The sequence below is a fragment of the Polyodon spathula genome, chromosome 11, assembly GCF_017654505.1.
Source record: "Polyodon spathula isolate WHYD16114869_AA chromosome 11, ASM1765450v1, whole genome shotgun sequence".
Taxonomy (NCBI): domain Eukaryota; kingdom Metazoa; phylum Chordata; class Actinopteri; order Acipenseriformes; family Polyodontidae; genus Polyodon; species Polyodon spathula.
The window spans coordinates 35,506,373-35,628,268 of NC_054544.1; the positions used below are offsets into that span (position 1 = coordinate 35,506,373).

The following is a 121,896-nucleotide window of genomic DNA, read 5'->3' on the forward strand; positions in this document are numbered from 1 at the left end:
TTATGCTGCTGAATGGTTTGGATCCTTATTTACCAACCCCAAATATAACTCAAGTCTTAATTGGTTTCTTATGATTTAACTGGTTTATTCAGTAATCCAGTGGTGTTTTCTAAGGTTTTTTTTTTTTTCTTGACAGATGAACCATGCATCAAGAGCTTTGACATACATGATGGAAGCACTTCCCAGGTCATCGGCTGTGGTGGTTGATGCTATTCCTGTCTTTCTGGAAAAGGTAAATAAACAAATCCAAATGTGATTGAGTCAAAATTGCAGTTTTGGATGATATTGACCCCTGTGGGTATTTGTACATTGTCAGCTTATAAAGTTAGTTGCCTACTAATGATGTGTTCATGTTTAATGGGGATATGTGTGCTTCCTGCACATTCTGCATTTCCTGTGTTTGTCATCATTTTTCATAGTTGAACATGCCTGTAGCCCCAGATTGTTGACACGCAAGCTGTTGCATCATCTATCAGACTGGTCACACTGAAATACTTGCATACTGGGTAATTGGGTAAAAACCATCCTGTGGTCTATATTTAAATGCCAGTTTCACCTCTTGACCAACACCTTAGTGATACATTTAGCATGCTGGGGTGGGGAGACATTAAAGCAAAAGCACGTTTCAAGTGTATCAGTAAATATTTACTGACACCCTTAGCCATTATCTTCCTTCTCTACATTGCCCAAGCTGTACTTTTAATTAAACACATTTTTTTTTTTAAAATGCAGTCTGTTTTTCAATATTTCTCTAATCATATACACCAATGTCTGTTCCCCAGTTGCAAGTTATCCAGTTTATTGATGTGGCAGAACAGGCTCTGACAGCTCTGGAAATGCTGTCACGTAGACACAGCAAGGCAATTCTACAGGCTGTAAGTATGAGACTGGCACATTCTTTGCAGCATTCGTCCAGCAGACTATTTTGAAATTCATAGACATTATTGAAGAATGTTAGTGAAGTTTATTATCTTTTAAGATATCCCATGTAATTTCTTTTTATCCCGTTGGCTGCTGCTCTTATAGTCATCACACATTTAATTTTGATGTTGAAGCTAAGCAGTCAAATATAGGTTCATTAATGTATTTTATATTTTAATTATAGGGCGGTTTGGCAGACTGTTTGCTGTATCTGGAGTTTTTCAGCATCAACGCTCAGAGAAATGCCCTGGCAATTGCTGCCAACTGCTGCCAAAGCATCACCCCAGATGAGTTCCACTTTGTTTCAGATTCACTGCCCTTACTCACCCAGAGGCTAACCCACCAGGTAAACTTTTGATGTGGAGCTCACATACATCTTATTTAATTAAATGTGATAAATATTGTGCTATTTGATATAATTCTGCATGGTTGGTGTGTAAGTGAAAAAGTATACTAAATAAGGTAAAAAGGAAACTCGAGTCTAACCAGACTGTGTTATATTATAAATGTTTCTCTCCTTTTTCAGGTTATTTTGCAAAAGGAACAAATATGTACATAAAAAAAATACTTACTCCATTCACAAAAAACAAATACAAACCTGAGTAATGTCCTATTGCAATGGAAACCAAATTAGTTGCAGCAAACTGCATACAAAATGGAATTTTGCACATAACTTGTATCTTCAGCATAGGTTTTTAATGTCTGGATGTTAAGTGGGTGGGGGGAACATTTAAGAAGTGACACAAGGTATTTTGGTTAAACCAAAGCTGCAGTGACCAATGGGGATCATACATTGGATATATCTGTTGAAGGTGTTATCCCATTTGCTGCTTCTGATTGTGTTGTCTTTCTGAAACTGAACAGCAACCGTCAAGCCCCTGACCCATCTGCTAGCAAGGAAGCAACTGGTGGTTGACCCTGTCCATAGCAGCATGTGTAATTGTAACATGTTCAATTGGTGCTATAGTAACTTAATATGTTGATGTAAAACCTTTAATCATTTAACTAAATAGGATTGCCCTGATTTGATTTAACATTTTGTTTAAATCTTTTGTAGGATAAAAAATCGGTTGAAAGCACTTGCCTCTGTTTTGCCCGGCTTGTGGACAATTTTCAGCATGAGGAGGTAACTTTCAGAATAATGCCTTGTCCTGTGATAACAGGATCAACATTTTTCTGTATCCCCAGTTTTGTAAAAGTTGAGAGAGGCATTGTTGCATTGTCAAGAAAAAAAAATATTGCTGGGAAACAAATGGTTTTTTTAATGTATTTTTTTATCTGTTTTCCGAGTAATGTTTTTGTTTATTTTTTTTGCCTTTCAGAACTTGCTGCAGCAGGTTGCATCGAAAGATTTGTTAACAAATATCCAGCAGCTCTTAGTTGTGACTCCTCCCATCTTGAGCTCAGGCATGTTTATTATGGTGGTGCGCATGTTCTCTCTATTGTGTTCCAACTGCCCCAGTCTGGCCGTGCAACTCATGCAACAGAGTAAGTACCTTATTTTTGTAAGACATCCCAAACAATTGGAAACTTCCCAGTTTTTAGTTTGTAATGCATTGAAACTCTTCTAGCTCATTTTTGGAAGAAAATATTTGTATTTAAATACCATATTTTGAAGTAGTCTACCGTTTAAAATGTTCTATTTCTTTACAGATATAGCAGAAACTCTCCGTTTCCTTCTGTGTGGAGCTTCAAATGGCAGTTGCCAAGAACAGATTGATCTTGTACCACGCAGCCCCCAGGAACTCTATGAGCTTACTTCTCTTATCTGGTAATTTCTTCCCTTTACCCTAATAGAATTCTCCAAATCCACTTTCTTAGCACTTTATAATTTAAAATATGTTTTAAACTTTTCACCTGTATGACCACTTATCATTCAAACATTAAAAAAAGAATAGCTCATTAGCACATTGCAAGCTGAGAATATTTCACCTTTTAAAGCTTTGCAGTCCATTTATTAATCGCTTGCCAGGTGCATCGGGTACAATTTATTTTCATACGCGCTGTTTATTTTACATGTGCTGTTTTAATTATTTTTTTTTTTCCCCAGAGTAAAACGGGTTTAAAAGGACACTCAGTACTGTATCTCCAGCCAAACCCCACCCCCTGTTCGCTGTATTTTTCACATACCTCTTTATAGACAGGCATACTGATAAATCCTCTCCTGATCACTCATCTTATCACCAAACTACTCAATAATGAGATCCAAGTCATTATTTTATTACTATAACATCTCAAAAAGCTCTGCAAATGTCTGTGATATTCTTTCAGCGCTGGATGCAGAAACAGCTATCTCCTTTGTTTTATGTCTGTTATCTCTGTAGTGCATGGGGCTATGAGATGCCCCCCTTTTATTTTGGCTCCTGTCGGTCTCACTCTGCCATTTGAAAGGTTTTCTCGACTTTTTCCGGAGAAAAAACTATTAAAGACCTGTGCTTTATGTCTTTCTGATGGTTTCACAGGGTCCGACATTGGACTGGAAAGGGAAAATTGTAATGTCGGACCTGGGTTAACATGATTTGGTTGAAATATATTCAACAGAAATATTTGTATGAATAATGTAGCTGGTCATTTTAAATAAATGCATGTTATTCTTGTCTTTTGGCTTGAAATTATTATTTTTTTTTTTTTTCCAATTTGATTTTTTGTCAGTGAGCTTATGCCATGCCTGCCCAGAGAGGGAATCTTTGCAGTCGATACAATGCTTAAAAAGGGAAACACTCAGAACACGGATGGTGCAGTCTGGCAGTGGCGAGATGACAGAGGCCTGTGGCATCCATATAACAGAATTGACAGTCGGATAATTGAGGTACTGTTGGGCGCTTTTCATACTTTAGAAGTGAAATACAGCATGCTGTGTGTGCTCCCCCTCCCAATTTCAGGTCAACATTGTCACTTAAAAGTAGAACTTGTATTTCAGTTAAGTACACTGCATAAAAATAAACCCCATAATACTTACTGGTATGTAAATTGGCCCTTAATGCAATTTAATAGTTTCAGAACCTTGTTTAATTTTATGCAGAGCTTTTTTGCAGCCTAAATAAAATCAATCTCGGATAAAAAAATAAAATAAAAAAAAAAAAAAAAAAAAAAACGCTTTATTTGTAGAATAAAGCGTAATATTTTGTTAGTTCTCCCAACTACATTTTAGTTGGGGTATTTCCTAGAAGTATTGATCTTTTCCTCTTATCTTTCTGCTCACAGACAGCTCATCAGAATGGTGAAGATGAGATTAGCTTGTCCACCCTCGGACGTGTTTATACTATTGATTTTAATTCTATGCAGCAGATCAATGAGGATACAGGGACGGCTCGAGCAATTCAGAGAAAACCCAACCCTTTAGCCAATTCCAACGCTAGTAAGTAATGTTTATTAACCACAAAGTAGCTGTTTGTATATTTTTGTCTGTATATTTTAACTGGATTATAAAAAACATATATGTAATTCCATGTTTATTTGTTTTAGGGCAGCCGTGAAATATTTTTTGGATTCTAGACCACAGTTTTTTGCTGAATTTCCAATGCAACTGGGAAGGCAAACATTTACTAATGCACATATTGTGTGTAAATATTAACACTCATTTTTATTTCATATTTTTTGGGGGGGGGGGGGGGGGGGGGGTTACGTCATTTTGTTTTTCTGCTAGGGCCTTGCTCATGTGGTTTAGAGATTTCAAAACTGGTAGTTTTTATTTATTTATTTTTTTATTAAGGTGGTCATTTAGAAGTGAAGAAGGAAGATGCCAGGGCACAGCTGATGAAGGAAGACCCTGAACTGGCAAAATGCTTTATAAAAACTTTGTTTGGTGTGCTGTATGAAGTGTACAGTTCTTCAGCTGGACCTGCAGTCAGACACAAGTGCCTTAGAGCAATTCTTAGGATTATTTATTTTGCTGATGCTGAACTTCTAAAAGATGTGCTAAAAAATCATGCTGTATCTAGGTAGGTACCGTACCTGTAGCAGTACATGTAAACTTCATGGATACAAAGTAACAGTCCTTTGCATTTTAAGCACCTTTTGTCAGGACCAAGAACATTGATTTGTACATTCTTGTAAAACTTGTCGAGTTAGGTACTGTTGTCGTATTTTGTCATGTATGTAACTGTAAATAGGATGTTCAGGTAGATTTAAATTGCACATTCCCTGCTGAATCACACTTTACTTGACATGACAGATATCTGCATATAACTGACAAATAATTTTGATGTAAATCTTTGTATCATTCTGTTTCAGTCACATTGCTTCCATGCTGTCCAGTCAGGATCTGAAGATTGTAGTTGGAGCTCTACAAATGGCAGAGATTTTAATGCAGAAGTTACCCAACGTATTTGGTGTTTCTTTCAGAAGAGAAGGTAATAATGAGTCTGCACATTTTGGCAATGATGTAACACATAACTCGTGCCACAGGGCTGCCCAAAATCTAGCCTAAAACACTGCCAGAAATTAATTTTGCCCATTTTTGCAGTAGCATTTACTGTACGTGGTTTGTGCCCAAGAATAAGCTAGAAATTTAAAACCAAACACTAAAGTAAAGTGGACTGAATTTTTTGAGGAGCAGCAGTATACTCGCACCACAAAAAAATAAGAGACCTGAATTTAATATTTCTTGCATTACTGATCTTCCTGACCTGATATTTTAAGGTGTGATGCACCAGGTGAAAAATCTGGCTGAATCAGAGACTCTCCTTACTAGCCCTCCCAAGGCTTGCACTAGTGGGATTGGAAGTATGTGTACAACTACAATTAGTACAGCAACTACCACTGCTGCAGCCAATGCAATCCCAGACCTAGGCTCTCCCAGCTTCCAGCACAGCATGGATGATTCTCTGGATCTGAGTCCCCAGGGGTAAGAGAAAGTTTAGTTATTTTACACACAAATAGCTCAGTCAGAATGATTGCCAACGCTACAACACAGTAAAAGTGTTTTAGATTGGATTTAAACACTTGGGGATATGATTTGTTACAATGATATTTACCTAAAAAAATGTGTACTTGCAATAACATGGCCATCAATGTTGTGCAGTTTCACTGCAAATCTGAATTGTAACGAAATGGTTCTATAAAATGTATCTGGCTATTCAGGAGCATGCCAAATATCTGCATTAGTGAATTTTGTTGAAGCCTTTAAGATAACATGATGGATTTAAAATATATCTTCTTTAGTCGATTAAGTGATGTCCTAAAGAGAAAACGGCTGCCAAAGCGTGGTCCAAGAAGGCCAAAGTATTCTCCTCCAAGAGACGATGACAAAGTTGACCATCAAGGTACACAAATTCAGTATTTTGGGCCGTCTTTTTAGATGCCAAGTTGATATAAGATGAGTGGGTAAAGCCCTTCTCTACATATGTATGATGTTGCTACTTGGGTATGACATTGCTGTTACAAATGAGTGAGTATTAGTCTTCCCCTTAAACATGAAGTACTGAGCAAAACCATTTAGAATGTGGTGATTTTAAAATAATTGTTTTCCTTTATTCTTTATATAGCTAAGAGTCCTACAACCACACAGTCTCCCAAATCTTCCTTCTTGGCAAGTTTGAACCCTAAAACATGGGGAAAATTAAGCACTCAAACCAACAGCACCAATTCCGAACTGCCACGCACAGCTGGAGTCAGCGGTCTGGCACGGGTTCCTCCAAAAGACTCTGTATCCAATAACAGGTAAGATTTGAATCGTTTTAAAGTTGCATTTGAGGTTTGAACTGCTTCCCTGCCACTCTGCTTGAGTTCTTTCTGTAGTTGTACAGTTGCAAAGCTTAAATGTGATTGCTTATTTTATTTATGTGTGTGTGTGTGTATATATATATATATATATATATATATATATATATATATATATATATATATATATATATATATATATAGATAGATAGATAGATAGATAGATAGATTGCCAATTACTTTAATTTTCTTCAAATTTGAAATGCCCAATCATTATTTAGGCTCAGCTCACGTCTACCAGCTCTGCGCTGACTCGGGAGCGGCGAAGACGAACACACGCTGTTCCCCGAAGTGTGTGCTGTCAGCCATCCGCTTCTTTACACATTGCGGATTCACCATGCAGCCACCCAGGAGTTACAGCGTCGGAGGACAACGCAGCTCCTGGGCAGCTAACGGGCAAGCCCGCAGGCGCCTGGCCAGACTACAGGGGTCGCTGGTGCGTGGTGAGCCGAGGACACCCTGGCCGACCTAAACCCCCCACCCCCCCACCCCCCCCCCCCCCCGCTCAGCCAATTGAGCGCCGCCTCCTGGGAACCCCCATCCACGGTCGGCTGTGGAATAGCCCAGACTCGAACCTGTGACGTCAAGGTTATAGGGCGCATCCTGCACTCATGCAGAGTGCCTTTAATGGATGCGCCACTTGTGAGCCCTTGCTTATTAGAAATTTTAATAGGAATTTTTATAACCAATAATGGCTGTTTGGCACAACACATCACAAGCTGTAACTGTTTAGTGTCGGTTTGTATTATACAGTTGCATCTGGTCACACTCCTGAAATTTTAAACCAGCTGGAATAAGGACCAGTGCTATGTCCTTTTTGATACATAAATGTTTTAAGTTTGTGTTAAAGTGTGAAACGTTTCTTTGTCACACAGGGATAAGATTAGGGCTTGGATAAAAGAGCAGGCCAGTAAGTTTGTGGAATGCTACTTCAGCTCCGAGAACGTGGATACAAGCAATCCTGCACTGAATGTATTACAGAGACTTTGCACTGCTACTGAACAACTCAGTCTACAGGTCTGGAGCGAAATCTTATTTTGAATGTATTTGTATTCTGTGCTGATAATGTCGATTTTAAACATGTTGTTGTAAAACTGTCTTGTATTAGTAATTTATTTAATGGTTAGAACTTCAAGTTAGTGTGGTTCTATTCCTTTAGGTGGATGGTGGAATTGAGTGCCTTGTAGAAATCTGCAATATAGTCTCCGAGTCAGATGTGTCCTCGTTTGAAATCCAGCACAGTGGATTTGTAAAACAACTGCTGCTTTATTTGACCTCCAGAAGTGACAAAGACACTGTGAACCGTGATGTCAGATTAAAGAGATTCCTGCATGTTTTCTTTGGCTGTCCGGTAAGATCACTTTTGAATTACTTTCTAAATATTGATAAATGTGTTCAACAATATTTACAATAATATTGTCTAAAGGGTAATTCTCATTGGACATATCAACATTTCTAAACTTTGTGTGGATATTTTTTATGAGAACTTGTGGTTTTTAATTTCTCCATATTCTAAAATGGTTAGCATGTTGATTTGGCTGTTTTTATTGTACTTCAGTTCTCTAGAAGCAGTTTTCAGCCCCCTACACTTTGCTGCTTGCTTTTACGTAACTTGAACTTGTTTGTTTTGAACAGAGGATCCCGTGTCTTGGAACATGTAGATCATGGCCACCTACCTAACAGGTTGAGCTGTAGAAATCTACAGCAATATCTTAAACTACTCCCTGAATTTTGTTATTCATCTTTCAAAAGAGCTTTGATGTGCTATGCTATTTTGCTGTTGATGTAGGTCGTGGTGACCTACTTTTGAGGGTGCAATCAACTGATGTGTCTCTTCTATGGGATCTGTGTTACTATACTGTATTTGTTTTTTGTTTTTTTTGGCTCAGCCCCCAGGACTAGAAGGTCATGGACGATTAGAGCCTTTAGAAAATGGACCTCTAATGGCTCTTGTGCACAAAATGAACAACTGTCTTAGCCAGATGGAACAGTTCCCTGTTAAAGTGCATGACTTCCCCAGTGGGAATGGAACAGGAAGCAGGTATGAATTGTAATTAGGAATTAAGTTGTGGTTGTTAATTCCTCCACATTTTAAAACTGTGAGACTGTTGACTTGGCTGTTTTTTTATAGTATTTTTGTTCTCTAGAAGCAGTTTTCAGCCCCTTGCACTTTCTTCCTTGCTTTTAGTAACTTGAACTTGTTTGTTTTGAACAGAGGATCCCAGGCCTTGAAATTCTTCAACACCCATCAGCTAAAATGCCAGCTTCAGAGACATCCAGACTGTAGTACCGTAAAACAGTGGAAGGGTGGCCCAGTGAAAATAGATCCTTTGGCTCTGGTACAGGCTATTGAAAGATACCTTGTTGTCAGAGGTTTGGAATTTATTTATTAATTTATTTAAAATGTCTCCATGTGTAATTGACATTGACTTGAATTATTTTAAGGTTTTGCAAATGGTGGTAAACTGTATGTATCTGTTAGGGTATGGAAGAATTCGAGAGGAAGATGAAGACAGTGATGACGATGGGTCAGATGACGAAATTGACGAATCTCTGGCACGTACAATTGATTACTTTTATTTTCTTTTAAGGGGCGAGGGTGAGTTGTCTTGTCTTCTAACACATTATGGATTTTAATTTTTTTCTTAGGCTGCACAGTTTTTGAATTCAGGAAACATGAGGCACAGGCTACAATTTTACATTGGAGACCACTTACTACCGTACAACATGACAGTGTACCAGGCAGTTAGACAGTTTAGTATACAGGCTGAAGAGGAGCGCGAGTCCACAGACGATGAAAGCAACCCCTTAGGAAGGGCTGGAATCTGGACAAAGACCCATACAATATGGTATTTGTATGTTCTGTACAACTCTGCCTCTGTTTTTATAAAATCATTTCAGGGTATTCAAACATTTAATTCTAATATTTGTGCACATTAATTGCCGTTATTGTCTCAGAACCTCTTCTACTTAAAAAAAAGAAAAACACAGCTCTGTTAGAATGCTTCTTCACAACACCTTAGTTCTGTTAGTTGGCATATTGTTGTATAAGTGTGATCATGTGGGTAGACTAAATGGAAATGTTTAGCTTTTCCACTTAAGAGTATTAAAATGATCCCTTTTCATAGGTACAAGCCAGTGAGAGAAGATGAAGATAGCAATAAGGATGTGGTTGGTGGAAAGAGAGGACGTGCACAAACCGCACCAACTAAAACCTCCCCTCGAAATGCAAAAAAGCATGATGAACTGTGGCATGGTAGGAACAGTTTTGTGGATTTTTTATGTATTAAAGCAATGGTGCATTTAAATGCAGACTTAACCAGTTTTATTTTTTTTGCAGATGGGGTGTGTCCTACAGTGGCGAACCCATTAGAAATTTACCTCCTTTCAGTCCCACCTGAAAACATAACATTTGAAGATCCTTCTCTTGATGTGATCCTACTACTAAGAGTTCTTCAATCAATAAGCAGATACTGGTTTTATCTTTATGATGTAAGTGTAACAAATAATTAGAATACATGCTTTTTTTGTTTGTTTGTTTTTCCCACCTCCATATTTCCATTTGGGTAAAGGGGCACATCAACCGTGTGTGTTTTGTTTTTGGCATGCAATTCATAAATGAGTTGGAATACATGATGCTTTTTTCCTGTCATTAGAGGATAATAAATGAAAAGCTTTCAACTTTAAACCATTTTTGTATCCTTGAATTTTTCTTATATAGAAATAATCCAGCAGTTCATTTATCAATGTTACGATGAACTAATTCATACATGGCTTGTTTGTAGAATGCCACCTGCAAAGAGATTATTCCTACCAGTGAGTTTATAAACAGCAAACTTACTGCAAAAGCTAACCGGCAACTTCAAGATCCCTTGGTTATCATGACTGGTAACATCCCACCGTGGCTAACAGAGCTTGGGAAGACCTGGTAAGTTTTATACAAGAAATGTGAAATATCAGTTGTGCAGAGTTGAGGTTAAAGATTTCATGTTAACATATTGCAAGAAAAAAAGTGAATGAAATGTGGGTTAGACTGGTCTCCTACTGGGAGTGCCTATTTTATGTTTGCTGTCACACCCAAGTAAATTGTCATTTTAATGTCTAAAGACAGTATTGTTAGATAGTAAGCATTTACTATTGTGTATCTGGCAAATGTTTGCTAGATAGGTATGTAATTTATTATAAAACAGCCTTGTAAAATTAGCTGTTTGTATCTTTTTTTTTTTTTTTTTTTTTTTTTAAAGTAAGATTGCTTTTTCTTTTTTCTTTTTTAGCCCATTTTTCTTCCCCTTTGATACCCGACAAATGCTGTTTTATGTGACAGCCTTTGATCGAGATCGGGCCATGCAACGGTTACTGGACACAAATCCAGAAATTAATCAGTCTGATTCCCAAGACAGCAGAGTTGCACCACGATTAGACAGGAAAAAGGTGAGATTGTAACCATGTCAGTTGCACTTTTTAATCACCATTTTCCAGAGAAATGGGTGTACATTATACTGTATTATACTTACATTTTCTTCATCACATTTTTTATTTATTTAAATTATTCTGAAATTGTTTTCCTTTCTTTTACAGCGCACTATAAACCGTGAAGAGTTATTGAAACAAGCTGAATCAGTAATGCAAGATCTTGGCAGCTCAAGAGCAATGTTGGAAATACAGTATGAAAATGAAGTATGTATTCTCAAATCAGTCAGCTTTAAATGAATGTTTATTGGGCTATGAGGTATTGCATATTGTAGTTCAGAATTGCATTAGCAAAATGTTTTTTTTTTATTATTGTTGTTTAAGGGCTCTTTCATTTGGCTTGATGCTTTTTGTGCAGTCTTGTTTGTTTTGGAGGTTAATGTAAAATGTCCAAATTAACATATGGTACTGAGTTCACTTTTCTTTTTGTGAACCGTACTGTGTAATCAATAGTTGGTTCTAATGAAACCATACTGACATTCCAAAATTATGATTTATTTTTTTTGTTAAATTACTAGCCTGGTATTATCATGTTCAACAGCATCGATATTCAACAAAATTACATATCAGTTGTGCGCTTCTCTTATCCCCCACCCCTCGTATTGAACATAGTGCAACATTGCCATCTCTGACATCACTTGACACTGCATCACATGTGAATCTCTTGTACAGATATAGAAAAATGAACTTACAAAATTGGGTTTGAAACTAACACGCTCTCGGATTACAAAAATAAGAATGTGAACCAGTCAAATTAACTGAGTTTGGTTGCTTGCAGTGTGAAAACAAATGAACATGATTCTCTTTCATTTGAACAAAACTCGATTTGAAGTGAACCCAGTGTGAAAGGACCCTTAAAAGAACTGAAGCACCATAAAAAAAAATCAAATGTCAGCACAGATGCAATACCATATTTAATATTTTTAGGTTGGAACTGGCCTGGGACCCACATTGGAGTTTTATGCACTTGTATCTCAGGAACTGCAGAGATCTGACCTTGGCTTATGGAGAGGAGAGGAAGTTGCCTTGTCAAACCCAAAAGGTAAAGGAGTGCAGTGCTTCTCTATCAGGTGTCTGTACAGACCTTCTGTTCCTGTTGTATCATCAAATGTTTTATTTAAAGGGGACAATGTGTACATTTTTTTTACATGCATGACATGTCACAAGATGTATTGTACCCAGACCTAGCTATAAGCTAATTTTACATTGGGATTCTCTGGGCTCATAAGAAATCATGGGATTGTGTCTTGCACAGAAAATAAAACTGAGCAAGCCTTTTTTTTTTTTTTTTTTTTTTTTTTTTTAAGTGGACAGGCTCATTTTTTTTGTGTTTGTTTTTATTCAAACAATTTTTGTCCAACAGGAAGCCAGGAAGGGACCAAATACGTCTTCAGTTCACAAGGTCTGTTTGCTGTTCCTTTTGGAAGGACGACTAAACCGGCTCATATTGCCAAGATTAAGATGAAGTTCCGTTTTCTGGGAAAATTAATGGCCAAGGCCATCATGGATTTCAGATTGGTAGGGTCACAAGCAAATAATTTTCTGTCCTTCCTAGAGAATGCATACTTGCATTTTATGTAAAATCAAATCCATAATTTGTCATCATACAGTTGACATTTTGTTACTGGCAAGTTGCCAAATACATGGCATATATATATCTTCTATATATATGCATATATATATATATATATATATATATATATATATATATATATATATATATCTATAGGCATTGTAATTTTGCATGTAATTTTGCATGTATTTGAATTGTATCTAGGACCCCCTTGAAAATGAGATGTACATCTCAATGGGTTGTCATCCTGATTAAACAATAATTTAATATTTTGATACCTTTCTATATTAAAGCAAGATAAAATTAAGGCTGTAACGTAATCCTGCCGGTCATAATTTTATTCTTAGTTGGACCTTCCTCTTGGGCTGCCATTTTACAAGTGGATGCTGCGTCATGAGTCCTCAGTCAGCTCCCATGACCTCGTTAACATTGATCCTGGCGTAGCCAAATCAATTCATCACCTTGAGGACATCATCAGGCAGAAAAAGAAACTGGAACAGGATAGGACACAGGTAAAGGCAGCAGTCTTTCAGTGGGAGAGAAACCCTTTTCTTCAGCGCTTAGATTGGTTTGAACACTTTCACATTTCAGCACCAGGTGGCACTCATTCTCTTAAGCTGTCAAAAGAAAATGCATGATACTATTTAATTAGGGTCCAGGCCATTTTTTCATGTTTTTTACTGTTAGATTTGTGCAGTAGTCTGAAACTCACCCTGTTCAATATAGATAACAAAAACCACAGATTCTTTTTTGAAAAAAAAAAAAAAACATTATTTACTGTTTTTGCAAAAACATGTTTTTAAAAATATATATATATATATATATATATAGGATATATATATATATATATATATATGATATATATATATATATCATATATATATTATATATATATATATATATATATATATATAATATATAGCTTAGATATATATATATATATATATATATATATATTTTATATATATATATATATATATATATATATTATATAATATATATATATATATATATATATATATATATATATATATATAATATATTATCGATATGCTATATTATATATATATATAAGGCCGGATGTATATATATCTTTATGATATATATATATATATATATATATATATATATATATATATATATATATATATATATATAGATATGTGTTGGCATGGCCATGTGTTGGCATGGCCAGCTCAAATCTGGCAGTGTACAAAACTTCAAGTAGGGAATGTGGACAAAAAATTGGATAATAAATAAGGAAATGATGGTCATATATACAAAAGTACTGTGCCCCGGAGACGACATAGGTGAAAAAAAAAAAAACACCACCACCTTGGATTAACTTTTTACTACAAATGAACTATCACTAACTCGTTCACAGAATTTACTCATTGGTGCACCCATGTTGTCTGGTGTCAGATACAATAGTTCCCAGTGTACAAAACTTCCCAATGATCTCTGTTTCACAGCTGCACTTGCGCATTAACATGAAAAAGAAAGACTTAATTTCCTGGTTCAGCTCAGTTAAGTTCTGTAATTGCCGATGTCCTGTTGAACACACAATAAAATATGGACAAATAAAACGGTGCAACTGCAATCTTACTTACCATTCTTTTTATAAGTAAATAAATGCATATATAAATATAGTAGCTTCATGTTTTACACGTTTCTCAATAAATATTAGCCAATGCCATTATTTTTATAAATACATAAATCTGTAGTAGCTACGAGTTTTACAGGTCTCCCAATAAATATGGGTGCACCAAAGACTAAATCCCAGGAATGAGGTGGATAATCTGTGGGAAGGAGTTAATCCAAGGTTTTTTTTTTTTTTTTTTTTTTACACGTCATCTCTGGGACCAAAAGCAACCAAAAAAAAACTGATTCAGACTTGTCACAGGCACCCTGATCCTGTGGCACAAGATGGGACTGTTCACTGTGGCTTAAATGGTCAGCAAGGTGGATACCTGAGCTACATACCCCTAACAGCACTTGTCTCGTGCACCTGATCTACAAACGCGAAAAACAAATGTATATTTATCGGAAAATTGGTCCTTGTGCCTTCAATGTCGCCATTAATCTTATTTTATAAAGATTTTGTGAAAGTATTTGTTTACTGCACCAAGGTAGGCCAGTTATCAGCGTTGCAGCAACATTCCTAAACACTCGCATGCAACCCTATCTCCTAATATGGTGATCTACTGGAAATACATAAGTAGGACCTTGTTTGAATGGCAAGTAGGGCTGTATCTCACAATGCTTGAGTAAAAAGAGTTAGAGCCAGGTTGCCAGTGAGATTTGACATTGGACAGACCCTATAGAGTTAAATACTTAGCTTAAGCTAACAAACTTTAAAATCGATAATAGAATGTCACAAATGTTACATTTGGTCAACAGACGTTATAAACGGACTCAATATTGACTTAATAGAACAGCTGAATGATTCAACTGAGCTGTCTTTGTTTTACAGTCAAGGGAATCTCTGCAGCAGTCTTTGGAAGGTCTGAACATGAACGGCTGCTCTGTGGAAGACTTGGGTCTTGACTTCACTTTGCCAGGGTTTCCTAACATTGAGTTGAAGAAAGGAGGCAAGGATGTCTCAGTAAACATCCACAATCTAGAAGAGTATCTAAGGGTATGTATAATAAAATTCATGGGCATGTTGAAGAGTTGCTATTGTGTTGTCTTGAGAGGTAATAGTTTGGTGATATGATCTGTAACTATTCTGTGAAAAGCCAGCAGGATCAGTATGCATTGTTCTCACATTTTGAATGTCTGCCATGTTTTTGCAGTTGGTTGTGTTCTGGACCTTAAATGAAGGTGTTTCTAGGCAGTTTGAGTCATTCAGGGAAGGATTCGAGTCAGTCTTCCCTCTGCAGCACCTGCAGTATTTTTATCCTGAAGAGGTAAACTGTGTGTGTGTGTGTATTTCTCTAGTGGTTTGTAGAAATCTGTTTCTTCTAGTTCTGCAATCCCTCAACTTTTAGGTCTACTCCAGCTTTGAGCATGTAAGAGATTTTACAGAAATGTGTTTTTGCCTAGTTCGGTTATATCGTGGTTCTCATTTTACTGAGTGTTTTGGGGTAGACAGTTGCATATCATAGTGCTCACATTTAATTAAAAGGAAACATTACAATTAAACAATTTCATTTTATAGGTTTGTGATTTGATCTGGCCTTGGAAACATTGGTGCCTCTTAATATTTACTTTTTTTACTTACAGCTGGATCAATTGCTTTGTGGTAGCAAGTCAGAGACCTGGGATGTTAAAACATTAATGGAGTGCTGTAGACCAGACCATGGGTATAACCATGACAGGTAACTGTTACATAGATGTTTGAAATGTAGAACTTCTGTGTGCATTTTTTCTAAATATACAGCTATGGCCAAAAGTTTTGTATCACCTGTAATTTTAGTATTGAGGCTAATATAAAAAAAAAAAAAATTTAAACTGTAGATAATTGTAGGTCTTATTTAACATCATGTAATCAAAGAAACTACAACATGGTATTGCAGAATTCTACCAGCATAATAGTTGTACAGTATTTAAAGTTATATTGTCAATCACATTTTTTTCAATTTGTCAGTTTAAGTATATGGAAAACTAAAAAGCAGTATATAATTCAATATGTTAACGTAACATTATTCAGCAGGTTTTTATGACTTCGTGAAGTAAAATCAGTTTATTCTATAGTGTGATGCAAAACCTTTGGCCCTAACTGTACCACTACTGCTGAGCATGAAGTGTAAAAAAATTAAAGGTAGATGAGGCTAAATAATCCTGTGGTTTGCTTATCTGATGTAATACAGAAGCAGCCCATCTGTATTATAAAGAAATATAATTAAAGTCTGGATATTCAGTTGTGTGGAAAATGATTTGAATTACTGGGGACAATCTTTATTTATTTACTTACTTACTCTGGCTAAATGTTGTTTACTTCTTGTTCACAATCATCTGGTTAATTGAAATGGGACTTTTGGGGGTGGTGGCAAACCATAAACCCCAAATCCTACTTTTTAAACATGTGGAATCTACAGCTGTTTCATTAAAGAGAACTTGATTAATTTTGTAACTCTCCTCCAACCAACTGTTTCTGTCAACAGTCGTGCGGTCAAGTTCCTGTTTGAAATTCTCAGCAGTTTTGATGCTGAGCACCAAAGGCTGTTTCTACAGTTTGTTACTGGTAGTCCCAGGCTACCGGTAGGAGGTATGTTATGTTATTTTCATTTTTATATAGTTCCTACCAAGCATTAGAATGTATTTAAATTTTAATCAAGCAAAACATTTCTATATAGATTCAAAGATGCTGCCTTTTGTATAAACTGTATATAAATCTATTTTTAAAATCTTAACCCTTTGCAGTCCTATGTCGGGCGAGGTTTGACATTACAATTTTCCCTTTCCAGTCCAATGTCGGACCCTGTCGTAAAGACGTAAGGCACAGGTCTCTAGTAGTTTTTTCTCCGGAAAAAGCAGAGAAAACTTTTCAATGGCTGAGTGAGACCAATAGGAGCCGAATGAAACCGAAAAAAGGGCGTATCTCATAGCCCCATGCATTACAGATGTAACATCTTCTGCATCCAGCGCTCAAAGAATATCACGGACATTTACAGAGCTTTTTGAGATGATGTTTATAGTAATAAAATAATGACTTGGATCGCATTATTGAGGAGTTTGGTGATAAAAAGAGTGATCAGGAGAGGATTTATCAGTATGCATAAAGAGGTATGTGAAAAATACAGTGAACAAGGGGTGGGGCTTGGCTGTAGATACAGTACTGAGTGTTTTTTTGCGATTCAATGCCTTTTGAACCTGTTTTACTCTGAATAAAATTTAAACAGCATGTGTAAAGTAAACAGTGCGTGTGAAAATAAATTGGACCTGACGCTCCTGATGAGTGCTGAATAAATGGACTGCAAAGGGTTAATGGACTGTTCACTGAACTGATGTGTTTTCTTCCATCAGTTGTATTGTAATGTAGTTATTTATTTTTATGCAGGCTTCAGAAGTTTGAACCCCCCGCTGACAATTGTCCGCAAGACATTTGAGTCTACGGAGAATCCTGATGATTTTCTGCCCTCCGTAATGACCTGTGTCAACTATCTCAAGTTACCAGACTACTCTAGTATTGATATAATGCGTCAAAAACTGTTGATAGCTGCTAGAGAGGGGCAGCAGTCATTCCATCTCTCCTGATTGCAACATTTAAATGCCTTTTACAGTAAAAGAGAGAAAGAAATCATGTTTGTTTTTTTTTATCACCTACATGAGGCAATGTGTGTACAACCGCTTTCTGTAGAAAGCAGCCTGCAGAAATTAAAGACTTGATATACATATTTGCTGCCCCTTCTCCTCCCACAAACTGAAAGACATAACATGCCCCACAGATTTCACAGGAGGCTAATGATATGTCATTAGTTGAAGAGAATTTTTTTTTTTTGTTGGGTGACATTTTAAACTTGCATTGCTGTGTGATATTTAAAGGGATTTCTTTTTTTCAGGATGGTAGAACAATAAATATCACTGTGCAGTTTCATTTTGGGGTGTGTGTTTCCATCTAGCAAACTATAGTTTTATTCCAAAGAAATTTTTTTGTACAGCCGTAAATTTTGCAGACTTGTTCATACATCAGATACCTTTTGAGTTAGCTTCATGTATGTTCACTCATTGTTTTCCCCGGTTTTTAGTTTGTCTATTTACATTGTTTGTATAATATTCCACTGGTTTGTGTGTGTGTGATGTATTTGGGTTCTTCTTTATGTATTTCTTAATCTTGCAAACAAAGTTGTTACAGGTCATTGAATGCGGGTAAAAATCAAAACCCTAGTTTTTTCCCCTAAATTTAAAAATTGTGAAATTAATATCCATTTTAAAGCGTTTCATAACATTTACAAATATAATCAAAACGCTTTAATTACATAGTATGTTGCTTATGGTTTCTTAGTGTAGGTAATTTTTGCTGAATCCCTGAAAGACATGCTAGTTGCTCTGTACCAGATTGTCTGGCAAGAAAAATTGTATTAATAAAAGCTCAAGAGTGCTCCATTTATATTTTGTAGTTTAGCAAAATTTAGCTGGTCAATCATTTTATTGTTTCATGGCCAGATAGCTTTTCAAGTTAATGTGAGGAAAACAAGTTAATATGCAGTTCCTTGCTCTGTTGGCAGTGAGATGGCACAATATATATATATATATATATATATATATATATATATATATATTAATATATATATATATATATTATATATATAATATATATATATATATTTTCTTGCTGCAGTGTTATATCCTTTTTTTTTTTTTTTTTTTTCAATTTTTTTTTTTTTTTTTTGCACTGCTAGCTTGGAACAAACAGTTGAGCGCGCCTGACTTGTATGGACACGGATAAGGCATCTGTAAGCAAGCTCTGTCCAATGTTCATGTGCTGGTTTCTGAGATAGACGCAAATAATTTACTCATCGGGTTCATGTTGTTTTTTTACTGAACAGAAATAAAATATTGACAAACTCGCTGCTTTTTTTTTTTTTTTTTTTTTTTTAAATTGTATTGCAGTGGCATTTGTTGAAGATGTTTTTTTGATCACATGTAAAGTTTAAGTAAGTGATTAAATCAATTGAGTCAGTGCTTTTTTATTACTATTTTTTTTTTTGGAAGGAGCTTCAATAGTTCTCAGTTTTCTCTCGTGCAACAACAGCAATTCAGCACTCAAGATATTGTTCTAGCTCTTGGGACAGACATCTAGTTTAAGTGGGCCAACAATTATTTGGGGTTTAGAAGTAGCTGTTCTTTAGTAGCTGTCCGACAGCATCACAAACCCTGAACCTTCATATTTGTAATCTAGGTAAAGGTTTTGGGTGAGACTGACCTTGTCACTTTTGTTAAACATAGGTGCCAACACCCCAGTACTACAAATGTAAATGGTTAAGCCTGGAAGGGTGTTTTTTTTTTTTTTTTTTTTTTTTTTATATAATTGAGATGTTCTTTGGGAGTAGATGCATGAAGCACCTGAAATTTAAATTTTTATCTCTTCCAAGTGTTCTTGACATCCACATTGTTTTAATTTTCCCTGTAACATTTAACATATACTCTGTTCCATTCATTCTCTCTTTGTTAATTTAATAATCTTTATATTAAAAATGATAATGGCACAGTAGATTCAGTGTTTTTTGATCTCGACACATACAACAGACATCTGCAGGAATCTGACCACTGCGTACCGTCTTGCAAGAATGCAAACACATTTTTATTCAGGCTGTGGTTCTGTTGGTTTGTGAACCACATATTAAGCAAATGAAAACTTCTGAAATAGAAAACCAGTTCTTCTGAAATAGACATACACCTAGCACTCAGAAACCATTGTGCATTATTGACAGAGTATACATGTGTCTTGTATATAATAAAAAACGGACAGGGCTCTAAGAATGATGCTATCAAAGGGAGTTTCGACAGGTGCGGCAAAGGATACATTTCTGTTTAGGTACAGGAAGTCAGGTGGACTGGAGCCCTATGGTTGAAGTGGTGTAATGCCTAAAATAGCAACTGGTCCTTGATTTTAATGCTCCATGCTACTAATGACCAAGGCAAAGCAAAAGGCTAGTGGTTGGTCATTTACAAATCCGGTACAAGGTAAATGATAACGCAGAAAGGTTTTGTAAGTTGTGATTTAAAAAAAATAAAATAGTAATGCGTACAGCAAATGTAAGAAAGATGTTTCACTTTTAAATGGAAAATGTTTTAATGTTAGATATAAAATGGGGTTCTGAATGGATAGGGTAGCTGAAGCCACTCCCTGTGGTATATCGCTACTGAAATATAAACTGATACAAACCGGACCCAGTGGAGAATATGAATCTTGTATCTCTGTGAGCTTATTTAGGTGTATAAATAAAGCAATTTGAGAACAGAAAATTAGTATCTTAAATGTAATGTTCACCATTCTAGACAGTGTCTATAGTAACATTTGTCAAAATGTTTGTAAAACAGCTGTGTGTTTTTTAGTGGGAATTTAAAGGAAGGCAACTCCCAACTTTAACCAAATGATTTGTTTGGAGTCTAATAGGTTAAACATGCATTCAACTGTATATTAACTCAAATTTAATAAACTTAACAAATTTCAAAATACTAATTAAGACATTATCCATGTTCAAACACATTTCTCATTTAGTCACAGAAAACTGCATATATGGCATAATAGAAACAATACAGCCCCAGTCTGAAAATAAAATAAAAATGCATGTTAGGATATTGTTTTAAAGGGTGCTATAATGAATTTGCATTATTATATATATATATATATATATATATATATTATATATATATATTACACACATACATACAAAAATATAAATGCAACACGTGAAATGTTGGTCCCATGTTTCATGAGCTGAAATAAAAGATCCTAGAAATGTTCTATAAGCACAAAAAACTTATTCTCTCAAATTTTGTGCACAAATTTGTTTACGTCCCTGTTAGTGAGCATTTCTCCTTTGCCAAGATAATCCATCCACCTGACAGGTGTGGCCTAACAAGAAGCTGATTAAACAGTGTGATCATTACACAGGTGCACCTTGTGCTGGGGACAATAAAAGGCAACTCTAAAATGTGCAGTTTTGTCACACAACACAATGCCACAGATGTCTCAAGTTTTGAGGGAGCATACAATTGGCATGCTGACTGCAGGAATGTCCACCAGAGCTGTTGCCAGTGAATTGAATGTTTATTTCTCTACCATAAGCTGCCTCCAACGTCGTTTTAGAGAATTTGGCAGTACGTCCAACCGGCCTCATAACCGCAGACCACGTGTAACCACGCCAGCCCAGGACCTCCACGTCCGGCTTCTTCACCTGCGGGATCATCTGAGACCAGCCACTCGGACAGCTGGTGAAACTGTGGGTTTGCACAACCGAAGAATTTCTACACAAACTGTCAGAAACCGTCTCAATTTGAATGCACAGAGATACTGTGATGAGATCCTGAGGCCCATTGTTGTGCCATTCATCTGCCGCTATCACCTCATGTTTCAGCATGATAATGCACGGCCCCATGTCGCAAGGATCTGTAAACATGGCCTGCATACTCACCAGACATGTCACCCATTGAGCATGTTTGGGATGCTCTGGATCGACGTGTACGACAACGTGTTCCAGTTCCCGCCAATATCCAGCAACTTTGCACAGCCTTTGAAGAGGAGTGGGACAACATTCCACGGGCCGCAATCAAGAGCCTGATCAACTCTATGCGAAGGAGATGCATAAGGCAAATGGTGGTCACACCAGACACTGACTGGTTTTCTGATCCACGCCCCTACTGTTTTTTTTTTTTTTTTTTAAGGTATCTGTGACTAACAGATGCATATCTGTATTCTCAGTCTTGTGAAATCCATAGATTAGGGCCTAATGAATTTATTTTAATTGACTTATTTCCTTATATGAACTGTAACTCAGCAAAATCTTTGAAATTGTTGCATTTTGCGTTTATATTTTTGTTCAGTGTGTGTGTGTGTGTGTATGTATGTGTGTGTATATATATATATATATATATATATATATATATGGTTATATAAGAATGGCATACCTCTGTAATGCAGATGGTGTAATGGAAGGTATTGTAAGATATTATTAAAGGAATATTGGCCATATATTTTTTATTCAAGTGCTTTCACCTTCCTTTCTTTTATGGATGAATTTTGAAACATTTAAGGGATACCTGCCTGTCAGGCTACCTTCACTGCTCTCCAATGTAACATATTTGACACACTTTTCCTGTTTTTTTGTAGTGTGGCTGTGAACGAACAATGTTCTTGTATTCCTGCTGCAGTTAATGTGGGACAGGTGCTGAGTTTCACAAATATGCATATATATGCATTTCAGCCACACTATACATACAGTGATGGCATCAAGCAGTCTGGGTATATTCAGGCATACTGTCTTAGTAAATGGAGTTTTGGAAATAGCACATAACAAGCCACGGAGAATTGGTGGTGGGGGGGGGGGGATCTCAAATCAAAGGTCTAACAACATCCATACTGTACCTTAGCTACAAAACTTCTGTTCTGTGCAGTGCTGTATGTCAAGTCTCCTGGAGCTGCTCATTGAAATGGAAGGTGACCACACTGAGTTTGCCTTTTTGTGTGTACATTTTGTATTTTATTATTAATCAACTGGAATATGCACCTTTCCTTTTGGATTTTTTTTTTTTTTTTTAGTGCTTCACTGAGTTTCCCCAGTGTCTGTCCTGTGCCAGTACCAAAACCAGCACTGTAGATAAAGTTGCTGGATAAAGTAGCTAGATAAACCACACAATGAGTGGTTACTGTATATACCTGAAGTGATTTTTTATCCACCCTGTATATTGGTCATTACTTCAGGGTACAAGAGGCACCATGGAGCAATTTAATTCCAAACCATGTCAGAATGATAAATGGGTGTTTAATTGAGAGTGAATGCGTGCAATGGTGTTAATGAAGGTGCTGAGCACAGTGAATGAGCGTAATGGTGTTAATGAAGGTGCTGAGCACAGTGAATGAGGGTTATGGTGTTAATGAAGGTGCTGAGCACAGTGAATGAGCGTAATGGTGTTAATGAAGGTGCTGAGCACAGTGAATGAGCGTAATGGTGTTAATGAAGGTGCTGAGCACAGTGAATGAGCGTAATGGTGTTAATGAAGGTGCTGAGCACAGTGAATGAGCGTAATGGTGTTAATGAAGGTGCTGAGCACAGTGAATGAGCGTAATGGTGTTAATGAAGGTGCTGAGCACAGTGAATGAGCGTAATGGTGTTAATGAAGGTGCTGAGCACAGTGAATGTGTGTTATGGTGTTAATGAAGGTGCTGAGCACAGTGAATGAGCGTAATGGTGTTAATGAAGGTGCTGAGCACAGTGAATGAGTGTTATGGTGTTAATGAAGGTGCTGAGCACAGTGAATGAGTGTAATGGTGTTAATGAAAGTGCTGAGTACAGTGAATGAGTGTAATGGTGTTAATGAAAGTGCTGAGCACAGTGAATGAGTGTAATGGTGTTAATGAAGATGCTGAGCACAGTGAATTAATGTAATGGTGTTACTAAAGCTAATAGCAAGTATTTAAAAGCTTTGGTTAGCACTCCTTTTAGATCCCCTAGATATCATTATTTAACACAGATTTTCCTGCTAGTCACACTTTGTAGATGTCTCAGATTTGACATGCTGTATCTTTATTTTCATAAAGTGCTCTGATCAGTCCCTTCTTTGTTTCCTACCCACGGTGTAGTGTCTGCAGGTTCACCCAATGTGTCAGTGAGATCTAACACGCTCAACTCAGCTCAGCTCTGAATTACCTAAGAAAATGCCACTGGCTTTGAAGGCAAAGTGATTCTATCTGACACCCAAGTGAAGGAAGCTACCCATTGATCTATCACTGGCCTAGAGACTTAAGTTGATGGATGATGCCACTGATTCCTCCTTACAATGGCCACAGATAAAGTCAGTTGGTCAATTTCTATGGAGGAAAAAATGATGTTGAGGGGTTGTGTGTCCATGTTAAAATACTGCATTGAGCTGTTTTATTGTTGTATTGGCAACGAATGATGTTTGTTTTTTTTTTAAATCCATAGCAGCATTGCAAAGCAGACAACTTCACTGTCCACAAAAACACTTGCTTCCTGGCATGTATTCAGAGAGCTATTTCTATAAAGTTTGCACTCAGACACTTTTTATGGAAACAAGGCCAATGGATGAAATCTATATCCCTTTGTTTGTTTTTGGTATGTATAAACCAGACATGTGTTACAGATATGTCATAAACAAAGAGCAAAGATGCTACTATTTTAAAATGGAGAAAAAGAACTGCCTGACCACAGATGGTTCATTTGGAGGTTTTTGAATGGCCTTATTATTTTGCAAATAGTAAATGACTGGTATAATTAATAATAGCAAGCTAATGACACATGGATAATTCCAGTAGCATTAATTAGTGGTTTCATTCAGATCACACAGAGATAAATGTTCCATAATATCTTGAGATCTGATAATGGTGCCTGTGGGCACGTGTTGTGCCACATCTCCTGGTCATTTCCCAGGGGGCATCTGCAGTTTGACATGATGACAAGATCATAGGATAAGGTGTAATTGACACATGTCAAGGATAGTTGGCATTGTGATAAAATACATGTGGACATAGGAACAAGAGATCTGTACTGTACTTGGTGGTTCAGAACATAGGTGTATATAAAGGCCAAAATCAAGGTAGTGTGTATGAGTCTAACACATGTTGTTGAGCATCTGTGGCTATGAAGGTTTAACCAGAAGTGAACACCCTGCTTCCTCTTTTGATGTCCCCCTGTTCAGACCAAATCACTCAATCTGACCTCTTAACTGAATACATTTTACAAGCACCTGAAGCAATGTCATAGTTTTTTAAAACAATGACATTTAACATTTCAATTGATCCCTTTCAAATAGCTACATTGCTTATAGGATAGTGTATTAAACATACAACTTCAGCCACAATACATAAGCAATTCATATTTTATACTACATTTTGACAACAAGTAAAATTACATAGTTGCTTTTTTAAGTTTTTTCCAGCAATATTACCTGGACATTCATTTTAGTGTTCGGTATTGTTTTTTATTGTACAGCAAAAGCAACAAAACATGCTGTGTATAGTTTCTATTCTTGTGACCTCATGTGTGGGGAATATTAGGGTGACCTAGAACTGAAAGCCCCTGGAGATATTTGTTATTTTTTCTTAAAATCCTGATTCATAATGAACATGTACCTGTCTTTCCCAGATTTCTCTTGCCTGCCGAAATGTTTGGTGCAAGACGAAACAAATAACGCATAACCCACCCATCTCCACTTACCATTTCACTGATTGGCTCTGATTAGGACAAACAGATTTCTTAATGGCACTTACCTATGGTGTTGTAAAAAAGAAATAAAACAAGAAAGGAAAGAGAAGTTGTGGTCTTCTTCTTTTTGAGTCTAGATAAGTACAGTTTACTGAAGATTGCAGAGTTACCACCAGGCATCTTAAAGGTTACATGGTGACAACAGTTTGCAAGTATCCTCTGTCCAAGCACAGATCAGAGCAATACAAGAACATTTCAGTATTCTCAGTTTAAATGCAGTCTCTCAATGGCATCATGATTTTTCCTTAAACCAATCAGAAAAAGACACAAATCTCTTATCACTTGATTAACTGTCCATTTGTCTTAACCCTGGCTTCAAAGCATCTGGTTCAATCCAGTTTATCTTTGAAGTAGCTAGTTTTTATAACCCTAATAACATTGACTGTAATCTCCTAAGAAAACCTGTTTTATTTCTAGGTTGTACTGTCTAAGTAGGAATTTAACCAGAATCTGGTTTAATCTTTAACCCATTCTGTGAGTTGTATTCTAAGACCAAAAATTCATTTATATCTAAATAAAATGTTCCAACATACGGTATCTGTGGCTTGTTTAAAGAGTAGGTAACTTCCATTGTTCACTATGCCTTTTTATAATGTTTGCAAACATTCTAAATGTTTTTACTGATATTAAATTGTGTGTTTATTTATCTTCTGTTCAAGTTACCTGCCACTGACATATGTAAAGAAGCCTAGATCAGACAAAGTGTCTGTACTGTATATTGATACCAGTGCCATCTAGTGCACAACTCAGGGAAACTTGTTTCCAAACTTGCAGATCACTAGATGGCGCTGGATCTTACTTCTACACTTTAGCACCAGCACTGAAAAGCAACTGCTGAACTCAGGTGAAATTTGTAGCTACTTACTCTTTGACAACAGACAAGTTTAATTTAATCACACTTTAATTCACCATGTAATTCAAAATGTAGAAATGACTGTATGAAAGAGCTAGCAAAGAAAATAGCACATATTCCTGGAGGAAGTTACGCTCAAGACTTACAACCAAATTTAAAGGATAGAGTTAAGGTCTGGCTGGCTGTGGTGAAGCCCCTGCTCTCAGATTAGAGACCCAGCAGCGAGGAAAGCTCTTATCACAACACAGAGTCAACTGCTTTTAGGATTTGAAGTTTGAAGGGAAGCACCAAGTGTCAACGCCTTTAAAATAAGATTAAAAACACACTTTTATAATGTAGCGTTTTTATACTAAAATGACGTTCCTTTTATTCTCTGCCTTGTAAAGATTATTGTTATTACTATTACATACTTTCCTTCACTGGGGCTAACCTCTGGACAGGAAGTTGTTACAACCTTTACAAAAAAGTGGTGCAAGTATAGATAGTAGTACTACTGCATAAAAGCAACTGCAGTTTAAAGTGGGTAAATCTGTTGCTATGGTTACTATAGACCTCTCTGTTACAGAAACAGCTAACTTTGTCAGTATCAGGCAACATCTTCACATGACGATTCTTGCTTCTGATTCTTGCTTCACATGGAGATTCTTGTTGGCTATAAGTTTATTAGGTTGTTTTTCAATATTTTTGAAAGCTTCCTGTTACAAAGTTATATTTTAAAAAATGTCATTATTTGCACATCACAGGATTTTGAACAGTATATATTTTATATACAGCACTCCTCAGCCACAGGGTAAAATGATCTTAAATAGACGTAAAAAAGAGGACTATCTTCAGATTGTCACCCACGTGTTTCATTTCATACTGTATAACATGTCTCTGCTTGTGACCCACACCAATATTTCAAGGTCAAATTTAAATGAAAATAGGTGTGTGTTATTTGCAGTCTATTATTGAATGTTCAGGATAGGAACATATTCAGTCTCATGGTAGAGCAAACCTCACCCAATAGACAAACTCTATAAAAACTGCCTCTATAGCCAGTGCCACAAGGGAATTCTACAGCCTATTCTGTAGGTTCCACAAATAGACTAAAGTATTCGGATTGCTCAGAGACCCAGTCGTTAGCAGAGTCTTCATTATTCACTCAGCTTAGTGTTTTTAGCTTAGTAAATACATTATTGAGGGCCTGAGGGAAACAGGTTTTCATGTCCCTGATCTTGTCTAGGTTCAGATTGTCTAGGTGTCTCTTCCATATCTTTTTCTTGTTTCAAAGCTATACCACACAGGAATGCTCTTAGCCTGATATGTCTGCTATGTAGGCATTATTATTATTATTATTATTATTATTATTATTATTATTATTATTATTATTATTATTATTATTATTATTATCATCTAATAGTTAATAAAGCAGTGTGTATATTTTATAAAATGTTGCAACTTTATTAAGAAAGGGTGAACATAATAAAATCGACACATGTCACAATCCTCTGCAACCATGGTCTTCCCCTAACAATAAATACCTGCTTTTGACTGTACATGACATTGCTGATTGCTAATTGCTCTGGGCCTTATATATGATGCCCATGGGCTAATAGTACATCATGGGTTATCATATAGTTAACCCATTGTTTACATCTGCTCTTCAGTAACTCATTTATTTGTATTCTTACCCAACTACTACTCAATGGTCTTGGTTGTTTGTGTTTCGGAATGGTAGCTTTTATGTTTGGTATGTAATGTAATATAGTCAAATTAATTGCATGTGCAGGCTCACTTATTTATGGCTTTATAGATCTGTATTTTGCAGTATAGGCTTTCTTATATTTTAAACCTCAAACAGGGAACTTGATGTCTCAGAATTAAAAGCTGCCATAAATTTAAATCCCTGTGTGTCATTAAAAGGGGATCTAATTATAAGAATAATTTCAAGTGGTCCCCAATTTAAGGCTTATCTGCCCCCTTAGAATCCCAGACAATGTGCTGTGCATGTTAAAAAATAAACTAAATAAAAGGGTGGTCTGGTTATACAGCATGATGGAACATCAAGTTAGTTCTTACTCTTGGTTTATCAGAAAGTGGGTTGTATCCCAAAAGGGCCTAGACTGTCGTCACCTGGCGTCACTATGAATCAGTTTATGAATGTGAGCTGGAGCCTGCCTCCCTCTAGCAGTCAGTTAGTCTGACAGCTTGCCTACACAGCACAGCACAGCCACTCAGCATACAGAACACTGAAAACAAGGAGCAGCAGAGAGAGCGAGCGAGCGAGCGAGCGAGACAGAGAGAGAGAGAGAGAGAGAGAGAGAGAGAGAGAGAGAGAGAGTGCAGAGAAAGAAATTGAGAGGGAGAAAGAGAGAGAACACAATGACCAGCAGAAACAACAGCAGAACTGACACACAGAGAAGCAGCTTCTCTCAGGAAAAGGCTTTCAAGATGCACCCTCTACTGCATCTACTGGTTCTCCTCAATGTGGGCTTCTCATTGTCCAACCCTGTTACTACTGTGGTTCCAACTGTTCCTCCAAACCCATGTGAAAATAAGCCCTGTTTGAATAATGGCACCTGCTTCTTCACAGCTGGAAGTTTGCAAGAAGACCTGACGTACCTTTGCACCTGTAGCCCAGGATTCACAGGCATGAACTGTGAGGTAAGGTGGTTGTTTATATTAATATCCTTCATGGCTTTCTTACAGGAAATATGTTTTGTGTGTGTGTTTTCTATATTGCTTGTTACGTTCATGCGCTGCCAATTAATTATTGGAAAATGAAAAAGATGTTACACTGGCAACAGATTTACACCCTCTAGGCTGCAAGCCAGTAGATACTGTATCTAATTAGAAGATGAATCTAGCAAGCTGAATGACCTTTTTTTGAAATTTGACATGAAACTGCTGACGAAACATTTAACAGGAATTTAGTAATAGAATGGTACATTGAATTGCTGTTTTTTATTTAACCTAATTGGGCTTTGAGAGAAGTTCTGAACTGTTTATGGAATCATTATAATTAACCACCATGGGCAGTAAAGACGTTCACATTTTATTATATTCTGTTTTTAAGCCTGGTAAATAGGCACAAGGGTAAAAGACAACACGCCTCTTGGAGGACAATCCTTAACGCAAGTAATTAAATTTTGGTTGACATTGATTTTTTTTTTGGTGGAAATACATTAATATTAAACAGCATCTTATAATTCCTCTCGCTGACATACTTCTTGTGTCAGATAAAAGAAATTACAACTTGCAACACAAGTGTTTAAAACCCAATAGCACAACGGTGTAAGAGGTAAAACTGACATTGGTTTTTGCTTTCAGTACTGTATTGTTAATCACAAAGACAAGAGGATAAAAAATAACCAATATGAATGCATGATATTTGATGTATCCTTCTGTAACATAACAGTATTTTAAATGCATGTATCATTGCTTAGTATTTTATACAGGTATTGGTTTATCATTTCTTTTAAAAGACATCAATTTATTTTGCTATGTAAAAAAGTTATTATAAGTTATAATAATAGTTAAACTAAACATCCCTAGGTATACATCTTTGAAATGTATATTTGTTCCTATAAATAACAGATGTTATAAGACCTAATGATACAATATATTACTTATAAACGTATCACATGATTAGGATGGTATCCTTCACAGTTTAAAACATAGTTTGTCTACACTGTGCATTATCTTTGCTTTCAGTGGTACAGAGATGTTTTAGGTTCTCTGTAAAAGTTGCACAATTTTTCACTGTAAACATAATACATTTGCTAGTAAAAGGAGAGAGACCTATAATTGCATGGGCTGTGCTCTTACATCTTACAAGATCACATCGATGTTTTTACATAAACCGAAAGATCAATTTAAGTGCTAATTCTACATTTGGTAGCTAGCTGTTCCTAGAACTAGTGATAAATAAAAACACAAGTTTAGTAAAATGTACATATACTTTAACATTGCCATCAGAGGCACGAGGGCTGAGCCCGAATTCAAGTTTGTAACGAATTATGCATCATCCAGATGTTTAGCTAGCAGGTTTTCAGATTTCGTTTGGATTCAGGAAAGCCTGTACAAACAATGTATCGTTTTGATTCCATCACATATTGAAACTAAAGCAATAACCTACATTTAAAGAAAGTGTCACTATATTGGCTAATATGAGCACACAGGGAAAGATTTAATCCAAACAATACAGCTCCTGTTTAATGGTGACATTCAAATCAAACATGTATGTGTTTTAAACAAAAGGCTACTTGCAGTGGTGTGTTTGGGATCACCTATAACTCGATTAGTGCCATAGAAGAGGGAAATAGTTTTGGTTATAAAATACAGTTTTACTAAAATGAAACCAACCCCTCAGCAGCAGATACAATAACAGAAAAACATAATTTTTGCAAATGGGAAATTACAAGTATTGATTGATATTCTTAGCAAAATCAGTCAATTCAGTGATTAAGAATGAGGTTTAGAAGACAACCATGGTCGAGCAAACCTCATTCAGCCATGCTGTGAATGCTTCCATTAAGACATTGTCTCTGAAAGAGTTTAGCCAGTGCTGAATTCTAGTGGGTCTGGGTCCGTCCAGGCAGACAAAATGGTGCAGCCACGAGGACATTATCATAAATAGCAGCTGCACAGGAAAGACATGAGGTATAAAATACTGCAGTCATGCAACGTATTATTCATTACAACATAGCAAGTCATTTAAAAAACATATACAAATAGACCATGAAGAGTTTGGAGCCCTGAAAAATAACAATGTGAAAATGTAACCAATCAATATTGCAATCTATTTTTTTAATTAGATCAAACAAGCAGATAATTATTTTCTGTTGTGATGGGGTGCCCGCCCCTTTATACACACACACACACACACACACACACACACACACATATATATATATATATATATATATATATATATATATATATATATATATATATATATATATATATATATAAGTCAGCTAATTTAAGTTAATAATAAACAAAACACATGAACAAAATAAAAAAGGCACAAAGGCCAAAACAAAAGGTTTAAACAAAATACAAAAACATAGGCTGGGCATTCGCCTTCGCTACTAACAAAAACACAAGATATGCTAATGCTAATGCTAATGCTAATGCTAATGCTAATGCTAATGCTAATGCTAACTCCCTCCACCCAGCCAAAGGATCTCTCCTGCCTTTTATAGTATGTGGCTGGAGCCCAATTAATCAATAATTAACAATGACCTAATCAAGGCTCCAGCCACATTCTCACATGTATTTCTGGCAGGAAGGAATTTAACCCCCTCCCTGCCGATCCAAAACAAACAATAGCAAAATCATAATAATTTTGGTTGTATATATTAGCATGTATATAATATTTGTATATATTCGTAGAATATTTATCATAACAACAACATATATATATATATATATATATATATATATATATATATATATATATATATATATATATATATATATATATATATATATATGTATATATATATATTGTTCCATCGTTAGAGTAGGGTGTCCATCCGCGTGAGGTGTCTCTCTCCGTTAGGTGTGGGGGCACAAAACCCCGTGTTTTGGTCCTGGAGAGTGTGACTTCAATATCGTGGTTATGACGAAGAGCCGTTTCTTTTGCAAGGAGAATACGTTCCTTTATGTCTTCCGTATGTGATAAGAAGCACCACCCTGCTGCTGTCTTTCCCATGCACGACTAAAGGGTACGTGCGATTTATATATATATATATATATATATATATATATATATATATATATATATATATATATATATATATATATATATATATATATATATATATATATATATATATATATATATATATATATATATATATATATATATATATATATATATATATATATATATATATATTTATATAAAATTCATTAGATGTGATCGAAAAATCACAAACTCTGTTTAAGAGCAGGTGCAGTGACTTTTTTATTGTGCCGATTAACAATTGACATCATGAAGATGCTGCAAAATGATCTGTCAATCTTGGACAGGTGCTGTGATTCTTGGTCTCCCAGTTCGTGGCCTGTCATTGACAGAGTGTGTCTGGTTATACCGTCTTGCCAGGTCTGAAATTGCTAGCTGTGAGCACCCTAGACAGCGAGCCAAAGTACACTGCCCTAGTCCAGCCTCCAACGTGCCGATTGCACGAAGGCACTGCTGTCTTGACAGACGTGGCATATTATTTTTTTTCTGTGATTTTTTTTTATTGCTTTTATTCAAGCTTGCAATTCAACAGCTGAAATCACTCCATATCCAGTGTCCAATCAACTGTCTCGCTAATTAGGATATTAAGTGCATATGCTTCAGTCATAGTCACTCAAGGGTGTCATGATCAAGGATGAATGATGAATGACCAAAAACATTTTGTCACTATCCATCATTTATATTATTTTTTTTCTAAAATAATTGTGTTACAATAGTGATGTTATCTTTGATGCTTGAAAACTATATATATATATATCTATATTATATATATATCTATATATATATATATATATATATATATATATATATATATAGATATATATATATATATATAGATAGATAGATAGATAGATAGATAGATAGATAGATAGATAGATAGATAGATAGATACTGTTAAATGTTGGTTGCAAGCCAAAATATTGTCCAACAATCTTTCTTATGAGTTTATTGTTAAGAAGAACTGGTACCATTTTTGTTCTTCATATTATTAAACAGCGTTGTTTAAGATTACGGAGGCCTATTTAGCAGCAGGTGCAATGGCACAGTTTCAATAAAACAACTTCAGAAGTATAAAAGTAGCAAGGAGTTATTTTGTGTAAAAAGTTTTTTGTTTTTTTTTGCAAGTGTAACAAGCATTGTTGTGGGATGCACTGCTGTTACAGATTCTGACCCCTGACGGTGAGATGAGAATAAAAGCTCTACCACCACTCTGGTTCTTTTTCACAGTGGTTAAGGGGCTTGCTAGTTCTAGTTTCAGTAAAGAAAAATGCAATGAAGCTTAGCAAAAACACTTTAAAGTCTTTTTAGTATTCAAATGCCTAAAATGTAATTAATTAAACCAGGCCTTGCTGCACAGAGAGGAGCGTTCACCTTCCAGCTAGTTAGTTCATGAACTGTCTACCATTTTGGAAGGATTCTTTTACTGAGGTTGTGACAGGGTTGGCAGAGTGATGAAGTCAGGCCAGATGCAGGAACAAAAACAATGGCGAAGGACTGCAGTGCAATGGCACTGCGTCACCATTTATTTTAATTAACAAAAATAAAATAAATACTTGAACAGAAAAACACTTGCTCACAGAGCAAAATAAAGACTTTAAAAACAAATCTTGAAAACCAAACACACACGTCAGGCTTGGCAGATCGCTTTCACTGATCCTGTGTTTATTTTTTCTTTTCCTTTTTCTCATCGCTCTCTCTCGTTCATGCCTCCGAACACCCGCCTCGCAGCCAAAGCTGCAGGTCTTTTATATCATGGCCGAGGGGTTAACTGGCTATTAATGATCTCATTACTCCTCAGCCATAGTCTGCACAGGTAGAATTATTATGCGTGACTGCCTGCTAATTCAACAATTACTAGCCGACAGTCATGCATTCACACAAGGTATTTTATAACAAAAACAATACATCATGAAGGACATTACCTCGCTGGTCCCTGCCAAGCAATAACTACAGCTTTTCATATTTAAACATAATCAATCATATTAATAATAATACAAAACCAATATACAAGCAGGGATTTGGCCTGCCTCCTTTTGATGTACAGGGCTCCAGGACCTGTTATAGAGGTTTTGAAGTTTTACTCATTCATAGTGAACAGTGTACAGTTAAGATATCAACCTTTAGATTATTTTTCTGTATTCACCATCCTTACTTCACCCAGAAAATACATAATTGGTGATCTTTTCATGATTTTTATATCATTCTAAGAACATTGTAACATTAAAAAAAAAAAAATTGTTTGTATCAATAGGCTTATAAAAGTACCATTAACTATAGGCTGAGAAAAAAAAAATCTTTATATAGCACCCTTCATAGGGGACAACCATCACAAAGCACTTTACAAGATACAAGACTAGAGTGGGTGAACAGTGCATCAGCTGCAGAGTCTCATTCTAAAGGCAGAACACAAGAAGGTTAATTGACCTGTTCAGGGTCACACATGAATCAGCGGCTGAGTTGGGATTTGAACCAGGGACTTTTTTGTTACACACCTGTTTCTTTAAACACTGGACCGCACAGTCTCCTGGTATTAGTGACTGATTTATTTACAAATGAGGCCTTTTGAATGTCAACAGAAAAAAATATGCTGCATTTGAAGAGACTGAAGATCGATTGTACTGTTTTTCAAAGTCAATATCTGAAACCCTATAAATTAGACATAGACTCATTCTGTGGTTGGACAACACTTAATTTGCTACAGACTGTGGGAAAAATGACTAACGAGAATAAAGGAATAAGCATGTATGGAAGTGTCTACCTTTATTATACACCATTCAGTTACAACACTGAGCCGGAATCTTAAAGGAATAATCGATTTTGCTGCTGCAATTCAGTTGGTTTATGAAATGGATTAGCAGTGACAGCATAGAGACATTTTACAACTTCAATCAAGTTAGCAGTTTAAAGTGTTAAGGCCTGCCTAGTGCACAGATTTATATTAGTTGGCATTACCGGTAATCTCTGGTATTTTATAACTAGAGTTGCAAAAAGGTGGTCTCCAAAAATAGTATTGACATGTTCTTTTATGACTGTAGTTTGATTGCTGAATGCTATTCTGAACCGATATGGTAGGTCTATAAGCACTCTGAGCAAAGCATTCCATTACAGTTCATTTCATGATATATATGCTTTTCTTTGCAAGAATTTATCAGAAAATTCCACTATAATGCAGACATAATAGAATTGTATTGAATTCTGTAAGTTCTATTTGTTGAAAAATCACCATTCTTCAAATAATTTATCAGTAGTTTCTATTTAACAAGTGTGTTTTGTGCATTTAATTAACTATTTATAAATCAGTTAAGAATGAGCAGGCTGTTAATTTGCAAAATATACAAACCAATACTGGGATCAAAATTGAGGTTCGACAAATTAAAACCAAATGAATAATTCTTTGGAGATCAATGTTTGAAAGAGCAGCAACATTGTTTATTTTGGAATTGCGAAATGCTTAAATGGTTGTGTAACTTTTATTCACATTTTATGTTCCTTTACTCAACTCAGCTAGGACAAATTGAAAAGAGCTTCCAATCTGTATGTTTATAAAACCAAAATGCTATCGAACTACTTTGTTGTGTGGTGTTGCGTGAAAGGGAACTGTTCTAGTGACATTAATGATGTACCTCAGCCCCAAGCCCTCTCATGTATTTTCTTTCTCGCTTGCAGTACAAGTGATTGATCTCACTAGGTGTTTTGAAAGGGATATCAAGTGTTGCTCTTGACCGAAGAAACCCTGAAATAGTACTTCAGGTTACGTTGCAAATATTTTTCCTTCACTAGCTATACATTGTAGTTGAATCATATCAGGAACCTGAAATATTCAAGTCTGTCCATTGACATGAATTTGCATGTAATATGTGTCCACGAAATTCATGACTCAATAACCAAGCACAGCTTACAGGTTTAAGTAGGTCACACTGGTATAAGAAAAGGAGTTATACTGTACTATACTATATAGTTGTAGCATGTGGATTTCGTTAATAACAAAAAGGGAGAGTGAACTTGTTTCCGTTGCTTTAGAGAAAAATCAGTGTGACAATAGAAAACAATGAAAATAATCGCGTTCCTCTGTATAATGGCTCCCTTGCTATCTTCTTCTGCAGAGGCTGCCATAGTGATTAATTGAGACACACATTCTCACTATAGCAGAGCTTCAGAATTACAAGTTCTAGATAAGATATATATATATACACACACACTAACATTTCATTTCATTTTTGTACACTGTAGTTATACCTCCTTTCAAACCCATATATAGAATAACAAAAAGTCCCTAAAAGACTTGCCTCAGATGTGGATACTTCCTGGAGAACCGATGCAGGAAGTTAATGGAAAAGCTTTTATTCCATGTTACATGTACATCAAAGACTGTCTAATAATGTATCCAATTGGAAATGTGTTAACTCCTCATTGTCTTTCAACTGTAATACCTGCAATCACTGCTTAGCAACAATGGTGTTACTTAGTGCAACTACCTATTGAAAATATATTAGGGGTGGATTTGATTTCCATAAATGTGGTTTCACTTTGACAAAACTAGTTTCGTATAAGTTAAAGCACAAGTCAAATGCTACAACCTAAAACTGGTAAATTGCAGACAATATATACATGGCATGAGTGTGTTATTTGTGAATGACATTACACTAGAAGGCTATTTAATAGGACTTGTATCAAAGGTCATGGCTGAGCTGTGAATGCAAAAGAAAGTCTGCTAACAGAATGGCTATCTCCCTGTTTAGGTGGCACATTGTTGATTGTATTAATTCTAATCTTAAAGTTACAATGCGACTGCAGAGTTGATATTCAGGTCCCCAGCGTGGTGATGTATAAATAATATTCTCTATGCAACAGATGCTATTCACTGTGGATGCTCCCTGAGCATTTATTACGGGACCAATCAACCAATCAACCACCTGCATCTAGGTGCCTGCTGGAGATTGTTGGAAGGGTTTCAGGAAAACAATTTTGGTTTTTGAAAATTCAATTTCTCTTCAGTTGAGGTTATAAAAGATTAGATGTGAATGCAGTTATGCACAGAGATCCTCCTAGATTGGGAATGTAACCCTTTTTTATCAGCTCCTTTGTATTGCAACCCCCCCCCCCCTCCAGAACTATAAGCCTAGCAGTCACCACCAAACAGCTAGAACAATGTATGTGGATTGTATTCACTCAAAATGTGCATTTGCTCAGTCAGTTTTCAATGAAAGTATGCACCAAAGGCTCAGTCAATATTGCAAACCAAACACTATACTGATATTCTGCATTGTGTTGAATTGTATGTATCTTCATTACTTTAAAAAAAAAAAAAGGTATGCCTTTGCACAGTATATTTTACAAACCTGTCATATCAGGTTTGTTAAGGGTGTGTTCAAACCCCAAGAAAAGACACAAAATATACCTATTTTACAAGGTTGTAATGATAAAATAAAGGGTGCAGAAGGGTAAGATGATTTCTTTAGACTCCACAGAAATAGGCCAGACCTGGCCGGACCTTTGAGCAGGAATTCTAAAATGCTTCATAGAAACACGACCAATAAACAGCAGTCGCTCAATAAACCATTTCAGCAGAACCAGAGGATGGAAAAGTCAAGTGGAATGTACCGGAATGTATTTCAAGAGGAATTTGCATTTTGGATGGTCTCAGCTGAATTGTAACTTTAATCATCAGTTACAAAGGACATTTGCTGTGTCATTACACAAACACATCTGTCACCCTATTATTCTGCCCGTTTGATATCAGACACTCAGAGGATTTTGATGTGGAATGTCTAAACTGAAACTGCCAGATCATTTCACTTTAATGTTGAAGTTTTCAAACAGTACAATAAATATTAATAAACTTACAAAGAATGAGTGAACTTCTCTTTTATATAAATATTATTGTTCTGCTGGCCACAAGTGAATATTGTTTTTTTTTATTTTGTAGTAAACTGAAGGTCTATTACATTTTATTAATTCTAATATGTTGTTTTTATATTATGAAAAACAGCAGAAACTGGTGCAACTTGATCTTTCCCGTGTAGAGTTGTCAGAGAGAAGTACCGGTAATGAAATCAAAGAAGCCTCTTCTGCGTTGTAGAGACTTTGAAAGGCTGGATTTAAGACAAAAAAAACAAACATTGTTTATTTTCTTGAATATCTTCATATAGAATAGTACAGCTGGAACACAACAGCTCCTTTCAGGGTTTGGTAAATGAAAATCTTTAAAATTGAAATTAGAAAAATGAGTTCTTTGGAATTCAACAGAGTGACACATAACAGCTGGTAATAATGTCAGACAGGTGAGTAGGTACATGTACTGTATATACAAGTGGTTTAAGCATGTACAGTTAGAAATGTAAAGTGACGAGTCATGCATGGGTCTCTTGGCCTATTAAAATACACTATTGAACAGTTTGCACATCAGGACAAAAAGAAAAATCAGTACATAAATTGAGACATAAATACATTTTTAATTGATCACGCCACAACCACATGTGTTGTGTAAAAAAAATAAAACACCTGCAATGATACTTTCACTAAATGATCAAGCAGTTAAAAAGTTAACTATGACCTTGCACATATCCAGAAGCCCCAATGCACTGAAAAGTAATTGACTGTGACAAGTCTTTTCTCCTTTAAACAGTACCAATATGCTCTATAGAATTGTGGGGATTTTTTTTTTCTTTCTGTGGAGACAATACAACTGCGTTTTGCATTGTCATACAAAACATTTTAACTAGATTAAAATGTATTGAGAAGCATGTTTCGTTCCATCATCACATTGTCTACTTTCGTCCTTCGTTTTTCCTGGAGTGCTGCTTGTTGATTAGCAACCAACCATCAGTGCCCTGGAACCTCCTGCTACCTGGATGATAGAATAAAGGTCCACAAGGAATAAGGCAAGAAATGAGAGACAAATATTGGTTGGAAATGATGATACAGCAGATAATAACTTTTTTTTTTTTTTTTTACTGGATTTAATAGATTTTTTTTTTAATTTGCTGACAACAACTCTCATCCCCTTTAAACATGATATTGGTTTTCTCTTACATCTCCCCCTGTCACATCAGTTGTCTAAAACATTTCTGCTTCACATAATCTTGGGAAATTAAAAAAACTTGCCCTCAAAAAGCATCCTCTACTATCGAGAACTGTTTTAGAAAGGATTAGTAACAGTGAAGGAGTAAAAGAAAAAATAATAATAATGCAAAAAAAGCAAATGTTTCAACAAACAAAATCTGATATTTAAAATTTTAGACATGGCTTATTTAAAGCAATCATTTTGATTCAACTATGAATCTTCAATTTAAATAATTTATACTATAGCCTCTGTTTCATTAGCAAATCTGCCTTCTCTTTTCATACTGGTTACCACTTCATAGTTATTTTTATATAAACACAGACATCTAAGTTCCTTTCTTGGCACCCTGGGATGAATGTGTCTAAATGCTTAATAAGACATGCAGTGATAGTCATTCCATTTTATTTATGTGTTCGATTGCTCAGCACAATCTCTACGTTGTACATAACATTGATCTCCAATGTAGATCCAGCTGAGTTGTTTTAGACAGTGAATTGCTTTGAATTTGTATTTTGTCTGTATTGCTCTTTTGCATAAAAGATACAGCAGGACAACACATAAGAGCTGCGATTCGAGGGCTATTAGAAGCAGACCAAGAGCTGTAGTGCCCCCTTTGTTAGGCTGTCAGATGACACCTCCTTTTGTGTACCCTGACTCTCATTCATCAAACCCTCTGTCCCCGAACCTTTCTGGGCTGACACTGCTGAGATACAATCTACCCAGCCGCTGGTATTGTTAACAAACCCACCTTTGAATCTGCAAATAACCAGGAATTTCTGATAAAATGGTAGTCGTATCAGTCCAGAGATGATAGACAAAGAGAAGGAGATGTGATACCTTTTATCGAACTAACTAAACAATAAATCACAAGCTTTCAAGACCTCAAAGGTCTCTTCTTCAGGTGAAAGTAGAAAAGAGAGATTGATGTTATCTGTCATCAATCAGCATCAATCTCTCTTTCCTACTTTCACCTGAATAAGATACTTTTGAGTTCTTGAAAGCTTGTGATTAATTATTGTTTACATAGTCCAATATAAGGTATCACATCTCCTTCGCTTTGTCTATGAAAAAAAAAGCCCCAGGATGCTATTTAGGATGTGGCATTTTGAATGTTTATCTAGAATGGATTTAATCTGGTAATCTATCTTGCTGCATACAAATTTCTCTACAACATAACACCTTTTTTTTTAGATTTTATAAAAAAGATTTCTCCAGAACTCATACAGTAACATAAAAAAAAATGAAAATACTTCTATCAATACTTTTCCAAATGGGGTAAATATGGAGTTGACATTCTGAGCTCACATAACTGTTTATTACAAGCAAACTGCACGGCAGTTAATTGTATGATATCATGGAGTTGCTGGGAGTTATTTTCCAGCTTGTCTTTCTCTACACACAAGGCTACATTCATGAAATGGGTTAATGCATTTTAACTCACTGGTTGCTTTTTACCCCCTCAAAAATGTTGGTTCATCCAGCCCTTGATTTGGTTCACAGCAACACAGACTCTAAAATCAATTTTAAATTGTAATCTTTTGTACGGGTACATTTTGTTGAATTTTGATCTTGTTTAAGTTTCTGATTTGGGTCAAGAAAGTGTGCAGCTCCAACATGTACATTTCCACAGAAGGATGATTTATTTAGTATGGGATTATGGGGTGTATACTCCCCACAACATGTTTTTGTACCTCACTGAAGCCCATCTATTATTATATAGCTCAAAACATGTTAACTGGAACCTAGACCCGAACGTTTGCTTAAGGGAATACATTAATACGTTATATAAATATTAGTCATATTATGTGTGTATATATTCATCAGTGAAGAGCACACTTCCACAGCGTGCCAGTGGCCATCGAAGGTGAGATTTTGCCCACTGAAGTCGGTTATGATACTGTACTGCAGTCAGGTCAAGACCCTTTTGAGGACGACGAGCACACAGATGAGCTTCCTTGAGACGGTTTCTGACAGTTTGTGTGAAATTCTTCGGTTGTGCAAACCCACAGTTTCATCAGCTGTCCGTGTGGCTGGTCTCAGATGATCCCGCAAGTGAAGAAGCCCGATGTGGAGGTCCTTTGGCAGCAATTATAGTCATGAGTCTATTTGAATAAGTCTCTACCAGCTTTGCATATCTGGACACTACAATTTTTGCCCAATCTTCTTTGCAAAATTGCTCAAGCTCCTTCAAGTTGGATGGGGACCTTTGGTGAACAGCAATTTTCAACTCTTTCCTCATATTCTCAATTGGATTGAGGTCCAGGCTTTGACTGGGCCACTCCAGGACATTTACCTTTTTGTTTTTAAGCCACTCCAGTGTGGCTTTGGCTGTATGTTTGGGGTCATTGTCCTGCTGGAAGATAAATCTTCTCCCAAGTCCCAGGTCTCTTGCAGACTTCAGCACTATCCTTGCCTATCTTTCCAGGTCCTGATGCAGAGAAGCATCCCTATAGCATGAAGCTGGCACCACCATGCTTCACGGATGGTGTTCTCAGGATGATGTGCGGTGTTAGGCTTGCGCCAAACATAGCGCTTAGCATTGAGGCCAAAAATCTCTATTTTGGTCTCATCAGACCATAGAATCTTCTTCCACTTGGTCTCAGAGTCTCCCACATGCCTTCTGGCAAACTGTTTTTGCCACTCTCCCATAAAGGCCAGTTTTGTGAAGCACCCGGGCTATTGTTGCCGTATGCACAGTGTCTCCCAGCTCAGCTGTGGAAGACTGTAACTTCTTTAGAGTTGCCATAGGCCTCTTGGTGGCCTCCCTGACTAGTGCCCTTCTCACCTGGATACTTAGTTTTTGAGGACGGCCTGTTCTAGACAGATTCACGGTTGTGCCATATTCTTTCCATTTCTTAATAATGGACTTCACTGTGCTCCAGGGGATATTCAATGCCTTGGAAATGTTATTATATCCTACCCCTGATTGGTGCTTTTGAAGAACCTTATTCCAGATATGCTTTGAATGTTACTTCGTCTTCATGATGTAGTTTTTGTTAGGAAATGTACTAACCAACTGTGGGACCTCCCAGAGACAGGTATATTTAACCTGAAATCATGTGAAACACCTTAATTGCACTCCATTCAACTAATTATGTGACTTCTGAAGACAACTGGTTGCACCAGAGCTTAGTTAGGTGTGTCATAGCAAAAGGGATGAATACTTATGCAATAAATTATTTTCTGTTTTATATTTGTAATTAATTTAGAACAATTTGTAGATTTTATTTTTCACTTTGACATTATGGACTTTTTTTGTGTTGATCAGTGGCAAAAACTCCTAATTAAATCCATTCTGATTCCATGTTGTAACACAATAAAATGTGTAAAAGTCCAAGGGGGGAGAGCCCCTGTATTTAGTAAGGGATTATGGGGTGTATTTTACCTCACTGAAGTCCATCTATTATATATATATATATATATATATATATAGACACACACACACACACACACACACACAATATGACTGTCTGATATTTAATGTATTCCCTTAAGCAAACGTTCAGGTCTAGCTTCCAGTTAACATGTTTACAGACCTGTCCTTATATATTCACAGATACATAGGAAAGATAACTGTAGCTTACCTGGAGAATCCATTGTGTTGTCTCACGGTTTAACTGGCATAAGTCTCAAACTTGGTTGACTCCATTTGTACACCCACTTGATTTTTAATCTGCAGTCTTCTCCTGGCGTTCTGATAAAGCTATCTGTCTCACAGCCCAAAGATAACCGGGCAAGGCACCAGGGCAGTACTGGAAACAGAGAGATATTGACTAAATGAAGATGGCTCAGGATTCCAGTGTTGGCTCTTTCAGTTGACAGTTTGTGAATAGGATGTAGTCAGCCTCTGGAGACGTCTGGAGGGCCTCTTTTTAAATCAAGAGTTGGAAAAAATAATAGTGTCCCCAACCTGAGAGAAAAGTAAGTCGAAGCACGGCTTCCTGAACCTGGAACAGCACCAAGGAAGTATCTAGAATCCCTTCCTTGACTGGAGGAAATACACACTGTAATGACTTGATAAAGAGTGTTAGATGCACCAGGGCAAGAAGAATCACTAAGCATGCACAAGAGTAAATCCTGCCACGAGTACAGATTGACCTATAATGAAAGGGCCAGCAGATTGCAATGTATTTGTCCCATAGCAGTAACAGTGAAAAACCCACTTATAATGCTTGAGAAGACCGGCACATAGTTGATGAGACAGAAACCCTTGGGCAAACTGATGTCCATCACCCACCTTGCAGATGCTTTGGTGTTGCAGGAATAGATAGAGTGAAGGTCAGTGTAGCAGGGGTAATGGAGAGTTCCGTAAAGGCACTACGGAGAATAATAAGATGCCCATAGACTTTAAATTAATAAAGCTTGATGCTTAACAATCACAGTTTGACACCTTAACTACGAAGTTAATTTGATTCATGCAATCCTTGTTTTTTTTAATGAAAAGAACTTCAGCAATACCTTCACCACCACCTTCTTGTTCACCACAGGCACAATAAAACACAGATCAAACGGATCAGCTCTGTTCTTGTGTGTCTCATCATATATCTTTTTCTTCTTAATTTCTATGAAAGGTATTCATCACCATGTCTAGTCAAGAGAGGTATAGCACCACCATGAACAATAGTCATATAAATGTCAGCAAAAAGAAGGCTATGTTTTCCGGTCTGCCTTATTAACATGGGCACAGACTTCTTCTGTCGAGGGACAATTTATTTTAATTGTTGCCACCTGAACGGAAAGTAGGTTGTTGCAGTAATTATAATTTTGAATATCTCATACACATGGTAAATGAGAACTGTCTAAAAATAGATAGCCCCAGTTCACATTTATTTGATTTTCAAAATTCATCTTGCACATATGATGGTCTGTTTGGCCTAAATGTTTTCTATTATTAGGGGGATTGATTCTTGATATGGTATTATCAGTGGCGTAATTTTTGTTATAAAATTGGGGGAGGACAGTTTCTGTAGCTGGGGCATGCATGAAGATTATTCTATCTGAAATAATAAAATATGTTACAAACAAGTATAACAAAACATTACATCTCTTGTATGTCCAAAGGCATTCCTGTGGCAATCATTCAAAAAAATAAATTGTTGGCCCAATGTTATCATGAGTGATGAGTGTGTCAAACAGCTATATTATTCAGCCGCTTCTGAGTCATGGAATTACAAAGCCATGACTTTAGTCTTCGAAGAGCAGTGAAGCTCCGCTCAGATCGGAGCCTGGATCCAGGATCAGATCCCTTTAGTACAACTGGCACCATTGTTTATTTATTAATTTCATAATGTTTTGTAAAATGTGACCAAGAGTGAGTTTTTGGAACATTGAATAATAGAGATGCGAGAGTCTGTGCGATGCATTTAAACATGCAAAATAATTTAGAATCAGTAATGTATCATTATTCATTTAGTATGATAATTGTATAAAAAGTTATTGGTAATGTATTTAGTTTTTATTGATGTCTATATTTATTTACATTTTGCTGTTTTAAGTTTACTGTTTCAATTTAAAATGAAAAGTTGAACTGTAAGTAGACAGAAACATCAATTTGATAACATTAGCAAATAACAGGAGCTGGGGTAAATTTCAAATTTAAACCATTTTCCTGTGTAGTGCATCATCCTCTATCTTTGTCCATCCTTTGCCATTTTCCCCAACATTACTTTGCTCTCAGGGTATATACAAATTTGTCAGCCAGGGTATTTAAACTACGCACCACGTATGTTCACTTCTCATTGGTCAGTTTCCCTAGTTAAGGTGTGTGCAGCTCCAGGATCAGATCAACATTACGGATCAATGGAGCCTGACCCAGATCCTCATAGAAAAACACCATCTCATGATCCGGCTCTAGTGATCCTGGATCCGCTCCCATTTGTTTTCCCATTCATTAGTGATTATACCAATAAATTATTGTGGAATTTCCAAATCATTGAAAAAGTGAGGTGGACATGTGCCCCCATGTGCCCTGTGTAAATTATGCCTATGGGTATTTGTGACGAAGTGCCCGCCCCTGTGTGTATTTTCTGTTATATGTTGCGTGTTGTGTGTTAATGTTGGTATATAGTCATTGGTATATGGGATATAAACGGGTCTGTGTAACAAGAGTGTTTAAAATGTATATTTGTATTTTGTCACAAGGATTGCACAACATGCAAGTAAAAAGTAATAATATGTGAGCACGGAGAATTACACTTTATTAATTCACGTGCAATTGTACCGCGACTCCAACTGAATGATTCATTAGCAATCGAGTCACGGTACAGCTGCATAAAAGCAACATGTTTTCACCCACTCGAGGTTGTGTGTTTGGTGAGTGGAGAACGGGATAGGAGACGGAGGTAATAATTGTAAAAGTAATAAGTAGTTAAATCTGCTCACCGTGTTTTGTCTGTATAGTTCGTTTTGTTTGTCTTTTTATTTTGGTGACCAGTGCCGTGTGCTGTATTTTTGTATGTTACAACAGTTTATTTTCTGTCTGTTCTGTTCACTCATTAAATGCTGAGTGAAGCCATTAGCTCAGCTCCACCAAACTCCACCTCTCTCTTTGTTTTTTCCTGTTTCTGGTCGGATGTCCCCCACTCCAGCTGTCTTTGTGGCACGTGGTGTCATCGTGGGATTACCAGCGCCACCTAGACACCGACCAGAGCAGGGACCGCAGTTTTTTTGGGGGAAAAAAAAAAAGATGTTTGTTTTTTTTTGTGTGTGGGGAAAAAAAAAGGAAAAAAGTGTTTTTGGATTACAAAAAAATAAAATAAAAATAAATAAATAAAGAAATGGGGAGAAGCAGGAGAAGCAGGAGAGGAAAGTGGCAGCAACGACTGCAGGAGGAGGAGGAACTAGAGCCCAGGAGGGAGAAAACAGAGCCTTTCCTGTCATCTGAGGAGATGCTGGACTGGGTGTTGGACCCGGAGTGGAGCGGGGAGGACCTCCCACTGGTTGTTGACCTGCTGTGGGCCAGAGATGGGGAACGTTGGGAACGCTGGGAACAACATTTCTATCTAGTGCCCTTCGTGAACCCGGCAGCCGTGGTGATAAACTACTTGGCTGCCGATATGGGACTGCCCCAGCAGGTTGCATTCCAAGTGGGAGGAGCCACGCCTACCTGCATTCTCAATGGGCTGAAGGGAGATGACATGCAGCTCTCATCTCCACCAGCAGAGGAAGAATGTCTGCTGGTTTTGCCTCCAGTGCCACAGGGAGAGGAGCCGTTGCTGCCGTCTCCAGCGCCAGAGGGAGAGGTCCCACCGCTGTCTCCAGAGCAGGAGGGAGAGCCGCAATGGTCCCCTACAAGTGAGGGAGAGCCGCGCCAGTCCCCAGCAAGTGAAGAAGAGCCGCACCAGTCCCCTGTAACAAGGGTAGACAACACGCCACTTCCACCTCGAGAGACTTCCACCACTAGGAGACTACAGGCCGCTCCCACCTTCGTCGCCAGGAGACTACACACCTCCGCCACCTCCACCGGCAGGAGCAGAGCAGCAGGAGCTGCCTCTGCCTACACCGGCAGGAGCAGAGCAGCAGGAGTTGCCTTGAACTCTGCCACCTTCACTGGCAGGAGACTACACGCCTCTGCCACCTCCACCGGCAGGAGCAGAGCAGCAGGAGCTGCCTCTGCCTCCTCCACCAGCAGAGGGTGAATGCCTGCTGGGTCCCTGTCCACCAGCAAAGGGTGAATTCCTGCTGGTATCGCTTCCCCCACCAGCAGAGGATGAATGCCTGCTGGTATCGCTTAACCCACCATCAGGAGGAGAGGAGCTGGAGCTGCCTCTGCCTCCATCACCATCAGGGGGAGAGGAGCAGGAGCTGCCTCTCCCTACACCAGAAGGACCAGGACTTGATGCTGGCGGTCCTCAGCAGCCCTTGCATAGGCTGCTGAGGGAAGCACGGGGAAGAACCGCCCGGCCGCAGTGGCCGAGAAGAAGGCCAACACCCACACCCCAGCTTGTCCTGACTCCCTGCCTCGCTTCGCCCAAGGATGCCTGCCTCGCTTTGCCCGGGGATGCCTGCCACACTTCGCCTGGGGATGCCTGCCATGCTTCGCTCGGGGATGCCTGCCAGGCTTAGCCCAAGGATGCCGGCCTGGCATCGCCTGGGGCTCCCTGTCGCTCTGCATCGCCTGGGGCTGCCTGTCGCTCCGCGTCGCCTGGGGTTGCTGGTACTGCTTCACCAGGGTTTGCAGTCAGCTCTGCTTGGCCGCTGGGGTCAGTGTCACTGGAGCCCCATCAGAGGGAGCTGCCGGCTTTGAAAAAGGGGGCAGAGGTTGAGAGACTGCCCTTCCCCGCAGCAATTTCGCTGCAGGAGTTCTGGGGGCTGGAGTCCCCCCAGAGGGAGCTGCCGGCCATAGGGGGTGGAGAGGTCAGGAGCCCACCTTCCCCCACAGCAGTTTCGTTGCCGGAGATTGTGGGGGAGGTCTGGAGACCACCAACCCCAGCAGCTTTTCCGCTGCTGGACTTGCCCCGGCTGAAGGAGTCAGTCTGGGAGCTGTCCGCACGTCTGCTGACAGCTGCTCCATTGGCAGCATTTCTGTTGCCAGTGGTACAGCGGGAGGAGAGATTCGCCCCACTGTCAGCACTTCTGCTGGCAGCATGGCCAGTAACAGCCTGGCTACTGGCAACATTGCCAGCCATCAACCCCTTAAAGTCCCTGTTCTTAGTCCAGGACTTTGAGCGAGACTTTTGGGATTTTAAGGGGGGAGGTGGCCATTGAGGCCATGTGTGTTTTGCACAGGGCGGGGGGTATATGTGACAAAGTGCCCGCCCCTGTGTGTATTTTCTGTTATATGTTGTGTGTTGTGTGTTAATGTTGGTATATAGTCATTGGTACACGGGATATAAACGGGTCTGTGTAACACGAGTGTTTAAAATGTATATTTGTATTTTGTCACGAGGATTGCACAGCACTTCACGTGCAAGTAAAAAGTAATATGTCAGCACAGGGAATTGCACTTTATTAATTCATGTGCAGTTGTACAGCGACTCCAATTGAATGATTGATTAGCAATCAAGTCACGGTACAGCTGCATAAAAGCTGCATATTTTCACCCACTCGGGGTTGTGTGTTCGGTGAGTGGAGAACGGGATAGGAAACGGAGGTAATAATTGTAAAAGTAATAAGTAGTTAAATCTGCTCACCGTGTTTTGTCTGTATAGTTCATTTTGTTTGTCTTTTCATTTTGAAGACGAGTGCTGTGTCCTGTATTTTTGTATGTTACAACAGTTTATTTTCTATCTGTTCTGTTCACTCATTAAATGCTGAGTGAAGCCATTAGCTCAGCTCCACCAAACTCCACCTCTCTCTTTGTTTTTTTTCCTGTTTCTGGTCGGATGTCCCCCACTCCAGCTGTCTTTGTGACAGTATTATACAGTTTAAGTATAAACTATTTAAGTTTTAAGCTTTACTGTACAATGTATTGACTTAGCTATGTACACTACATATTGAAGGGAAAAGATAATATAACAAAGTATCTAGAATTATTTTATTCATTCCTTTGGAAAATATAATTCTGCGGCACACTCTCAGTTTATAGCTACTGATACTCAGGTAATACCAAAGAACAGAAATCTAGTTAAAGACTGAAGAAATATGATACTGTCTGGAGTACATGTATATGTCACATTGTGTAGCATCAGTCTAGTCATATTATTAGAACAATATGAACCAAGTTTATATAATTCAATCTCTACTGACACCCAGCACATTGGAATTTGGAATTCAGTTCCATTCAGCTCTCTGATTGGGTGGGATCATGAGCTTCAATGTGTGCCCACACAGCCAATCATAGCATTATTTACATTACAGTAAACCGCTAGATAGTTAATGCTGCATAATACATGGTACATAGTAGGTTTAAACTATAGTGACCTGAACTAGGAGGGCAAGGGCAAGAGCTCTGTCAAATTGATTCATGTGTGTGTGTGTGTGGGGGGGTGGTGGTGGTGTTGGGTTGTCAAGTAGGGGTTACATTTCTCCGTCAAAACACATGTGAATGTGGCTGGAGCTGAAAATTAGGTATATAAAATAGATGTTCACGGGTGTTTGTTTAGAATTAATGTTGGTGACAGGGGTGGAGATTCATGTTTTGTGTTAACGTGCTGAGTTTTTCCAGACCCTTTTGTTTTGGCCCTTGTGTCATTTGTTTTGTGAAGTATTCTCTATTTAGTGTTTTGTCCATTTTATTTGTTAATAAAAGTGCACTTTTGCAGCTTTCTGTGTATGAGTCTCTCGCCCTGCTAAATTCCATCTGGCTGTGACGCTACTCTGTTACAGAAGCATAATGGATAATTTCACTTTAATAACAGGTTGTCATTATGCATATATAATCCTACAGATAAACATTAAACATTAAACAATAAACAATGAATATGACTGATTTAAAGGTGATATTTACACAGCCGTGATAGAAAATGCAACAGCAACAGTTTCTTGACACAGTGGCTATACCGACAGACTGGACAATTGCAAATGTAATACCGAGCCACAAAAAGGGAGACAAAACCGAACCAAATAACTACAGACCAATAAGCCTGACTACTATTGTATGTAAACTTATGGAAACTATAGTAAGATCCAAAATGCTAAATTACCTATATGGTAACAGCATCCTGGGAGACAGTCAGCATGGTTTTAGAAAATGGAGGTCATGTGTAACTAACCTGCTTGATTTTTTTGAAGATGCAACATCGACAATGGACAACAGCAAAGCATGGTTTTGGGAGAGGTTAGTGTGTAGAAAACAGAAAATTAGAGGAAAAACCAGAGGAGTATCACAGGGATCAGTATTAGGACATCTGCTATTCCTAATCTACATTAATGACTTAGATTGTGGAATAGTAAGAAAACTTGTTAAATTTGCAGATGACACAAAAGTAAGAGGACTGGCAAACACCGTTGCAGCAGCAAATGTCATTCAAAATGATCTAGACTAGGCAGACAAATGGCAAATTACATTTAATAGAGTAAAGTGTAAGGTACTGCACGCAGGCAATAAAAATGTGCATTATAAATATCATATGGGGGATACTGAAATTGAAGAAGGAATCTATGAAAAAGACCTAGGAGTTTATGTTGACTCAGAAATGTCTTCATCTAGACAATGCGGGGAAGCTATAAAAAAGGCCAACAAAATGCATGTATATATAGAGAAAAGTGTTGAATTTAAATCAAGGGAAGTAATGTTAAAACTTTACAATGCATTAGTAAGACCTCATCTAGAATACTGTGTCCAGTTCTGGTCACCTCACTACAAAAAGGATATTGTTGCTCTAGAAAGAGTGTAAAGAAGAACGACCAGAATTATTCTGGGTTTAAAAGGCATCTCGTATGCAGACAGGCAAAAATAATTGAATCTATTCAGTCTTAAACAAAGAAGACGCGGTTCTCTGATTCAAGCATTCAAAATTCTTAAAGGTGCTGACAATGTCGAACCCAAGGGACTTCTTCGACCTGAAAAAAGAAACAAGGACCAGGGGTCACAAATGGAGATTAGATAAAGGGACATTCAGAACAGGAAATATGAGGCACTTTTTTACACAGGGTCTGGAACCAACTCCCCAGTAATGCTGTTGAAGCTGACGCCCTCGGATCCTTCAAGAAGCTGCTTGATGAGATTCTGGGATCAGTAAGCTACTAACAACCAAACGAGCAACATGGGCCGAATGGCCTCCTCTTATTTGTAAACTTTCTTATGTTCTTAAAATAAAACACTTGAATTACCAAAAAGTTGCAATTTTCTTCTATCTTTTTATTTTTGTGTTCACTTTGGACTCATATATAATACAAGAGTAAGGAATGCATTTATTCTTTAACAGTGAAACAGAAGCTGCGATATTGAAAACAACATTAATAATACATTCATTTAATATTTGAAAACTTCCCTTCTGTAATGTAATATGGTTATTCTCGTTGTTTCCTGAACAAGCAAAGATTGGTAAAATTAATCCAAGTGAAGAAAACTGAGCAGTTGTGATGGTACTGGCTATCAACTCCTGAAGATGTAATATCACAATCATTAATAGAAACTTGATTGTAAACTGATATTGCAAAAGCTCCATATTAACTATAAGGAAAAAAAAAACTGTTCATTTTTACTGGGGGAACAAACACTAGCCAACAGCTTTAATAAACATTAGCAACAAAGATTTACCCAATTGTACCAGACAGATGCATTCATCACGAAACACAAAATCCGTAGATCTGGACAACATTATTACATTTCAGACTGGGCACATCTTCTTTAAGTCTGCATCCCACCACAATAAATCGTGCGAGCAGATTACTCCTAACACCCATTCATTATAGTCCACATCCATTTCTGAAACCTTGCCTCACACCAATGGAATATAAATATAGTGCTGTGTTAAATAATCTGTAGGTTTTGTTAAAGTCATAAATGTCCAAGGGTTTAATTTGTCTATCTGCAAAATTACAAGAGCATTAAAAAGAATGCTCAATAAGATATAATTTGTTACACTTGCAAGCACTAAAGGGCATGATATAACATTCCCATGAGGGCTGATTGCTCCCCATAGGTTTGAAGAACATGCAGAAAATACATAGAAGTAAGCACCTAGGAGATCTGATTGACGATTCTTAGGAAGTATATTATAGCAACCTAATAGGCTGGGGTTGATTGTTCATCCCACTGCCCTATGAGGAATGGTTGGCTGGCTTAGTAGATGTTCATACCTACAGTATTATGCTGTTTGATGTTTATTCTGATCACTCTTCAGTTCAGTAACAATCTATGTAGACCCAAAAAAACATCAATTTAAAGACTATAACCAAATGCTTCGCCACAGATGGAAATGACTCCATATTTTTTCTATCGGAATAGAACAACATCTATATATTCTAGGCAAGTTATTAGGATCTTAATGCAAATGCTTCCCCAGTCTCTGAACAGATGTTGGTGTCATTGCTGATGGATTGTTTTTCATATTCTTAACACTAGCGGATAGCTTCCTTCCAATTAAGAGGTAAACTGAGATTGTTCATATTGCCAACATAAACTGTCATCAGTATTCATCCAGTCCAAACAAATAAGGGAAAAAGTTGTATTTGTGAATGGCCTGCCAATTGATTAGGCTAATCCCTTCTGGCACACGATAGAATAGGTTCTGCATTCAGGTTTCCCCTTGTGCATGTACTGTATTTTGTTTTTAGTTCATAACCTAGCTGTTGAGTTTATCGCGCTAATGATTCTGGGAAGGAAAATGTGGCTTTATAACCACAAGTCCAATTGGTGTTTTAGGAAAATGGTGAAGACTTTATGGTGGCTGTCTTATCTAACAGACAAACATACACTAAAAGACTCACATGCACTGTAAACATTCTTATTATTCATCACTTTGATTCACAAAAGGCCCTTTTTCAATTAAATAAACAGTGGCTATATTGTGGATTGTTGAATAGACTCCAGTCATAATTTAATTTAAAGGAGAAAAACAAAACTAAGATCTAACAATCAAGCAATATTGTTCGAAGTATCTTAGGCACTCTCTGAATTCTAATATTCACAAGTCATTTTCTCCCTTCAAACACTCCCCCCCTGCCCCCCCATGTCTTCTCTCATTTTTCTCTTTCTTCTTTTAGTGCACATCATGGATCGCAAGTTTGTATCTGTCTGGATGACACTTTCACTGTCCCTCTGTTCCAGAATAGGAGTTTCATTGCAGTGGTTTTAAGAGCTGGCAACTCTGGTGCTGTTTCTTACAGAGTAATTATGTTTCTTTGTAGGATCTGATTACTGTTGTTGTTTTTTTTTTTTTTTTTTTTACTGAAAGTCCAGAAACATTTAATGAATATTAACCTTTTTTTAAAGAGTAACTAGATTAACATTTCCAATGATTCTGACTGGTTCTTATTGCTATTATATGTTATATGTTATATTGTGAGCCTTGGAGGTACACCCCTGCATCTGTTTTAAGATGAATAGCAAATCATTTCAAAGAGGAAGTTTAACATTTTAATAACTTTAATATTCTCATATGCTGACTGATGCATATTTATGATAATCTGCACTCGTCACTTTACAATTTATATTTTTGGCAGAGCACATTGTAAAATCACGTAGCAGGTAGTAGATGATGAATTATGAGTTGTAATTTTTCAGAATTGTTTAAGAGATGATAACGCCTACGGAGTAGACTACAATATCAACCGTTGGGTCTGTTTTAAATTAATGATCTATTTCTTAAACCTGATATATTGCAGATCCTTTTCCATTGTATTGTATTACATTAATAAGGGGGCAATTAATAAACACTGCAGGAAAAAAACTTGCAGGATTAATCCAGGCACTGTTAGATCCGTCACTTTTTAGATCATTAAAATAAACCCCAAGGTCTGAACCATAATTGACTCTCTCTGACAACTGGTCCCAAAGATTCTGTAATGTATGTTTTTTTTCTCCTTTTCTTCTTCCAGTCTAAAGCAGTTTGTTACATCTGGTTCAAGTCTTTATGTTTTCTATTTTTTATAAGTCCTTTGAAGGACATCTATCTTCTCATTTTGCAAAACGTTATGGCTCAAAATCTGCTGGGTGCAGTTGCAGTGCCGTCATTCGTCAATTACTCGTTGCTTTTACCCTGCATATTTCTTTTTTTATAATGAGAATCTGCCTCACTCATGTAGGTCATCATTACCTTATGAAAATAATTCAAATGTCGGGAGATAATATTCTAGATCAGCGTGAATCTTCTTTTTGATTCCCTGATGGAATCATGTAGAAATTCTTAGGAAAGGAATAGAGTTATTAGTAGTTTAGTCCTAGCTTATTTAAACTCACCAGAATTAACCTGGTTACTTTTTTTTTCTAAAACTTTTAAGACTTAAGGACTATTGTTTTTTAATTTATAAACATTCTCTTAAGATAAACAGAGCTTTTAAAAAAAAAAAAAAAAAAAAATATATATATATATATATATATATATATATATATATATATATATATATATATATATATAATATATATATATATAATTCTCTAAAACAGTTGAAAGCTAGATTTCTGCAATCTTGATTTAACAAATAAAAGCAAGCTTTCAAAACAGTCCTTAATGAAACATTCCTTTAAACCGTTCTTATAGTTTTTTTTTTTTTTAAATATGGCCCTTTATCTTCTATCTTACATGATAGTCCAGTTTCAGTTTACAAAAGGCACATTCCATTCCATTCAAATGTGTTTTCTGCAACAACCCTTTATGGCAAATTTAAATATGTCTACATGTTGCTTTTAACCCATTTAAAGATCAATCTAATTTTCTGTTAACTCAAAGCTTGTTTTTCAGTGATTGTCACCAACTGAGTGCTGCAAGGCATTGTATTGGAACATTTTGATCAAATAAGTGCAGAAATCCTTGTTCACAACTTTATTACAGTGAGGATTGACTCTGGTCTCAAAGCCTCCCTGTCAAAGCTGAAAATGTACCTCACCCAATCCAGCCTTGTACCCTTAACCATCTTGAACACAAATCCTTTAATAGCAACACATAATCAGAAAATTGTTCTCCCCATTCCTGTAAGCACCATTTCAAAAAAATATAGAAATAATAATAAAGAAAGAAAGAAAGAAAAATTGATTGAGTCTGTTGATAATAATGGTAACACTAACAAATCTGAAATGGGATTTGTTGATCTTTGTAAGAACGTGCAAATTAGTTTATGTTGGAGTAAATTAAAGATAAGTAACATACTGCAAGTTTAATACAACCTCATTTAATTTCTATTCATTGTATGAGTTACTTTTAAAATGACTTAAATATATATATAATATATATATATATATATATATATATATATATATATTAATATATATATATATATATATATCTATATATTATAACAAAGGAATTAGTAAGGTTACAAATGCATTTATGAGTTCTTTCTTGGAAGTAGTTTCTTTATTTTTTACTATTGGAAAGCTGCCAACACAATGTACACTTTGGCACAGCCATTTTGTCTTTCATTTGAGCAATAATGTACCAAAATTGAAAATGCATTTATCCATGTAAAACAACTTAGATACATGATTGCTTAATATTTTATGGTATCCATGTAATTTACTAAGGTCACACGTGAGTGTTTTAAGGTATCAAAACATTAAACACAATGTAACATGATGCTCACATTTTTCATTCCTGTGTGTCAGCGAGTGAAATACAGTATGCTGTATTTGTTGTATTTCAGAGAGATGTAAGGTTAGGAATAATCAGAGGAGTTTTTTGGAACTGCTCAATGAACAAGAAGAGCTTGCTCCACAAAAGGAAGGTGGAGCAGTTCCCCTGATCAAATAGTTCAGGTCTGTTTGGTCTCAAGAAATAGAAAGAAATGCCTTAATACAAAAATATCTTTGTCCATTTTTATTATTATTATTTTTTTTGTATAAGACTAAAACTATTCTAGAGTACTCAGTGCTGCCTATCTGTGTGTTCATATTATATACACTGCTTTGAACAAAATTAAAGTGATGGCAACGATTTCCCTCTGAATGTTATTGGTTGCGGAAACTAGATCATATTTCAACGTTCATTTCATTTTCTCCCTGTCAGTGTCATTACATCAAGTACTAAACGAAAGTAGATCAGGAAATTCAAAATAGTGGAAATAGGCCAAAATCACCCAGATAATAGTCTTCAAAACTTCAAGTGGATGATTTCAGTTGCCTAATGGGATCCCCATTCATTGATACATAGGCCTATATTGATTTGCCACTCTCAGCGGAAACACAAAACTTGCAAATTAGCAAATGGCTGGTTTAATAGAAGACACAATAAGTCATATCCATTAAAACAGTTCATAAATTTAAAGATAAAGAAGCATTTATAGTGAAATTTTAGATCAAAAAGTATTAAGGCATGGCAAAGCACAAGCAAACATAATAAAGCACAGAGAGGTATAGTAAAGAATTAAAAACGTAGCAGACTATGGTAAACACATATGAAAAACTTTAGAACGCCCATTCATCAATCTGGAAGCTGTATTGCAGGGAGCTACCAGAACAGAACAGAATGTCCAGTTTTAAAACAAAGAACTAGGAAGGAAAGCAAAACTGAAAAAGTAAACAAATCTGTAAATTTGAGATTTGAAATAAAATAAAATAAATAAATAAATAAATAAAAAACAAGACACTGTTACTGGTTTCAAATTTCAATAAAACCCTAAATAAAAGTTGACTTTGTCTTTGACTTGGTCTCTTACCTTTCTAGAACAGATGGAAATACCCTTTAATATTGTTCTAAGTTCTAAGTATAAGCATAGAAAAAGCATGGTGCAGCTATGAGATTACTGTACAGATGTACCACGTCAAACTTATAAAAATAAATGTATTGTAAATAAATGCATGATTGAAAGAATGACTGGTAAATATTTGGTTAAATATGTATAAAAGATAAGACATCAAATAAGAACAAGGCATACTCTCCACAAGCATTAATGGAAGTTGTGCTGTGATGTTGTATGCTCAGTCTTTCCACAAGAGCATTCCACTACACCTGCAGTGCATGGCTCAGCAAAATGACTGTTTTACATTGAAATCATTTGAATAATTGTATGAGTACTTCAAATCATATTGACCTGGAGTAATTTAATAGTGCTATTAAGGGGGGACAATTAATTGGGCAACAAAAAGAGCTGGGATAAACAGGCAGCAGAATTGTGCTGAGTCAAAGCAGAAGAAGCAATTACACACTGTTATTTATGGTACATTATATACATTGGTAAATAGTTCCCTGATAGGGAAATTGTATATCTACATGAATCTGCTCACAGATAACATGGGTATTAGAGTGGTGAATGCTAATATTATAATGATGACCCAATAGTCGATAAGAAAATAATAATTAAACTGTGTATAAAACCCCATTTAGTTGGTTTACTTAAAATCATTTGGATTAGGAAGCATGGGAATCAATCTTCTGCCAACATACACTGTCCAAGATGGCTTATTCTTGGGTAAGACAAGCTGGTGGCGACTGTATGTACTGTACTGTAGAGGGAGGCAAACAAATAATACTCCAGGAAGCCTCTCCACTCTGGTGTTCCTATGATAGGAATTGGTACCATCTGCTGGAAAGCCCATTAAATCCTTTCCAATCCCATGGATTAATCTTTGTTCTGCCAAGTCCCATAGACAGCAATACAATAAAGCTATCATTGCCAAGTAATCTAACTAAGCAGGTTGGTATGGCAAGAAAAACAGATAATGTTAAAATGAAAAAAGGTACAAACTAAACAAAATTGTAAAATGTGACTGTGTTGCAGTTTTATAATTTTGCAGTTTTTTCTTTCTGCTGTCTGTTGATTTATTGGTGTTTAGTTTAAAATAAAAAAACTGCATTTGGATTGATATTGATACTTTCTGTTCAGTATAGCTACAGAACCTCTGCTTAGAAATATCTATCAGAACTAAGAGTCAAAAGGAGATGGTATGAATAGAATGCATTGAAAATTTACAGCTAGAAAACTAGTGGCTAGAGTGTGTCAGAAACTGTAAGCAAAGGTTATCAAACCATATGTAAAACCATGTGATTGAGGTTAATTCTCTGTGCTTTGCTACAGTAATGGATTTACTCTCTGCGTTATAAGGTTACAGGCCGGCACGGTGGCGTGGTGTTTAGTGCTGCTGTCTCACAGAACCAGCGTCCTGGGTTTGATTCCGGCCTAGGTGTCTGTCTGTGTGGAGTTTGCATGTTCTCCCCGTGTTCTTTTGGGTTTAATTTGGGTACTGCAGTTTCCTCCCATAGTCCAAAGACATGCTGTTCAGGTTGACTGGTCATTCTAAATTGCAGAATGCTTGTGTGGTGCCCTGCAATGGACTGGCATCCTGTCCAGGGTGTAGTCCTGCCTTGCAACCTGTGTCTGCTGGGTTAGGCCTCCAGCTCACAGTGACCCTGTAAAGGATTAAGCAGATAATGGATGGATTATAAGTTTACATGATTTATTCTTCGCTTATTATCAGGCAATGATATTTACCAGGCAATGGTGTGTGTTGCTACCAAAAATTTGTAGTGATGTGTACTGTACAGATGCAAACTTAAAGTGAGATTACATTTCTTTGTATAAAACCATGATGTCTTCATTAGTGTATTGCTATAGTTACCTTACATTTTAAAATTATATTTTAAACTCTAATTTACAGGGTAAGGCTACTTTATTAGGGAACCCTTGGTACTCAGTAAAAATCAATACTGCACAATACCCTGCGCACAGCTCTGGTGGACAGGGCTTGCTCCCGGAACCTGCATTCAGTGTTATTGTGTGTTTTTGTGTATATTTGTTTCCTGGTTGCAGTTGCAATCTAGGATACAGATAGTCATGCTCCCACTATTATGTCCCTTTCAAACTGGCACTGCCCATCGTATGGACAGCCACCTATTAGCTAACTGCTCTGTTTTTTTTTTTGTGTGGTTCTGTAACCAGAGCTGAATACTTAATTTCTTATTATAAATGTAATGTCTTATGTGCAAAATCGGATTCCTGGTAGAATGGTCATCATCCCACAGGTAGATTTCTTCCAAAAGCTAACATGACTCGTGAAATGCAGGAACCCCTCTGATTTAAGGTTTTCCTTTGCCCATCAATGTGATCAATAATACACTGGGAGAACTGCTCCTTTATGCAAATCTTGATGCTCCCTCGCTCCATGGTAACCACACTGGTATGACCTTGACTCTACAACCAGATTAATTTGCAGAAACTGTAGCTGCAGATTTCATTAGCAAGCCTGCTGGGAGAGGCTGCCTTATTAGCTGAAGCTGCTATTGCCTTACAGTTTGTATGATGAGTCAATGAAATCATTGTTTAGATTAAAACTGCAGTTATTTAGAAAGTGAAACTCGGTTAAAATGACTATTTCTCTATTTAAGAATAATAAAGAAAATAGGTTGACACTTTAAAATGAGGACCAATCTGAGGTTTAGTATGGAAGGTGTCATTCATGTTTCAGTAGGAATTCTAGTGCCTCACATTAATGTGCTGACAACCATACAAAAAAAGTCCAGGAACAGTTCCAAGTTTCACAGATTTATTTCCTTTTTTTGTTCCAGTTCTTGATCCACACATGTGGAAACAAGGCATTCGCTAACTAATTGAATTAGTTGACTAGTTTAAGCGTTGGGAATATTTTCGCAATAAGATTCTATACCAAAATATAACGCTATTTTGTATTATGTCAGTTTTTTATAGACCCATGCACAAGCAAACCCTGTCTCCATGGAAACTGCACCAGCAGTGGCAGCAACGAAGGATACATCTGTGTCTGTGAGGAAGGCTATCTAGGTGAACGCTGTGACCAGCCACTGCACAGCAACCCTGTCTCCGGTTGGACAGAGTCTCTGTTGCCAGGACTTGTCAGTCCAACGTCAGGAGAATCTCTGGAACCTGATACCGTTTCACCCCCCATGCAAGTGGCTGCAACTCTGTCACCATGGCAACCAAAGCCAGGTCAAAAATATGTTGAGCTCAGCTGGACTGGAAAACAGGTAAGACCTTTAAATGATTTATTTAAGACTGGTATTGAAACTCATATGTACTCAATACTGATGACATCTGACTGTATCAAGTGGCGTCCCCTGGGGATGATATTTCAAACTCTACAACCACTTCTGCGTTGGTTCATTGTGTCATCCTTCTTTTTTTGCTATATCATTGTAAACAACTTTGTAGAAGACTATTAATAGTGAAATAGTTTTCAATAGTTAGTAAAGCCCCCAAGTAAAGTAGTCCTGACACAAAAACATATTACATTTACAAATAGTTACATGATGTGCATGAAAAACATTAAAAGCATGTTTTTATGGAAGAAAGGTTGTTGATTTTACCTGAACTGTAAGAAACCCCCAATTCATAAGTAAAGCTGCTCCTCACAGTGGGAACTTCACAGTATTCCAGCAGCTACTTAAAAATAATCTTTGTTCAAATAAAATAAATCAAGGTTAACAAAAACTTATATAACATGTTTACTCTCATTGCATGGGGGTTTGCATCCACAGTCTGTATCTACAAAGTGCTCTACTGCATGTACTGTATTGTATGCTGTATGTCTAATTAATGATATGTCTGGTATCAAACACAATTATTTGGTTTGGAAGTGGTGCTGCCTTTTTGACAGAACAGATTCTAGTGGCTGAAGTTGGAAATTCTGCACCTTTAAAATATTAATAACATGAAACATGTTTTGGTGCCACTCATCTGCATTTATATCAGCTATATTAAAAGAAAATGACACAATATATGCCCACTGTGACTCTTTCTCTTCAGCTCCATGGCAACTCCAATGATGAAAAAGGCATGTACAGGGATGTCAGATGTGGTTTCTAGGAACATTATTGAAAAACATTTGGTGTAGCATAACACGTTGATTGCAATGAGAACTTGGGGACACATTTGCAGAGCATTTGTGAACAGCAGTGAATTCCAAAATGATGCTCTACATAGGAAAGAGGCAAATGGGACTCATCAAAACAATACAACAATACTATTGAGAATGAGTGGGGTTTGGGGAAAGCCTCATTACAGAATGAGTCATGAGTCTGTAAAAAAAAACAAAAAAAACACACACACTCTACACACGCTCACAAGAGGTAGGGCATCCAAACACTTAGGCAAGCTTTTGCTCCTGTGTAATGTTTCAAAAATAGAAATTAACAGATATAGAACATGTTGACTTCTACCTACATCTGAGTTATTTCTTGCTATCTTGAAACATTACAAGTGGAGCAAAGGCTTTGTAAATGTAGCACATTGATGAGTGCGTACATGACGAATAGAAACACATTTACTTTTATTTTTAAATAGGAGCTTATGTGTCTCTTGTTATACTGTGGTAGCATTTAAGCAGTAAGGATAAAGAAGGCACAAGTTACAGTAAAAACATTTCAAAAGTCATAGAATTTAAACTTTACAGGCAATTGTAAAACTGGTTAAGACCAGCTAAAAATATCACTGTTATCTGCCTGGCTTTAATTGGGTTATAATTCTTCATAAAGGAACAGACACAAGAAGACTGGTGTTCTGAAAACAGAAAAGTAGCTTTCTGTAATAAATTATATAACCTAGCTACAGTGAATGAAATGAAGTCCTGAGGCATTTATCATTTTCTCAAGAGCATTTTCCAGCACCTATAGATATTTGAAAGCCACTGGAGACATGGGGGGTCAAATCCTTTTAAACTAAACAGACTTGTTTTAATAATGCCAACCTAAAATATATAAACCTGATTTTTCTCATTTCACTGTATTTTTATTGAACAAGTAATGTTGATGAGTGGGTCAATAAGTCTGGCATTAAAAAAAAAAAAAAAAAAAAAAAAAAAAAAAAAACAACCCCATAATCAGTTAGTTTCCATTTTGACTGTATCTTTTACAAAAATCTGGCTGTTGTCTTTTCAGTTTTTCTTTTAATTATACTTAATTCCACCTTTAAATAAGAAAAAACAAACATGGTTCAAAAGCCATCCATTGGACAGCCCCAATATGGGTTGTAAATGGAATTCCACTTCCACAACAATTAAAACAAAGGCAATGAATCTGTTCCTTTACAGTACATCCTCAACAAAATGGCTGGCAATGGATTTGCAGCATCCATTCTACACCTAGACCACGTCTCCCAGTGTATCAACATGAGTGATAAAGCCGAGAAAAAAAAAAAAAAAAAAACAATTGGAGTAATTCCCCAGTTGAGAAATGTAATTTTAATTCTGGCAGCCGATGTTATCAATGGTTAATTATTTAAACATAGATTGCTTTTTGGTGGTTCCAAATCAATGTGTTTTCTAAGGCAATTAGTGGTGGTGCATCTTTTTTAGACATTTCTTAAAAATAGCACTACCCAGTGAGACATTACAAATTAAAATATAATTATTTTTTTTAATTTCTAATTTTTGCCTAATTGTTTTTCTGAGGCAGTTTCTGTAAGGCAGTAGTCCTATTTTTATTTAATTCTAACATTTATAATATGACAGAAATAATGGATATTTCAATGCTGCAATAAGCATGTCTGAAATTACTTTGGGGCTATGACAAGTCAATACCTACTTTAACAGCAGTGTACGGGTAACCTAGGGGTTAAACACACTGTGCATCTTCTTTTTTTCAATCGAAAGCAATTGTCTTTATTTCACTGGCATTAGTAACTGTATTTACAGTATAATCGTAAAACTCGAGAAACTACTCACTTCTAAATCTTTTGTAGTCATTTTTGTATTATTTTAGTATAAATACATGTTAATTTGGATTCATATGTTGTTTTTTTTCTGACTTTATGTGAACGAAAAGACACACATTTGCCCGTTTTCCCATTGGAAATAGTGATATTTTGAAATATCACTGTCCTGGTCACAAAAACAAAGTTTGTGGGGAATAATAGCCATTTTCTATACTTTTGAGGCATAAGCAATTAGGAAATAACACTTACTACCCAGGAACAAAAAAAAAAAAAAAAAAAGATGTGTTACACGGTGTAATTTGATGGTCATTAAGATTAATTGGATGGAAACCAAATTTAGTTTTATTACAGGAAGTACTGTGGCCTTGATGCTTAATATGATTTAACATGTGATTTTAGTTGCCCCTGGATTTCGCCTGTGGAAATACAAGTTCTAATGGATCTGCTGGAGGTCGCAGTTCGTCCCTTGAAGTGCCAGAAGAGACATCTGTAAAGTAAGGACACAGTGTGCTACTGCTCACTGGCAGAGGTGTGAAAAAATAACAGCATCTGGTGTATTTGGAGAGAACATGACAGAGAATACTTTTGCACTCATTTTTATTTGTAAGCCCAAGGCTGAAGTCATGAAGCTCACCAAGATATTTAAAATAGTTTAAAAGGCTTTAAGATGTTGACTTATTGACCTTGTATAAAAAGTTGATGGTCTCATTATTTTTATTATTTTTTACCAATGTCTAGTTTAAGTACAGCTTTTTACTCTGTGAATCATCAGCTATCAAATTTGTTCAGATGTACACGTATGGTATTATAATGTGCAGATTGTGTGTTCAGATTACCAAGATATCTCTTTCAAACAAACATCTTAAAATTATGAGATTTACCCCAGAACACTGATAATTACCTGAGACCTATATATTTTTTGGACACACATATTTAAGAAATTCATCATGATTTTTTTTTCCAGGATTAAGGTCAACGTGACTGGTTATCCTACCCTGTGGAAAGTCACTGAAGCTGGATTTAAACAATGCTCTCTTACCAAGGGAAGAAGTGTTCCTCTCCTCCAGATCTTAGATGGACTGGTTCTCTCAGAGGAGGACTTACCTGTGGGAAACAATTACTTTATTGGTAAGATGTGAGAGGGTTCCCTCATCAATCATATCGGCTGCATCAAGAATGATTAGCCTGCTAAGAGAGACATAGCTTAGTTTCTGTCTTCTATGGTACATACAGTAAGGCTTAAAGACCTGAGTGAAGGTACCAGACAGGCTTAGTCACTGGAGAAACCGAGGTGTAAAACTGAAACCCGTCAGCCATAATAATGTTAACTGGTGTGTGTCTTATTTGGTATATTAACCCAGAGTGATTCACTCATCATTGTCAGTTTATGCTTTATTAAACTTCATAAACAGCATGCAATATGAAATGCACAGAATTACCAATTTCAGAGATTCAGTGTAGTAGTCTTCACTTCCTCTGGGCTAACAAAAGGGCTCTAAAACCTGTGGTTACATCATTCTTCAACAATTCCTGCTTTTTGTAACTGTTTTCCAGCACAGCTTGGTATCCTCCCATATCTCCCATTCTCTCTTCTAATAAACAGCCTCACAATTGATGCATATGACACACACCCTGCTAATAAGATATATCACTACAAGATATTACAACAGAAGAGCACCATGACACTAACAACCTCCATATGTCATACCCAAATAAGGAATGTGTCTTTATCATTAACTTTCCACAAAGCACAGCAACATACAAAATAGAAAAACATAAAAACACCTCATCTTTCACAGTATTAATATCAGGCTTCATTTATTATGATGAGCTTCTATCTTTTTATATACCCTGTAATTAAACAGGAGCAGAAAGTAAGACTATTTTTCCTATGGTTATTCTATTTAAACAAAGACAAAAAATACAGAAACAGAAACTTAGTGCTGTAACTTAAATATCTTTAAAACCTGCATAAATTGGTGGGCAGCTCTGCTCCCAAGTATTTTGCTTAATATACTGCATGCAGAATTCATTCGATTGATGGGCCATCTATGTGGCATATTTTCTACCGGTGTGTGAGTGTGTATGAAACAATGATCAATGGGCCTGCTAAGAACAGCTGCTAAAATTAGGCAGCCTGGTACTGTCATGCAAAATAGACTTTCTGCACCTGCTTATTCACTATGCCATCCTTTATCCTCCCCTTACCAATGGTGAGACTCGTCGTGACTGTGCTATAAGTCTGTTCTGATTTTGGTAGGCTGCCAAAATAACCCTAGCGTTTCTATTGTATAGAAAATGAGTGTTTCCTATTTGGCGATTGCTATGGATTTCTGCTGTATTCCCAATATGAGCAAGAGATACCGACAAAGTATTGCATTGAGGTATCAAAATGCACTGACATAAAAAACTTTACAAAAAACCTTTACACTGATTTAAAATGGTTTGCTTTTATATAATTTTTATTTGATGCATACATAAGAATGTGTATGGATTTTCAGACAGGAAAATTCCAATCATATTATAAACACAGTGCATTTCAGCTCACTTGCCACTTGGTTCAGAGATGTTCATTAAAGATTCCATAATGTATAACCATGACAACTCTGAAACAACAGGGAGCGTGTAGTCAAAGCTAAAGGGCTGGCCTGCATTTCTTCCTTATGTCTATTTCTTTATTGGAGGGCAATCACTCTCTCAATCACCATTCACTTCTTCCTGTGAACTGTTATTGATATCCTGGACTGCATATCTTTTCAAACTTGCTTAATAAACCATTTAGAACTCCCCAAAACAAAGGCTCTATATTAGTTCTCTGAGACAAAAAGGTTCTATTGAACCCAGTTCATATTGTTATTTTTGTGTTAAAGAGTCTGGTTGCTGGGTATCTGAATTCAGAATGCTCTGTGTGAAATTGCTTTGACATCATTATAAAGGCCTAGAGCTCTTGAAGGGCATACAGGTTAATCTCAATTATGTACAGTATCTTCATGCTCTACTTTTTTTTTTTGTTATTTCTTACTTTAAAAAGATAAGAAGACAATTGTAACTGCAAATTGCAATTGTATTTCTCTTAAAGAATGACAATTACATAATATAAAGTATGCATTGTAAAACATTAGATCTATTTCATATAATATCATTTAAATATATAGCTATATAAACAAAATCAAGCTAAGTTGTACTATTATGTCTTGTATGATCTATTTTAAGAAATGAATGTTCTAAAATAGGTAAACTAGTAGTGCTGTACTTTTTAAGTACTTATTAACCCTTATTATTTTTGATAATAACAGGTTATTTATTCCTGTTATTGTTATGTCGCTCAAAGAAAAAAAAAAAATCTTCTCAGTACAAGTTCAATTATTTATCATGCTTATCAAGGCAATATATTATATACAGGATTACATACTGTCAAAATACAAGTTTGACTAATAATAAAACATTTTTGGAAACTGGGTCAGGCATAGAGCGTGCATGCTTAGGTAAGCATTTGCTTATATAGCATGTTGTCAGGAGTTATTTCTGTGCATGTGATATGTGGAGAGGAGCCTGAGTGTTTATATCTGGGTCTTAAGTTGAGATGCAAGTCCAGAAATGTATTATTTTGTTTATTGAATTATGCAGTATATGCTACTACTCAAACATAGTTAATATTACAGTTGCTGCATACACCTAATATTAAATATGGTAGGCTAATCGATAAATAATTTAACATTTTATGTTTTTTTAATAAGCAGCTTTGGTAAATTTCTATTCGGGAACAGGATTAGATTTCTATCCCACAGGATGATGACAGAAGAGTCTGTTCATAAGGCAGGTTTCATGATTCAGTTGGTAAATCATACAGTACAGTATGTTTGTTCATATGAAATGACATTTAAATGACTGACCCATATACGAAACATTGAGTTTTTACTTTGATCTGCTTTTGCTTGGTATGTTAAGTACTACAGCACATCTTGATTAGTTAGATCAACTCTATAATAAAGATGCAAAACATTTTATGTTTTTGAATACCTCACTATTTGCAGCATTTAAATGCATTTCAAGAACTACTTCTTTTGTTTTTTTTTTACAACTGAATATAACAAATTGTAGACCCCATTCCCCTTACTTTCACAAGATTACTATATTTAAGAACAGTTTAAGTGTATTTATTTCTCTAGAGAAGACTGCCATTCATAACTCAAACATTAATATTGTATCCATTCTCAGATGCATAGTTTATTGAAGTGGTCTTACAGACACGGCTGTGTTGTACAATACTTTATCTTGCGTATTTCTCTCTCTTTCAGTGTTTGTGAACGATTCGTCTAAACCAGTCTGGACTCTCCATCTGAATGTCAGTGTTAAGGTCAGCAATTGTGTGGAGCCTGGAAGTAATTTTAATGACCCCGAATGCTCTGGGAAAGGAATGTGCACCACAGAATCTGAGAAAGTAAGTGGACCGTCATTTGATATTTCAGCAGCGTGAAAACTGTAAAGATGCAATTCAATTAACAATATAGCTAAAAAGTAGCATTTGTGGAAATGTAAGTGTGAATTAAATCCAATAAAAAATGGCTTTGTGTTTCCTCAAACCTACAGTTTTTTACCTGAACATCCAAAAGTATATACACCAGTGCCACCTGCTGGGCATTTAACACATTACAGATTAAAGAATAGATTAAAGCACACACACCTGAGCATGGCAACACATGGCAGTGAAAACATAACATGGTCACTGAACTGTTCGCTTGATTATAACAGCTCACAAAAAAAACTGATTGGATAGAAGGCTGATCCCAAATAATTAGGATTACTGATGCATATTTTAGGTGGCATTTAACACTTGTACCAACTGCTATACTGGCATTCTACTTTCATATCTCCAGAAATATTTGTGCAAAAAAAGTGGAAAACAAATAGATTATATTTGCAATAACAGGAATAAGTTATTTCTGTGCAAGATGTGAAAACATTCTCAAAACTGCCTATTAGCTCTTCTAGGGAGACGGTGAGAATATTCACTTACTGCACCTCTGGATTAGTTTTATTACTTGGTTTCCAAATATAAAAATGATGAGGTTTGCAGGAACAGAGAATACTGAAAAGACTTATATACCAAAAACCACTATTCATTACCTCAAATATATTTATACAGTCAATTTATTCACATCATCATTTGCATTACACTGCTATTTTTAAATGTTGCATGATATGCTTCTAAAGATTAATCTTATAATTAGTTGTGTGATATATTTATTGTATCTACTAATGTATACATTTCAAACCACAATCATTAAATGATAAATAGAGCTGAAAAGAAACATACTTCCTGACAGTGTTTTGATAAAAAGTGAGCGTTCTTTTTGTAAACATGTTAAACATTTATTAACCCAACATGCAAGAATCAGTTGTAAAGGATTATGCATGTCACTGCATTTTCATCTTTTTTTTCATTTTTTCATCTGTTTGTCATCTATCATATTATTGCTTACCATGCATCTAACTCAGCAAAAATGCCTATTCTGGGTCAATTTCTAAAAAGGTGAATTTCTGAAGTGAGATGGTTTGAAAACTGGAAAAAAAAATGTAAACGCATGGTTTATTTGAATTTCCCACTATGACATGAAGCAGAGGCTGCATGCAGCGATACATTTGATCAAATTCACATCCGTAGTGACAGGATGACAGGCCAAATCCTACAATCTACATGGACTCTGCTTGCAGAAAGATTAATAGTTCACTTCATAGGTTGTGAGCTTTCACGTCATTTGTACAAATCTATTTATTACCTCTGTCTGTGCTAATACACCTGGTTAATACTTCATTTTATTTCTAACCTTTGCTTGTCATATCAGCAGAAATCATTAGTTTCTATTATGTTGCCATGAAAATAAAATTAAAAAAAAAAACAAGAAAAAATAGTATATCTGGTCTGTTAAAATGTAACTTATGGACAATATAAATGTATATACATATGCAAACAATTCAAGTCCTTTGTACTATTTTACCACAAATTACATTTTATTTATAGAGATTTAGATTAAACATTGAGAACTTTTGGAATGATTATAATGTTATTTTACCCGCTCAGACGACGTTCTACTGTGAGTGCAGCCGAGGATTCACTGGTGTCTTCTGTGAAGAATTTGACGCCTGCACTGAGAACCCCTGTGAGAACAATGGCACCTGCACAGATGTGAGACAAGGCGATGATGGGAAAAACGTCATCTGTGCCTGCCAAGCTGGTAGGCCATAGAACCTAGCAATGTGCTACAGAATTTAGTGTAAGAAAAAAAAAAAAAGTGTAAATTTCACTATTGTTTCTATATGTTATTTTTATAAATATCTTAAACTGTAATCTAATCCACATTTTGTATCTAAATAGTTTTCTTTTAAATCATATTCAACATTTTCACAGCAAATGCGGCAAAAGACAACCCGCTTTTTGTAAACACCATACAAGTGATGTTATTAGACAAAGCTGGTTTTCTTCATCAACAAACATTTAACCTATTGTTCTGTAAATGTGAGAATAATGGCTAAATTCCAAAATAGGCACAATATATGCAAATACAAGCCACTGCTGCAGAAATGCATAAGCCTTACAATGTGCACCAATATATGGTGGTGGTCGAGTGATGCTGCATATCTTGTGATTAGCTCCACTGTAAAACTGAAATGTCATATAAAATAAAGATCTATTCATGCCTCTTAGAAAATAAAGACATAAAGGGCAGGCTTTTCCCCAGGTATGATGAAAGCAAGGACATCGCTTCTGCTGCAAATATAGACACACAACTGGGAATGTTTCATCGTAGCTAGAGAATACATGCTGTAGCCATTCAAAATAATAGCATACAGTGTTTAGTGTTTGTTGTTTTCATAAGAATATAAACTATATTGAGATATTAAAAATGTTGGCTAATAACCTGACTGTTTTATTTCGGTCTAAACTGGGAAGGTGTAGACATATGCACACCAGTTATGGATTCTGTAACTGTCACAGTCATATAACATAGTTAAAAAAAATTTAAAAATTGTGAGTCTGCAACAGTCCACAGTGATTATTAGCGATGACTCAGGACTTCTGATCAGTCACTGATACAATGGTACTGAAAGACTAGCATTAACAATTAACAGAAGCAGTTGACAGACTTCCTAAATGAACTTGAGATAATAGAGTGTGCTCATAATCATAATCAAAATCCAACCACCAATCCAAAATGGAACAGGTTTCTTAACAAATGGCCTTTTCATACCACAAATGGTATGTATGTGATTTGCACTTGAACGCACATGTTGATGTTACTGTAAGTACCCTTCATGAAACCGGATATCTAAACGTAGATGAACAATGCCTTGCACTCTGGAAATGAGGCAATAGTATCTAACAATTTACTACCACTGCTCAAGCAGCTGCTCAAGTTTACAGTAATTGTGTGTTACTTTTAACAGTGTGTAGCTGACTTAAATACACAGTTAATATTTAAATTCATGGGGGAACATTTTTGAAGACATTTTCTTTGAAAAAATATTCTGTGATTAATTATGGTAGATGTAGGTGCAACCACAAATCCCAGCTTGATTAGTCAACTTTGAATTTCAAAGCAAAGCAAGCTCAGAAACACATTTTACAGTTCTCAGGCATACTAAAACACATGCTCAAAACCTTTATACCAGACTTGAAGAATAAATAAATTATAGATGTTGGACCCAGCCAAATAGAAAGATATTTTACTGTCTGGGAATTGCTGTGTCTTCTAATTATCCTGATGAAAAGCATTCCTTTAAAGCTGCTGTTTCTTATATTAATGGTATTTTTCTGCTGAATGCACTGTACATGTTTGATGACACTTCTTTGAGGACAAGGCTATAGGAGCCTATCCACTTTGTGTTTAAAGAGCTGTGTTGTATAACTCAACGTCATGATGCTTCCAGTGAACCCTATTAAAACTACCTTCATCATAACTCACACAGTTTATGTTATGGCAAAAGAACCAAGATGAATGCTATTGTGCTTGGCGTCTCATGCTTTTCCTTTAATTCACTTTTTCATCTTTCAGCAGCGTGGACATCTATGTACATCAGTTTTTTAGTTTTTGTAGTTTTTGTTTTAGTAATTTTAATTGGCTAATACATCATGTGACCATTTACTGTACTGACCTGGAAGCATCTAGTAATCAAAAACAACTACTTTCTTAAGTCTCACCCCAGAATGTTAGGTCTTGGTTGAGATTTGTTTAATCGGGCAAGGAATAGCTAAACATCACTATAGATGACACATTGCAGAATGCCAGCTTTTATCTTAGTTAACAAAATGATTCAGGAACAAAGTTAGGAATGCTCAGCTGTCTGTCGATACCTCTGACAAATGCCTTTTGCAGAGCAGCCGCAAAAAATAGGAGGTTCTTTCACAGACAGTGTTCTAATACCTCATTGACCTTTCCAATTCCATCTACAGAAGCAGTTTTTCTATATGCACTCGCAGGTCTTGTTCATCCATGATGCATTATGATCACTATCATTGTTATGGATTTTATATATATTATCCCGACTTCAGAGCTACAAGTGTATGTACATTTCAAAGTCCTCATTTTTTAAAAAACAACGACTACTACCAAATTTGGTTGTTTGGTTAACTCAAACTTTATTTGGAGTTATGCAGTGACTAAAAAGTATAGCCAAGCAAAAGACTTTTAAAAAGCCTGTATGTGGTACTTTTTATCAGCTTAATCAGCTGAATTGTAAGCGTCTTATTCCCTGGATGCTGCTCTTGTCTGTCTCTTGTATTAGAATGCATCCAGATACAGCCTTGTTCCATATTTTGTGTGGAGTATACGCTCTTATTTTAGAGGATGTTTAATTATGTTTTTTTGGTTATCCGGCAATTCTGACACTTAATTTAATTTTTTTTAAAGTATTTTTTTCTTCAGAAATATTATTTTTAGTAAGTTTCCCAGAGGGACACAGTGGTACTCTCAATTGCAGTTTCAAGGTCTAGTGACATTTTGATAATTGTTGCAAATAAAGTAAAATGCATCTCGGTAATAGTCAAATTAATTTTTATGGGTGAATCTTTTTTTTTTTTTTTTTTTTTTATCAGGTACAATTTAAAAAGAACATAATTTAAAATATTTTGTTTAATTTTTCGTTTAAGAGGTTGACTCTAGATTGTTTTTTTAATACCACAGCCCTTTTGTTCATGAAGTAACCCAGGTATACAAAATAATTAGAATAATTGTTGTACGTTTAGATAAGGCCCACCAGACCTGGGAAAAAATATTCTAATGATTAGTTAAATATATTTAAATACTTCAAAAAAATGCACATGTGACTATATTTAAATGTTTTTAGAAACATATTTGAATTGATTGTAAATATTTAAATATTTCAACCATCGTCCATAAAAATTTGAAAGATATTTAATTAACCTTGATTTACAAATATATTTATAAATATTGTAAAATAATGCAACACATACTGTAGTGTATTACATATATTACATTGTAATATATGTACATTTATTTATATATGCACATATACAGGTAGAAGATGTAATTCACAAAACACCATAATAAGACACATTATTATTATTAGCATAATAGTGCCAAAATTTATCAAACCCGTGTGTAGTGACCAATATTTCCCCACCATCAGAAATCACATAATGAACAAATCAATACTGTCCCATCCCCCTAAGTCAATATGATTGTCCATTGCCTTTATTGCAAGTAGCGATTGCACTTGATGAACACTACTGTTTCGAACCTGGAGTCGCTCATTGAGCACCGATCTCAGTGAACACTCTCTTGACTGCGATGAGGTGCCTGGCAACTAGCTTTGCCAATGCAGGGAATTGGGGTTCGTGGCTCTTCCAAAAGGCAAGGGGGTCGGACCATTTGTGGAAGCAGAAGCAGAAGATGGTATGGGGGCCGACATGAAAGAGAACAATTTGCTTCTCTTTGGAGGTGAAAGGTTGGGAAGGTTGTGGAGCAGTGAGAAGAGCTGTGGCTGTCGATAGCTACTCTGGGCACCACGCAGCCTTAAAGCGGGGGTCTAGTAGAGCTACCAGCTTGTTGAGTTGTTCATAAGGGGAGAGGCGCTTCTCCAGGGATGCCTTGAGGACAGTCACCAGATGGACATTGTACTTTTCTTTAAAGTTACTTAGGAAAGTCCTTATCAATTGATGCTGGAAATGACATAGCTGGCAGAAACAATGTTGGAACCCTGGGTAGGCACATGTTGTTTGTAGCAGCAGTGGTCCCTCAGTGTAACATGACATATGACTTCACTTCCTTTTATATTAGGTCTTGCAGTTAACTCATGATGATTGAGGTGGTTCTCAAATGAGGAGATTGTATATATACACATGTTAATTTGATTAATTCAAATATGCCACTTTACCAATTGAGGCAAACAGTGTGGAGTTAACCCACTCAGTTACCTCTGGACAACTGCTCTGTTAATGGCAGCAGGTGTAATTGGTTATTGATAAATGAGGACAGGGGTTAACCTGCTTTGGATTCAGGATTAGGCTTTAATTAGGCTTTCATTACATTTCTTTCCATATATAAAGATGGTTGAATATATTTAACTTTAGTACAACTATTGTACTAGTATTTATTTATTTTCAAATACTATTTGATTTCTGCAAAATTTATTGAAATGTTTTCAAATAATATTTACTTTCCTCTGAGGAATTTGAGTCTGAGGCCCTCTGCTCTATATTTCAACTTTTTGACTTGTTAGCTATCCAATTATTTCTGGTCTGTTAGTTTCTTTATCTCACCCCTGTAAGAACTGCTCAGGTGACTGTCTTTGCATTTCCTGTTAAAAGGACAGAGAGGGAAACCTCCAAATGATTCTTAATACCGGCTGTCGATAGCTACTCTGGGCACCACGCAGCCTTAAAGCGGGGGTCTAGTAGAGCTACCAGCTTGTTGAGTTGTTCATAAGGGGAGAGGCGCTTCTCCAGGGATGCCTTGAGGACAGTCACCAGATGGACATTGTACTTTTCTTTAAAGTTACTTAGGAAAGTCCTTATCAATTGATGCTGGAAATGACATAGCTGGCAGAAACAATGTTGGAACCCTGGGTAGGCACATGTTGTTTGTAGCAGCAGTGGTCCCTCAGTGTAACATGACATATGACTTCACTTCCTTTTATATTAGGTCTTGCAGTTAACTCATGATGATTGAGGTGGTTCTCAAATGAGGAGATTGTATATATACACATGTTAATTTGATTAATTCAAATATGCCACTTTACCAATTGAGGCAAACAGTGTGGAGTTAACCCACTCAGTTACCTCTGGACAACTGCTCTGTTAATGGCAGCAGGTGTAATTGGTTATTGATAAATGAGGACAGGGGTTAACCTGCTTTGGATTCAGGATTAGGCTTTAATTAGGCTTTCATTACATTTCTTTCCATATATAAAGATGGTTGAATATATTTAACTTTAGTACAACTATTGTACTAGTATTTATTTATTTTCAAATACTATTTGATTTCTGCAAAATTTATTGAAATGTTTTCAAATAATATTTACTTTCCTCTGAGGAATTTGAGTCTGAGGCCCTCTGCTCTATATTTCAACTTTTTGACTTGTTAGCTATCCAATTATTTCTGGTCTGTTAGTTTCTTTATCTCACCCCTGTAAGAACTGCTCAGGTGACTGTCTTTGCATTTCCTGTTAAAAGGACAGAGAGGGAAACCTCCAAATGATTCTTAATACCGGCAGCCTGGGCATGTCCAGTATGCTCATTTGCAACAGATGATCCTTTGAAAAATAATGCACTAGCAAACATTTTATTTCCCAACATGCATGTGATCCTGCTACCAAAGTCTCTTGAGATCCTAAGATGTCAACCATACCATAGCACAGTAATTCTTCTTGTATGAAAACATGTCAAGTATGCTCCTGAGAGATTGATGTTTTGCCATGAAAAGCATGAGCTGTAACAGCCTTGCATCTGAAGGTATAAATGCCTTTCCAGTCATTAATGTCTTGATGTGATGAGTTTATTGAATCAATCCTTTTCAGTTTTTACTGTGATGCAATCAGCCAGTGATTTCCTCTTCAAGTATCGGACTGCTAATAATTATTGAACTGAATACACTTGATTATTCAAAAGGGGAAAAAAAAAAAAAATATGTGACTCTTCACAAAAGCCTGAAAACATGCATGTGCAAAATAGTACACAGTTTAATAACATACGCATTGAGAAAACTAGGAATTTGAGAATTTTTTTTTAACAAGAAAGAAACAAAATGGACTCCACGAAAGCCTACAAGTGTAACTGTGAAAACATGCAATTTTGATATAGAATATAAAGGCAAAACTACAAAAAGAGCACCAGGGTCATTATAACATCAATGACTGTGACTGAGGCTTGGCTGAGCCAAGGAGATTAATTAATGCATCGATTCCTTGTGCTGTAGGGACTGCTTACAGTATTGCTTTCATCTTAAATGCTAGACTTTGTCATCCTCTTACATTTGTACATTTGCTCCTCATTTTGGGGGCTGTTTTAATAAAGCTGTCTTTGGCAATGAAAAAAAAAGAGAAAGAGATTTCATTACTCTGCTCCTAGTGATAAAACAGTGCAGAAATACAATGCATTTCATATTGCAGCTTTGATCCCCATTAGAATCATTCATATTACTCTTTTAAGATATATCTATTTTTGTTTTTAATTTGCATGATTAACACATACAGTATTATTTATAAAGTCAGCACAGTTCGTTTACCAGATGATTTATCACATTACTAGCACTTGAAGTGGTATTTTATTACACTGTACTGAGATAAACAGGATGGGGTCATTCTTGTCACTGCAGATGGTCCTAAGATAGTCCCCATATTACACACTATTTTTAATGTGTCTGGCATTCTTAGCCAGTAAGTGTTAAAATCTCACACAAGCAACACAGTCAGTGTTTAAAGTGGGAAATGGGGTCAGCAGATATTTCACTAGCTTGATGTGTGGTGAGTACAGGGAATTCAATCTTGTGATCTATTTCTATTAGAGGAGAAAGTGCAGTATTAAAGTCTAGTAACACTAGCATAGCAGTTCTACAATGTTTTGTTTTAGCTAGCATGGACCCTGACATGTGATTATGCATAAGCTAGCTGTTAACAGGTAATAAACAAAACACAACATGCTGTGTAAAATAAAGCGTGCTCATGATTCTGACTGTGTCTGGTCTGGTGTTTCAGGATATCGAGGCTCAATGTGTGAGGAGAAGATAGATCCCTGTGCTTCCTCTCCCTGCCAGAACAATGGGAGCTGCTACTCTAATGGGCTGGCGTACAGCTGCAGCTGCAGCCCTTGGTACACAGGGCCTACCTGCGCTCAGCTCATTGACTTCTGTGCTCTGAACCCCTGCGCCCATGGAATCTGCCACAGTGTTGGAACCAGTTACAAATGCCTGTGTATTCCAGGTATGAATATTGATGATAGCGTTTCATAAGTACAGTACACCGATATATTGCACTATATACTTCAATACATATTTACAAATAAAACTAAACACAGATAAAACATATCTGCAAAGCTGTTGGTAAATATTGGCAGAACTAACTAAGAAATATACTATACAGTATATCTTTTTTTTAAATTCTTGTTAGAAAATGTAATCCTGGATGCTCCGAGTATTACTTCAACATCGGGGACTGCAATTACTGACCGCTGCATTCATAAAATGCCAGGCTCTCTCCATGGTGGACAGTACAGTTTAGCACTGTTTACTCTGGGAATTCTTTTAGAGTTACGTTTACGGTGTGCACTGACCTTTCAGTACTACACAGTTTTCCAAAATAACCTTTTATTCCAGTTTAGCAAAGTGGCATTCGAGAAATGATGCAAGATAAAATGGTCAGTGCCTCTGTGATAGTTTGACTGGTTGGGACGTACAGTGAAAGAGTGCCTCCTAGGATCGCACCCTGTGTTTGTTGCTGTGTTTCATTAAATCATATTGCATTTTGTGGCTTCCAATTAAAGATGGAAGAGCTATGCAGTTACATCCTCATCTCTAACCTCCCCGCTGCCTTTCATAACCCTGAATATACTTCCTACAGACACCAAATGTCAGCTTTTGTTTCATCTCAGTTCCCCAATCATAGGGACTGCACAGGGAGACATTTTAAACAGTTTCAGTTTAGGCTCCAGGACTGTGGTACTGTGGAACATGTCTGTACCCGGCAGGGAGTCTATTGTTACTATTTTTATTGGTCTCACATGACAGCGCAGAATTATTAGAAGTAAATCCTGCCGGTGTCTTTTCCTCTAAAACATTTGCTGCAATAAGGTCTCAAAGGACATTTTCATTTTATCTCAACCATTAGCAGCAACACATTCTGGCAAAATTTGGGATTGTTATTTGGAAACTTCCATGTAAAATGTACTTGACTGCAGTAAAGACTGGTGTGAGGGTGTTTTAATGGCTACTGGTTTACAGTCAGTGTGTTGAGTTCCTGTGGGTCTTTAATGGTACCATTTTTGCTCTAAATTGGAAAGTTTCGGTACTTAAAAAATGTTGCATCTCTCTCTCTCTCACACACTTGTCAGGGACTCTTGTACAGTGAACTGGATTTGATGAGAATAGGTCGTGCAGCAAAGAAAATTTCCTATTTTTTCAATATTGCTCTATTCTGTGTCTCTTGGTGTTTTCTTCCCTCACTTGACAAGTAGCGTCTTCTTTTCAGAAACAATAATGCAAAATCCAATTTTACATCACTCCCTTTCAAAGAGGTGCATTTGCTTACTGAGGCTTGTGACAGGCTACAGAATTAATTGAGAACTGCAGACGGGGTTGCCATGGATCCCCATCCTTATTGTGTCATGTCATTGGAGAGAAGGAGCTTGCATCTGTTGTTTTAACATTGTGGAGCAGGAGCAGCGAGGATGCTTGTATAAGTATTGTTGTCATGTGTCAGTAGCTGGGCTGATACAGAAAAAGTCACTTGTTATTTGTCAACAGCTTTAAGGACATAAACATTTTGCCTATGTAACCTCTAAATGTTTATCTGGCAGATTTGAGGGTGTAGGGAAGTATATACATGTTTCTGATGGTAATGGATTTCTTCTCTTGAATACGCAAGCACACCAGGGCAGTTTCACATCAATGTCATAATAACCTTTAAAGTGGAATGCTGCTCCTGCAATAAACAGTGTATTTGTCACACACTGCACGCAATCCAAACAGGATGAAGACCCTACTTTATAACCAAACAGTCCAGCTTTTATTTAGCAGATGAGAAAGATGTTTTATGAATGCACTGCAGATTGCAGGCTGTTCTGCCCATACAATCTAAGCCACTCTGATGCAGTGGTCTGCTAAGTGCAAAGATAGATGACAGGCCCCTTCTTCAGAGAGCTCATTGATTCCCATGTGCTCACCTTTATCTCGGTCCTTTCAAGCGTAAAACCTACAATGACAATTTAATCCATGGGTTGAAGCACAACACTGCCACAAAGTGGCCAGTTGATATTTAGCTTTACAGGTATGGCCAAACATTTTGCATCACCTAGGATTTTAGACAAATATATATATATATATATATATATATATATATATATATATATATATATATATATATATATATATATATATAAAAAAAAAAAAAAACTATCATGTAATCAAAGAAACTACAAAATGATATTGCAAAAGTCTACCAGAAGCCATAATAGCAGTACAGAAATTCATGTTAGATTTTGAAACGTCACATTTTTACATTTTTGACAGTTTCGTTAAGTATATGGAAAACTACAAAGCGGTATGTAATTCAATATGTTAACGTAACATTATTCAGCAGGTTTTATTCCACTTTATGAAACAAAATTAATTAATTCTATAGGGTGATGCAAAACTTTTGGCCATAGCTGAATATAATATTTTTTTGACCTTGAAATAAAACTGATGGCCATGTTTAATTACCTTTTAAGCTGGGGGAAAATGTGAAATAATTAAAATTGCATTATAAGGTGGCTTTTACTGATAAGTAAGAGGTAATTGTATTTGTATTCTCTGGCTCTAGGTTACCATGGTTTGTACTGTGAAGAGGAGTATAATGAATGTCGCTCAACCCCTTGTCAGAATTCCGGAACATGCAAAGATCTCGTCAATGACTATGAGTGTCTGTGTACTGCTGAGTATGAAGGTAGAGTCTGTTTGCAGAGAGGGCGCGGGGGTGGGAGGGGGGTTGGAGGAGCGTCAACAGGATCTGAATGCAAACGTATGAGTGTTCTAACAAGGCTATCAATCTCTATCAAACAGCTGTTTATGTATTTGAATGGAGTTTCTCATATTATCTTCCTGGAGAACAAAATATGTTAGATGCTTATTCTGAGATCTTTAAATTAGATACAAAATATCTTCCATTAACAGAATGTGCTGCTAAATTAGGTAACGCTGTTAACGTTCATACCACAATTACTGCACTTAACAATTCGCAGCTTTGAATGGGGAGACATTTTATTTGGACTGAACTAAAACATCAGGCGGAAAAGTGTTAATAAAGAAAATCTATATTTGTTTAGTTTATTATAAAAAATAATGTAAATGAATTAGCATCATTTGATGTTGAATATATAAATAAGAATTCAGGTATAAATGGAAGTTGATGTTTTAAGCTGCTTTGCTACTGCAATTCAAGTCAGAGGAATGGAGAGAAATGGTTGCAACGCTTTTACTAATTTACTCTGTCTGCTTTCGTGGGAATAAATCAATACCCCCTTCACTCACCTTGTCAACATTTGATCCCACCAAAAATCACTGATAGAATTAGCATTAACCATTGCCATGTCAGTACAGTTTGTGGTATGCTACAGCAAGGCTCGAAACAGTTCCCAAAATATTGCAATTTACCAAAAGCGACTGCACGCCACAACCAAAGTGATGGCTTTCTTAAGCAAGGCACATGCATGTACAGTGAATAGAACATCAGTGGTTTACTATAGACACATCACCACTTCGGCTGTGTGCTGCAGGCCTAGAACAGGACCATAAATATTCAATGCATCGTCTCCTTCCAGACATGAACACCAGAACGCATTCACTTTTTTCAGTTCAAGCGAATGGGATGGACATCTTAAAGAAACGGATACAAAGGTTCAGTCACTTTGGTGTAGATTTAGACTTCACTGCTCAGTTTAGTACTGTGTCTTTAATTATGCAAACACTGTCTTTCAGGTAAACACTGTGAACTGTACAAGGACCCTTGCGTTCATGTAAACTGTCAGAATGGTGGCACCTGTGACAGCGAGGGCCTCAATGCAACCTGCCTATGCCCACCTGGATTCTTTGGTGAGTATTATCCGAGACCGAGAGTATCGCTGTGTAATATCATAGCTATCTTAACTAACATAGTCTTATTGTTGTAGATCCACTTTTTGTTTTCTTTTGTTTCTGTCATCACAAACTCAAGAGCACCCTTGTGGCCTCACTAGAGCATTTGAAACATGTCTGAACTCCAAGTACAGTACATCAGGTAGCTCGAAGCCCTTCAGAGCACAGAAACACAGAGTCTGTGTTGCCTCACTGTTTCAAAGTTTAAACTGAGCAATGTATGCATGGCCTGATCAGATAGAAATAGTGTTACTACAAGGGAGAAATGTGCGGCTGACCTTTGAGAACTGTGTTCATAGGCATGGAGGAAATGTACTGAGCAAGCCTTTAATATACACAGGAATTGAAAATGTGTTGTAATGATTGCTGAGGGAGGTAAGATTAGATTACATTTGAGACTTCAAAATGACATTTAAAATGAGAAAGAAATTAAACAAATGTCAATTTAATTTGGGTTATTATTCCTAATGTATTTTTCAATAGAATTAAAACAATAAAAATCACACCATTAGAGCCATTTAACATTTGAAATGATGGATCGTTTGAGAGAGTAACAGTAAAAATAGAATGTAGTTTACTGTAGATACCAGGAGGGGGGGACCACTTTAAACATTTGTTTCCTGAATCTCAACTAAAGTCAGCAGCCTGGTTAACAACATTCCTCAAGCATTGGTATATGTTATATCTGGAAGTGTCAAACAAAATGATAAACCTCACAGATTGTCTTGGCCAATTCAATTCCAAGTGGAGGCCCATTCCACAGACAGTAGATTCTTATGCATGATACCCAGTGATGCACAAAACAAGTTCATAATAGCAATAATACCTATATCAGGGCGTTATCTGCTTGATAAACATTACTATATCAATAATCGCCTTTCCAGCTGGTACTCTCTGTGTTGTGTATAAATAAATATATGCCTTTATCTGTGCTTACTTTAGGATTAAACTCACAGAAAAAAATATAATTTTCCAAAGCGATTGTAACTGTGAGGTTTGTGCAGTTGATTTATAATATTGCCTGTTGCCAATGCACATTTGTGTCATAGCCAGTAAGAGGGTTACACATGCCACTGTTTGAATTTTATGATGGAAAACACAATTGTTATTCATTACTTACCACAGCCCCTGTCAACATTGAAATTAAAACCTTTCCCTGTGTGCAGAATACATATTGCTCATTAGAGGTACATTTGATTCATTGCCCATTCAGGTCACAGATCCAGCCACTGTATTACAGCTTGGACAGGTATTTAAGAAGGTATTAAGTGATGCATGGTATATGAACTATTAAACATGTCTGTATTTTATGATGATGGAATTGGCAAACAGAGTACTAATGCAATGTAAGGGAACTACAATAAATACAGAATTAAGAAATAACCAAACTTCATGGGAAGCCTGCATCTGTGTTTAATCTTTAGTCAGAAGCTTGGTTTCCTGATTACTGGGACAATGAATGACTCAGATTTTGCAAATATTGTGTTCCCTTGTTTTTCCATGACACGTGTTTCTTTTAAACTGATATATGGAATATGTCTTCCTTAACCTTTCATTCAAACAAACCGTCGCTAACAGGGTTTCTGTATCAACCCAGGGGAGGACTGTGAGGTGGATGTCAACGAATGTGAGAGCAACCCTTGTCATCACAGTGGAACATGTATCGACCAGTCCAATGGCTACACCTGCCACTGTCCTCAGGGATGGGTTGGGGCCAATTGTGAAATACGTACGTTGTTCATTTCTTAAGATCTGTGTTTTGGTTTGTGTGTACAAAATAGCAGACTATATTATATATAATAAGAGAAGCTGGTTCTTAAAAAATAGTCTATTTGAAGGAACAAAAAGGCATGACAAATAAAACCAAACTGTGAATTAAATTGTTAAAAAGCTACAACAAAAATGCATATCATGTAGAACTATGAAAACAACTATTATACAGTAATATTATGCTCAAAATCAATTCCCCGGATATTGATAGGCATTGTGATTTCTTTACATAAGCACACAAACACTGGGAATGCAGATCTCCTCCAGTGTGGATATAGTGGGGCGCTAAATGGAAAGAGGGTCTGCTTGCACCCCCCCACTGCAAACCAATGCATTAAACTGTAGTCATGCAGTCACTTGCACGGTGGGGAACATATTTATTGACATTCAAATTAAACTTCTATGGGTTTTGTTTTAGATCTTCAATGGAAGTCGGCACGGACAACAGAACCCTTGACCAACATGCCCCGTCACTCCCTGTACATCATCATCGGAGCTCTCTGTGTGGCGTTCGTCCTCATGTTGATTATCCTGATTGTGGGGATCTGCCGCATCAGCCGTATTGAGTACCAGGGCTCATCCAGACCAGCTTATGAGGAATTCTACAACTGCAGGAGCATTGACAGCGAGTTCAGCAGCGCCATCGCTTCCATCCGACATGCAAGGTAGGGTGTGCTGCTGAATCGAAACATGACGTCACCTCTCTGTCAGAGATTAGTTTAATGGTTTTATTGTCAACTGCTGGGAAATGATTTACCCTCTGCTGTTGTCACAATAACTGCATACAATATTGCTACGATTATGCCTGGTTTTAGCCAATAAAATGTGGTTTGACTGACTCAGGCCTTTCAAATTTCTATCATTAACTTGTTAGCTTGCATTGAAGACAATAGGCCCTATTTTAATATATTTGCAATGCTACTACCGGCTCATTCCGTAGAAGGAATCTATGAACAGGTGTCATCTTGCAATGAACAGGTTTTTAACAGGTTCCTACAATGTCGTCTATGGTGCACTGACATATTTCAAACTTTGCAAATAATTCGTATCAAATAGCTTTATACTGGGCTTGTTTCTATCTGAATATCTCATATGGAACTCAAAGCATCCCACAAACAAACATGAGTGAGTCTCAATGGGGGTGGTTGATAAACCTGTAGTAAATGAACTATCCTTAAGAGTGCAGTACATATAATCCTTGTTCACTGTGCTGTATTGGTGCATAACCATAGAACTGTATAAGAACAATATAGGCTATGTTATAACCGCAGACAGATGGACACACTGATGATGTTTCTCACGTTTTTATATGGCAGCTCCACAAGTGGGAGAAAATATATGTTTCCCTCCATAATGAATTATAAAGTGCAACGCCAATCACATTTTTTAAATGCAATTCTCAAGTCTTCAAAACATAAAAGTGCCTAATTTGGTTTGAAACTTGAAAAATTAATAGTTAGCATGCACAGCCAAGATGGAAAATACTGTACAGCGACTGCATCTGTATTTGTTACCTTCTTTAATTTATTTTCTGTGCAAACTCCAACATGTATTTAAGAAAAATAAAATCGTTCTTTTCAGTGCTGTGAATGAGTGGGCTGGAAATGTCTCCTCCAGCAACTATCCCACTCCGCTCCCCCGCTCCCCTGCTCCATATGCAACTGGCTCACTCCACTCCGCTCACACTACCTGCCCCAAGTGCAGGGTCGGATTAACCAATATGCCAATAACACAATCGCCATAACATGCATAGGGCCCCCCAAAATATGGGTTAGCGTAGGGCCCCCTGGTTCTTTAATCTGGCCCTGGTCTCACACCATCGGTTGGATGTGTACTGCAGGCAAGACTGATGGCTTCTTACATCCAAGTACACGTTGCCTGACGAGACAGAATTTTGAACATGTCATGCAACAGAGGCGCAAAGGGCATTATGATCAGAAAGCTTTGGAATGTTTCCAAAGCTCTATCATTGAATGTGTTTATCTTTGTTTTTATTCTCAATTGAAAAGTTAATTTATTTTATTCGTTTTTTTTTAATTAGATCATTAAAGTCTTTAGAATGGTTGCGAAATGTAATTATTATTAACGAAAACTTATTATTATTGAAAACTGAATTTCACCAGGTTGACCCTGCTGTTGACTGAAGATAATCTAAACTGTATTGTCTCTTTCAGATTTGGAAAGAAGTCCAGACCAGCCATGTACGATGCTACTCCAGTCACTTATGAAGATTACAGCCCAGATGACAAGCCACTGGTCACTTTAATCAAAACAAAGGATTTGTAAAAGCACTTGGTTTGAGAAGATTTAGGAAAAAACTAAAACTACAAAAACAACAGCACTGTAAAATAATATGTTTTAGATAAAAGCTAGTCAGTTAACATTGTTGAAATGTAATTAAATGACCTTTTAAGTAATTATTAAACAAATTAAGAAATAAATACATAAGATATGAAGAATTTGATAATAAAACATATTTTAAATGTGAAATTGTGATGCTATTATACTAATGATACTATAGTAAGCATATACTGGTATGTGCGTTTATTTAATACATGGTCAACAGATTTACTTACTATGTATACTGTACCTAATAACCACAATTGGTTAGTAGTACCAGATTAGTTTAAAACAAGGTACTGTGTGAGGTTTGGTGCCGGTTCCCTCTGTATAGATTAAACAAAATGTAGAAACAGCCTAGAAATCCTGAGAAAATTAAAATATGTTGTAGTAATATCAAGAATAATATTAATAGGTGCATTTGTTATACAGTATATTCAATAAAATGCTTTAGCTTTTGCCTTACTTGGTGCATGGATAGATTATATACGTTCTGTATTATTTTCTAAGACTTGCATCATATATGTTTTAATGAGTTTTGGCCTTGGGTGTAGACATTATTAATGGAAAATCAGTTGACAAACTGGACTATGAAGGAGAAATGAGTAAGGCTTTAGTTTGTAATCACGTTTGTTCACGTTTATTCAATGTGTGAGTTTCTGTAGCTTGCTTCCTTGTAGGGGGTGTGGTTTTCCGTAGCTGTGTATGATTGTGCTGTTCTTGCGATCCGGTCTTGTTCTTTCAGAAGCTACCTGAATGCATCGTGCTGACACATGTCCTGCTTTGATTATGTTTATATTTTTTAAACCATGTGCTTAGATTGTATGTTGAATGATGTAATAAAGGTCAAAATGAACACTAGAAGTGGTGCTTGTGATCATGGGTGTTATGCAAAACATTTTGAGGGTTACAGTTTAAAATAAGTCAGCTGATCTGCCAGCCTTTAATAGAGAGCTGTGCTTCCTTATCCAATATTTCAAAAGTATTTTCTTAGATTTCTTAGCTGTTGAATTCCTCCCCTACTTCCCTAAAGGATTACTGTGGACTGGTTGTGTCCCTCCAAAACAATTTAAACATCTTGTAGTTTTTACATTTCTTTGTCCAACCCCCTGTACAAAACAGGTATTCGGGCTCCAGAGAGGCCACAGTGATTGATGCCTCTGCTTCTTAATCTCAATAAAACATGTGTAAGGCATTTATTTGATACACTACATTGGAGACTGCTTGATGGAGACCCACTGTGTGCTCTCTAATTAAACAAAATACTGGCTGAAAAAAAGCAATTACTACTATTATTGTGGAAACCAGCAGTTCAAAGAAAATAAAAAACAAAAAACATTTGCATAAACATAACCAACTGTGGTATTAGCTTGGGACTAGCTGTGTTTTGAAGTCAAATAACACAATTGAAATACTTCTTAAAACAAACAAAGTAACATAACTTTAGCAGTTAATTTAACATAGATGTTTAAGAGTATAAAAACCCTGGGGCCAACATGAGCAGCTAGGGCACCACAAATTCAACATGATGAGTCTGAAAGGTATTTAATTTGCACTCAACCTCACCATTCCTCAATGATTATCAACTCACAACACAATCAAATGTCTTAAACCAGCCTTTTAGCAAAGTTTGTCAGCTGTCTTGACAGTCGTGACTGAAACTAACTTACAACTTAAGTATGCAGATTTGATTTATTACAGAATGCATGTCAGGGATTGCATTTGCATAAGTGTATTCTACATAAGGCAGGTGTTTTCTATTTGTCTCCTCACTCACTTCCAACAGACCCAGGTTATTTATTTGTTGTCTACTACTAAACTCCAGTTATATTTCACAGACATTAAAAAATAAAAAAAAAAAATAAAAAAAAAAAAAACACCCCTTTAAATCTACTTCTATCCCTATAGCTAAATTAATACATCTTACAGCATATTGTTTATAATGGTTCACACAGGTCATACAGTATCTGGCATTTTTTAAATTTTAAATGAAAATATGTTTATAATTTGAAATAGTGAATCAAAGCACTGATGGAAGTTAGACCTTGAGTGTATGATCCAATCACTGTCATACATCATTAAAATAATAAAAAAGCTCTTTCCACACCATAGCCTACTCTTTTTGTAGCATGGATTGTGTGTTTTGCTTCATCTAATAATTTTAATGTGGGTAATTGAGGTGCTGTTTGTGGATAGAAAATGATACAGAGATACTGAAATCAATTTAAACATCCAAGCTGATGTAAAAGGCAAGATTGATCTACCTGGTGCAACAGAGTGGAGGCTGGACACAAACCAGCAAGCATGCACACAGCAAGCAAGCGTCTAAACCACAATGCAAAAGAGCTGGACACGCCTGCATGTGTGGTTTTATAGCTTTTAGAGCTGGACAAATGCTCACATTACCTAGTCTCACCTGACGAGTTCCATAATGGCAATGCTGGTACAACACACCGCACCACCTGTTGCACAGTACATCTTTAAAATAAACTCCACACCACAGTCTAAAGGCAGCCTATACAAGTCCTGCCTAGTAAACTGGCCAAGACTCATATTACAGAAAATACAAATAACACAACTGCAGAGAATGAACTACAAAGAAAGGACCCTTATAAAAAGTGAACTGCACAGTTAGGGATACAGATTTCCCATTGTAATTTCGTAGTTTACCATGTAGTAATGTTGGGGGAAATACACAAAGCTCCTTTTTTTTTTTTTAATTCACAGTGCCAGCACTACTATTAGTGGCTCCTGTCAAAAGCAGATGTTTCTGGCAAGTCTGTGTTTATGTCATTGGATGTACACAAACTGGAACGCCAACATAATCTGCTGTCTAAAGAAGGACACAGAAGGGTACAGAAGGGAATAATGTAATGTACCAGTCACCCATCAATGGTATGAACATCATTATGGGATCGTAAACATAATTTCACCAGATACATGTAAGCATCAGTGCAGGTTTCTCAAAAAAAAGGAAAAAAAAAACAAAACAAAACAAAAAAAAACGTAGAACAGTATTAAACAGTAAAAGACATTATTTTGCTGATTCGAATCCACACTTTAAATATGGTCTATGATGTTTATTTGGGAAAACTTTGGAGATGACAGCATTCAAAGATTCGTGCAGTGTCTGTAAACCTTATGTCTCTATGCCGCCATCTGCAGCTTTTCATTAGTACCTAGACGAGGTTGAATTTTCAGGCGGAGCTCTGCTCTTTGCGTTGGAATTCAGTTTCTGCTCGAATTACTCCAGATTGCAGCGGGGAAGGAGAGAGCATACCGTATCTGCAAGCAGATGTGAGCTGGACTAAACATTATCCTAAAAACAGCAAGAGAATCAAGAGAATCGCTATGTGGCAGCCTGCGACCGAACGATTGCAGGTGAGAGCTATTATCTCTATCTGGCATCCAGTGATACAATAAACAAATAAATAAATAAACCACTGGGAAAGAAAAGGCAGATCGTCTGTCAAAATAGGATGCTAAACCATTGTCTATCATTCTTTCCAATTTACTGAACAGACTAACCTGCCGGCTAGACAGGAGTGGACAGGGATAGACTGGTTATATAGTACATGCACTGTAAACATGTATGTCAGCATTTTTACACTTTGAGCTTCTATGTCTAAGATTGGAATTCAAATTATTGGAATAATTAGCAAAAACGTCCTTTGTTTTCAAATCATCGAGCCAAATACAAACGTGCCTAACGTTCAGACTGTGACACTGTAACTGTTACGTCATACATGTCTCTAGCGTTGCTGTAAATTAATCCTGTCATGCCGTGTCTTGGCGAATGTTTTATAAAAACTTCGTGTCACATCTGTTCACAAGCTGTTGCTAATCACAGCTGTTGACTAATCACATAATATATATATATATATATATATATATATATATATATATATATATATATATATATATATATATATATATATGTGTGTGTGTTTTTCTACCTTTTTCTTTTTCTTTTTTTTTTTGTTTTTGTTTTTAGAATTATCTTTGCATCTGATATTGTAATTAGCCAGGGTTGTTTTCTCCTGGTTTGTGGCTGAAAGGAGTGTAGTGACACGTATTGAGGTGTCGAGGGATGCTCTCTTTTCTGTAAATGTTATCCAGATGGCAAAACAGACAGTGCAGTCCCACTGGCAACTATTGGCAGAAAGACAGCATATTGAATCTCATAGTAAACTTTAGACAACTACTTTGTACCCGTAATAAATAGTAATGGACTCATTATCTGTGGTATATAAAGACACTGCTGTTATGATTGGTGCCGTATTAAAACTGTATCACTTTCAGGGCACGACACGACAAGGAGCGAATACCAATATTAATACTACTGCAGTATTATCATCGTGTAATTGAAATGGTTTAGTTCTGTTTTTGTTAGGTGTAGTTGAAATTTAGCACTGCATTGACCTACTCTACATATGTAATAGAGAATGGTAACGAAGTATGATTTGATAATTTCATTTTATTGTGTGCTAATTAACAAAACTAATGTAATTACTTTCAATTTAACACACACACACACACACACACACACACACACACACATATATATATATATATATATATATATATTATAGTAGTGCTGTGTGCATTTAACACCCATACTATATAAATACAGATCTTCATTTGTAACCAACAATCTGGAAAAATAAATGTTTTGGGGCTTTGTAACATTAATTATTACCAAGTGCAGCTTATATCATGTAAATCAAGCAAACATTTTGAAAGTTTGAGCAAAGACATCAGGAGTATTGGAACTCAGTGATTGGTGGTATTTCTTTAGGTCACCCCATTCTCTCTCACACACACACACTGCTAAACACAACATCAGGAATATGGCTAGATGGAAGGTGTTCATATGGTGCTAGCTCTGAAACCATATTGTTTTTCATGTCAAAGTCTTCACTAAATGGTATGACTGGTTCGCAGAGGTCACTCTAAAAACTCAAGCTTGTTGGATAGCGAATTGCAGTTTACATGGAGTAATTGCAGTTTGTATAAGCCAGTACAGACAGCCACAGTTTTTAATTGTAGTTCTTTTCCTGGCAAACCAGTGTTTGAAAATCGTTCCCTGCTGTTACTTCTCATGCAAGTAACACAGAAAATTGAAGCGATTTCTAAATAGTAACCCAGATTAGGTAAACAAAGAGAGTATATTTGCTCTCGTGATGAAAAAAGTATGCCATTAAACAGCTATGCGCTAATTAGTATTATACTGGATTAATTTGATTTCCATTTTGTTAAGCAATATATTATCCATAGTTAAACAAAATGCTAATTATTGAATAGTCACTTTATGTCATGGGTCAGACAGTTACATTTTCAGTTTCAGAAATCTTTTTCAAATTTTCATCTGTAGATGAAAACATCTGTACTATTTTTTTCAGAAGTACGGTACTCATATAAATGTTGTTGGTGCAATAAAAGACATCAACTTCACAAACTCTGATGGCTGTAATTGTTAATGAGGCAAGGTAGTCCACAATCAGTTATAATCTTCAATCTGTGAAACAAGCTTTAAAACGTTAAAAGGTATGTATGCATCAGGTCGAAATAAAACTAAACACTTGTCTACTGGAGATGTGAGGGGCAGTGGTTGCCAGCAACTCGATAGTGCAAATAGGCTACTGTAGGTCAAATGGAAAGGAGAAGCTACTAGTTTTGGTAAATTCAGCACTATGTTAGGGAGTGGCTGGTTTTAACCTCATACTTTAAAGTAATTGTATGAGAACATTTCTGTTTTTTTTGTTTTTTTTGTCTTTCGCAATTTTGAGGAAATAACTACTCAAGATGGATGGGTGCGCCAGTGTTTAAGATCCTTGTTGAAAAACCTCTTTAGTTTTATGACGTCAAATAATTTTTACAGCTGTAATTCTGCTTTACTGAAAACAATACAAAATCTATACAAAGTACAGTAGGTCATCTATAGAACGGATTAAAAAAAAAAAAGCACAAATCCATAAGAACACATTCAAATTTTGCAGTGTAAATCTCAAGAAAAAAATACAGCAAATGGCATAATTAGAAGTAGACAAAAAACTGGTAATTCTAAGGTCGTTTTTGGTATTTTGCTGCCTGTTATTCCCATTCCCACACACCCAATGAACTCCATTGCTCCATTTTGAAAGGCATGCTGAAAAAATAGAAATTCCTATGGTAAGTACTTTGAAGAGAAATAGCTTGTACTGTAATGAATCGTATACATTCGCTCTGTGGCTAGTTAATTTAAAGGTCAGGGTACATATGATTCCCCTATGTAAAAACAACCAGTAGGACCTTCTTGTTAAATTCTGCACAAGTATGTCATATGAAAGCTTTCTCTAGCACAATACTTAGCTTTGTTTGACTGCATCAAAGTGACGGATTCACCTTCATTAATACTTTCACTCACTGTGTGCTTTTGGCATCATGTGGCTTTTATCCCACCATGGGAAAATAAATCAAACAGTGCATTGGAACTTATGTATAAAGTTTCGATACAGAGAGGTTTGATCTGGATATAATTTCATCTGCTGTTTTATTGTAGTCCAAATGGAAAATACTATATTCTTTTTTCAGGGGCCCACTTGGATAGAAATGCAAAAATGGTTTACCATTTTCACATCTGGAAATACAGTGGACAGTGTAGCATTTTAGACATGCAAAACAATATGTTATTTAAGTAAAATTTATGATTTCTCTGTTGTGAATTAGTAAGGAATGTATCACAAGAATAACTGGCAAACATGTGTAGGCTGGTGAATGTTCCTGTTGGAAATTCAAGTAGTGGTTTATCTGGATCAGAGCTAGTAGTCGTGCAGGTTTTTACTACTGTATAATGCTGGTTGAAGAGGTGATCTGAAAATAACAAACAGTCTATTTAAAGTCACTTTACTTTTTAGTTTTTAAGTTACGTGGTTCTTGTCTACAATTACATTATTAAAATCCCTGTAAACATGTGTTACCTGCTCATCCCACATATGCAAAAGGAAGGTGGCTGGGTACCTACTCTGCACTTTACAAGAAAGCATCTTAACCACAGCACAAACTAGACATGCTTGCACGAGTGAAGTGTAAACTCGCTGAAATCTATAATGATACCGCACGCCCTACACTCCTGTTACACTCTTATCCCCTTAGAGGCGAGTGCTTTAACACAAACAATCACACAACATCTCACAACACAATGATGTATGTTATAAGATCCAGTTCCTAAGTATCTACAGTAGAAATAGGACCTTGGTTGAATCTGTGCAATTAGAGAAAGACAAAACTAACTCTACTGCAGAACAGAGGTCCTTGGGCTAACCCCATAGTCATCCTTGAAGTATCCCCAAAATAATGCTACTGCATCTACCTCCTTCTAAACCATTAGGCTGCTACACAACACAATTCAGTATTTCAACAAACAAAACTTGAGCCCTTCAAATAACATCCTAGTTACTATTGATTTCTGAAGATGTATTTTTATTCCTGGTAATGAAAACAACACTCAAAAAACAGACCCATTATGATAATCCAGCAGAAGCATTTCCATAGGTTTGTCATAAATACTTTACCTGCTTAATTTGATTTAATCAAACAACTGGTATAAAAACTGCCTAAAATAAAATACTGGACAATAGGGAACTGTAAGTGGCGCTGTGTCTCTTATTAGTACATTGATTTTTTGGAATTAACTATTATCAACAAAAAAACTGAGATGGTTTGCATCAGAATTATGCATTACTGTAGGATTTTCAGTTTATCTGCAAACCAGATGAATGGTGTCTGTTGTGTGAGTGCTTGTGGGAAAGGGGGCGGGGGGGGGTTGGGTTAGTTGTTATCTTGAATTCTGACTAAATCATTTTATTTATTTAACCCCTGGACAATTCTAGTTGATGTCCCTGTTACTGCATATCAGCTTAAAACACACACACAAAATAGTGTCAGGAGGCTGTGGAATCCAGGTTTCTAAATAAGCCTATCTACCCCCTTTACTTATTCTGAATTTGGGCAAAAATATACCCTCTCAGTGTTGAGCCAGTTTATGTGTTTGAAGGTTTAATGTTACATGTCAAATGCTGAGGTCAGCTTTGTTATACACTACAATATTAATGACCACATTAATTAAGCATAATCTCCCTTCTTCTGCATTATATGCATACAATATGCAAGTACATTTGAAAATCCAGTGAGGAGGAACTGCATGGTTATATGATGCACAGATGTAGGGAAAACATTTTGCTGAATTATAAGAACGCTACAAAGCGTATTATCTTGGTCCGTCGTCACAGTGGGAAATCGTATATGAATTTTGAATTGTAAAACAAGCATTATTATACACCAGTAAATATTATCTGCCACTGTGGAACACAATCTATTGTCTTGTAACTATCTTTTTTTTTCTACAACAGCTATAGTCAGCTGAACCAAAGCTGCATTGTTTTCGTTCTACTATAGAATCAAGAATAATAATGCTCCCTGGTCACCTTCCTTGTAACAAAGGGCATCAGCAAAGTGAGTTCTATACATTTACTAGATGTACTAGCAGAGCTGGGATTCACAGTTTAAAACAAAAGATGATTTGGAGTTAGACACGATATATGCTACAGCACATTGACCATTGCAAAATCATGTGGTTGTCCCACTTCCAAAAGTCTTACTTCATCGTTCTGTTTATTATTTTCTGGTTGACCTTCAGCATCCCTATCAGCTGGTGTCTTTTTGAAAAAACATTCTTTAAACAGTCATGTCTGTGAAATACATCCACCTCCAGGACTATAAATTCCAAGTTAGCTAACGTGAAAAAACAAGATGACCAACTGCCAATATATGCTCTTGCAAAAATGCAAGCTTTGCAAAAAACGAGTGCTGTTCTAAGGACTTATTCCTTCATATACTCCCAGATTATCAATCATTTATAAAGAACAGGTAGAATAGGCGACCAAGTCATTTAATCAATATAGATGTTCCTTTGATCTGCTGGACAAACATCTGATTTCACGTCTGTAAACATTGCCAAACAAACATTTTGCAATTTAGTATTTATATTAAAGAAAATGATACGGACAATTGTCATTATAAAGTCACCCTTAGTCCTTCATGGAATACATTCGAGGTCCATGAAGTACTTGTCAAGTTTCACATATGAACCTGGACACTCCAGTATTAAAGATTAAGTAGCATTATTAAAGAAAATGTAGCGTTACATGTACACGTGTTGCTACAGCTGTTTAACCTACCTGTCATTTTTCTTTTCATTGTTAACATCCTGACAACTTTTTACACTTATAATTTTAAAGTCTGTTTCAAATCTCTGTTCAAAATGGCCGCTCTAGTGCACTGGCAGTGTAAGAGCACATGTTGTTATGCTGTTTGTTTTAGTTTTTTTTAATGGCTGTTCCTGCAGTGTTTTAGAGGACAGATCCTAAACCCCAGTGCACTAGAGCAGCTGTTTTGAAGAATACTTTAAAGCTGTAAGTGTAAAAAGTACTCTTTAAGTTATAAGTGCTGCTTGTCTTGTACAATTTTGACTTGTACAAATAATGTCCATCCTGAAACTCCAGTTCACTTCCGCATTCTGACACTGGCACGCAACAAATAGACTTTCACAAACAACGAGGGCGGAATGAGAGATAGTTTGTTCTCTGGCTTAACACTGTAGTAAAGAGGCTAATAAATAAAATAACACAATAAAAAAGGTCACTTGATAATATTCTTTTATAACCTTATTGTTGCCATGGTAAATAAAATGACATGCTCCCTGGTGTTGGTCTCTTCCTGTGTTTAATTTTAATGATAAAAAGCAGGAATGCTTTGTTGAGGTTATGCCTGAGATTTTATGATAGGCCTGTTGTTTATTGTATACATGTAGGCCTAACATTTTCAACAACATACAGTATACAGTAATTACATTCCTTGTGTATGCCTGTTGCCTGAATATTTACCCCCAGTTACTATTCGCCTCCCTGTGAAATAAATAACAGGACCATATTCAGAAACAGCATAACCTTCTTTTAATATTATGTAGCCAGTGGGTCACTATAAAAACTGGCCTTCATTTCTTTGTGAATAAGTTGGTCTCCAGTGAGTGAATTCCGAAAGAGGGATAACTTTCTAAATAAGTCAGGAAGTTTCTTAAATAAACAGGGATGGTCAAGCCACGTTGTGGTAAATCCTGTTATCGTTCATGTGTAAACAAAAAATAATTAAAAGTTGAATGTGGTTGTTTGAGCTGGTGAGGCACACGTTTCCAATTAAAACATGGTCTATCTCCTTCTTGACAGTCTCCTAATCTTTATTAGCATCTGATCTTAAAAATTGTTGTCATATTTTCCATCTTGTGGTCGTAACACTGGTACATTAAACATTTCTCCCCAATAGGAATGCAAAGAGTAATCCCAGTGAGCTACAGGTTGATAACTCCTCCATATAGGCACTTCACTGTGACATTTTATTGAATTGTTGCTTGAGAAAGCCATTTTTCTTTTTTCTTTTTTTTTTTAAATCGGTGGTGACAAATTCAAATAGAATGGGCATTTTCATGTTCTCCAGAGTAATCATAAATTTCTGTTCAATATATCACTTTCCTTAGGTTTCGGTACATTAATAACCAGCTGTATTAATTGAGACAGTTTTACTCTTTAGAATTAAGCCTACCCCAGCGATATACCTGAAGTAATAAAAGCTGTGCCGAACGCATTGATTTAATTTTTATACCTCAGCGTGGTAAATCATGGTCTGCAAAACCAGATGATTAGTACAGTATTTCAGCAATAAGAGGACCACCTGTAGAACTAATTAATTGATCAGTAAGTAAAATCATTTCTTTCCCCTTGGGGTTTCCTAGTAAAATACGTTCACGCAAAAAGTTTAGTTTGTAACAAGTGTGTCTGAATGTGCAGGTAGCAAACAATGTGTATAGTACATTCGTTTTCTGAAAAGTGCTGCTATTTTTTTTTTCTGATAACAGCAATTAAGTTAATCTACAGCAAGTATCTGATACATGGGTTTTGAAATCAGAATGTTTTTATTTTTTCAAATTTATGTTTGCATGTCAACGGATTGACTACGAAAGGAGAAAGAGTGACACGTGCATTTAAGAAATGCTAGATTGTTTGAGATGCTATTTCTGCAATGTCTCAATGTTTGGCCTTTTTGGTTGTTTTTTTTTTTTTTTTTTTTTTAATTATTTAAAGACTCTACATGCCACCCAAAGCAGTGACTTCAAATTTCAACACCATTGAAAAACAGAAGGAGAATACAGTGAAGTGCTACAGTATATGCATATTGGATGCAATCGGTTTTAATGGATACAGTATCATCATGTACTGTATACCTCCTCGGGGTTGCCCCGGGCAGTTACAAACTGCACTGCAGTATGATTTCTAAAAAAAAAAACAAGGCCATATTTCAAAACCTTGTAATTTGCCACCTATAGTCTAATAAGATGTGGACCAGGGGTGTCCAATCACAATCCTACAGGGCCATTCCTATCCACATTTAACTGGTGCAATGAGATAATTAACTACTTCAGGGTCTGGATGGAGGGCTAGTTGATTCAATGAAACAATTTAAAACAGGGTTAGAAGTGAGAAGGAATGGAAGGGACATCGTTGGCCACCTCTGATGAGGACTAAAGGTTAGTCAGATTTATTTTTCTATCCAGCTTGGTCAATACATCTGCAAAGCTGTAAGCAGGACTTCAAAACATGTAAAATGGAGTGATGTCTTTGAAATTTATTTGTTCAAAGTTGGTTTCTGTAGAAACCTGTCTAGACCCAACAATAAGTAAAGTAATAGCTAGTTAGTGGCAGTTCATTCATGGTAGTGGCAGGCTAATGCCAATGGAATTTCAACTCATGTTTTTTGTATTTATTTTTTAATACCAGGCTGGCTTTCTCAATGCCTGTAGTGTATCATCATCCTTTACTCAGCTTTATGTGTTCTCCAATCTAAGTACAGACATGAATCATTTTAGAGTTATGTGTTTCCCAGCACCTCCAGCTGTTAGATAGATAGAGCCCCATGAAATTATTTTTATTTTTTTATAATTTTTCATTTTATTGTTTCACAGATTTTGTTTTAATTAGTTTTATTACAGATACACATTAATAAAAAAACTCAATTAGATGTATATCTGTAATAGTAGGGTCCTATGAAATCTGTTTTATTGTTTTGAATTTTTCGGATTAGTTTTTAACTGATTATGGATTTTTCAGTTTTAAAAATCTGTAATTTGTTAGTCAGTTTTTTTTTTAAAACCGCAAGTGGTTGATACATTAACAGCAATGATGAAGCTAGAAATGCATGAAAAAATATGACAAAAAAACTCCAAAACTTTGGAAATGGTTTTAATCAAAGTGCTTTCAGAAAAAAAAGGGTACAATTTGGCACAATGTAATAGAAACAAACTAGGAACATTGTAAATTAAAAATAAAAAAAAATGTAGGCTTAAACAGGAATGCTTAACGACGGTATCTTTCGGCTCCCAATCCAGCCAAAATCTGCACATCGTTATTTTGCACCGTCAGTTGCATAGATCCCCTCTTTGCATCATTGTATAATTGTTATGTGTGGTTTGGGGATTTTAAAAACAAACATCTCTTCTCTTCCATCACAATTTGAATTCCCAAACAACTCGCTTCAAATTATGCATCTGCACAAGTGCTATTCAGAGCTTCTGCTTCCCTTCAGACTGTGTCTATGGTAACAGCTGAGCCTTGACAGCTATGATTGCAAGTATTTATTTAAAGTATTTTTTGTGTAAACCTCCTAATTTAAAAATGTCATTCTATGTTTGTTTTATAATGATTTTTCTTTTTTTCATGTTTGCATTTAGTTTTTATTTCCTTGTGTATGTTGCATTTCATTTTATTTTGTGCTATTTCATATTTGCGATAAACACGGGGCTCTAATCATAGATTACTGCCACAGTCACAGGTTGTGATTGTATTTTGGATAAGGGTAGCTTATTCAGAATACAGTTAAGTAGAACCTGACAAGATCTGTGTTAGCCTTCTGACAACATTGTTTTTTTTTGTTTTTAAAGTTGTTTTGTATGTACATCTTTGTGGTATCCTATTTCAGATCCACAATACAAGGAGAAATTATTCAATAACCAACCAGCTTCATGTGAATGAGCTTTATAAAAGGTCCTAAATATTAAAGAGTCAGCACCTGTCATGCAATGTAAAATAGGAGTTCTCAACACCCATCACATGGTCATTATCAGTGTAGCAAGTCTTCTGAGCTTTGTGAAATCAGAGGAGTCTCTACAGAAAACACCATTTAGATTTTCTTGCTTATTTATAGCACAAAAATGAGTGACAATACTCACTGTCCGTCTTTGTGTTTGGTAAACCTGTAAGTGGCTGTTGTAGAAGAAGGAAGAAAGTTCCTCCACAGAACATGATTTGAAGAACATGTTGTTCACAGCACACTGCCCTTAGAATGCTGAACAGCAGGAGAATTTTTCACCACAGGAAAGTCAGGCTCTTTTGGAAGTAATGAAACAAACTTGTTGGTGCTAAGCTTATTGAACATTTATCGACATGCGCTGTTTTTTTTTTTTTTTTTTTTTTTTTTTAAATAAGTATCAGGGTGATAGGGTGATATAGTGTAGCTTTCTCAGGTTACGATGGAGATCCACTCTGGAATATAACTGGTGTGTTCCACAAAAGCTTCATTTTGAATTTATTGGAACTGTATTGGTAGATTTGTCATGGGATTTCCTTTTTCTCGGCCTCCAGCAAGTTTCTGCTTCACACGTAAGCACTTAAAGCCCGCTTACAGTACATGTGTTTTAGTGCCCAGCCTGAGCGTGGGGCAATCTGCCAAACAGATGGAAAGTTTTTTAAACCCTCTGTGTGATAGATATTCCGTCAACTCACTATAAATTTAATAGAATTGAGTGTATAATAGTACTGTGTGTATTCATTAGAAATTAGGTGCACCATGTTAAAACCGATCAGGTCCCACTTATTTTGGCATGTGAGGTTAGCTTAAGCCATTAAAAAGCACGGTGGTGCATCTTAATAAAAAGACAGTATACTAATCCACTTTGGTTTGTCAAGTAATGTGGATAATGCGTCAGTGGTAATCAATATTAAAGTACAAGCTGTAACAATTCAACTTGACAATTTTAAATTCTGTTTATCCAAAAAAAAATTCAGCATGTAATTAAAAAAAATGCTTTTTCAAGAAGTTCTGGGATAAACTCTCGAACAATAAAGACAATTAGGTAATCTTGAAGATTTTCAGCTGGAAACATATTGCTTGAGGAAAAAGTCCCCCAGAAAAAAATGGGAAGTGAAACCAAACATTCTGCAGCTCCACCTGGAGTAGATTTCCTGTTGACTTCATGCTGACAAAGAACTGGTGCAGTCCTCAGGAAAAGCTATATATGGTATTAATCGAAAATAGCCCCATGTGTTGACTATTGCAAGACATTGCACATACACTTTCTCAGACACAATTTGGCTGATACAAAAAAGGGAGGATTGCAAAGGAAAGACATAGAGGGAGGTATATTCATAATTTAGTTGTGATTGGTAAACATCAACTTTCTTCTAGTTTACCGTATTCCATTGATTTTAAGATGCACATTTTGAACAATTTTTTGCCTCCCAAAAGTAGTGTGCATCTTAAATTCGAGTACAGTAGTGGTGCATGTATTAAAATCCCCAACAAAAGATGTGACTACCCAAGTACAAAACAGCAACGTGACTTACTGCCAAGAAAAGACAAACCCAGAATGTTACTGCCCGACCTCAAACCAGCCATTTTCAAAGAAGGAATTCAGAGAGAAGATGATCAGAAATTCTGATCAGACCCCCGTATTTTTTGACAGGCCAAGCAATACCAGAGTTTACAAATTGGTTGAAAAACAAGTGTGAGTAATCGCGACTGGAAATGAGGAGCAGCACATATCTGTAATGCTGTGTGGGATAGCAGGCGCAAACTGCCTCCATATGCAAATTGAGGGTGAGAAATACAAGGGCGTCTTAAATTCTTTGGCCAAACAAGTAGAATTACTGATGGTCAGTGTGTGTGTGCGTGTGCGTGTGTGTGTGCGTGTGTAAGTGGCACTGGAGGTACTTGGTAGGGAGCATCATACTGGGTAAGCAAATTTTGTTTGGAATTATGAATAAACATACAATATATTTAACCTATGCGTTTTCTCTTCTTTGGCTGTAGCACTTTCAAACAATGTTGAAGACCAAGCTGAATGTTTTAACATTACGGAAAGAGCCACTACCTACGGTAATATTCCACGAACCAGAAGCCATCGAACTCTGCTCCACCACTCCGCTGATGAAGAATCGAACTCACCCAGGCTGCAAGGTATTAAATCACTATGGAGCTGCATCATGTTCTATGTATTTAACAATGAGCACTGAAGTATAATAAACTCTGATGGAAAATAAGAATTTAAAAATGGGCTCTGCTCACTTAATCCTACAATAACAAAAGTACAAAAGTGTGTGTGTGTGTGGGTGTGTGTGTGTGTGTGTGTGGGTGTGTGTGTGTGTGTGTGTGTGTGTGTGTGTGTGTGTGTGTGTAAAGCTATAAGCTATCCTGAATGCCACCCACTAGTCAGTATTTTTATGTTTTTTTTTTTAACCTGATGGACTATTAGGTTTCTTCTCCAAAAGTTTCATTGAGACGAGACACTTGAAACAGTGTTTTCATTTTGACATGTTATGAAATACTTATTTTTTTTTTACCACAGGGATCTATTTACAGACTTGCATTGGTTTCTATGTTATGCAGTACTGTATATGTCCAGCTATGTACATCAAAGGTGTGCTTTTACTTAAAGGAATTGCTGGAATGTCTGCCTACATTCCATCTGTCTGGCTAAACAGAGAAAGCAGGCTACTTCCTTTGAAATAATATCATTTTAACTCCAGTCGCTCACAGTATTATTTTAAACTTTTCCTTCAGAGTTTCTATCACATGCACTGTAACATTTGGAAATGTGGTCCTATTGCCATGGTTATGTTAAACTAAGAGCTCAAATAGTTTGCAAATGTAACAGTTGCTACTTCATTGACAAAATTGCTTGGTAAACATCTGACTACCATGCATTCCACATGCATTTATCACGCCTGTTTGAGTACCTACAAGTTTCCGTGCACAATGCAATCCCCCCCTGGGGTCTTTTCAGCAATGTTGGCTGGAATAGTTAATAAGCATGGCAAATAACGATCTAAAATAATCATACAGAACACCCATAAAACGGCCTTAAACAGGGAAGGCTTTTCAAATGTTGAAAATGTAGACAATCCCTTTAAATAGGTATCTGATGTATTGATCACAATTTAGGTTGTTGTGAAGTATTTGGTTCCTGAACTGCACACACAATTTCAATCAATCCATGATGGCAGGTGATTAACATTACATTACTCTTTGGGAATCCTAATTCCTCAGGTTGCCAGGATTGATCATGAATAAAATAGCTGTGTCATCTTGTTCTGGTTTGTTACTCCACCTAAGAGTCTATATCTAAAGAAAGGGTGCTAGAGGTCCAGTATTGCAACCCTGGATCAGAATATATTTTTTAATTGACCTATTAAACCATTTTGGCAATTTAGTTTTACATTTAGATTTGTCTATTTTAGGAATGTAATCGTTTTGCACTCTAATACTACATTTTTGAAGAACAGCCATCCTTTTTCTGTGGATGTTTTCTCTATTTTACTCCAATCTACTGTGTTAGTCTCTGTTTCATACCTTCATAGTTTGCTTTTCTAAAATTGTAAACCTTAGCTTTAGTCATCACTTTTGGGGTTTTAAAAAGCACTTCAAATGAGACCATGTTGTGGTCTGAGTTTGCCAGTGGTTCTCTAACCTCTGTTTTAGTTATTCTGTCTTCGTTATTTGAAAAGACTAAATGAAGCCATGCCTCCCCTCTAGTTGGTGCCTTAACAAATTGCGTTAGGAAGCAGTTATTTGTCATTTCCACCATTTCAATTTCGTTATTTGCCATGCTTATTTAAAAAACACAAGCCAAGTTTAAAGAAACCACTGGGGCAGACTTGCCCAGCACAAAGCAAATTGGCACCACTGTAAAGGCGATGGGGGTCAAGGTTGCCCCAATTGTTTCTTCTAACTTGTATCAAAAACGCAAGCCAAGTTAGAAGAACAATTGGGACAACTGGGTCAACCTTGACCCCCACCGCTTTTACAGTTGTGCCTATTTGCTTTGTGCTGTCCATGGTTGCCAGGTATATTGTAAGGTTTTCATGTTTAGGAAGTAGTACTCAGTGAGACGGTGTTGAATTCTCAAAATCTTAAACTACAGAGAATTCCTGTCAGGGCACATAACCCTACTTTTTAGTCTTCACACTTTTACTGCATATTCTCACACGCTCGCTCAGTCGCACCCACAGTTTCTCATTCAAGTTCAACGTTGGACTGACTCCAGTCCCCAGGCTCATGCACCCCCTTATTATATAACCTCCCGTCATTTCCCGCCGCTGTCTAGCTCATCAACCAGCCACATCCATGGCAATCCCCGAAAACAGCAACACATATTCTCCCCGCTCATTCACTTACTCCCCCTTTCCATGCTAAGTAATGCCGTGACCCGTTCCCCTTACAATACGTGTAACGTAAAAGACAGATGAGACCAACTGAACAGACAACAAGTCCTGCAACAAAGCAATTGTCTGGGTCATTACAATATCTTTTTTAATTTGAAAGTAAAAATATAGAAAAGCATGATGACCTTTATGTACACAAATCTCCACTAATATACAATTGAACAAGAACTTTGAGATCTGTTTGTTTCATTCAATATTAAATGGCAGTGTTTATATCTGATAGTGAAAAATAAATACATATCAAGATATATAAAGAAATAAATAAATGTCTATGTATTGATTTATGTTTTCATTTATTTAAATATTTATTATTGTATTTATTTATGTTTTTATTTTACCAATTATATAGGCTATCCTTCAGCATAGCTAATTCTCAGAAATGAACGTTCCTTTTTGTCCAGTGGGGACTACAAATAGCATTACTCTCATCAACCAGTATTGAGAGGAACCGTACTTCCTTGCGCCAATAGCAACCACAATAAGCGTTACACTGACAGGAAACCAACATTTTTCAGAGATCAAGATCAGAATCTCAGAATGATGAGATAACTCAGAAAAAAAAAATCTCCAAAATGTAAAAAATAACAGTCCTGTAAAGTGTTCCATTTTAAAATAGCAATAAATTGTGTAATATAAATGATACAGGCATCAAAATAAATGTGTTCCCTAGTATATTTCCATGTTGACAAAACAAGTTAATTGTCGTGAAACTCGGATGTCTTGTAATATACACATGCATGGATAAAAGTGACTGGGGTCTCTAAAAATCTGCAAAGGGAGGAGGAGGAGGAGGAGGAGGAGGAGGACATTTTTACATTATTCTACATTTCTCTTACTGTATGACGGATATTGACTTTTTTTTCTACATTTCACCTAGCAGTGTTGGGAACTCCAAATTAAAAATTAAATGGTGCTTTAATTTTAATTTTGGTGTGTCATTACCCTGAAAACACGTAAACTGCCCTTATTGTACAGAGTCTAGCAGTTTTGGCTGATAACTTGGCGTGAGGAACTATCGTTTCTCTCAATCTGTTCTTTAAATTTTAGTGGGAAGTGTACATCTCCCAAATTAAAACAGACCACTCATTTATAGAATTCTATGAAATCTATTGAATATCGCTGCCGAGTTGTGAAACATTCAAATAGGGTATACAGGCACTGTGTTGTAGGTATAGAATTTGTCTGAGCAGTTCTTTTTTCAAGGTAGTTGTGAGACAGACTTCAAGGCTGTGTTGCTATGGTTACAACTATATCCATCTATCCAAGAAAAGCTGTTAGAGAGGCTGTGAATCTTTTTCATGCATTTCAATAGCTTTTATTTCAGCAGGGAGAACAAGGCTTCAGGCCTTCATTTAACAACTGAAATAATTAGAAAGGGGAGAGCCTGCATTGCCCTGCTTGGAGACAAAAGTGTTGTCAGCAGCCAAACGACATTTAGATATTTTAAGAAAATATCATTCAAGCACAGAAAGCTGGTGTCCTTGGCTTTGGTTTTGTGCAAGTATACATTTGTAAAGCAGGATGAAAACAAATGGTTAATTTTCTATTTTATTTATTTATTTTTTTCTGGCTTTGCTGCCAAAACAAATAGAATCCATGAAAAGGCACTGTTCATTTTTAAATATAAAATTCTGTGGTGGAAAGCAATTTTGTGGTTTAGAAACCATTCTGTTTGCTCCTGAACATTAGCAGATGGTAGAAACATGTTTAATTAGAAGTTTTGTAAAATGTGTGATGCTTTAAAAGATGTTATACAATTTAAACCAGCAAGGTCCAGAACTGTGCTTTCTTCTTATTGTCTATTGATTTTCACAAATGTATACAGTCATACATTTCATCAGCATAAATGATATCATTCTTATTTAAATCTTAGTTTGCAGATTACAATTTATTTATCATTATCCTGTTTCCCTGACAGCTTTTAAAAATTAATTAGTAAACAGATTGATTTTAAAATTGTGCACAAGGCCAGAACACATAAATAAGACATGTTTCACTACACGTTATAAGAATGTTTTTCCCTTAAGTTAAGCATGTTTGTTCTCAGTAAAGACTAAAGTAAGACTGACATAACAGATTATTCTGATTTTATATGTTCTTATTAAAAGAAAAACTTTTCTAAAATAAAAAAGGCATTTTTGGCAGCGTACATTAAAGGCATTAGTCTCTTGAGAGGAATAGTGAAGTCTAATTTTGATGGCATTGATTAAACCCTGTTGGCTCGTTCAGAGAGCGCAGGATGATGGGGAGGTCATTTCTTATCAGCCTGGACTGATTTGAAAGGCGCTCCAGGTTATGCAATGACTTCACTGTGCAATGCTTAACACAGCTGCTATGGTTACGGCCGTGGAGAACGCTGGTAGGGCTGTTGAGTGTAATCATGAAAGCCAGGGTATCTATTCGGTGCTAAGTGCATTTGTCAACTGGGGACACTGTGTTTTTAAAAGCAGATAACCTTATTACTTTAGGAACAAAGATGCTTCACTTAAATCAGTTCAATTAAGCAAACAGCTTATGATGATGTAACAGCAGGAAGGGTATTCTGGAGCTCAGTAGAGATAAAAAAATAAAAACAAAACGGTTTGCGTTGTTAGTTTATGTCATAACAAATCAACATTTCACTAATTCAATAATTCAATATCATGTAATAAAAGGAACTACTAAATGATATTGCAAAAGTCTACCCAAAGTCTGTTTTTTGTACACATTTAAAAATATGGGATACTATGGATGTCTTAAAGCACTGATAGCTATCTGTCTGGGTGATTTCTTTTCATGTTGACAAGTTAAAAATGCAGCTTTATAATACATACCCCCTGTTCTCCAAGGACTTCCAATGCTTCATTGCCTTGTGAGCTTTTTTAATTGTGACCACTTTGCCTGAAGGAAAATAATAATGTAATCTTATTTTTGATCACCTAAGCTGAAAGCCTGAAGCTCTAGTATTACAGTCCTGAGAGTGAGTGGGAGAGTGATAAAGAGAAAAGGGATAGGAACAAGAAACAAAGCAGTCTTTATACAAAGTTAAAGGGTGGAAAGCAACTAAAGATGTCAGTCCTTCTGAACAGCGCTGTGCTCTGTTGGCTCAGTTGATATTATCTTCTGTTTTCTGTTGCTCTAACTTGCTTCCAGGCCTGTGTTGTTTTGCCACATTTCCTTGCTTCCTGGTTCTTCTGAAACCATGTGATACTGTGGCCTTTCAAAAGAGTTGAAGTGTTACAGTAGCACATGATTTCTGAAGAACCAGGAAGCAAAAAAATACAAAATGAGTTAAAGGTCTTTAAAGAAAGATAGCAGCCAGTTAGTTTAAGCAATATATAAAATTAATGACCTAAAATCTCAGTATTATAGCATCATAACTTTGAACCGTTCAGAATGATTTCAAACAACATCCAATGATTAGGGACAGATGTAAACATATGAAAATAGCATTGTGTCAATGTCCTTTAAAAATAAAGTGACCTTTCACAAGCTACTGAGCTATGCCTCTTTTTAAAACTGCAGCCGGGGCCCTTTCCTACCGGAATACATCAGAAGGATTAATATAGAGGTACAGGGCGTGAATTTAAAATAACAGAGACATAGTTACCCGTCTGGGGCTGATGATGATGATGTCATTAACAATGAATGTACACAGGGAGAACATTCGTGTAATCCAGTATTCAGAGTGAAAGAAAGCGGGAATAAAGTGCCAGTTGCTTTTCTCTAAGGCTGTTTTAATGAATTTGTAGAATGTATGTCTTTTTAGTCTGGACAGTTAAATAAGTTATTGTATTCTGCCAAGTAAAGTTGAGTCAACCGACAGATTATATTGCATGCCTGCATGCTTTGAATGGATTGGCATAATATTAAAGCACTAAAATAGAGTAGTTTACCTCATTCTCCTCTAAATCACATGCACACCAGACAGTGACACGGGAATGAAACTTCAGTCCTATCCCATCCTGTGCTGTCAGAATCGTTCCTGTCCCATCCCTATTTTCTCTCTCTATGTCAGATCCATCACTACATAATTCACATTCATAAGAGGCGTCTGAAACTGATAAAATGAGGCTACTCTCATTGTCACTGTCGCTGTCAGCCACACTGGCAGATGCAGGGAGGCTGACAGCGACAGTGACAGTGAGAGTATCTGTCTCTGTGAGGTCTCAGTCTCCTGGCTCCAAACCAGGAAATGGAGATCGCTCTCTGTGTATTTCAGGATATTATTTGATTCATTGTAGCGCGATTAAACATAATTTCATAAAATGTTTCTATGTTCAAGTGAGACCTGTTAATATTATTTTTTTATGTTCATGGTAACAGTCAAGTTCCATGTTATAGGGTCTTTAATGACTTTAAAGAGCAAAGAAACACTCTTCCTCTCTGCTGGTGGCAGAGCAGTCCTGTTCCTTCCCATTCCCTGAAGCTTAAATCCCGTTCTTGCCCGTCCTGAGAGGTTTATTTTTTTTTATTTCCCTGTCCCACCCATTCCCGTGAGCTTCACTCCTGTATCATCCCATTCAGCACAATTTAACAAAAATTTTTTCCCGTACCGCGGGAATCCCATGGATCCTGTGGGAGTCCCCTCTTCATGTCACTCTCTAATGCACACATTAGCACAGAATAATGCGATATAACTAGCAATTATAAGAAAAAAAGAAACAGCTTGCATCCAATTATTAGTCATTACAGTTTTTAAATAATAGAGATTTCAATTGTAATAAATTTGTGATTTAAGATGATCTTTTATTAATTCAACTTTTTAGGGCAGTAAAACATCAAATATACAAATAGTAAAAAAAAAAATAAATAAAAATAAATAAATGCTTGTTGAGAGTTCTTCCACTGCATTTTTAACAGATCACATTTTGGAGTCGAGCTTGAATTCATTTAAAATCCAAGGAAAGACAAATGGCAAATCACAGCGTGTATGTTACACTGTGTTGCTAAGCAGACGTGGAGGTTGATCTAAGGAAAGTATTTCTCCAAATCTGGGTTTAAACATACTTTCTTTTCCATACATTGTACTTGGTAAACCAAACACTCCATCAGCTTACATGGAGTGTTTATTTCACTCATGAGGATGGTCGTAAACAACCCCACTTGGCCATCTGCCTTTGTCGAATAACTACACGAATCCTTGAACATTCATCCTCAACATCTATTTTAACATTTTAAGTTTATAAGGTAACTAAGGGTTAAGCTGATCTTGAGAATGCATTTTTACTGATTGAGGATGAAGTTTTACTGGTTTTGTTTGATTATGTAGGTAGGATTTCCAATTTTGAATTTACGAATTTCCATGTAATATGTACATAACCTGTTTTTTAAGGACATAGCCCCAGCCAACTGGATGCAACACCCTAGCTCTTTGTATACCACCCTGGTCACTTAAGTACACCCCGTCAAAACAGCCCAGCCCCTGACCATATGAATAGTGTACTATTATTTCAGTATTTTTGTTTGTTAATTGCCTTTCCCATTGTCAGCCTAACAGAGTAAAAGAAAGAAAGAAAAAAACAGTATTTCTATTATTTCAATTCAAACATATGATATGTAGGTTGGCTGCTTTAGCCTTGCTTATCATAATTTATATTTATTGCCAAAAACATGTACAACTTAAGGAAAGTTTCGTGGCCCTAAATAGATGCAGCATTAAAGTTTTATGAAAACATTTGGTTGTGGTAAATGATGTTGAAGAACTAAAACACTGCCCCTTGTGGCTGGCGTATGCACAAAGCCGGACTGTTAAAATTATACAAAACAATCAATTTGACAGCTCCTCCAGTAAGTATAAAAGGGTCTCTTTGTGCCATAGCCGCATGGACTGTACACCTAGGAATAATTAAAATGAAGGCTACAGTATATACCTAAAGACTTGTAATGCATAGTTACTTTTCTGGCAAGCTGTCACCATTTAGGCCTACTAGTTCATCAAGTGAGACAATACTGACAGCCTCCCTTTGGGTTTGTATATATGTGTGTGTGTTTTTTTAGCGCCATCAAACACATGCTAATGCAGGTGCCATTATCTGCTGAAACAGACAGTTTGATGTTTTATTTCCATTACCTCACTTACATAAACAAAGTATTCTGAGAAGATGGCCAGTACTTGTTCACTAAAAAACAAAATAAACAAAAAGAATAACAGAATAATTCAGAGGTACAGATGGAACACATGGCAAACAGCAATCCTAGCTAATTTGCTAATTTTCCTAACTGGCCTGCATTTTGAATGTCAGAAGAATAATTTTGACACGATAGGAACCCTGTTAAAAAATGTTTGAACTAACCTGATATTTATTTGAAAGACTGGGGAAAAGGTAACACACACACAAAAAAATGTTTTTTTTTACTCTGTGAATGTGAACTATCTCATCTCGTACAGTAGTCTCCCATGAAAGTGTTGTCATATAACAGTTTTTTTTATATATGTCTGTCTTACCAGGAATTATATTCCAATGTGATAGAGAACCACTTGGGTCATGTAGGGTTAATCTCCCTTGCTTCATGAATTTAGATATATTAACAACAAGTTTTCCAACAAACTGTTGCCTGTAAAAAGTTTGCAACTCAAGTCTTTGTTAACAGTACACAGTAAAACAATGAACTGCTCTCAGAAATTCAGCATGCCTGTTTCTTTTGTCTTGTTTTATCACAGGAAGCCAATTACTGAAAGAAACTGATAACCCTGACATTTAGTGAAAAGACAGGATGTCCTTTATATAAATGACTTCTGGTAACAGGGACCTTATTGGCATTAAAGTACATTCTTTTTATTATTGTCCTCCCCAGGGTAGCTGAGTTGTAGCATCACATTTTTATTGGGTCCCTCTTCATAATGTTCAGAGACACAAGCCAATTTCCCATGGTCATTCTGTGAGAAAGAAGCACTGAGGACTAAAATATCATTCCCTTTACTGTATTACCTCTCACAGTTACCGCTATAGGTTTTTGCAATTGAATTTTGACTAAATGTTGGATAAAAGTAATGAAAAAGGGAGAAATCACATGTGCGTGCTGTTTTGAATGTTTAAAAGTAAACCATTTGTTAGTCTCCAAATTGATTCCTTTTAATAAATGGTTTGAAGACATTCTTTGTGTTAGTAATAACAATACATGGCAAAAACAACTTTAAAACTGAACCACACATGCTGTGCAGTACCATTGCTATGTGAAACCTTGTCAATCAATCATGATTTATGGACCCGGTTTCTTGTCTACTGGGTTTGTGGTGTTTTCAGTTTGCCAGAAGTTTGAAAAACAGAAATCAATTAGGGACTTTGGCTCACTTTATCCTTTTTGAGGATTTAGTTCATAGATACAGTATAAGGACTGACCCCAACCCATTACCTTAAGCTCACTCAAAGAAGCCATGCTTTGATTCATTTCGTGATTCATGTGTTTTTGGGTAGAGATGAAGGGAAACATAATGAGCCCTGTAGATAAATTATTTCTTTACTGTCAAAAATTGTCCCGTGTGGGGATCCACCTGTGTTTGGTTAGGCAAGCCATAAGGGTCTTTTTTTTTTCTTTATGATATAATGTTTCCAGTTATTTTTGTATACACAGTTACCACAATACTAAATCATTTTTAACTGCATAAACATTTTAGGCACACTGAGTAGACCACAGTTTAAAAAAAAAAAAAAAAAACTAAAACAAAAAGAAACCAGGTAATTTAAGTACCACTCAACATGTTTTGGGATCACTGAGAAAATGGATCTCTGAACCAGTTGCGTTTTAACAGTAAGAAATATATAATAATGTGCAAGGGTGGCCTCATAGGGTATTGTGTTGAGTTGCTTATGACCTTATGTTTGCATGTGCTGGATGAGTTGGATCAGTGACCTGAACACTTATAGATACTTAAAATAGATTTCTGCTTACTCTGCCTCTATCGTTCACTGTATTGAATAAAGTTCCTGTCTGGTTCTCACTGGCGACTGCACCAACATGTTTCTCTGTACATTAGAGTACTTCATAGAAGATCATCAGTTCAGTTTGTTTTTATTAAACCTTTTTTTTTCTAATGGTCAAACAACAAAAATGTTAAATAAACACAACACTTGGCCTTAAAATGCAACTGTAATTGAATTACTTTTTTTTGCTGGGCTACATAAACGAGTCTGTGGAATGTACAACAGGCTTTTTATTTGACAGATATTTACTGTAAATGTATCTGCTTAGCAGAGGTTTATAACATATTTCATAAATGTGATTAAAACTACTATATATGGTATTGTTTAATTCTAAACACCTCTTTAAAAAACAACACTAATAGGTTTTGTAATTGAAACATTAGCTATTAAGGAGCAGAGTAAGTTAAAATAATTTAAAGATCGCATCAGCAGCAGGGTTGTGCTGGAATGTTTATCAAGGTTGGCCCGGGAATTTTCCATCTAACTCAGTGGGAGCGCCTCAATTGAGGAAGAGGTCAGCCAGGACTGTGGGGATCCAGGATATGTTCTTCCTGGATGGAATTCTTTAATAAGCCTCCATTAAGTGTTATAATATATATATATATATATATATATATATATATATATATATATATATATATATATATATATATATTTTTTTTTTTTAAACTTGTATACGTTATTTTTCTTTATTGTTAATTCTAAAATATAAATGGGTAATCTTTTCAAAGGTATTTCAATGAAGACTTTCCGTGTCCACTCTTCTGGTAGCACTTTGATACTGAGTGTTACGTTACATCTTTTGCTTGAAAATGTAACTTGATGTTGGAAATTGGTATGCGAGTTGCAGAGACTGGTTTCATGCAAGCATTGTCTTACACAATAATTGAGTTAATTGCAGCGCACCGTTTTGGGGGGGGTGGGGGGTGGGGTATAACATGACACCAAGGAGTACATAACAGTAATTCTAAGATTCTCTAAACGAAAACTTCTGTAAATACCCAAACTGAGCTCTGTTGCTTTCTCTGTTTCCTCAATACAAGTTATGGAATGCAGTGCAGTAGAAGAGGTTACTCAGTATATTTTGACATTGCCTTGTAGTTATTTATGCTTCTCTGGTACTAAAGTGGCAACACATTTTTTTTTTAAAAGAATGTACTATTCTGTGACATGGTAGCCGGGTGGTAACGTCAGGCCAGATGCAGGAAGAATAGCAGACAAGGTAGTACTGCAGTGGTTATTTAAATAACAAAAACAAAATCAAAAGGTTTCAACAAAAACCACTAATAAAACAAAAGTTTTAACAAAACAAAGTCTCGAATATAAAATAATACGATCAGGCTGGGCACTAGCCTTCACTGACCCCACTTATTTTTAGTTTAGTTTTCAAACAGGTTTCTCTCTGCTCTCGCTCTCCCGTGCTCTCCCATACTCTCCTCTGTACACCCACCTGGAGTGCAGAGAGCCACAGGTTTGGCAATAAATTAAACAATTAATTAAATAGGGAGGTGGCCACCTTCTGCACAAGGTTTTTTGTTTTAATGTGGATGGGGCTTCCCAGCCACAATGCAAAACAACATGGCTACTCTGTCAATACATTTTTAAATAAATACAAATAAACAACAACAACTAAATTTAAATATAATAAATCATAATAATAATAACAACAATAACAAAAACATATACAAGCAGGGATTTTCCCTGCCCATTTTAGTAATGTATAGGGCTCTCTCCTGCTGCCCTGCTACACGTTCTTTTTAAAATCCCACAGCAAGATGGAAAGAGGTCTTGCAAAAATAGTTACGTTACGTTATATTATAGTTGCAAGAAACAGTATGAATTAAATATTTGAATCTAATTTCTGAGATACCCTAAAGACGCTAAAGGACAAGATCAGAGATTTACATTCCACCCTTCAGCCAGTGGACAGGGTAAATAACATTTAAGACCTGCCCTGCCCCAGTTTCCTTTTTTCATACGTTTGCTCCTACTGCAAAAAACAAAAATCAGACAAGACTGTTTGCTAAGTCCGCCGTGTACCAGGTGTTTCTTGTGATAGAGAATGTCCTTTTATTTCCCAGACCAGCAAGAAATTAACAGCTAGAGAAAGACATTTTAGCAAGACATAAATTGTAATAGGCATGCAATCTGAATTTTGGACCTCCTTAATTATAGCCATATGTTTGCAAAACATATGCAAGTATTTAGCTGTAGGTTTACATTTTAAGTATCTAATTTTGTATTTTTGTGAAAATGCATTTATCTTTTTGAAGAAATAATTAGTGAAATATTAGCTGCATAGAGAATATCTGTTAATACCCCTTATTAAACATTTAAGACTTTGTTTTATAGTAGCATCTCTTATAATGTAGTGTGCACTAACAATACAGTGAGGTTACCTGTAAGGCTGCTATAGTGTACAGTGCCATGAAAAAGTATTTGCTCCCTGTCTGATTTTCTGCATTTTTGCATATTTTTGACACTGAATTTTATAGCTCTTCAACCAAAATCTAATATTACATAAAAGGGACCCTCGGTGAACAAATAACACAACATTTTGATACTTATTTAATTTATTTATTAAAGAAAGTTATGCAACACCCAATGCCCCTGTGTATATTCTCATCTGTACCACATATAGTATGCCTAATCCTGTTGCAACTTACATACTATTACATGCATGCAGTGCAAGCTAAGTATAAAGAGTTAAAAAAGAAAGAAATGGAGCGTTGGTTAAAAAGAAAAGCACCTTTTTCTTCTGCTGCATGGAAAAACAAGTCAGGCAATGGCAAAAGCAATGGAGAGAGCTCTGTCTCACAGGGATGATCAGCTGTTAGGTCTCCTGAAAGCAGCTTATTTTAAAGCAACACCAGTATAAATGATGATGCAGTAATATATATATATATATATATATATATATATATATATATATATATATATATATATATATATATATATATATATAGATAGATAGATAGATAGATAGATAGATAGATAGATAGATAGATAGATATAGTTTTTTTATATGCAAAAGTGCCTTTTCTTTTGCCATTCCTCCCTAAAAAATCCCCCCAGCACACAAAAATGAAATTCAAGCCCTGAGCTACAAATTAAAGACATTTTATATTATATATATAATATTGATATATATATATATATATATATATATATATATATATATATATATATATAGGGGTATGACACAGGGTTAATGAAGCCTAACCTTATGCTTCATGATGCACTTCAGGAAAGAATTTCCATACAAGAGGGTTTACTCAAACACTTGAACAAATAAGAGACCTGCTGTGGAATGTGGCTTTTAAAAAGCCATTTTACTTCAGCTTAAATTAGCTGGATTACAGGTTTCTTTTGGACTCTACTTGAATGGAAAATTCACTGTATTATAAATCAGGAAAGTGTTGTGTCTAATTAGTTTGAATTCTTTTTCTTTTAGTCAGAAAAACTCTCCAGTGCAATGTATTTGTAGGATAAAAAGTCTCTGCAGAGGTTTCATGTTTGCTTGCCAAATAGTTTTCAGCAAAGGTTTTATATATCCACCATGTGTAAGGCATAATGGAACAGCATTGCTGCTTTATAAAGCAGAAGACTGCCTTAAAACTGATCCACTGATCCTGGCTTTTTTTAAATTTTTTTAATTTTTTTTTTTTTTTTTTTGTCAGGCTTGTCTAAATTTTCTTCTGTGACAATACAGCATTCTCTTTAATCAGAAAAAAATACACATTTGTCATTCATTAGTCTGTGTTCCATTCCAGTTTTGATGCGCACAAAATCTCAGAGGACTGTTTGGAAGTGGATCATATCTTTTAAAAAGACAGTGAACTACAGTGGTATACAAAACTGTTCAAGCACATGAACTATATGTGTCTATATATATATATATATATATATATATATATATATATATATATATATATATATATATATATACATCAAAAGAAACTTATCATTATTATAACACATTTATTTAAAAAAAAGGTATATAAATGATGGACACTGACAAAATATTTTTGGTTTCTTCTTAGTCACTCCATCATACATCCTGGACCATGACACGCTTGAGTGACTATGATTGAAGCATACACACTTAATGACCTAATTAGTGAGACCGTTGATTGGGCACTGAATATGGAGTGATTTCAGCTGTTGAATTGCAAGTTTGAATAAAAGCAATAAAGGAAATCACAGAAAAAAAAACAATATATCACATCTGTCAAGAAAGCAGCGCCTTCGTGCAGTCGGCATGTTGGAGGCTGGACTAAGGCAGCATACTGTGGCTCACCGTCTTGGGTGCTCACAGCCAGCAATTTCAAACCTGGCGAGATGGTATAACCAGACACAAACTGTTAATGACAGGCCACAAACTGGGAGACCAAGAGTCACAACACCTGCCAAAGATCGACAGATCACTTTGCATCATCTTCGTAATGTCAGTTGTTAATCGGCACAATAAAAAGTCACTGCACCTGCTCTAAAAGAGAGTTTGTCATTTTTCGATCACATCTAGTGAATTTTATCCAAGTATAAGTGATACGTTTCTTTTGATGCTCAGTATATATATATATATATATATATATATATATATATATATATATATATATATATATATATATATATATATATATACATATAAACACACACACACACACACACACACACACACACACACACACACACACACTCCCTGCAGTATACACATTGGCTTGGTTTACATGCATGTGAAAATCGACTCTACAGTCACGACTGTGTGACGCTGTCCAGCGAGTACATAGTGAAACAGCAAAAGGACTAGAACTGCCGCGGTTATACTTACAGCTGCCAACGGCAGTCATTAGCACGGTACATTTTCAATATTAAAATGAAAGACAAACTATTGGATACAACTAAAAAGTTGTATGCATATTTAAATGAACAATTAAACAATTAAACATAAGGGCACTATTTCAAAAAAATTTAAAACTATAATAAAATAAACAGGTTTATTTAGATACAAAACTGTAAAAACAAAAGTAGTTTTTAATCTAAAATAAAAGTAATATGATTTACTTTTATCACAGAATCCAGGTTGAGCTGCTGCAGCCTGCAGCTTTGCAGTTTTCTGATCGAAATATTTCTGCTGAAGTGCTATGGCTAGCTTCAAGATGAAATTTCTCCTACTGATATTTTCCACTAGTGCATTCCTTGTACAAAACAAAGTAACTGATGACTGCCAGGTCCAGTAGAGATAACAACAGGCTTGTATATTAAAAAAAGAAAAAAATAGAATACTGTAGGTTATATTCAAAATAAAAGCATGTATTGTAAAAGGCGGTTCTAGTGTTAATTAAATGTAACTTTTAGATGTTCCACACACACACACACACACACACACACACACACACACACAAATATAAATTCTAGGTAGTAAAACTTGTACTTAGTAGAAATTATATTTTATATACTTTTGTGTGTGTGTATGTGTATGTGTGTGTTGGAAAGGTAATCAGACAAACAAGTAGCTAATGTTCGGAGTAATTCAGAATGGGGGCGACAACATGTGAATTCATTTCTCTTGTTAAATGTTTTTATCTTCATGGCAATGCATGAAGCTCTCCTCACGATATTCAGAGTCGTTCTTTTCCTACTTAGTAAGCAGACACAGACATTTAAATATCCCCTCCCCTAAATGACTGTGAATTGATTAATCTGCATTGGTATGGTTGATTTTTTTTCCTTAATCAGAACTGCACAGCAACGCATTTCCTGAAAAGTACGGCAAACAGATTGTGAGGAAAACTGTCATGACTTATGCGTGTAGACGCTGCCAGTGTTAACTCATTGCTGATAAGTTATGCTTTGACTTGTGCATGTAGACGCTGCCAGTGTTAACTCATTGCTGATAAGTTATGCTTTGACTTGTGCATGTAGACGCTGCCAGTGTTAACTCATTGCTGATAAGTTATGCTTTGACTTGTGCATGTAGATGCTGCCAGTGTTAACTCATTGCTGATAAGTTATGTTTTCCTAAATCATTGCTGAAGACCAGCCCTTCTTGCCCTTGACCTCAACATCTCTTCTGACAATGATTTTCCCCTTTTAACTAAATCTTGCTCACCTCTAAACAGAGAATAGTTTGTAGTATGCTGTGTACTGAAAGGCTACTGAAACATGGTTGCTATGGTTTCTAAGCCAGTTTTATGCCCTGTGGTCAGTTGTAGAAACAGCTGTAAAGTACTGTAGCTGTTTGTCTTACTCCATCTGTATACTGTACCATACAATTTATAGGCCACCCGGTTAATCAGCTAGAAACTATAACAAAATATTTTGAACCCTATAATTACAGTCAAGACTGATACTTCAGTCTTTTAAAAATCTGAATTACTATACTCACTATGCCATGACCTAGGTGGCAGAGAGAGGGTTAGAAGACAAACTGATTAGCATACAATTACACAGAAAGAAACAGCTGAGAGCACAAGATCTGGCAGATCAGTCACTCAAATAGACATCCATAATACCGTGGGACTACCATGGTACATAATTAAGAAATGCCAATTACAAAAAATGCTGGTATCAATAACTGTTGCTAATGCATTTGATTTTTAGAAGGTATGTATTATAGATAGGCTTGCTACTATTTAATTTATTTTTTTTAATCAAATCGACGATTAATATCAATGTTTATTTTAGAAAGAATTTACAGTTTTTTTTTTTTTTAATCTTTATTTTTCAATTCAAGCAGAGAACGGGTGAACTCAAACTTTATGCTTTTGAAATAATAATTGAAATAATGTTTGTTCACAGCAGAGCTATACCTTGTAAAGATAAAGATCTTACACAAATTAAAACTTTGTCTCAAATAAACCGTAGAAAACACAGCATATAAAAGTGTATTACACAGGATTTTATAGTGTACATTTACGAATAAAAATAATATTTAGAGAACAAAACATTAGATAGGTGAACAGAATTAACTTGCACTTATTCTTCAGCACAGCTGGAGTCATTGGAAGGTAAGGCAGATGGGCCCGCTTCATCCTGCCACGGAGACGTCAGTCAGGAGATTGTGCACAATACTCATTAAGTGTTTTCCTCTTGTGCCCCATTTTCAAATCAAACTAGTAACTGTCACCATATATCTAGCAAAAGCCTACCTACACCTTAACAAAAAGTTAAGTAGGCACTTTGAGTGATAGGCACTTGAGCTGGCAAATGGAATTGCACTCTCGGAACAGGTCTTGATGATTAACAATCATTTAAACGATTGAGAGCATTCTGATGCTGCTTCAGTCAACGAGATCTGTCAGAACCGGGTGAAATGACAGTGACAGTGAAACTATACTAACAGATCACTGAGAAGATTGACAGCGACCCCTAGCCATTTAGAGTGGACTTGAGACGGGACAGACAGTAAATATTAAAACTATAGATGATTTCTAAATTGTTATCTTTGGTACGACAATATAAAATAGCGAGTGGTTTTACCGAAGTTTATCCCTTATAAATTTATATCAGTCGAACTTTCATTTAACGAGCTTTACCGATTAATAACGAAAAGTAGCAAGCCTAATCATAGGTCTTCTGATTTTCAGTTTTAACCGATAAAAAATTGTAAATCTTCTGATACAATTTTTTTAAAAATCTGTGTATAGCCAATAACCACCGAAAAAATGTGGAAATGGTTACTCAATTCTCGTTGACCACCCTTTTCCATTTAAAAAAAGAACAACTTACTACTATTACAAAAACACAACCTTTCCCAGTGCAGCTGGGCAATGCCCCTCCTTCCTGACTTATATCTATCATTGATTCGTTCTGAATACTTTAAACCCTCCCCAGCTACTGACTGGCAACACATTCCTACATTTCTATTGGAGACTCCGCTTGGGAGATTTAAAGCAAGATTGCAATTAAGAATGGAGGGTTTTTTATCAGGATTTATAAGATGAATTACAGTTAAGAAATGGAGGATTTAAAACAAACTTGTAAAATTGTGGCAAAATGTAAAAAAATGCCTACACACAAAAAACCCGGAATGTGCCCGTGACCATAATGATTTCGCAAACTGTTACAGCAAAGCAGCAGTTCAATAAGAATATTTGAGTCTGAAAACATGTTATTTTTGTTTAAAAAGTGGTTAATTTTGGGGGAAAAGCTAATGACATGAGGTTACCACTGTTTAGTTAGCTAGTGGAATGTCTACAACTCCTGAGATCTCCTTCAGACGCCAGCAGTCTTGCCTTCCTATGATTCCAGCATTTGTTTTTGCTACTAGACAGAACTTGGCTGGTTTGAGGCCTGGAATGTCAACAGTTTGTTCCTATATTGGAAAGAGGTTGTTAACCTCTCAGCATCTGATGCCAAGTTTTTTTGGGATGTTGTTGAACTGAGTGGTGAACAAAGTGTAGGAGAAAGTACTAGTCAGAAATGTTTGTTAAGAACAGTGTAGACAGCAAACATTATGTTAAAGAGACTACAGAACACTGAGCAATAAACAATCTCTTTTGAGCATATTAGGATATTTCAAGACGACAAAACAAAAAGACTGTCCGTTTAAACACATTGCAAACATTTAGATTGGATGTCCCAGACCAATGTAGTTAGCTTCTTAGTAATATTTTTCATTAATTCACAATGAAAATGTAAATTGCTTCTACTTTCCTCAGAGGACATGCCAATAGTAACTGTGGTAAATTTTGAAAAAAAGAAAATGCAGTCAGAAGCCTGCATTGCTGTATCAATGTCAGCTTGTTTTAAAATCCTAAATGTGTAAATGTAAGGAAAGCAGTTGTTTTATTGGTGATTCAAAACTCAAGTTCTGACTACCTAGGGAGAGACGAACTGCCAGATGGTTAGAGCAATGGCGTGAAGGACAACCCCCACATGTATAGAGTGGGAAAATACTTTTCTTTGGAGAAGCATTGACTGCACACGGAGCGTAATTTCTTAGCAGGTCTGTGATGGCTTGCGGGTTTCCTGTTTGTTAATCTTGTTCTGCACGATATCAACTGTAGAAGCTTTCCTTATTTAATGTAATACTTCATCATTGTGCCAACAGAAGGATGTAGTTATTTTCCACTGTACAGCATGCAGCAATCTCAGTTTTATACAACAGAGACCGGTGGAAGTCATCAGTATTGATGACTGTTAGCGTGCGTTTTCTGCTGCCTGAAAACACACACTAACAGTTAAGCCGACGGGATAAACAGCATAATATTGTCACACAAAAATGTTTTCTTCAGCTGATTCTCATGATTTCCATTACATGAGAGTAGATGTTGAACTTCATGCTGATTTGAACTCGGCTCTCGTCAAGAAAAGCACCAATTAAGACGTAGCTTTGCATTAAACTAATGTGATTCATCTGCATCTCCAGCGATGCTGGCTCCGGGGATCAACCCAGTGCGGTCTCCGCAGCTCATCAGCATAGCAACCGTCTGGATTGAGCTAAGTAGGGTACATCGCTGGGGTCTTCAAGTGGACACCTTCCATCCTCTGTGTTTTGTTGACTAGCCCACGACACCTCAAGAGGGCTCAACAGTGATTCTGGCATCCCAGCATCACCCCCCTCCATCCCCCACTCAGCTCAGCCCAGCTTTCTTACCTGTACATCAGCGTTGCTTTCTTTCTATTCTGCTTGAGATCCCCATCCAGAATTTTTCCGTCTCAACCGCAGCCAGTTGCTGCTCCTTTCTGCTGCTTCAGGTAAGTTCTTCACTGTGTGATGCAACTCTTGGCCACTGAACCCAATATCTCTGAGAAACCGGTTTGTAAAGTGTGTCACATATCCTCGACAACCCACCTCCACTGGCTAAACTCGGACTCTCCATCCTCGCTGTTCCGCTTCAGCAGCTAGTTGAGCATACCAAAGTTTCTTCCTCTCATACGCCTCATCCACAGCATCTTCCCATGGCACTGTTAACTCTACCAGATGAACAAGGCATGCTGATCCAGACCACAAGACAATGTCTGGTCGAAGGTTAGTGGTGGCAATCTCAAGTGGAAAAATAAGCTGTTGACCAACATCTGCCAGCATCTTCCAGTTTCTAGCAGCTTCCAGTTGTCCTGAGCGAGGCTTGATTTTAACACCTTTTCTTGTCTTTTGTGTGTAATGCTTTGATGGAACTGGTAGCAACTTATTGGTCAGGTTACACTTGTCTTCTAATGCTAAGGCCAAACATTGCAGCACCTGGTCATGGCGCCAAGTAAACCGTCCTTGGCTAAGACCTACCTTACATCTTGTCAACATGTGCCTTAATGTTGCAGGTAATGGACACAAAAGACATGAGGGATCCTCACCCACCCAGAGGTTTTGGTTCTGTGGTGATGGGAGAACATCATATGCTGATCTGATGAGGAAACTGATCCTGCTCTGTTCCATTGTCCATAGGTCTTGCTAGCCGATCTTGCGTTGTTCCATGCTGTCCCATCTCATCCATTCTCCCTGCTTGGCCTGGGAAACTGCCTTTACACACCTGATCCTCTCCTCCTGCTTTTGTACGTTGTTGACTACCAGCTTCCTCCGTTGAGCTGGGGTTGCCCTGTGCCATGTAGGAGGAGCTTAACTGAGACCAAAACTTCCTTTTCCATGCTGAACTTGCCCCATAATATCTCCGATTCGAAGGGCAGCCTTAGCAAATTCCACAGCTTTCATTGCAGTCCATTTTCTTCCAGTTTTCAACACAGGTGCTGCCTCCCTTACGCATTTGTCACGAAAATCTACTAATGTCATTTCCAGTCAGACTTTGGCGCACTTAAACTCCTCGGTTAGAGCAGAGGTTGGTAGCTGCAGTATTCCTTTACTGAGGCAGCATGGAACTCCCAACCATTTCCTGACGTATGAACTGATTAAAGCTTCCAGCTTCTCAACAGCTTCTATGGTTCATTCATTTGCTTTATAATAAGTAAATAATGTACTGCTGACAATCTGTCTGGAAAGGTTAAGGTTACAGACTCTTTCAACACAGTAGATATGTATTTAGATCTTGGAAAATACTCAGAACTGCAGATCACTCTAGTAGTTTAGGAAAGATACAACTCCACGTGATACAGCAGGCCAGAAATCTAGCATACACTAAATATCTGCACATTTGTATTGTTGTTTTACTGTTAATCACTAAAAAACAAAAACCCATGGAATCCAACGCTTTTTCGGCTGCAGTATGCTTTCCATGTAGTTAATCATTCTGTGTTTTACTTTAGCAACTAGGTTCCTTTCAGCGGTTTGAATCTTATTTAAGTAACAGACATCAACTTACAGGGGTGAAAAGCATAGATCCCCGGGGTACACCAGATACAATCTAGACCATTTCACACAGAGTCGGCTAGATCTATTGCCCTCGCTAATTCTCTATCTGTGTGCACTTCATATAGCTCTGCGTGTACAGCTTCTGATGGTTTTAACTGTATTGCACACAGATAAATCACTAATGCTTGCAGTTGGATTGACAAGAACAATTTGCTATTGAATGGGACAGAGATTATAATACTGTGCCGCTCATTCATACAGGACCCCAAAAAGGCTTTACAGAAACACTGAAGGGAGTGGAACTCAAAGGCCAATGTATGCCTGCATACCACATAACATACAGAAAATTCTGTATTACCATCGTTGACTGATAATGATCAACAGCAACCAACTCTGGCTAGATTACAAGAAAAATACTAAACCTGTGCAAAAAAAGATTCCGGTTAGCAGAAAACAACAACTTCACTTTGAGGTATAATTCTGTTTTAAATCACATCGCAGTAACAAAATGCACCCACCAGATCCCGCAATCTGTTTATATAAAGTGCTGTATCATTATAAACTGACCTTTTTTTTCATTTCAATTTGCAGGTTACCTATTTGGGGAAGGTCACCTTAACAGGGACGCAGTTTTTAACAGGCTGCACTGAATCAGCGGTCATCGGTTTGTGGGAGCAGCATACCCTAGCACAGGAAGACACTACTCCAGCCAATGCCATTCTGGAGATACGGCCCTTTCAGGTGCGGTTACACCACCTGGGCGGCCGGAGAGAAGCGACAGTCCACATGGACACCTACCAAGTGGCGCGTATTGCCTACTGCACTGCGGACCACAACGTCAGCCCCAACATCTTTGCCTGGATTTACCGGGAGATCAACGACGACTTGACTTTCCAGATGGACTGCCACGCCGTGGAGTGCGAGAGCAAGCTGGAGGCCAAGAAACTGGCGCACGCCATGATGGAAGCCTTTAAGAAGACCTTTAACAGCATGAAGAGCGATGGCAGAATCCACAAAAGCAGCTCATCGGATGAATTTCCTGAGGAGTCTGCCACCGACGATGACTGAGCCCATTACGAACCTGCCGCAGCAGGTACACTGAGGATGTGAAATGGATAATCCCCTAAGTCTTCAGATGGACCCCCTCCACCGCCACGGAGGGGGGGGAGAGTAAAAACCTTCAAAACGCTGCCACTCTCTTGGATGACCGCTTTTCCAAATCAAAAGGATGAGTCAATAATCAAAGATATGCATCATTAAAGTAATTACATTCCTGTTTCAAAGCTGCTGTGCTGTAAATGTGTGAATAAGCTTTTTCTCTAAAG

General features: G+C 36.5%; 3 protein-coding genes across 16 annotated transcripts in view; all 3 read left to right on the forward strand.

Annotated features, from left to right (window-relative positions):
• Nucleotides 1–17,923, forward strand: part of trip12 (thyroid hormone receptor interactor 12) — a 33,119-nt gene extending 15,196 nt beyond the window's left edge. For 5 of the 14 annotated variants that reach the window (XM_041263308.1, XM_041263305.1, XM_041263304.1 and 2 more), the window contains 31 exons: nucleotides 137–232; nucleotides 783–875; nucleotides 1,106–1,267; nucleotides 1,979–2,047; nucleotides 2,244–2,409; nucleotides 2,575–2,692; nucleotides 3,574–3,730; nucleotides 4,126–4,279; nucleotides 4,634–4,862; nucleotides 5,155–5,273; nucleotides 5,563–5,767; nucleotides 6,085–6,185; nucleotides 6,408–6,582; nucleotides 7,518–7,659; nucleotides 7,802–7,993; nucleotides 8,532–8,683; nucleotides 8,858–9,015; nucleotides 9,125–9,198; nucleotides 9,292–9,491; nucleotides 9,771–10,134; nucleotides 10,428–10,570; nucleotides 10,917–11,073; nucleotides 11,221–11,319; nucleotides 12,040–12,154; nucleotides 12,476–12,630; nucleotides 13,033–13,197; nucleotides 15,159–15,323; nucleotides 15,481–15,594; nucleotides 15,911–16,005; nucleotides 16,792–16,895; nucleotides 17,688–17,923. In XM_041263308.1, coding sequence (XP_041119242.1) covers nucleotides 137–232; nucleotides 783–875; nucleotides 1,106–1,267; nucleotides 1,979–2,047; nucleotides 2,244–2,409; nucleotides 2,575–2,692; nucleotides 3,574–3,730; nucleotides 4,126–4,279; nucleotides 4,634–4,862; nucleotides 5,155–5,273; nucleotides 5,563–5,767; nucleotides 6,085–6,185; nucleotides 6,408–6,582; nucleotides 7,518–7,659; nucleotides 7,802–7,993; nucleotides 8,532–8,683; nucleotides 8,858–9,015; nucleotides 9,125–9,198; nucleotides 9,292–9,491; nucleotides 9,771–10,134; nucleotides 10,428–10,570; nucleotides 10,917–11,073; nucleotides 11,221–11,319; nucleotides 12,040–12,154; nucleotides 12,476–12,630; nucleotides 13,033–13,197; nucleotides 15,159–15,323; nucleotides 15,481–15,594; nucleotides 15,911–16,005; nucleotides 16,792–16,895; nucleotides 17,688–17,884 — 4,635 coding nt within the window. In that variant the 3' untranslated portion in view covers nucleotides 17,885–17,923. Of the gene's footprint in view, nucleotides 233–782; nucleotides 876–1,105; nucleotides 1,268–1,978; nucleotides 2,048–2,243; nucleotides 2,410–2,574; nucleotides 2,693–3,573; nucleotides 3,731–4,125; nucleotides 4,280–4,386; nucleotides 4,481–4,633; nucleotides 4,863–5,154; nucleotides 5,274–5,562; nucleotides 5,768–6,084; nucleotides 6,186–6,407; nucleotides 6,583–7,517; nucleotides 7,660–7,801; nucleotides 7,994–8,531; nucleotides 8,684–8,857; nucleotides 9,016–9,124; nucleotides 9,199–9,291; nucleotides 9,492–9,770; nucleotides 10,135–10,427; nucleotides 10,571–10,916; nucleotides 11,074–11,220; nucleotides 11,320–12,039; nucleotides 12,155–12,475; nucleotides 12,631–13,032; nucleotides 13,198–15,158; nucleotides 15,324–15,480; nucleotides 15,595–15,910; nucleotides 16,006–16,791; nucleotides 16,896–17,687 lie in introns of those variants that run through there. The other 9 variants (XM_041263310.1, XM_041263314.1, XM_041263313.1 and 6 more) reach the window with 7 other exon arrangements.
• A 10,687-nt stretch (nucleotides 17,924–28,610) lies between these two features.
• LOC121323643 (delta and Notch-like epidermal growth factor-related receptor) lies at nucleotides 28,611–84,698 on the forward strand. The gene is made up of 12 exons (XM_041264821.1): nucleotides 28,611–29,074; nucleotides 59,397–59,702; nucleotides 62,785–62,879; nucleotides 63,350–63,513; nucleotides 66,684–66,826; nucleotides 68,468–68,621; nucleotides 75,598–75,822; nucleotides 78,418–78,540; nucleotides 79,572–79,685; nucleotides 81,325–81,456; nucleotides 81,916–82,162; nucleotides 83,672–84,698. The coding sequence occupies exons 1-12, from the start codon at nucleotides 28,793–28,795 to the stop codon at nucleotides 83,781–83,783; spliced, it is 2,097 nt and encodes a 698-aa protein (XP_041120755.1). The 5' UTR covers nucleotides 28,611–28,792; the 3' UTR covers nucleotides 83,784–84,698.
• Nucleotides 84,699–87,028: 2,330 nt separating this feature from the next.
• LOC121322645 (PTB-containing, cubilin and LRP1-interacting protein-like) lies at nucleotides 87,029–121,684 on the forward strand. The gene is made up of 3 exons (XM_041262828.1): nucleotides 87,029–87,218; nucleotides 99,012–99,158; nucleotides 121,163–121,684. Exons 1-3 carry the CDS (start codon nucleotides 87,189–87,191, stop codon nucleotides 121,637–121,639), a joined length of 654 nt encoding a protein of 217 aa, XP_041118762.1. The 5' UTR covers nucleotides 87,029–87,188; the 3' UTR covers nucleotides 121,640–121,684.
• The last annotated feature ends 212 nt before the right edge of the window (nucleotides 121,685–121,896 follow it).

What these genes read in the sequence shown, in the direction of transcription:
- LOC121323643 (XM_041264821.1), top strand. Translation starts at nt 28,793, where the DNA reads ATGACCAGCAGAAACAACAGCAGAACTGACACACAGAGAAGCAGCTTC. An exon ending in TCAGCTGGACTGGAAAACAG is followed by an intron (nt 59,703 to 62,784) that starts GTAAGACCTTTA and finishes ATGTGATTTTAG; the next exon opens with TTGCCCCTGGATTTCGCCTG. An exon ending in CAAATGCCTGTGTATTCCAG is followed by an intron (nt 75,823 to 78,417) that starts GTATGAATATTG and finishes CTCTGGCTCTAG; the next exon opens with GTTACCATGGTTTGTACTGT.
- LOC121322645 (XM_041262828.1), top strand. Translation starts at nt 87,189, where the DNA reads ATGTGGCAGCCTGCGACCGAACGATTGCAG. An exon ending in CTGCGACCGAACGATTGCAG is followed by an intron (nt 87,219 to 99,011) that starts GTGAGAGCTATT and finishes CTTTGGCTGTAG; the next exon opens with CACTTTCAAACAATGTTGAA. An exon ending in GAACTCACCCAGGCTGCAAG is followed by an intron (nt 99,159 to 121,162) that starts GTATTAAATCAC and finishes TTCAATTTGCAG; the next exon opens with GTTACCTATTTGGGGAAGGT.